The 144,179-nt window shown below is 38.5% G+C and overlaps 1 long non-coding RNA gene across 1 annotated transcript; it reads right to left on the bottom strand.

Moving 5' to 3' along the window:
- Window positions 1–44,477: 44,477 nt before the first annotated feature.
- LOC310640419 lies at window positions 44,478–124,460 on the bottom strand. The gene is made up of 3 exons (XR_014492522.1): window positions 124,278–124,460; window positions 73,811–73,871; window positions 44,478–51,829 (listed from the first exon to the last, which is right to left on the bottom strand). It is a non-coding gene; the product is annotated as an uncharacterized lncRNA (long non-coding RNA).
- Window positions 124,461–144,179: the final 19,719 nt, after the last annotated feature.

Here is a 144,179-nt window from a genome sequence, read left to right as displayed (position 1 = left end):
TGGAAAACAATTGTTTTGGAATGTTTGGCTCTGAGACGGTTTGGAGCCTGACCAAAGCAGCTTCCAGTCATAGAAAATAAATCATTTAACTTCAATCCCAGAGCTAAAAGAATAAGAAGAAAAACCCTCTTTAAGAGGTTCATTTCCAAAATGATGATTATAAATATTTCTTCTTGGACTTATTCAAAATGTTCTAACAAAATGCATATTGATTTTAATTTTAGATGACATCAAAATGCATCGATCTTTGGGGTAAATATTAATCTCTTCTTTGGCATAAATCAATATTTACCATGGGTCAATATATGTGGATGCCTGGTTCAACAGAATCAATAGCAGCTTAATTTGCAACAAAGTTAATTATACTGTTACAATGTTTTACATGTCATTCATACCTGAAACAGATTTCTAATATTTATTGTTTAAAATGCTTAGGCAGAGAAGATTTACTGCTTAGGGTCACAAACTCCAATGTGGATACGGACATATAAACACATTTCTGACTTTTATTTCAGTTGTGTAAATTTTTGCTGCTATGGAAAATCTTTCCTCTCCCTGCCCCTTCCAAAATAATTAGAACATTCAAAAATTTAGAAAGAGTTGGAGCTGTAAAATATCTCTTAATGACATACACATGGTTGTTTAAAATGATAGAAGTGGTTAGGCTACTCTGAGGTTGTTCTACTGGATACATTGAAATTTACTTCTCAGAAATATCCATAACATGAGGCTACATCTCTGTGCGGTCAGAATTATCTATTGATGTTTTTATATTAGATGAATGTCCATTCAGTCAAGTGCAATATAATCAACTGCACACATATATATTCACATCCTAACAGAGAGGACAAAAACAGAAATTGCTGTGCAGATTGTTTGGTCAGACTTATTTCCCTTATCTAATATAAGCAATATTAGATTCTCTCTCTCTGTCTTTCTCTCTCTCTCTCTCTCTCTCTCTCTCTCTCTCTCTCCATCCATCCATCCAGGGTGAAGAGATTTTTAAGATTGTCAATCTGAGATCCTTATACTAGTATCTTAGCATGAGCTGGAGAAGAGAAAGAATAAAATCTTTAGCCCATTCCTGAATCTCCTCCTTATAAGCAGGACTGTACAGCAGCTAGAATGAAAATAATATAGGAAAAGATGGTTTGGTATTCTGCTTGTTGCTGAAATGCAACTTTCAGCATGTCTCACTTTGAGACTGCTGGCTGGAGATGACCCATTTTTCCAGATTCTTCTGGAGGCTGGCAACATCTGTGTTTTCTGGCCCTGTTATATGAGTATAACTATTTCAACTATTTTACTTTCATATTTTATTAAAATGATACTAAGCCTTGTTCAAGCTAAGAGAAGAAATCTTCCATTTGATATTCCAATATTCTGCAGCAATTACCACAGAAGAATGGGATATACCACAATAATTTTCATCTCAGCAGGATGCCACAGTTTTTAACCTTCTTAGCATGTAAAAAATTAAAATATATAACCTTCCTCTTGCCTCTATTTCCTCTCCTTGCTTTTAATTTGAATTTTTTTCTCCTCGATGGTCCATTTTTCCCAAGTGAAAGAAACAAAAGCTTATTTTACTGGACCTTCAATTTATTTTTGCAACAGAAATATTGGCCACCACGAACTTGAAAATTCCCTTAGGGTTTTGATATGTAAAGCTTTTGCTGCATAAAGTAAATAACTAACCATCAAGTACATTTCATCCACTTATTCTTTCTATAAAATAGTTTTAAATTCAGGCATAAGGAACCTGAAGTTCTTCAAAGGTTGATGCATAGAATTTCCAGCATTATTTAACATTGGCAATGCTAACAAGAAGTCTTAGGAATTGTATTTTGATAAGATTTGTAGGTCCACAGCTTTCCTATAATTGGTTTAAATACAAAACCTAGTGGGCCCTATAAGAAAAAGTATGTATTCATAATCCAATAGATTTTGAATGTTTGATCAATGATAGCAAATGTTTCTTTAATGCAGCGCTGAGGCATTAAAGTGTGTCAAGAGTGGCTTCTGGAATAAAAATATAATACATTATAAATTAATAGACATCAGCAAGGAAGTTCTCTTTCTTTTATTAAAAAGCTGACCATTTAATTTTCATCTGTGACATATTGTCCTTCCTTCCTTCCTTCCTTCCTTCCTTCCTTCCTTCCTTCCTTCCTTCCTTCCTTCCTTCCTTCCTTCCTTCCTTCCTCCCTCCCTCCCTCCCTCCCTCCCTCCCTCCCTCTGTAACAAAGAATAAAATACTTTCTGTTTGTGTGATACTATAAAATAAAATAAATTCAGTTGTCCAAATTATTGTATCATATTGCATCATATTAGAATTGCATCATATAAATAATACTTACTGGTAATTCTTAAACAATATAGCTCTGCTTCTGAGTGTTATTACACAATCAAGATGATGCTCTATTTGAAAAATTCTGAATTCCTGCTAATGACAGATCCTTCTGCATTTCTCTCCATAATATAATGCTTCGGATGATAAATCCTCTCATTGTCCCAAGAAATTTAAAATGTGTTCTGTATTAATAAAAATGTCTCTTCCACACATAAAAGCCAAATACATTAAATTGAATTAAATAACAGAACAGATTTCTTGTTGAAAGTGGACCATATATTTTGGCCTTCTGTATCAAGTTGTTAGTAGGAAATGTTGTTTGAGAAAAGCAGTCATAAAAAGTTATATATCTCTCATCAGTCGTAGAACTTGGCCCTAAATCAGGAGCTCAGCAAAATATTCTCCCACACAATATATGTATATGTACCAATATATTTGTTAAAAAGGGATGATGATGATGTGACAGTGCCTGGAGACAGCAGAATAGAAGAGAAAGAACTGGAGAAGATAACAAAATACAAAGACCTACAAATAGAAATAGAATGACTGTGGCAAAGGCAAGAAAGGGTAGGACCAATAGTAATAGGTGCCTTGGAGGCAATCCCAAAACAACTGGAACACCACTTGGACAACATTGGCATTGACAAATTTGCCACCAGTCAATTGCAAAAGGCGGCCTTACTGGGAACAGCTTCCTCCTACGACAATATCTGTAATACCTTCAATTCAAACATCCACATTTGCCTATCCCAAGTCCTTGGGAAGGACTCAATTTGAAGACAAAAATGCCAAATCCAGTCTGAACATCTGGCTCATTGTGCAAATAATAATAATAATAATAATAATAATAATAATAATAATAATAATAATAATAATAATAATGATGATGATGATGATGATGATGATGATGATGATGATGATGATGATGGAAGGGACCTTGGAGGTCATCTACTCCAACTTCTTGGTCAGGCAGGAAATCCTATACCATTTCAGTCTCTTCTAAAAACTTCCAGTGTTGGAGCATTCACAACTTCTGGAGGCAGATTGTTCCACTGATTAATCGTTCTGTCAGAAATTTCTCCTTAGTTCTAGGTTGCTTCTTTCTTTGATTAGTTTCCATCCATTGCTTCTTGTACTGCCTTCAGGTGCTTTGGAGAATAGCTTGACTCCCTCTTCTTTGTGGCAACCCCTGAGATGTTGGAAAACTGCTATTATGTCACGCCTAATCCTTCTCTTCATTAAACTAGACATACCCTATTCCAGCAACCGTTCCTTATATGTTTTAGCCTCCAGTGCCCTAATCATCTTTGTTGCTCTTCTCTGTACTCTTAACATCTTTTTTACATAATGGTGACCAAAACTGGATGCAGTATTCCAAGCGTGGCCTTACCAAGGCATTGTAAAGTGGTATTAACACTTCATGTAATCTTGAATCTTTCTGTCTGTTAATGCAGCCTAGCACTGTGTTGGGTTTTTTTGGCAGCTGCAGCACAATGCTGGCTCATATTTAAGAGATTGTCCACTAGGACTCTGAGATTCCTCTCACACTTACTACTATTGAGCAAGGTACCACTTATACTATACTTGTGCATTTGGTTTTTCTTTCCTAAATGTAAAACCTTACTTTTTTCACCACCAACTGACCAAATAGAAAGTCAGTTAATTGGTTGGACTAGAAGACCTCCAAGGTCCCTTCCAACTCTGTTATTCTGTAATGTTCCACAGTAAAATTGACAACTACTCATGATTACTGATTCATCTGCATCTTCTGAACCAAATCTGAAATTTATCCAGTGAAACCAGATTAAAGTTCAAGTGAAGAGATTTTTACATCCTTGCCAGCTCCCAACATAGGATCACAATCCAAGCAAAGTGATATTTAGCAAGAAAGCCCAAAGCTATTTTAGAATAAATGGTTTTATGTTAAATGTAAACTAAATTTATCATGGGCATTAATCATCAAATTTCTTTTTATAGATAACCCAGTGGGGTTTCTATTGTGTAGTGGGTGCGACGCAAGAGAGATGCCAGCCGGTGTGTGAGTTCAGCTCTTTATTGGAAGGGGAAGTGAACTGAGGAATGAGGGCTACCTGGCCTCCTTATATACCTGGCCAGGTAAGCTAACAGCCAATGGGGTTGGCCCTAGGTTTCCCGCCGAAACTGTCCAGGCCAACGCCCCCTGATGGCTGTTGCTATGCAGATTCCTGCATACATAACACCCCTCCCCCCTTAGAGAAGACCCACATAACAACAACAACATGCAACTACTATAACTATGAGTATATATATATAAAAAACAGTGGTGTCCTTGTGTGAGGGTCACTTGCACACATAGTCCAACAGGTAGGCTGGTGCCCTGTGTGGACGGGTGGATCGTCTGGGTGTGCTTGGCCCCTGGGCTTGGACCGTGGGTTCCTGAGGCCTTTGTGCAGGGCTGCAAGGAGCCGGCATCAGGAAGTCCTCCTCCTCTGGTCCCTGCCCTGTGACGTCCTCAGCTGGGTTGACCCCTCCTGGAGTGTGGTCCTCTTGTTGATCGTGTGCGTTGAGTTCAGGGACGTGTGTGATGCGCTCAGGGGCGTGTGTGACGTGCTCAGGGACTCTTCCTCTGAGCTGATCGATGTGTCGCCTTATGCGTCTGTCCCCCTCCACCCCTACAATGTACAAAAGGGGTCCTGTTTTCCCGACCACTGTCCCCAGAACCCAAGGATGTCCAGCCCCATAGTTCCTTGCCCAGACCAGGTCCCCCAGGTTGAGGACCCTGTGTGTGGGTGATGATGGCAATGGTGATGGTAGTGATGCTGGTGGTGATGGTGATGATGGTGATGTTGCCCTACCGGTTTCGGCTGCTACCCGGTCTGGGTGTAGGCGGTCCAGCTTGGTGATGAGGCACCGTCCCCATTGCAGTTCTGCTGGGCTCTTGCCAGTAGCCACGCAGGGTGTTGTGTGTTGGGCTAGTAAAAATTTGGCCAGTCTGTGGTGCCAGTCCCCGCTGATGATGCGCCGGAGTGCGTCTTTGGTCGTCCTTACCATCCGTTCAGCCTGCCCGTTGGTAGATGGATGGAAAGGCACAGAGGTGGCGTGCCTAATCCAGTTCGCCTTCAAGAACACCTGGAAATCAGCAGCAGTAAACTGAGGCCCATTATCAGACACAATTACGTCGGGGAGGCCGTGTGTGGCAAAGAGAGCTCTGAGCACCTGGATTGTCCTCCCCGAGGTCATGTTGGGGACAGGGACTACCTCTAACCACTTGGAGTGACTGTCCACCACTACTAAAAATAGTTGACCCTGGAATGGCCCCGCATAGTCAATGTGAATGCGGGACCATGGCGTGTGTGTGGCCTCCCACCGGTGTACTGGTGCATGTGGCACTTCTGGCCTGGATCTCTGGCACGTATAACAGGCCTTGACCCGATCCTCAACCTCCTTATCCAACCCGGGCCACCAGAGGTAGCTCCTAGCCAGTGCCTTCATCCTGACCACCCCCGGGTGCCCTTCGTGTAAGGAGTCCAATACCCTGGCGCGTAGTGCAGGTGGAATGATGACCCTGCTACCCCAAAGGAGGTACCCTTTGTGTGTGGAGATTTCATCGCGTCTAATGAAATAGGCCTGAAACTCTGGTCCCGGGGATTTGTCCTGCCACCCTGTGCAAACCCATGAGTGCACCCTGCCCATGATGTTGTCTGTGGCTGTGTGGCTGCCAATGTCCTTGGCAAGAACTGGGCACTCAGGTAGTTCCTGCAGGGCTAGGATCTTTGTGGCTGGTGCTGGGTCTGGGTCATGTGTGTCTAGGGGGAGCCTACTTAGACCGTCTGCATGGCCCATCTCCTTCCCTGGCTTGTGTACCAGCTTGCAATTGTATGCTGCAAGGAAGATGGATCACCGGAGCATCCTGGGGGACAGAATCTGGGGGGTTTGCCTGTCTGTGGTGAACAGGCCCAGGAGTGGTTTGTGGTCCATGAAGACAGTGAACTCCCTGCCATATAAGTAATCGTGGAATTTCTTGATTCCTGCCATGATTGCCAGGGCTTCTTTGTCTATTTGGGCATAGTTTCTTTCTGCTCCAGACAGTGTCCTAGAATAGTATGCTATGGGGACTTGTGCCCCGTTGGGCTCAAGGTGGCTTAGGACAGCGCCCACACCATAAGGGGATGCATCGCAGGCGATACAAATGGGCTTGGACTCGATGAAATGGGTTACTGTGGACTTGTCCGACAGCAATGCCTTCAGGGCCTTGAAGCTCTGATCATGGGTGGCCGTCCAGGCCCATGTTGCCTGTTTTTCTAGTAGCCTGTGGAGCGGTTCAGCGATGGCTGCCTTGTGTGGGAGGAATGTATGGTAGAAATTCAGCAGACCCAGGAATGCCTGAAGCTCTGCTTTGTTCTTGGGTGTGGGTGCTAGTTTGATGGCCCTCACCTTGGATTCTGTGGGGTGGATTCCCCTGGCGTCTACTCTGAACCCCAAAAATTCTGTGGAAGGAACGCCTATGCTGCATTTTTCCTTTTTGAGTTTGAGGCCAGCTGTGCGCAGCCTTGCCAGCACTTCCCTAAGCCTCCCTGCCAGTTCCTCTGCTGATGCTCCTGCGATCAGGATGTCATCAAAATAGGGGCAGACTCCTGGAATGCCCTTGAGTGTCTTTTCCATAACCTCCTGGAAAATGCCGGGAGCAACGCTGACTCCAAACTGCAGCCTGTTCACCCGGAACGCCCCCCTATGGGTTACTATGGTTTGGATGTCAGCTGTTTCCCTAGTGACCGTGAGTTGCTGGTACGCCTGTGCAAGATCGAGCCTTGCAAAAATGGCGCCGCCTTGGAGGGAAGTGAGAACGTGGCTGACCGCGGGAACCGGGTAAGCGTGCGGGTTTAGGGCGCGGTTCACCGAGCACTTATAGTCGGCGCAGATCCTTATTTCCCCGTTTGATTTGAGGGGGGTCATGATGGGGGTTTCCCACTCCCCTCCATCTACAGGCTCTAAGATTCCCTGGGCCACCAACTTGTCTAGTTCGCGCTCGATTTTGTGTTTGAGCGCAAACGGGACTCGCCGCGGCCGGACCCTAACGGGGGAGAAGTTCGAGTTAAGCTTGAACGATATGGGGCCCCCGGTGTACTTGCCTAATGACCCGTCGAAGACGTCGGCGAACTCCCAGCAAACGGCCTCAACGGAGTCCCCCTGGATCCAATGGATCCCGGATACTGAGATTCCCAGGGCCTCAAACCAGTCCAGCCCGACCAGGCTGGCTCTGCGGCCCTCTACCACTACAATGTCCAGGTGCCCTTCGCGACCCTTAAACCCCACTGAAATGGTGGCCTCCCCCTTCACCTTGACCGGCGAATTCTGAAAATCGGTCAGGGTTAATTTAGTAGGCCGTAATTTAATCCGTTGCTTGCTCCGGCTAATTATGTGGTTAAGGGTCTCGTCCGAAATAATCGAGACCGCTGATCCGGAGTCAAGCTCCATGCTGCAAGGGACACCTTGCAAATGGATTGTTAATCTAATTTTGGGTTTGAGCAGCCGGCGGCTACCCGTGTGGTTAATGGCCAGCCGGCTCTCGACATAGCCAATTTTTGTTTTGGTGGGGGCCCCAGTACCTTCGAACGGCGGTTCCTCCGGCTGCAGCTTGTGGATCTCCTCTCGGGGGCGGCGGCTATGGCAGACGGCGGCTATGTGGCCTGTTTTCTTGCAGGCCCGGCACGTGGCGGACCGGAACTTGCAGAGGCTGCGCATGTGGTTCCCACCACACCCTGCACACCTCTGGGGAATGGCAGTGTTGCTGGGAGGCCTGGGCCTGTCTGGGCATCTGGCTCGCTGGTCGGGGGTCGACTTCCGCTGGAGGAGGTCGATGCTCAGGTCGTCCTCCTCTGTGGCCCCTTGCCGGTGGACGCTGGTTGCCTGGTTGCCGGGCCGGGTTCCCTGGCAGGCTTGGATGGCCCCGCAGGCCGCTTCGTGGGCTAGGATGGCGTCCTCGGCTTCCTGGAGAGAGACCTCCTCTCTTTCGAACAGGCGCTCCTGCAACCGCCTGTCGTGTAGGCCGCAAATCAGCCGGTCCCGTAGTCGCTCTTCCAAATTTGTGAACCTGCAAGCGACGGCAGCTTCCCGTAGGGCGGCAAGGAAGTCGGCGCCGGTCTCGTCGGGGTGCTGGTCCCTTTTCTCGAATTGTGACCGTGCGGCCACCTTGGAGCGCCGGGGCCTGAAATGTGCGTTGAGCCTGGCCACGAGGTCTCGGTACGTGACGGTGTTGATGGCCTCCTGGGGGAACAGGTTCGCGGCGACTTCCAGCAGCGCTGGTCCCCCAAGGCAGAGCAGGGCGGCCGCCTTTGCACCATCCTCCGATATCTGATTGAACCGCATGTACAGTTCAACGTGAGCCAGGTAACGGGTCCAGGTTTTGGGGCGGCGGGTCTCGAATTCGCGGGGTTGTCCGGCTCTAGCCATGGCGGCAGTTGGTCGTGGATGTGGCGCTTGGCATTGCCGGTTCGGCTGGCGGTCGTGGGGGGAAGAAGGAAAAATGCCTTTCCCTTCAGCTCGTGGAGCGTTTCCCCAGTGACTTCAGCTCTTGGTTGGCAGCAATCCCACCTTCGTCGCCACTATTGTGTAGTGGGTCCGACGCAAGAGAGACGCCAGCTGGTGTGTGAGTTCAGCTCTTTATTGGAAGGGGAAGTGAACTGAGGAATGAGGGCTACCTGGCCTCCTTATATACCTGGCCAGGTAAGCTAACAGCCAATGGGGTTGGCCCTAGGTTTCCCGCCGAAACTGTCCAGGCCAACGCCCCCTGATGGCTGTTGCTATGCAGATTCCTGCATACATAACACCGTTTCAGTAATGTTGGGGAATTGATAGTAGTTTATCCTGAGAAGCAATGAAATAGGAATTGAAGTGTTGGTTTTTTCATAATCAAAACAGAGAAAATAAGATTTGAAGGTAAATGGGGGAATAAGGTAATTTAGATTACAGAATAAATTAAGGAGAAGGAATTCCTTAACAAGCATATAAAAGCCTACAAATAAAACAGAATTGAGGACCTTCTAAGGCAGAGGTAGGCAACCTTGGCTCTTTTATGACTCGTGGACTTCAACTCCCAGAATTCTTGAGCCAGCATGGCTCAGCTTGGAAACCTCTCCCTTTCCCCTCAGCGTGGCTGGCTCAGGAATTCTGGGAGTTGAAGTCCATGAGTCATAAAAGAGCCAAGGTTGTTTACCCCTGTTCTAATGGGAGGGGGTCTTCCTCTCAAAGACTTGAAAAAGCAACCAAACAATGTTTAAGGAAAAGGTATCAAAACATATGCTGTTGTGGGTGCAAGAACTCAGTCTTGGGGACTTTGCTTGACCCAAAGCGAGTAAGACTGGATTAAAATACTAAGGAAAAAAAAGAAGGAAATTGTTGGATTAGCAAGACTACTTGAGGAGATTTTTTTTAAAAAAAGCAGTAATTTAAGGAAAGATAGAAAAAATATTTGAGAGGAAATGTGTAAAGAGGTAATGGATTAAATTGGGGAAAAAAATCCAGAATCAGAGGCAAGTTAAGAAAATAAGCAGAACAAGTGATAGAAACATTTCCCAGAGAAAGGAATCAGTTAGTGTGTGAGCTGCTGACTGAGGACTCAGATCAAGTAGACAAGGAGTGCCACTTTGTAATGATTAGGGAGAGGATTAGGATTGGCAGATCCAAATTGGTGACAAGGAGCTGTCCAAATCTGGATGAGTCCAAAAGTGTTCAAGCCACTGGGAGTGGGACCTTTTTTTTGCAAGACAGGTGTACCCGAAAGAGGGGGGCAGATTTCTTGCCAAGGAGACATCTGTAACAGTTGGACTGTGCTACTGTATGTAGGTACTATGTCTTGAAGGAAATTGTTGAATGATGAAGTCTGTGAGCAGACCTGTGGACCTGGGATACTAATCCACTGAATAGATACTATTGTGTACAGTTATTCTTGGGTGTTTATGTATCTATGTAAAACTGTCTATAGACCTATATATTAATTGCTTAATGCAAATAACAAAGCAGTTAGCAAATATAAAAGCTGTTAGCTAAAGATCCTTCTGCAAAATAATGAACATATTTGTCTGGTCATAAATATAGGAGTGTATCTTGGGATTTTATTGGTTTTGTGTGGTGCTGAAGACATCACTTAGAGCCTCCTGTTGGCTGAATGGTTGGCAGCAGAACAGGTTAAGCATTATGGCTAGAAATTATAAAATAAGGAGGAACACTATGGCTAAAAGTTTCCTTGGAAGACAATTTCTCAAAATCAGTAATAGCTACTGAATAAGAAGCAGAGATATCTCACAATCCTACAAACATTTGCATTTTTCCTATGCTCATTTCCTTAAATGCTATTTACCAGATTTGTTGAAAATACTGAAGCTTTTACATCTTTGAATCCAATCAATATTGTTTAATAATGATATCTAGAAAGCAGACATCATGGCTTTGCTAAATTTTATAGTTTGTATAATTAATCACAGAAGAGGCATCTAAGATTCTCCTAGCTATCCTTACGTTAGTATTATGTTCCTTTTGAAATGGATTCCACATGTTTTGAGGATGAAAACACATTAAATAGTGAATGCTTGAACAGCTTTTCTTTAAACTTAGTTGAAGATGCTTCTGCTTTAGCTTCCAGAACGAAAAAATGCACAGGTAGTCCTTAACTTACAACAAAGACTTATGACTCTTTTCCACATTTATGACTGTTGCAGCAACCCCATGGTCACATGATCAAAATCGGAATGCTTGGCAATTAGTTCATGTTTATTACAGCTGCGGTATCCTGGGATCATGTGGTGCTTACCTTTTGCGACCTTCTGATAAGCAAGTCACTGGGGAAACTAGAGTCACTTAACAACCGTATTACTAACTTAAGAACTGCAGTGATTCACTTAACAACCATGACGAGAAAGGTAATAAAATGGGGCAAAATTCACTTAAGTGTCTCACTTAGCAACAGAAATTTAGGAGTCAATTGCAGTCCTAAGTCGATTACCTGTATAAGCAACTACTGTACATCATATCTGAACTTAAGAAACAATAAAGAAGGGGCAGATTTAAATTATAGATCTCTGTTTTCGCTAACTGTCCACATCCAGTTGTTCTTGATTTGAACTGCATCTCTATGAAATTAGACCACAGGAAGTCCCAGAAGATACCGAGCAGACAAGAATGGCGGCTATTGATCTGCTGTGACCTCAAGTACTGTGATCTATATTAGCCAAATAATCTAAATATTTCCCTACTTACATTATTTGCTTTAGGAGGAATTCTATTTTCCCTGTAATAAAAAAAAGCAAAGGGTAAAGCAGAAATAGGAAAAAAATTGAGATGAAACCCAAAGCAAAATATTTATTTATCTAATTTCCATCTCACCTAATTGATTCTGGGCAGTTTACAGATAATATAATAAAATAATATATAAACATGACTTGAAGCAGGGTTAAAAACAAACAAGGTTAAAAATAAGGTTAAAATTTACAAGTTAAAATTAGGAATCAAATCACAAGATTTTTAGTTAGCAAGTGCCCTCAAGCCACCAGCCATCCACAGGATTACAGGATAGTCTTAGAGACCAATGCTAATGGGAAAGCCAGGTCTTAACAGGTTTCCAAAAAAACAGAAGAGTGGGGCTAACCTCAACATGCTCTAAAGAGTGAGGGCAACAACCAAGCAGATCTCTACCTAGAACCTGCCAGATGAGTACATTATGTATAATTTGTTGTCCTAACTTCTGATACCAATGACTATTATGTTAATAATTGGAATAAGAATGCCTAATTTTTATAGGGCTGTATGGCCCTATAAAAATTATGGAATAAGGAAAGCTAGCTTTTTGGTGGTTGTTTGGATATGTATTTGATGTCTTGCAGGGTAAAGTGAAGCTTTTAAATGGATTTGCAATTTCACGTTTAATATTTTTTTCCTCAATGGAGTCTTGGATGGTAGCAGCAAAAGGAATGAGATTTTGTTCTTTATCTCAAATAAAATTAAATATATATTGAATATATATATTTTATATTCCAAGCATAAATACTACTTTGAAAACCCGTGCATGATTTCAGAAGGAGAGACTATGAATAAGTTATAATGTAATATCTCAAATGCGTCTTCTCAAGCATCAGTTTTATGTGAATCTATACTCCAAATACCAACACACACACACACACACACACACACACATACAGACATAAAGTTTTCACATTTTAATAAAATGTTCAAAATGAGTTGCAGGAAGTTTGAACATTAAACAATAAGAATAAAACACAATGAAATAATGAGACAGCAATAAGAAACTGCAAATAATAATAACAAAAAACTAATGGTCCTTTGTAGGGTATTAAACTTTAAGCAGGCGACAGGCCTAAGCCCAAGAAAATAGTTTTGTTGTTTATTATTATTATTTTTTCCCGAAAGGCGACTCTTGATGCTCTGTGGTTAGAGAATTCCTGAGTCAAGGAACCCAGCACAAAGAATCAGGGAAAGGCAGCATGTGAGAAGCAAATATACATTTAGAGTAAAATGGAATATACAGTATTGTTCAGAATAACACGAATGTTTCAAAGATTTTCACTGACATCAAAATGAGTTCATTAATATTGTACCATTTTTTTAAACATGCATGTTTTTCTTAAAATGTGACTTTTAAATAATAGTTCATTGAAATGTAAAATAAAGAAAAATGGTTTGCAAATTCAAATATGCTTTACTGAAGAAAAGATTCAAAGATATATGAGGCATATTACATGTGGGTGAGTGAGTGGGTGGTTGTGGGGAAACACTGGAAATAAACTGAGAGTCTGAGCTGAGACTAATTTTCAAGTAAACTTATGGATAAATTGATACAAAATCTCAGTGACATTTATATAATTTATACTGTAATGATTGTTTTCCATTGTCTCCAAAGAGTTTTGTCAACCTCCCATCTTTATCCTGCTTTTTGTCTCTCAGAGCACTTTTTTTTATGTTTAATATTTCACACAATTTGTAAAGTCTCCAGAGTTACTGGAGGTTAGGTGGCATATAAAGTTTAGTAAATAATCATATTCTCGTATAAATGTGCACTTCAGGAAACATTGTCAAAGAAAAGTATTGGATTAATTTTTGTGTATTCTCCTATGTATGACTGCTCATTTAAGCAATAGGCCTCTCTAAATTTCTCACCAATTTTTCATAAAGTGACATGTTTCATACCCACAGATGTATGTGCACTGCTTTTCAAACACACTTTGCTGTGAGAGATAACATAGCCGACAATATTTCAATGCAAGTGCAATGTTTTTAATTCCAAAAATTACCTCATCTCCCTCCACTTGCTCTGAATTATCTGGAAGGAAAAGGAAACAATGGGAGACAAGCTGAATGGTGGTGCTTAGGGAGTCCCTTGATTCAAGTCTGTCACACTCTTAAGCCTCTTTTGGGCCTCAGGGGAGTCTGGCTGCTCTGTGTCTCTTCTGCCAGCCAGACAGTAACGGCCCACTGCTTTTATTCATTACTTTCAATGTATTGCGCTAAATTTATCAAGTAACGCAGGCAGTGAGAATGTATTGGCCTTTTCCAGTAGGATTGAAATATGTAGTTTGGCTGTGGGCTGCAATTACTGCTGATCCCAGCAACTAACTTCATAAAAGGTTTCATTAATTAATGAAAGTGATAGTTTGCATGAATGGAAAATCTTGGGTGAATGGAAGGATGTACACACACACACACACACATACACACACACTCATGCATGTTTCTTCTAAAAATAATATTGCAATAAATGTAGGAACACAAGCAAAAATGGATTTAATGAAAAGAATGTGAACAAGAAAATAGTAAACTAGTATTAAATTAAGTATGGGGCTACTGGTTTAGTATGCAAAATCCCAAGTGGGTTCATCCATGTAACACTACTACTACAGGAGTTTCATTGATTACTATAGTCAATTTTAAAAGTGGTGTTATTACCTGGAAAATACCCTAGACTATATAGACCAGTTTTGTCTGGTCTATATGATCAAGGTATCAGGCTAGAAACTAGTAGACAGAATGCTAGTCCTGCTTTAGGCATGAAAGCCAGTTGGGTGATCTTGGGCCAATTACACTGTGTCAGCCCAACCCACTTCACATGGTTGTTTTTGTGAGGAAAATAGAGGGAAGAAGTAATAGGTAGGTTTGCCACTTTGAGCTATTTATAAAAATAATAAAGGCAGGACAAAAATAGGAAGGAAGGAAGGAAGGAAGGAAGGAAGGAAGGAAGGAAGGAAGGAAGGAAGGAAGGAAGGAAGGAAGGAAGGAAGGAAGGAAGGAAGGAAGGTATATGGTTCCAGAATTGTCTTCTCTGAGTTGATCTCTGGTAAGATCTAGTAGATATTGTTTGCTAGTGAAACATGGCTGCATGCTCCTTATTTATTCAATCTATATGCTGAAAATATATAGAAGAGTGGCTTTAAAATTGGATGGAAAAACATCAACAATGTGCACTATGCTAATGACACTATTCTAACAGCAAAAATGCAAAGGCTCTGCAAAATGTACTAGACTAGAAGCTAGTGAAAAATATGGCATTAAAATCATAAATAAAAAAGACCAACCTATGACAACTGGTTAGAACAACTGATAATGACATTAATGAAGTGGTAGATAGCTTCTGCTTTTAGGATAATCAACAGTAAAGAAATAACCAATTGAGAAATATGTGGGAGTCTAGCATTTGATAATTTGGTTAGATAGTGTCATCAACACAATGATCATGAATTTGGACATTTCATTTGGAAATTTCCGGAAGACAGGGGAAGACAGGGGAGCCTGGTGTGTTTTGGTCCATGGGGTCGCAAAGAGTTTGACATGACCTTAGCGACTGAACAACAACAAAGCATTTGATAAAGCAGTCATGAGGGCCTTGGAAAGTGTCTTCTGAAATGGCTCCTGCCTCTGGAACATTCTGCTCCAGATATCTGGACCAGCTCTGCTCTATTACACAGCCATGAAAATACAGCTTTTCAGAGAGGCATTGGAAACACTTGAAGACTGTGCTGTTTGAATGATGAAACACTAGAGCCTTCTTATTTTAATGTTTCTCTCAGTGATTCTTTTGTATTTAAATTTATATTATTATTAACAAACCATTCAGTCTTTGGAAATAGAGCAGCATATAAGCTAAATGATATAAATTCATGTCACCTCTAAATGAGATTGGTGGAACATAAATCTAATAAATAATAAATATTTCAGTAATGTGTCATTCTTTAAGCATACAGTAGGTGTAATAAAGTATGTTCTGTACCAAGAAAAAATTTTGAGCAGTAAAAATGGAACTCCCAAATAGTGAGCATGCTTGAATTTAACTGTGTTATCCACACATTTATAATAAGAGAGATAGTACAACTTTATACAGCGTACATAGTGGGCAATGTATCAGACTTTGACCATGAATTATCTATATGTAAGTCCCCATTTCATGATATTGTTCATCGTAAGACTTTAAATCAACCACTGTCTCTCAATACAATCCCTATTGTATAGAAAAAAACAACAGAAATTTCTCATGTAAGTTATCTTGAATTCCCAGCAATATATATATATATATATATATATATATATATATATATATATATATATATATATATATATATATATATAATCTAACAATAATAATAATAATAATAATAATAATAATAATAATAATAATAATAACAATAACAATACTGTAATTACTACTTCTGTATTAGAGAACAGAGTAACTGGCATTCATGCAGAAGTTAGCTGAAAGTACTTTTGCCCATAGTATTATTATATTTTTGCTAGTTTGTTTAAAGCAAATAATGTAATCCTGCATTTTAATTTTATTTAAAAAATAATCAACCACATGGCCACCCCTAAGTTATGTTTTTATTTCCTCAAGGAACTTCATTATATACCTCATTCAGTGCCAATAAATTTTCCAATTCCTGGATTTCATATTATCAGAATTCAAGCTGAGTCTGGTGGTGTTGATGCAACCCATAAAAACATCCAAGCATTGATTAATGATTGGATGTAATCGACTAAGGCAGACATAAAGAGTAAAAGAGATGGATGTCATTAGCATAGTGTGATCTGTTTTCTTAATCTAAGTCAGACTGCTCTTTTTGAACAATGCATATAGACATTGCTGGAGAAACAATAAATATACTGTAAAACTGTGAAGCACAACTTCCAAGGTGCCAATGCTATTAACTGGGATCAGCTTTGCACTAGGGGTTGAATCAATGCAAAATAGTACTCCAAAGCTTAGTTTACAAAGATGGTACAACAGAAAATTTAATACTATGATATACCAAGAAAACAGTGAGTTTGGTGTAGTGCAGGTCTATAGAATATAAATCTGGGTTACCAAAACAAAAAGAGTTCTGTTTATCCATGTTATCTAATATAAAGTATTTCCAGTAATCCATGAATTCTAGTCTTGCCTTAGGCACAAAGTTGGCTGCCTCACCTAGGACCAGTCACTTTCTCTCAGCCCTAGTGTGGAAAAAATGGCAAATCACTTTTGAAATCTTGCCAAGAAAATTGCAGGGTCCTGTCCAGGCAGTTACCAGGAGTTGACATTGGCTCAAAGGCACATTGTAATAATAACACTAAGAAATTCATTATGAGCAACAACATTTAAATCCCCCAAACACATCTAGATTCACAATTAAAATCATTTCTCTTCTGTCCCGCTCCATCATGTTTGAATCAACTAGCGCATGGGTGTCAAACTCGCTGTGTCATGTGACGTATAGCGATGTATTGTGACTTTTTTCGCATTGCCGGAGCTGGGATGGGCGCAGTGTCTGTATGATGCAACCAGCCGATAGACCGGCAGTTTGACACCCCTAAACTAGAGTATTCAGAAATACCAATATGGAGAAGCTATTCTTCGATTAATCTATGTAAACAACCCTTTCAACATTATATTTACTGTATATAAATTCACCTCTCCCGCTTCCCCCCCCCCAAAAAAGGCTCTAAAGACAATTGGTTTTTATTGTGACTTTTTCTGTATTAATGAAACATCTGGTTGTACAAAAAACCTGTTTTTTGGTGGGGAGAACGCCGAAGTGTAGAACTGGTTTTACAACATTTTACATTTTCTTCTTAGTTCATTTGTGTCCCTGGACATTTGGACAGCATTTGTTAACAGGAAATATCTGGTTCTTCTTGATTTATTCTTCTTTGATGAATGAGTAGTTGGTTACCTTTTTAAAGCATAGTTTCTTTTAATGTGCATCTCTACAACATGTGATTGCGAACAATGTCACACCTTTTTATTTTAAAACCAGCATTTTTGCTTAGTTACTAGGTAAGACTGGATTTATCAAACATTTTTAAAAAGGGGCCAAATGTTCAGCGTTACTTTTGAACATTACTTCTAAATATTAACGCATTCTTATGGTTTGTAAAAAGTTTCCTTATAAGCACAATGATACAACACATCTGAGTTTTCAAATGCTACAATTTTTCATATGATGACAAAACTACCCAATGGTTTATGGCACTGGCAAAATAGGGATGCTACAAAAGCCTATCAGGAAATGCCATTGAATTTGTGCCAGTTGCAACTTCTAATTTTTCTTCAATGAGCATTCTATATGTGAATTCATTCAGTGAATTACAATAAGCCAAATAGGTCATTCTAGATAGGGATTCCCATTTTGTGATTGTCCTCCTACCTTGGCTACCGCCTGCATTTTGAGCAAACGCTGTGAGTCCAGGAGGACTCCTAAATTGCACATTAGTTCTGTCCAGGGGAGTACAATCCTATTCAGAACCAAAGTTGGAAGTCTACATATTTAGTGTCCTTAAAACCCACAGCTTTTCAATTTCATTGATGTTGAGCTGAAGTCTGCTCTTTCCCATCCAGACCCAGAAATAGTGATACTGCTTCAAATTATTCTTTTAGATTTGAAGGGCGCTTCCATACCTCTTTCATAAATATTTATTTTGACCATTACATTTATTTGCTTCATTTTTCATAGAATGGGTAACCACATAGTAATGATGATGATCTGATCTTTATTCTTATTATTAAAAAGTTTTGTAAAAATTACAATATAATCCCCAAAACCAACCCACCCCAAGCCCCCCTCTCCCTCCCCCACTTCCCAAAGCTGAACACAGGGTTACAAATATAATAATCATAATCTAACTAACATTAACCAACTATATAAATAACCAAGTTCATAATGCTCTTTAACTCCCCTTATACAAATAAAATAAAAGTGAACATAATAATAATAAAAACATAAACAAATTAATATCCAAGTTATTAAACAATACTAATACTAAAATAATAATAATACCATATAATTAAAACTAATAAAAATTCCGCTATAATAAACTATTAATAATAATAATAACAATCTAAAATTTACCCATAAGCTAAATGGAACCTTTTGGTCCCATATTTATTCTGAATATAATCTATCCATCTTCTCCAGACCGAAATGTATCTTTCTTGTCAATGATCCTTCAGATAAGCAGAAATCTTAGCCATTTCTGCTAAATTTGACACTTTAAACGTCCATTCTTCTATAGTAGAAGAATGTATTGTATTGTATTGTATTGTATTGCAAATCAGGGCTGTTTCCAGAGGAGGCAGAGGAGGACAGGACCTGGAGCTTATGGAGCAAAGGAACTGGATGAGGCTGTCGGCAGGCCAAGAGGAAGAGAGAGGCTTTTGGAGGAGTTGGTGGCAGCAGCAGCGTGCTCCAGGGGTGAAAAGAAGCAAGGCCTCTTTAAGGAAAAGGTGGAAGAGTCAGGATCAGAAAAAGGAAAGAATACAAGCTAACTTGAGGGCTAATCCACATGGAGCCCCATTTCCATCTGTCCTGTTTGCCATCGTTCACTCCCTAGAGACTAAAATGGACAATGTGAAATTTGAGTGGGCTCCGAACAAGGAGTATATATCGGAGGTGGTGACCCTTTGAGAGCTGTATGCAACGAAATTTCATTTTGATGTATGCCGATTGGTGTACATTCAAAGTGACAATAAAGTTATCATTATCAGTACGCAAACTATCCTTCTTCCAATATTGCCCTACCAATAACCTTGCAGCTGTTATCAAGTTCAACATCAAATTAGTTTCTTTAGTATCACAATCTATAATAACACCCAATAAAAATAGTTGTGGGGTAAACTTTATCTTTCTCTTAAAAATCTTTTGAATGTTCCACCAAATTTTAATCCAAAAAGCTTTTATATTTCTACAAGTCCACCAGATATGAAAATAAGTGGCATCCAAACTGCCACATCTCCAACATTTGGGCTGTAAATTAGGATACATACAAGACAACTTTTTAGGATCCAAATGCCATCTATAAAACATTTTATAAAAAATTTCTCTTAAATTTTGGGCCTGGGTAAATTTTACATTTCTAACCCGAATTACCTCCCATATATCCAATGGGATCGGTTCTTGAATATTTTGAGCCCACTTTACCATACAATCTTTAACTAATTCCATTTCCGAATCCAATTCTATTAAAGCATTGTAAATTCTCTTTATATGCGCTCGATTTTGATCTTTGATCTGTTTTACCAAATTTTCGTCCAGTAGTGTAATGCCAACCTTCTGATCTAACTTCCACCTAGCTTGCAATTGAGTATACTGGAACCAGGACTGTACAATATTTTCTTGTTTTAACTCAACTAACGACTTTAATTGCCAATCATTCCCTACCAATCTAAGTAATTCCTTATACGAACTCATATCCAAACTCACACCCATAGATACACCCTCTATCGCGTGTCCAGGAATCCCCCAAATTGGTATTTTATAATTTAACTTATAATAATACTTTTTCCACACACGCAATAAAGCACTTCTTAAAATATGATATTTAAAAGCCTTGTCAACTTTTTTGTCATAAATTAAATATGCATGCCACCCATGCATGCCACCCAACTGGGCAGAATCTGATGATCAGGACACGGGCGGTCTTGTCGATGTTATCTGGGAGGAGTTTGATTCTGTGACCCCTGAGGAAGTGGACAGGATTATGGGGAGGTTGAGCTCCACCACATGTTTATTGGACCTGTGCCCTTCCTGGCTGGTCTATGCAGCTCAGGAGGGGACACGAGGCTGCTTCCAGGCGGTTATATCTGCTTCTTTGAGTGAGGGTAATTTCCCCGCCGTCTTGAAGGAAGCGGTGGTGAGACCTCTCCTCAAGAAGCCTGCCTTGGACCCAGCTGTGTTAAATAACTTTTGTCCGGTCTCCAACCTTCGCTTTCTTGCAAAGGTTGTTGACAGTGTGGTGGCGCATCAGCTCCCTCTCGTCCTGGATGAAGCAGATTATCTAGACCCGTGCCAATCGGGTTTCAGACCTGGGTACAGCACGGAGACAGCATTGGTCGCTCTGGTGAATGATCTCTGGAGGGCCCGGGACAGGGGATATTCCTCTGTCCTAGTCCTATTAGACCTCTCGGCGGCTTTCGATACCATCGACCATGGTATCCTGCTGCGGCGTCTCAGGGGACTGGGAGTGGGAGGCACAGTTCTCCGGTGGTTCTCCTCCTATCTCCTGGGACGTTCGCAGTCGGTGTTGGCAGGGGGGCAGAGGTCGACCCCAAGGTCTCTCATTTGTGGAGTTCCTCAGGGGTCGGTCCTCTCGCCTCTCCTGTTCAACATCTACATGAAACCGCTGGGTGAGATCATTCGTGGTTTTGGAGTTGGGTATCATCAGTACGCTGATGATACCCAGCTTTTCATTTCGACCCCAAACCACCCCAGTGATGCCCTCGACGTGATGTCCCGTTGCCTGGAGGCGGTTTGGGTTTGGATGGGGAGGAACAGACTTCAGCTCAACCCTGACAAGACTGAGTGACTGTGCATTCCGGCATCCTGGGATATTCCGATTATTCCATCTCTGGCCATGGGGGGTGAGCTTTTACCCCCCGTAGATAGGGCTCGCAACTTGGGAGTCCTCCTAGATTCGCGGCTTACTTTGGAAGATCATATAGTAGCTGTGACTAGGGGGGCTTTCGCCCAGGTTTGCCTGGTGCGCCAGTTGCAGCCCTATCTGGACCGGGATGCCCTGTGTACAGTCACTCATGCGCTCGTGACCTCTCGTCTGGACTACTGCAATGCTCTCTACATGGGGCTTCCCTTGAAGACCACTCGGAGGCTCCAGCTGGTACAGAATGCAGCCGCGAGAGTTGTCCTGGGAGTCTCCCAGTACTCCCATGTTACACCTTTGCTCCGTGAGCTGCATTGGTTACCAGTTGTCTTCCAGGTGAGATTGAAGGTTCTGGTAATGGTCTTTAAGGCCCTACATGGCATGGGTCCGGAGTACCTCAGGGATCACCTGCTGCCGGTGTCAACTTCCCTCCGCCCTGTGCGTTCCCACAGAGAGGGCCTCCTCAGGGTGCCTCCGGTCAGAGAATGTTGGCTGGCGGCCCCCAGGGGGAGGGCCTTCTCTGTGGGCGCTCCGGCTTTATGGAATCAGTTGCCGGTCGAGCTCTGGATGGCACCTGACCTTCGCTCCTTCCGACGCGGTCTGAAGACCCATCTATTTGAACAAGCCGGCCTGGCCTGATGGGGGATGTGTTGGGGTTTTAATGGGGATTTTTATATTATTATTGATTGTTTTACCTGGGCTACTATTTAATTCTTTTTAATTTTTGTATTCTGTATTTTTTATATATGCCCTGTTCACCGCCCTGAGTCCTTCGGGAGAAGGGCGGTATACAAATATAATAAAATAAAATAAATAAATATAATAAGTCCCATCCCTCAAGATAAAGTGTTCTTTTATTTGTTAAATTAAGCCAATCACTAACCAATGTTAAAACTACTGCATCATAATATAATTTCAAGTTAGGCACCTTAAGTCCTCCTCTTTCCCGTGCATCTTGTAGAATCTTAAGTTTAACTCTTGGTTTTTTCCCCGCCCAGATAAATTTATTAATACCCTTCTGCCATTCATCCAGATTAGCATCTTTTTCATTATAGGTATCATTTGAAACAAAAAGAGAAACTTTGGTAAAACATTCATTTTAACAGCTGCAATTTTCCCCAGCAAAGATAATTGTAGTTTTTTCCAATTATTTAAATCCTTTTGTACTTTTAGCCATAATGTCTCATAATTATTCTTATATAATTTCACATTAGAGGCTGTAATATATACTCCCAAATATTTAACCTTTTTCACTATTTCATAGATCTGATCTTTATTCTTATAGGAAGTGAAGAACCATCAGTTTGTAAACATGTCAGAAAAGGGATATATTTTAAGTAATTCATAGTTCCTGAGGGAGAGTGCAATATTGTGTGTGTGTGTGTTATGTCAGTAATAGCCAGCTGTTGTCTACTGGCAGTGTTCCATAATCATTTTGATTGAAGGACAGATGTCCATCCCCTTCTTCTCATTTCTGCCTTACTGACAGGTCAGGCAATCATGGAGCTTCTGTGTGATGCTCAGGCAACTCTTCTTTATGTAGTCTACCTTGGGAATACTACTGTGATTTGTCTCCCTGCAAGTTTGGGATTAATCTAACAAATGAACTGGGAAATGTTGTTGCCTGATTAACTAAAACTGTGCACCAGTGACTGCAGGGAAAAGGCTGGTAACAGTCACAGACAGCTGCCAGTAGGACTGGAGAGGACTGGAGACACTGAAGGGTTAAAAGTTTTGCCTGTGACACTGAAATTGAGGCCAGCTGTAGGTCATATTCATGTCCCAGCCACAGGAAAATGAACCTGTGAGACAGAACCTAATTATCTGCTAAACCAAAAGCCAGTCTCAGTTCAATAACTTACAACAGAGCTGGCAGCCAGATATAGGGTTGCCATGACAACATTAAAGTGTTTTTTTTAAAAAAAATCCTATTGTTGCAGAGAAGAAGGAAGAGAAAAGTATGTAACCCTAAGTGTGCTGTAACCATTTGAACTTGGACAGTTTTAAGACCCAGGCTCCCCCAAATGCCAATCGTCTTTAATAACCTCTGTCCTTACCAAAATGAACACGATGTGATTATAATTCCCTTAAAGCTAAAAATCTAGTTACGCGCAACCAACCAAGAACTGTTTTGTCATTTTAGTGATTAAATCTGAGACTTTCATTTACGTAGGCTTAAAATAAGGTCAACTTACATGCTTGCCTGAAATGACTTCAGGCCAATTAAAGCTTTCATTTCACTTTGGTTCACATTTCTAACATTGAAGTTAGTGGTAAAGAGTAAAGCTGTTTTGTGGAGAATAATTAGGCAATAATTCAAACTACCAAATAAATGACATTGGAGTTATCAGTAAGAGAAAAATGTGTTCTAATTCAGGCCAGATGTAAGAAATATAAATACAGTGAACATACACAAAGTCATAGATGCTCATTTTTGCTGATAAACAATTAAGCAATTAATTGCTCATTAAGCAATTAAACAGATCAGTGAGTCATAAGAAAGAGTATAATACAAAAATCAGTAAACTAAAATTACAAGTTTACCAAAATGCCAATGAAGACCACTTAAAATAACTGCAGTTCAATCACTTGCTCTTTCATAGTGATAATTCTAACACAATAATTAATCCTTATATTCATTTTTTGTGTACTGAAAAGTATTTGCATTTCAGCTTCCAGAATGTGATAGATACTCAATGGAACTGCATTTACACATAGCAAAGTGTTTAGTGGGGTGCCCCAGGTCTCTCTTCTGGGCCCAGTGCTCTTCAACATATTCATTAATGATTTGGATGAGGGGATAGATGGGAAACACATCAAATTTGCAGACGACACCAAGCTGGCAGGAATAGCCAACGCTCCAGAAGATAGGCTTAAGATACAGAAGGATCTCGACAGACTTGAACACTGGGCGCTATCTAACAAAATGAAATTCAATGGTGAAAAAAGTAAGGTTCTACATTTAGGCAAGAAAAACCAAAGACACAGGTATAGTATAGGGGGTACCTTGCTCAATAGTAGTAACTGTGAGAGGGATCTCAAAGTCCTAGTGGAAATCACTTAAATATGAGCCAGCAGTGTGCTGCAGCTGCCAAAAAAGCCAACACAATACCACTTTACAATGCCTTGGTAAGGCCACACTTGGAATACTGCATCCAGTTTTGTAAAAAAGATGTTGACACTCTAGAAAGAGTACAGAGAAAAGCAACAAAGATGATTAGGGAACTGGAAGCTAAAACATATAAGGAACGGTTGCTGAAATTGAGTATATCTAGTTTAATGAAGAGAAGGACGAGAGTTGACATGATAGCAGTGTTCCAATATCTCAGGGTTTGTCACAAAGAAGAGGGAGTCAAGCTATTCTTGAAAGCACCTGAAGGCAAGACAAGAAGCAATGGATGGAAACTAACCAAAGAGAGAAGCAACCTAGAACTAAGGAGAAATTTCTGACAGTTAGAACAATTAATCAGTGGAACAACCTGCTTCCAGAAGCTGTGATTGCTCCAACACTGGAACTTTTTAAGAAAAGACTGGACAGCCATTTGTCTGAAATGGTGTAGGGTTTTCTGCCTGAGCAGGAGGTTGGACCAGATGACCTCCAAGGTCTCTTCCAACTATTATTATTATTATTATTATTATTATTGTTGTTGTTGTTGTTGTTGTTGTTGTTGTTGTTGTTGTTGTTGTTGTTGTTGTTGATCATCGCACAATCAACCAGATGTTCAGACTGGATTTGGCATTTTTTTTGTATATATTTTATTGGTATTTTTTAACATAACATAAAATCATTCAGTAATTTGTAAACAGTATGTTGTCTGGGTAACATTTATAAGACTATCTTTAACAACTGATTTCTATAATCTATATTCCATATGTTAATTTCATTTGATTTCCCCTTTCCCCAAAGTATCTTTCTTTGCAAAACATTAGATTAAGACAATTCTCATTATTTTGATTAACAATTAAGTATATAGTTTTTCCAATAATCCTATTTGTCATTTCAGTTGCCTTATCATAAATCCTGTTACCGTGCTTATTTCAGCTTATTTCTCCCCCCAAATGCTAAATATTCTTACTAGTGACAATTTTTTCAACAATTAACTACATTTACATTGGTGGATTTAATTCTATTTTTTCCCATATAACCCCTCTCATACTTTTATAATTCTTAATCAATAAGTAAAAAAGTAGAAGGAGAAAGGAAAAGAGGAGAGAGACAAAAAAGAGGGGGAAAAAGAAGAAAGAAAAAAGAAAAAAGGACAAAAGCACTGAGATACAAAAAATAACATATAACTTAAAATATGTATCCCTCCTAATTTAAAATATATATATTCCCTCAATTTCTTATTCTTTTTGACCATAGCTGAGAATGTATTTATTTAAACTTTAAGCATTCCATGCAGTAGATCTAATCATCTAATCCTTTAACTCTCATTCAAAATACTTTTTTATGCTTTTCTTATCATCACATTTAAATAACTAAAACGTTTGCTTTATTTAAAACATTTCAATTTTTTTCTTTTTTTCTTTTACAGAAAGGAAAAGGAAAAAAACCATATTGTATTAATTTAAAAAAAACATCCCTCTAAGAGTAATATATTTCAAAGTTTTTCCATTTCTTTAGCTATATTCAAACAAATATTTCTTATTGTATTTGTTAACAAAAAGAAGAGGAAAAAAATCATCTCTCTAAGAGTAATATATTCCAAAGCTTTTCCATTTTTAGCCATATTCAAACAAATGTTTCTTTTTAAAGTATTCTCTCTGATACGTCCCATCATCTATTTTCTTAATTTCCATTTTAATCTTTTTTCTCTGGCCATTGCCTTTCTTAATCAGTATGTTTTGCTACATCATTCGTTTCCCTGTAAAGTATTTTTTCTCATTCTTTTCCTTATCTTCAAAGTTGCTTGGACATGTTGAAATATTTCCCATTTGAATTAAATCATTTTTTTTTATTTTATACGGTTCCATCTTTAAGTCTCTATCCTCAGAATTATGTTCAGTCATTTCTACTGTATTTTCCTGGGAAATTTCTTGGAGTAAAATTAAGTTGGAGATAAGTTGATTCATACTCTCAAGATTGTTCGGTATTTCTTTGTAGTTTAAAATCTTTGTTCTTTGAAATTGTTGCCACTTATCATATGTTTTCTTTTGTGAAGTATTCATTGCTTCAGATTTGTTACTCTCACTTTGTTTACACAGCTGCATTTTCTAAGAACTTTGAGGGTCAGAGAAAAAAAGAATCCTCACCCACCAGTAGGTGTCAGCGTTTGCTCATTTTTTTCTCTCTCTAAAGGGTAAGTTTCGCCGCTTCCGGTAACCAAAAAGAGGGAGTAAAATCCCCCTCCTTTTTTTCTGGAGATCTCTTATTTTTGAGACTTTCTTCTTCAGGAAAATAGGTAGGATAGAGAAAATCAATACTCTTACCCAGATTCAAGCATGATATTTTAAATCCGCTTAGTTTAAAAGCTTATGATTTCCGTTGTCTCCAACTATGACTGGACATGGAGTTAGCCAGCCTTTTCTTTTGTTGGTTTCTGGGATGCTTCTCCTGGACCATTCAGGGAGACCGCCATCTCTCCTAAGTCCCTGGGATTTCCTTCCTTCATTCCACCCCTTCAAGGTGGGTTCTGGCCCCTTAGGGTCCCCAACAAAAAGAAATTTCAGCCGAAGAGTTCGACATTCTGAAACTTCAGACTACTCGCTGGAAAACAGTAACCGGAAGACTGGATTTGGCATTTTTGTCTATCTATTGAGTCCTTACCAAGGACCTGGGATAGGCAGATGTGGATGTTTGATGGTATTACAGATATTGTCGCAGGATGGAAGCAGTTCTTAGTAAGGCCGCCTTTTGCAATAGACTAATGGCGAATTTGTTAATGCCAATGGTGTTCAAGTGGTGCTGCAGTTGTTTTGGGATTGCATCCAAGGTGCCTATTACTATTGGTACTACCCTTGCTTGCCTTTGCCCCATCTTTCTATTTATAGGTCTTTGTATCTTGTTACCTTCTCCAGTTCTTTCTCGTCTATTCTGCTGTCTCCAGGCACTGCCATGTCCACTATCCAGACTTTTTTGTCTTTCTTATCAACTATTATTATTATTATTATTATTATTATTATTATTATTATTATTATTATTATTATTATTATTATTATTATTTTGTGCTAAAACTTTTATATCTACAACTTGGTTCACTGATTTCAGTGATAGTTACAAGTATATCTGCCTCGATAACATCACTCAATCATTTCACTATGTCTGAATCAATGGCTGGAAATATCACAAATTCAGTATCTCACACTGCCCACTATAATTTTTTTCTTGAGAAATGAAGATGATTTGAGCAAATGCAGCTTTTTTTTAATATTACAACTCTGATGGGAAAGGTTCAAAGAATGGATCCCAGGGCTTTGGGATCCCTCTCTCTCTCTCTCTCTCTCTCTCTCTCTCTCTCTGTGTGTGTGTGTGTGTGTGTGTGTGTGTGTGTGTGTGTTTGTGTGTGTAATGAAAAGAAAAAGAATGGTCTTTTGTCAGTGAGAACAGATAAAAGGAGATATAGAGTGCTGTCCCATAGTGCACAGAGGTCATTTTGCTCTGGGTCCTTCAAATCTGGCATAGGTGAGAGATAAAGAGATAAAGATAAAGATCTGTACACAACATATCATTATACATATTTCATGAAAAACCAAATCAGCTGAATCTAAATTGTTAGACTCAATTCAGTTCAGTTCAATTCAATAATTTCTAGTAAATTTTAGCTATAAATTAGGAGTAAGGTTTACAAATAACATGACATCATAAGTCTCCTTCTAAATCATGTAAATGATCCTATGGGGCAGATATGAAATGATTGAATAATCTCATATGTGTGTGTATGTACATAACCCCAACATGGTGTTTATAAAAAAACAACCTTTTCCAATTCTTGATAGTTAATTTATAAAGTCGACTACTAGAACTGCTTCCTTTGACAGAGGAGAATATGATGCTTTTCAGATGATTCCCAGTTGTGAAAAATGTTTCCTTTTGTGATCAGTTTATAGAATTGAAACAGCTGTTTGGTTTTTTTGATAAGGATTTAGGGAGCTGTATTATGATTGTCATATTTTTATTAATTTTGAAACATGATGGCACTTTATACACTGTGAGAATTTTCTCTTCTCTTCCCCTATCTAAATATTTTGACTCGTATTAAAAACTAGGCCAGTGTGTTAATTATTGTACAGGATGTATCCTGGTCCTATCAATAAAAACTTTGACTTCTCAACCTTAATAGCAGACTTTTTTTACCAATGGTAAAAAATAGATAATCTGCCTCCTTACTATGATATTGTCAAATTTCATAGTTCCTCCAACACTTTGCAATTTTATGTTCATAAATCATTTTATAGGCTGCTTAATTCTATGGCAATCCTAGATCAGGGGTCCCCAACCTGTGGGACGTGGCCCAGTAGTGGGCCATGGCCTGCTAGCCACCAGCCCATGGGGCAGGCTGGCCAGTGTGCACATGTGTGCACGCAGACATCCCTACTCGCGTTAGTGTCGCAGCTGTGAGGTGCAAAAACAGGCTGCTGCTGCACCTCAGGGTGCAAAAATGGGATGCTGTCATGCTGTGGGTTGCAAAACTGGGTGTCATGCTGCGGGATGTGGAAATGGGATGCTGCACAAGAACAGGGCAGGGCTAGTGTTATCAAGTGGGAGCTAGCCCTGCCCCATTTGCATCACACATGTGGTCGCGGCCCCGTGCACACGCATGTGTGTATGTAAAATGCTTCCCCCTCCCTTTCTCTCCAGTCCTCCAACCGAGAAAGGCTGGTGACCTCTGTCCTAGATAATATACTGTGTATATCTATAAGAATACAAACAAGAAGAATAGCAACAGAAATAGTACTTATATGCCTATAAAGTTTCACAGTGCTTTACAGCCCTCTCTAAGTGGTTTACAGAGTCAGCCTATTGCCCCCAACAATCTGGGTCCCCATTTTACCGACCTCAGAAGGATGGAAGGCTGAGTCAACCTTGAGCCACTAAGAATCAAACTCCGGGAGTGAGCAGTGAGTTAGCTTGCTGTACAGCATTCTAACCACTGCACCACCAGGAATCCAGAAAGGACAATTGAATCATTCCAGCAAGGTCTATTTTGTGAACAAATTCTTTACTAACAAGTCACTAGTCATAATAAAGCTGTCCAGTGTCTGAATTTGTTCTCATATACCATTACAAGTCTTTAAGGCTCTGCACAACCATAATGCAAAAGGACTAATTCTTGTATTGGGTGTGGTTTCCAAAGGACAATAGGCTTCACTAAGAGGTGTGAGAACAAAATCTCGAAGATGTTATTACATTTAACATGCTTGTTTTTCAAGATATTACTGGGCAGGCAGATTTCATTTAGTTAAAGTAGTTCTAGTACTAAGATATTACATAGTTTAATTTTGGCATTCCCATGCTGAATAGCTGCAGCTGCCAAATTGTCCTCAATAGCAGTCGCATAGAGAGCCAAATATGAGATGACAAGGAGGTACTGTTTAGGATAATAACCAAAGGTTCATTTCCAGGAATGATTGCAGCAGAGCATCAGAGCATCAATAACCCTGAGAAATAGGAGGAAAAGCCACAATCAAGTCAACTATGGCCAGATAAAGAAATATAACTCTGACCAAAACTGTAACCTGAGTTACCCTCTCATTCAAGTTTCTCCCTTGTTTTCACAAAGATAAAGGGGAGGATGTGTGTGTGTGGGGGGGGGGAAGCAGATTGTAAGATTATGTTACTATAACATTATAAAAATGTTATATTATATTATATATTATAAAAGCAGCATTAATGTGCATGATTTTGGTTTCCCAATCTGCTCCACCCTGATAGGTTGACAAGTTATGCAAAAGCCCTCTTGGCTATAGCTTCCAATTTCTCATTCCAAGAGATTACTTAGGCCAGGGGTGTCAAACTCAATTTCATTGAGGGCCACATCAGCATTGCAGTTGCCCTCAAGGGGCCGGGTGGGTATGGCCAGGGTGGGCGTGGCCTACTGGGTGGGCATGGCTAGAGTGCATATGGCCTACTGGGTGGGCATGGCCAGCTCTACATTGTTCGCATCAAGGGTGCCTATGGGGGCCTGGGCTGGAGTGGGACAGATCTGAGGGTCTCTGGCAGAAGGAGGGTCTCTGGGCCAGGGCCAAGGCTGTGGGGGCCGTTCCCTCACTGTTTCCAGGATGGCTTCACGGGCCACATGAAACCACTTTGCGGGCCGGATCCGGCACCTGGGCCTTGTGTTTGACATGTCTGACTTAGATTGTGAGCCAGCTGCATGCAGAAAAGTACTACCCATTCAGAGCTAAGAGCTGTAGACTGTCTCCAGAATTAGTTGCCTTCCAAACCACATTCATTATCTCTTGCCAGGATGAAGCCTAACCTTGTTTTACTCCATCTAGACCCCAACAGCTATAATGGATTAATATGAAACCTGAAATGTATGTTCATTCAGGGTTGTCAATAGTTGCCAGATATAGCATTTTGAATGCCACCCATTTAAAAAATACTATTCAAACAAATGAACGCCATACAATAAAGCAGCTACTTATTAGCTCTATTGAGAGGGCAAATCAAAAACGGGGTTTCTAGCATATGCAGTATCCAGAGTATTTATTATTTCACATTACCAAATTAGGTCATGCAGATCGTTGCCAAGTTCCAGCCATCTGCTATAGATGAGCCACTGTTTTGCATATGCTGAAGTTTATATTTTATTATCTATTAAAAAATATGAATTCTATATTTTGTAAAAGCTGTTGCAAAGCTCCAAAGAAAGGGCACTTTTTCTATCTTTTGCTTTACATCTCCATGCAACTGGGATTCACATACAACACATACAATTAGGTACAGGTAGTCCTCAACTTATGACCACAACTGAGCCCAAAATTTATGTTGCTAAGTGAGAAATTTGTGCCCCATTTTACATCTTCTCTCATCACATTTGTTAAGTGAATCACTTCAGTTCTTAAATTTGTAACATGGCTGTCAAGTGAATCTGGCTTTCCCATTGACTTTCCTTGTCAGAAGGCCGCAAAAGGGAGATCACATGACTCCTGGACACTGCAATGGTCATAAATGTGAGTCAGTTGCTAAGCATCTAAATGTAAATCACGTGACCATGGGGATGCTGCAACGGACATAAGTGTGAAAAATGGTCATAAGTCACATTTTTCAGTGCCGTTGTAACTTCAAATGGTCACTAAATGAACTGTTGTAATTCAAGGACTACCTGTACGTCTCTAGCAGTGTAATATGAGCTTAAACAAGCAACCTAAAAAAAAATTCTTCAAGCCAAAACAGGAAGAAAAATAAGAATGGGTTTGGAATAGTATCTAACGATTTGTGAAATGAAATTGATTTCCATTCCAATCAGGTCTTTTACTCTTCTTGAAAAATGTCAAAGTGTCAGCTTTGACCATTACCTGCTTGTGATTTATAGTTGAGACAAAGCAATAATACTCAGGTGACTGTCTGGGGCTGTGCTGTAGTGTCTGTGTCTAAAAAGACTGCAGATGGCAGCCATCTCTTTTCTTAACCAACTTGCATTGCTGTTTTAAGATTTGAAAAGCTTTGTTTTTCCCATTGAGAAGAAGATGGTAACAAATATAGCTGATATTGATGTTGACTGGATGGTTTAGATAATATAAATCTTTAAAAATAAAGGAAAAAAATATCAATATTAAGTCTGCTTCCTAAAATATTAATGTTGATAGAGATATGATTGCTTACCGATTTTTTGCTCAGATCTAAAGTTGTCTCTGGCATATATAAAATACTGAAAAATACATTAAATTATTTATTACATACTAAAGGTTTATATCCTTACTTAATACTAACATCTCCACTATATTGTTACTGATTCTGGTTTTTTCATATTAAAGCAGGAAAAAACCCCAATAGTTTTCTAAAACTAATCTGTCAGGTTTCTAACTTCTCCTTTCTTGTGGAGCTACCAATTTATTAGCATTTGGATCTCCATAAAAACCATATTGTAAGTGTATTATTTGTCATGCTGCATTATTTATCGTATATATGGGAGCCATTCTTGCTTGAATTTGGTTGAAACTTTCTTCTAAATATTTGCTGTTAATTTTGCCATTATTGCATTCTATACAAGTTCCCAGTCAGAAGACCTCAGAACTTTATCTTTCTTCCAGTGTTGGGGTGAAATGTATTCTTGCTGTCATGTATTAAACTAAGCTACAATATTTCTTGTTGGTATTTTTTGCAGATTGACCTAACCTCCTCCCTCCCTTCAGAAAAGTTATCTCAGTTTAAATTTAATTTCTATGATATTTGTCTGTCTTAAAATTGTTCCAACATTTATTGATTTATGAGACATCTATTTTGGATAAAGTGTGTACCGTCTGTAAGACATTTTGTACCAAAATTATTTTATTGTAGTTTGGAATAAATTTTATAGAATAATTTGTCGATAATCCTTCCTATTGTTGTGTTCTGACTTTTTTGCATCCATCTTGTTATACAGTTTTTTAATTTGTTCATTCTGAGTATTGCATTAAAGTAGCAGTTTTTATATGCACCCTGAGAGATGGCACTATATATATATATAAGAGCATGGTGAATTATGTCATTTTTCTTAATTTTCTTTCTTCATTTTTAAGACTTTATGCTTAAAACAATTTATAAATATATCAATACAACGATACACAATTCACACAGTATTGTGGCCTTTACTGAATAATTCTTGGTGGGTCTTTAATCTGTCCATTGATTCCGAGTAGACCATGTCTGCATATGTGATTTTTCATAGTGTTCTTACTATGCTTATTTCCAGCTTGAAAAGCATTGGAAGAAGAGGGTAGTCGTAAAATTGTTGGACTTCTAGTTTCATCAGACTTTGTCTAGTAATATAATCTTTTATATATTTATTGTCCTTTGTATCTCTCTACTATAAATATCTGGGAAGCCCATTAGATAGACTGGGTCCTTCCAGTATTCTGGATCGAAAGCACGTTGTGATCATGATTTAATTCCTTGTTAAGACACTTGCGCTGGTCTGTTTAAGCGAATTTAGTCACATTTAATGGACCTTTCCAGATAGTGAACTCGTAAAGTACCTGGTTCATCTGAAATACCTTTATTTTGCATGTAGAAGAATATTACAGCAGAGAAGGTGTGGTCAGGTGAGGTCTGGACAGTACTTTAAGGTCAAAAGACAGTAACAGGATTACTGTCCACATGGCCTGTGTTCAGATGTTACAATGGAGGATGGAACACAAGGAAACAAGGAGAAGGAGGAAGTCCAACCCAGAAGGGGTGGATCCTAGTACAGCATCATGAGCAGGATACGAAATACTTCACAAAGGGGGAAGGTACTCGCAGACCCAATTAGCATATTATAATTTCCCAAAACAGCCACGTGGTGCCAGCACACTCCCCATCTGGTATTTCATAATAAAGGTAAAGGTAAAGGTTCCCCCGCACATGCATGCTAGTCGTTTCCGACTCTAGGGGCCGGTGCTCATCTCCGTTTCAAAGCCGAAGAGCCAGCGCTTGTCCGAGGACGTCTCCGTGGTCATGTGGCCGGCATGACTAGACGCCAAAGGCGCACGGAACGCTGTTACCTTCCCACCGGAGTGGTCCCTATTTTTCTACTTGCATTTTTACGTGCTTTCGAACTGCTAGGTTGGCAGAAGCTGGGACGAGTAACAGGCGCTCACTCTGTTACGCGGCACTCGGGATTTGACCCGCCAAACTGCCGACCTTCTGATCGACAAGCTCAGCGTCCTAACCCACTGAGCCACCGCGTCCCTTATTTCATAATACCACCATATAAAATCCCATAACGGTAGTTATGCAAATGCAAATACACATTTGTGGTTTGTTGTTGTCATAAAACACCTAAGAAATATAAGTAACAAATCTGAGGTATAGACATAAACTCTGAGAGATATAAAAATAAACATGATACATGAGGTATAAAACCTGAGAGATACAAGAAGTAAACATGCGTCCATATAGGACAAAAAACCTGAGATTTATAAGTAAACATGCATACATATTGCAATAATAAAACTGCCATTACAGGCTGAGGTTTTGTTTGTTGTGTTCAAGACCTGAAAGATATAAAAGAACATGCATATATATTGCAATAATAACAATTGCCTTTTTGGGCCTTAATAGTCTGGATCAAGTTGAAGGCACTTTTCTTCTTGATGTCAGGATTCAACCAGGGATGCAAGTGAGTTCGGTCTTCAAGAGGCAAAAGCAGGACAAGTTCTGCGATGGTCTGGTGAAAGTTTTGGTGCGTTTCGATTCTTGAGCTCGTTGGTCGTTAAACAGAACAAGGTCTCTAACTTGAAGATTGGAGTTAAGATGAGACATTTGTGATTGGAGCATGACTTTGTTGCTCCCTGCCATAACTAGAAGCAGGGTTGGATACAGGTGGTTGCTGTGTATTGCCTGGAAGTGGATCAGGATGCGTAGCTGTATCGTGTTTGTCGCTATCGGATTCTGTGCACTTGACAAAGGCTTTACAATTTTTAGCAAAATGGCCATATGAAGCACAGCACCTGTAGCGTATTCATCCCCACCACCTGAATCGCTCCATTTAGGAGGAGATGGTACAGGATGTGAGTTGCCACCGCCTGATCACTCCATAGAGGAGAGGATGGTACAGGAGGTGAATGCTACCACCTGAATCACTCCATAGAGGAGGAGATGATACAGGAGATGAGATGTCTATCTTTCTTGTAGTCACAGTTCCACGTGAGTTTCTGTGTTGAGTTGCTGTGTTACCATACCTTGGTGATGGTGATGGAGCAGGCACACTGGGTGTGCTGCCACCACGTGGCTGTTTTGGGAAATTATAATATGCTAATTGGGTCTGCCAGTACCTTCCCCCTTTGTGATGTATTTCCTATCCTGCTCATGATGCTGTACTAGGATCCACCCCTTCTGGGTTGGACTTCCTCCTTCTCCTTGTTCCCATGTGTTCCATCCTCCATTGTAACATCTGAACACAAGCCATGTGGACAGTAATCCTGTTACCGTCGTTTGACCTTAAAGTACCATCCAGACTTCACCTGACCACACCTTTTCTGCTGTAATATTCTTCTACATGCAAAATAAAGGTATTTCAGATGAACCAGGTACTTTACGAGTTCACTATCTGGAAAGGACCGTTAAATGTGACTAAATTCGCTTAAACAGACCAGCACAAGTGTCTTAACAAGGAATTAAATCACGATCACAACGTGCTTTTGATCCAGAATAGTCAAAAGACAGTAACAGGATTCCTGTCCGCATGGCTTGTGTTCAGATGTTACAATGGAGGATGGAACACAAGGGAACAAGGAGAAGGAGGAAGTCCAACCCAGAAGGGGTGGATCCTAGTACAGCATCATGAGCAGGATACGAAATACATCACAAAGGGGGAAGGTACTGGCAGACCCAATTAGCATATTATAATTTCCCAAAACAGCCATGTAGTGGCAGCACATCCAGTATTCACATCCTACTATTCAGCAAAGCTATCTATGGTGTTATCGAGCAACTTGTTTGATGATATTTTAAAATTTGGAAGGGCTTGACGATCTTTTGAATCTTGTAAAAGTTTAAATCTGGATCCTTTCCCACTCCATATAACTTTTCTGACAATTTCTTGCCATTCTGGTAAGGTTGTCCCTGAGATAGTAATTAGAACCATTTGAAGCAAATAATTTATTTCAATAACACATTCATTTGGATGACTGCAACATAGCCTAACAATATGATTTTAGATTCTTCCCCCTTTGGTGATTTCTTTTGATATTTTGCCATTGTTTAAATAGTTATTTTGATACATTTCTTGATTGTTACCTTGTCAAGTGTAGCAGAAATATTGCACTGAGTGTCTAATCTGACAGCCAGATTCTTCCTGCAAAAGATTAACTGGTTCCTGGATTAAGTGTCTTGTGATTATTTTTGATTTATGGACATTAATTTTGTATTTGGAAAATTATCAAAAACTAAGTAAGATTCAGTAAGAGTTAGTACTACTTCATCTGCATAACATTTACCACTGCAAATTATCAAAAGATTTTTCTTTATCAAAAAACATTAATAAAACTTTTGTTTCCTATTGTTTATGTGTTCTATTATATTGATTATAAACATACTATTGTCCTTAATAATCTATTCTGGGATGTAACCTGATTGATCAGCGTGTATTAAATGTGCAATACATTTTTTCAATCACCTAATATTGTTAGACCCCTTCATGGATTACTGCCTTGTTGTGGCGAAGGGGCTTGTGTAATTCAATGAAGCTATGAGCTATGCCATGCAGGACCACCCAAGACGAACAGGTCATAGCAGAGAGTTCTGACAAAACGTGATCCACTGGAGAAGAAAATGGCAACCCACTCCAGTATCTGCCATGAAAACCCCATGGACAGTATCAAAAGGAAAATGGATATGACACTGGAAGATGAGCCCCTCAGGTCGGAAGGCATCCAATATGCTGCTGGGGAAGAGCAGAGGGCTAGTACTAGTAGTGCCAGAAAGAATGAAATGACTGGGCCAAAGCTGAAAGGACGCTCAGCTATGGATGTGTCTGGTGGTGAAAGGAAAGTCCGATGCTGTAAAGATTTTTTCTCCATAGGAACCTGGAATGTAAGATCCATGAATCAAGGAAAGCTGGACGTGGTCAAACAAGAGATGACAAGACTGAACATTGACATCTTAGGTATCAGCGAACTAAAATGGACAGGAATGGGTGAATATAATTCAGATGACCATCAGGTATACTACTGCAGGCAAGAATACCTCAGAAGAAATGGAGTAGCCTTCACAGTCAATAAAAGAGTAGGAACAGCAATACTGGGATACAATCCCCAAAATGACAGAATGATCTCAGTTCAAATCCAAGGCAAACCATTCAATATCACAGTAGTCCAAGTCTATGTCCCAACCAACAGTGCTGAAGAGGATGAAATTGACCGGTTCTATGAAGCCCTACAGCACCTTATACAACTAACACCAAAAAATGATGTCCTTATCATCATGGGGGATTGGAATGCTAAAGTAGGAAGCCAAAAGATAACCAGAATAACAGGCAAGTTTGGTCTTGGAGTTCAAAATGAAGCATGGCACCGGCTGACAGAATTTTGTCAAGAGAATACGATGGTCATAGCAAACACTGTTTTCCAACAACCCAAGAGACGGCTTTACACATGGACATCACCAGACGGTGAACACAGAAATCAGATTGACTATGTGCTCTGCAGCCAAAGATGGAGAAGCTCTATACAGTCAGTAAAAACAAGACCAGGAGCTGACTGTGGGTCAGACCATGAGCTTCTTGTTGCAAAATTTAGGCTTAAACTGAAGAAAGTAGGGGAAAGCACTAGGCCACTCAGGTATGAACTAAATCATATGCCTGACGAATATACAGTAGAGGTGACAAATAGATTTAAGGAATTAGATCTGATAGACAGAGTGCCTGAAGAACTATGGACAGAGGTTCGCAACATTGTACAAGAGGTAGCAACTAAAACCATCCCCCCAAGGGGATGATGAAGGGAACGTTTCATGCAAAAATGGGCATGATAAAGGCCCAAAATGGCAGGGACCTAACAGAGGCAGAAGACATTAAGAAGAGGTGGCAAAATTACACAAAAGAACTATACAAGAACGAGCTTAATGTCCCTAATAACCACGATGAGGTGGTCACTGACCTCAAGCCAGACATCCTAGAATGTGAAGTGAAATGGGCCTTAGGAAAGCTGACCAACAACAAAGCTAGTGGAGATGACAGTATTCCAGCTGAGCTATTCAAAATCTTAAAAGACGATGCAGTAAAAATGCTACACTCAATTTGCCAGCAAATTCGGAAAACTCAACAGTGGCCACAGGATTGGAAAAGGTCAGTTTACATTCCAATTCCAAAGAAAGGCAGTGCCAAAGAATGTTCAAACTATCGCACCATTGCACTCATTTCACATGCTAGTAAAGTTATGCTTAAAATCCTACAAGCTAGACTCCAGCAGTATGTGGATCGAGAACTACCAGAAGTACAGGCAGGATTTCGAAGAGGCAAAGGAACTAGAGATCAAATTGCCAACATTCGCTTGGTCATGGAGAAAGCTAGAGAGTTCCAGAAAAACATCTCCTTCTGCTTCATTGACTATGCTAAAGCATTTGATTGTGTGGATCACAACAAACTATGGTGAGTTCTTAAAGAGATGGGAGTACCAGACCATCTTATTTGTCTCTTGAGAAACCTATATGCGGGTCAAGAAGCAACAGTGAGAACTGGACACGGAACCAGTGATTGGTTCAAAATTGGGAAAGGAGTCCGGCAAGCCTGTATACAGTCGCCCTGCCTATTTAACTTATATGCAGAGCACATCATGAGAAAGGCAGGGGTAGATAAATCAAAAGTTGGAATTAAGATTGCCAGGAGAAATATCAACAACCTAAGATATGCAGATGATACCACTCTAATGGCAGAAAGTGAAGAGGAGCTAAAGAGCCTCTTGTTGCGAGTGAAGAAGGACAGTGAAAAAGTTGGCTTGAAACTTAACATTAAGAAAACCAAGATCATGGCATCCGGCCCCCTCAATTCCTTGGAAATAGATGGGGAAGAAATGGAGGTAGTGACAGATTTTATTTTCCTGGGCTCCAAGATCACTGCAGATGGGGACTGCAGCCAAGAAATTAAAAGACGCTTGCTCTTGGGGAGGAAAGCCATGGCAAATTTAGACAGCACACTAAAAAGCAGAGACATCACCCTGCCAACAAAAGTGTGTATAGTCAAGGCTATGGTCTTCCCAGTTGCAATGTATGGCAGTGAAAGTTGAACCATAAGAAAGACTGAGCACCAAGGAATTGAGACCTTTAAACTTGGACTGCAAGGTGATCAAACTGGTCAGTCCTAGAGGAGATCAACCTTGATTGCTCTTTAGAAGGCCAGATCCTGAAGTTGAAACTTAAAATACTTTGGCCACCTAATGAGAAGGAAGGAGTCACTGGAGAAGAGCCTAATGCTGGGAAAGATTGAGGGCAATAGAAGAAGGGGACGACAGAGAATGAGGTGGCTGGATGGAGTCACGGAAGCAGTAGGCGTGAGCTTAAATGGACTCCAGAAGATGGTAGAGGACAGGAAGGCCTGGAGGAATGTTGTCCATGGGGTTGTGATGGGTCGGACATGACTTCGCAACTAACAACAACAATATTGTTAGAATCATTTTGTAATCTACATTCAGCAGGAAAATTGGTCTATATACATTTCCTTCTTTGTAAATCAGCGTTATATATGCTTCTTCTTATGTTGATGGTATTGCTTTTTTTCTTTAATCATAGTGTTAAGCAATAGTTTTTGTGCTTTCTTCTTTGTAAAATTGAGTTATCACCCTAACTCGACCTAATGCTTTTCCAAATTAACTTTGTTTTATTGTTTCTTTATTTCATTTTATGGACCATTATAGGTTTCCTTAATATTTGCCTTTAAAAAAAATTATCTGATACTTTTGTGTCAGTGTTAACCTGCTAACCTGTATTAGACCCTACAGTTTTCTTGACAAGAAATGGTTTGTAATTGCTTGCTTGTTAGGGCTGAGGGTGAGTGACTGGTCCAAGGTCACCCAGCTGGCTTGTGCCTCAGGTGGGACTATCTATCTATCTATCCAGTGCTTTTTTTGTAAAAGAAAAAGGTGCCGGAACTCACACATGTCATTCAACTCGCCTTGCCTACCCTACAAGGTTCCATCCAAAAAAGGTGCCGGAACTCCATTCTGATCGTTCTATGAGGAAAAAAGCCCCGTATCTATCTATCTGTCTGTCTATCTATCTATCTATCTATCTATCTATCTATCTATCTATCTATCTATCTATCTATCTATCTATCTATCTATCTATCTATCTATCTCATTTCTCTCAAAGGAGAGAAATCCAAAACTGGGACATATACCAGGGGTGTCAAACTGTTGGCCCATGGGTGAGATGCATCACCAGGAAACCGGCAATGGAGAAAAAGCTCCAATACATCACACAACATCACGTGACACTGTGAATTTGACTTGTCTGACATAAACAATAGTACCAAAAACACTGAAAAAACAAAAGAAACAAACTTAGATATCTCCTGTTTCTCTGAAAACACAAGTTTCCAAGTACTGCACCAGGTTTGTTTCAGTTCAAAATTAAAGCAGTTAAAGCAGTTAGCTGAGCTTTGTATTCTGCCAGCAGCAATGAGAGAGAGAGAGAGAAAGAGAGAGAGAGAAAGAAAGAGAGAGACAGAGAGAGAGATTAGAGATCAACTGATGCTTATGTCTTCAGCATCTCCAGCAAAATGAGAATTCCTATTTGAGAAGGGAAGTCATGATTCTGCGGAATTTAGCAGAGATGATTCTGCCTTTGAAAGTGCTTCTAGAGTCACATTATTTTTCCCCATTTCTAAATAATAAACTAGATAAAGTGAAAAGTATTTTCTGATTATGGTATTTGTCCACACCATACTGTTCCTAAAGGCTGTTCCCAAAGGCTGATCATATAATTGATGGTTATTAGAGGAAGTGGACATGGAACCAGTGATTGGTTCAAAATTGGGAAAGGAGTCTGGCAAGCCTGTATACTGTTGCCCTGCATATTTAACTTATATGCAGAGCACATCATGAGAAAGGCAGGGCTAGATGAATCAAAAGTTGGAATTAAAATTGCCGGGAGAAATATCAACAACCTAAGATATGCAGATGATACCACTCTAATGGCAGAAAGTGAAGAGGAACTAAAGAGCCTCTTGTTGCGGGTGAAGAAGGAGAGTGAAAAAGTTGGCTTGAAACTTAACATTAAGAAAACCAAGATCATGGCATCTGGCCCTCTCAATTCCTTGGAAATAGATGGGGAAGAAATGGAGGTAGTGACAGATTTTATTTTTCTGGGCTCCAAGATCACTGCAGATGGGGACTGCAGCCAAGAAATTAAAAGATGCTTGCTCTTGGGGAGGAAAGTCATGGCAAATTTAGACAACACACTAAAAAGCAGAGACATCACCCTGCCAACAAAAGTGCGTATAGTCAAGGCTATGGTCTTCCCAGTTGCAATGTATGGCAGTGAAAGTTGAACCATAAGAAAGACTGAGCGCCAAAGAATTGAGGGCTTTGAACTTGGACTGTAAGGTGATCAAAGCGGTCAGTCCTAGAGGAAATCAACCTTGATTGCTCTTTAGAAGGCCAGATCCTGAAGTTGAAACTCAACTACTTTGGCCACCTAATGAGAAGGAAGGACTCATTAGAAAAGAGTTTAATGCTGGGAAAGATTGAGGACAATAGAAGAAGGGGACGACAGAGAATGAGGTGGCTGAATGGAGTCACGGAAGCAGTAGACGTGAGCTTTAATGGATTCCAGAAGAAGGTAGAGGACAGGAAGGCCTGGAGAAATGTTGTCCATGGGGTTGCGATGGGTCGGATATGACTTTGCAACTAACAACAACAAAAAACCCAGCTATAGTCAGCCCTTGAGACCAGGTACCATCAGCTAGTATGCTAGAAAATGCCTGTAGAGCTCTCATGACAATCCCAACTACTATCATAACTTAAACTAATAAACTGGTGTATGCTACCACTACTGTAATCCTTGGGATGCTTGGCTATACTGTACAATGAAGAAGAGCAGTATTACATACCCTGTCCTTCTCCCCACTCCCATAAAATGCGGTTAGAGACTAAGATCAAAGGAACTTGGGGAGAAGTTAGTCAGCTGGTGGAACCATGGAAAAGTGGTGAAATTTAAAACATAAGATTTGGCTAGAAAGGCCCAAGTCTCTCTGAAACTTTAGAGATTGCTAAACGAAGGGTCACAGAACTGGCTACCAGGCTAAGGAAGTACACTAGAGAAGCAGAAGCCAAGAACTTTTTCAAAGAATCATCCAAAGTACATTTCCAACTGAAATATGACAACACTGTAACAGCTTACCCATCGACAGCAGAAATTGAACAGTATAGGCAGATGGGAGAAAGAGAAGCACATTATACCAGTCCAAAGTGGCTGCATGGCTTGAGATCAGACCCCGGGCAATCTCCCAGAATAAGAACCAGTCACCATCACTGTAGCAGATATCCAACAGCTGTCTGCAATATGTTATACAGAAAAAATGGAGTGATACATAAGACGTGCCTCACATAGACTGAAGAATCCTTACACTTCCATCCATAAAATATTTTCAAATTCTGGAAAAAGTTTGAATGAGAAAAATATCTTCTTGCAACAAATCGGGCACTGTTTTTACAGCAATAATTTCCAGAAGAATCCATTAAGTTATAAATTAAGTATCATTTTTAACTGTGTTTTTATTATTAATTGTAGTTTTTATAGGAAAAATGTGCTAGTAAAGATATAGCGGTCATGTAAAGTATAATATCTGAATCAAACTTTTTTTTTTTAAAGAAAATGGTTTTCCTAAATAAGTATATTTCTTTTTCTGTCCTGCTAAATCCTACCTCAGACTTTGCTCTCATTGTGTATTCTAAGCTTCACCAGTGAATTTTAATAGGTTTTCTTATATGTTTTGTGCATTCAGGATTTCTTTGTTATACTTCCCACCCTGCTGCCTTATGTGAATCCTGGCACGGAAGTCGAGCAGTCAGTTTGTTTTCTGCGTTGATAAAAGGTTCTTTGAAGATGTTGAAAAGGCTACATGTGAGGGAGGAGGGGAAGAGGAACAGATTGAAGTATAATTCAACAAAATGCTGCCTAGGTAAAAACTAACCCACCCTATCCCCTCCAGCCTGGAAGAAAATGTTCAAATGGTCAGACTACATTATTTTCCATTAAGGAAAACTAGAGCAATATGTAAATGACATCATGAGTTTTGATTAGCACTGCAGATCTCATTAAGCAAATGGAAATTAACAAGTAAATAACAATAATAACAACATATTTTGAGATCTTAATTTTAGAAGTGATGCCTCAATTTTTCAAAGCATATGAAAATGGACGCAGTAATACTCAACAGAGTAAGCAAAAACATTGACTTTATCATTAATTTTGTACGCATGTCGACTTCATGTTTCACTCCAGTAAAGTTTTATCAGTGCAGATTCCTGGTGACACTGTAATAAAGTTCACTTCATTTCTAAGATAGATAAAATGGTAATGAAGACAAAATAAGGCAGTTTATGAAAATTGATGGCAGTTTTAATTAAACAGTATGAAGAAATTCAATTTTTTTCCAAATGCTATTCATTGATTTCAGAACTGCACTGCAAGCTGTTTTATTGCCTTAAAACACACATTAAGTGCTGAAAGGTAGAAGGACTTTTTCATACTACAGAAAGTTATATAAATTATTAAATTCCTCTATCAATGTAAGTACATGTATTGGATAGGAAAAATGAAATTAAATGTGAACTAAGGCATATTACACATAAAAGGTAAAACAAACAATTCCCAAAGTAAGTAGATAAATAAGTGCACTAATTAAAGATGGGGAAATGTGGTGTGTGAGCTCATATAGCAATGAATGCCAATGCAAGCAAAATGCATTGTTATAAGACCCTGATTATTCACACATTTTTATAGAGAAGTAAGATTTTGATATATCACAGGAAATTAAAGCAAGAAGGACGTGGTTATTTAAGATTCATGGTGGTAAAAACAAGATCATGTTAGAAATAAAAAACAGTGTGCAAGCAAGGATAGTTTATAGGAACAGAAAAGTATGATGAGATGTAATGAATAATTTTTATGTAAACTAGATTATTTTTTTTCTCTTCTTTTGTTAGCTTGCCATTTCTTTTTCTGTGGTTTGTATAGCGTTGTTTGTTCTAAAAGGGAATGCCATATGAACACTGTACATATATATATATATATTTATTTCATGTTCGTAGAATCATAAAGTTGAAAGCGGCTTTGTAGGTCTTCAAGTCCAACCCTCTAAGGCACAATTCTCATATTATCCCATACAAATGGCTGACCAGCCTTTGCTTGCAAATCTCTAGTAATGGTTGTTCTACATAGCAACAAAAGCAATTTTACGTGATTTCTATCTTCTATATATTAAGTTAAAACAACCACATTAATTATGCTAGATATAAAATGCTTCATCTTTTAAATTTACTGATTGCATTTATTCGATGATCAATTGAATTGTAGATAGGTCAATACATGAAAATTGTAACTTGCTATGGTTTTAGCTACAATTATTATTTGGGAGGCTAGAAATTGCTTCATTTATTGTAGTTTTAATATTTTTAATAAATAAACTAATAGTGGTATTCATTATTTTGAACTGTTTTCTTATTAATATTTTAGATTTGAATGCCACATTTAAGTGTTTAAATAAATCCTGTTTCAGAATTAATGTTAAACATTGACATAACATGATTAAATGTGTATAAGTTAAATATCCTTCCTGAATTCTTCCTGAAAAAAATACTACTACTTGTATTACTGTTACTCCAATATCACACACTAGACTTGATCTTACCTCAAAGGCTGAGAAGTGATATTCCAACTCTAATATTGAGATGCAATTATAGTGGTAATTAATTTCTCTAACTTAATTTATATATATAACTTGGGGTTTTTTCTCTCCTATTCAGTCATGTTTGATTCTCAGAGACTGCTTGAACAAGACCTTATGGATTTTTTGGCAAGGTTTTTCAGAAGTGGTTTGCCATTGCCTCCTTTCTGGGCCTGAGAGAAAATGAGTGGCTAAAGGGCATCCAGCTGGATTTTTGCCTAAGGATGAACTAGAACTCACAATCTGCTGGTTTCTAACCGGATGCCTTAACCACTACACTAAATTGGCTGTCCAAGTAGGTTGTTAATAACCATTTAACAAGTTCCTTTTTGTTTGTTGTTGTTCCTTTATATTTTTTTTAAAAATAATGTTGTTGTTAGTTGTGAAGTCATGTCTGACCCATCATGACCCCATGGACAATGTTCCTCCAGGCCTTCCTGTCCTCTACCATCTTCTGGAGTCCATTTAGGCTCATGCCTACTGCTTCAGTGACTCCATCCAGCCACCTCATTCTCTGTCATCCCTTTCTTCTCTTGCCCTCAACCTTTCCCAGCATTAGGCTCTTCTCCAGTGAGTCCTTCCTTCTCATTAGGTGGCCAAAGTATTTAAGTTTCAATTTCAGGATCTGGCCTTCTAAAGAGCAATCAAGGTTGATTTCCTCTAGGACTGACCAGTTTGATCGCCTTGCAGTCCAAGTTCAAAGGCCTCAATTCTTTGGTGCTCAGTCTTTCTTATGGTTCAACTTTCACTGCCATACATTGCAACTGGGAAGACCATAGCCTTGACTATACGCACTTTTGTTGGCAGGGTGATGTCTCTGCTTTTTAGTGTGTTGTCTAGATTTGCCATGGCTTTCCTCCCCAGGAGCAAGCGTCTTTTAATTTCTTGGCTGCAGTCCCCGTCTGTGGTGATCTTGGAGCCCAGGAAAATAAAATCTGTCACTACCTCCATTTCTTCCCCACCTATTTGCCAGGAATTGAGAGGGCTGGGTGCCATGATCTTGGTTTTCTTAATGTTTAGTTTCAACCCATTAAAAATAACTGATAAATTAATTGATTCCACATGCTCAACCATGGGTTTCCTAAACATGGGTCTCCTAAGTAGTATAATGTTTTTCACCACTATGTCATCAAATGAATGAAAATATATAAAAAAATATTGTGGTGATCAAGGTAGTTTTCTGTGCGACTTTCACATGGTCGTAAAAATCAGGTAAAACTCATGTATACTGTTATTGCCTATGCATGTTAATATATATTTATTGCAGAATTTCCTACACTTGTTACACAACTGATGCCAATCAGGCCAAAGGTTTTTTTTTTTTCTATCCTAGGTGAGGAGACTTTCACAATGAAAAAGATAGGCTTTAAAGTGTTGAACACTGAGTGGATTTTCACTAATATTAGTCAGATGATATTACTTGTGTATAATATATCAATTAGTATTACTGATCTTGCTGTTTTACTGCAGTGAAAACAGAATTTATAATATTCGTGGCTGAGAAGTACAGATATTGAAATTTACCACATCTGCAGGGCATACATTTGGAAAAGCTGTATTAATTGTTAATGCTACTGAAGTTAATAAAAAGCTTTTAGCAAAAATGCTTCTTTTTGCCCACAGCATAAACATATTTTATTCTCTACAGTATATCAAATAGAAAGTATTGCCTTGGCTAACAATCAACATGACATTTGGCAAAACAGATGTTATCCTCCTATGACCATTTGAAATTGATACAGATCATTGCCATGATAATGTATAATCACTTTCCATGTGGCAGACAAAGAACAATTATTTGTAGTTTTTGTACACATGCATGTTAAGAAATAGCATTCTTGGATGACATTTAATAAGGAAGTGATATAAAGGTATATGGGAAGGAAGAAAGACACAGGCAGTTTAAAATATACATGCAAAAATATGCTATTTCTTTTAAAGCGTACAAATAAGCCAGTGTCAGAGACTGGATGATTTTTCATTTCCACCACACTGAACACAGCTCAGATCAGCAACAGCCAGCCATTAATGTGTGCATCTGGCTCAGTCTGTTATCAACAATGAATTGTTAATATGACTTTTTTTATGCATCACACATTATATTTTCTTTCTCCTGATTTGTTGGTGCTGTGGAAGTTGACTTTTAAAAAAAAGATATACCAGCTGTAGCATGATTTATATGCACACGTTCTGTAGTGAAAACTAGCATGGAAATGTGCATGTACAGTGCAAACTTATAAAATTAGTTGTCCATCTATACCTTGACATTATCTAGAAAAAAATATTAATTTGGCACAAATGGTCAATAAAGGAATTCATCTTTATTTTGCTTTGTTTTGTATTCAAGTTTCATTTTGCCAACTCTCAGGATAGTATTTGTTCTATCTGAATAAATATTAGGCAATATTTGCTTTAACATGTTTCAAAAGCTTGCGATATCACTCTTTCATAAATCTGCTCTTCTGGCTGCTGGTCCTAGGTTTGGTCAAACTGGAATTGACTACCACCTAGTACTTCCTCAGGCCTGCTGGTACACCAGGAGCCCCAGAAGCGTTGCCTCATGGATTCAGAGATCTGCCAGGCCATTTCTGTAAATTGCCTGGTTAGTCTTTGGCATTAGGAGGCAAACTGAACTTTCATTGAGTTTGCTCCTAAATGTTCAGTGAATTTGACATGCTTCTGGACCTTCTGAAGTTCTATGAGTTTTGACAGAAGCAGTGCCTGGAACATCACTGGATGAGGACTACAGATGACTAATTGAAAATGGATACACAGACAGCCTGTGCAGTTAACAAAAGAGGCAAAGTTGACTGTTGATTTCACAGTCTCTTGGCTGGTGACAATGTTTAGGTGAATTTCCTCTTAGAGAGACAGGTGCATAATCCACCTGCCCTTTGTGACTGTTTTGCATAGGATGTTGTTGGCCACTAACACTACATCAAGGTGTGGTGGTGAGATTGACAGATTGTCCTAGCAGTAGTCTTGCATGGGATGCCAAAGGGATTGATCTTTCCTTCCCTCTTGTTTAGCATTTACATAAAGTCCTTTGGAAAATTTGGAATGCGGCATTATCAGTATATTGGTGATATGCAATCATATATTGTCATCCAGTTTTGTGCCTAAAAACTGTTAATCTAGAAGGGAGAAAACAGGCTAAAGTTGGATGCTACTGTTGTGATTCTGTGCCAGCCTGTGATCCCGACAGCTGAGTCCGGGGAATCTGAGGAGGAGGAGGGGCCTGGGGAGCCATTGGAGCTGGAGGAAAGCTCTGATGAGCTCCAAGACTTACATTCCAGTGAGGAGCCTGGCCCTTCCACTTGTGCTCAGCATGAGACACAGCTGGGTGGGGAGGCTGGGTCGGACTCAGAGGACGCACAGCTGGAGGACCTGAGAGATGCCTGCAAACGAAGATAGGCCAGGAGAGTAGGCCAGAGAGAGGCAATGGGGCAATTCCAGAGAAGGCATTGAGAAGCCATGCCTTGAGGACTGAATTACAAAAGGGGAATGTGTGGGTGGTGCTGGTTGCCGAAGGCAACCGTTGCAAAGTACTTAATGGGATCTTGCTCTGTTGGTATTGCCAGTGAATAATTCTCTGTTTTGCATTGTGTTTTATGTCTCCATTTGGATTGTGTTTTGTTGCTTTTGTTTTTGGACCATTTGGCAGGTTTGTTACCAATATTAAAAAGGGTGTGTTTTCTTCTGAGTCTCCAGCCTACTTGTCAAAAGGGGTTTTGTCCTTGTGCAATTAACAAGGACGTACATAGGCTGGGACAGAACAACTACCAAGATGGAGCTGTTCTTTGTCTTTCATGGCCAATGGCTTCAGAGAACATTGCCCTGAGAGAGCAGGTCCACAAATTAAGGGTCTTCTTGCTAGTCGAATACTGAATGGGCAGATGGAATTCATGGCCAGGATAGCCTTTGTCCCATTCTACCTAGTTTACTAATTGTGATTCTCCACACTACTATGCATATGGACTACTGCAGTGCATTCTACATGGCGTTGCAGCTAATACGGAATAAGGTGGCTCTGTTTTGTTAGGTGCTTGACAAAATTACCATGTGACAGTAATTCTGCAGGCACTGCAGGTCTAATGGAAACCATGTTATTGAAATAGATACTATTATAAATCTGTACTAATCTAACTTTCAAAATGGAATAAAGTTCTACTTATAGCTCAGGAACACTTCCTAGAATCTCAGATTCAGTCCCTGACATTTCCAATTGAAAGGATTATGTAGGAAGCAGCGAAAGATCATTTATATAATATGAAGCTAACATGCATAAGCATCCAGTACAAACTGCAAGGTTGCAATAATTATGAAGTGTGAATTGCACTGTCATGATGTAAACTCTGGTCTTTTGTATTTGTGTCTCAAATTGGGACACAAGAATGAAAGTCACATTGTGTTTCAATTCACATTTCCCATGGGTCTCCTTTGCCCCTCTTATTTTCACTTATGCTGAAGTGCTAAATGTTTTTTACATTCTTTTATTGTTCACATAGTTGTTCTACTGTTTGGCTTATAATAGGCCACATTGTTAGGACAATTCATCTGACTTTTCACAGTAGGAAGTTTTCATTAGCTATAGTCAATTATGTGCATCTCGTAGTCCACTCCCTCCCAGAAATGGAACAATGTTTAAGCAAAAGCATTTACAGGGCAACTTCAAATTCCTTAACTAAAATTATGAAAACTATTTGTGAAATCAAGTGGCTTGTGATGAAGACATGAAGATAAAAGTGTCAAATAATTCTTATACTTTTGTTTATTTTGCTGAATGCTAAAATTGGCATCCATTAGAAAAATATTACCTCAGATTAAGATGAGTGTAAATATAACTACTCATTTCTTGTGATAAAATGGTTTTGTCTTCTATATCGATTTAGAAACATTTAATTGAAAAATCTTTGGTTATGACTAAATTAGTTGCATTATGAGTTGTAGTTGCATTATATCAGTTGCATGTCATGAAATATCAATAGATTCATAGCTGGCTGAAAACTCATAGCCAAAGGTTACTTATTAATAGTTTCTCATCAAACAGGGGAGAGGTATCAAGTGAGCTGCCACAAGGTTCACACTACACCCCTTTTTATTAATCACTTAGATGAGACTTAAGGGATTTTTATCCAATTTGCAACTGACACAAAAGTAGATACAATAGCTAATATCATAGAAGACAAAAGCAAAATTCAAAACAATCTTGATGGGTTAGAAAAATGTGCTGAAAATAACAGTGAGATTTGATAAGTTCGTCCTCTAAGAATTATAAAACAAGTACCTTGGAGGGTGTTACAGATGATGCCAAGACCAGCTGTATTAACATATAAATTTAATAAACCTTAACCTTAAACCTTATCCCAGAGAACACAAAATATTAATGTTCCAGGAAGACAGATTTCTGCTAAAAATGTCCTAACAGAAAGAGCAGTGGAAACAATTGCCCAGGGCTGTGATTGGCTCTCTGCACTGGACATGTCCAAGCAGAGGATAAATCTTGTGTCATACATTTAGATTTCTGTGTGCCAGAAGATTGGCTTCTAAGGCCTAAATGGCCTCTTCCAATTTTTCAAATTCTATGTCAGATTTCTTTAATATAAATACTCTGTGCACGGTATAATTGTGGTTGGAAGGAAGTATAACAACATACTGAATCACTCTGCAGGATAAGGTCAATAAAAGAAGAAAAAAGATCAACTGTAATCAAAAATATCATTTTTTGGAACATTTTTGATGTGCAAACAATTCTTGGTTTCAGCCTGTAAACTTTGGATTTTCACAGCAGTGGTTGGAAAAAAGTAGAACATAGGAAGCTGAGGAAAAACCTATAAATAGAGCTGTACATTAACAAATAAATTAAAAATACTGGTTAAAATACAAAGTATGAAATATCTGAAGTTTCTGATTCAGACTGCTAAATATTTCACTTATTTTTAATACAATAAATAATATATATATTTATGCAGCACATGCTAACATATCTGTGCATACTGCTTTTTTCTTTCTAAGTCAAAATCTTCATCCTTTTCATATAGCTTTCTCTTTGGTCAAAAAAAAAACTGAAACAAAAAAAAATGCATATTAATTAATCAATAAATTAATAAATTAAATTAATTAATCAATAAAGTTCAAAGCTGCTGGTTCCCCTCCGCCTAGGTCCCAAGAGCCTGACTTGTGATTGTTACTAAAAAACCTCACAAGTTAGGGTCTCAGGGACTAGGAAAAGTCCGATAAGATCCAGTCGAATTCTTCTTCAGTTAATCAGAATGGGTTTTGTAGTTATTTTATTTCAGTATATTTGGAAGATGTAACAAGTAGCTTTAATACTGTCAAAATACACTTTCAATTATTTTGGAAAGAATATCTATATCTATTGCATGGAGGCAACAGAGACTGTATTTTTAATGCATAAGGCTTTCATTCCAAAGAAGTCAAAGGAAATACATATAGGTTAGAATCCGCTTCCTTTTCTTCCATAACTTAAATAAAGCATCCATGGTTCAGCCTTATTTGTCTAGTAGCATTTGTATTGTGGGCCCTGAACATACGTATTCCGATCTTAAAAGGCTTTCTGGAAGAAGAATGTGTTTGCAATAACATTTACCTCCCGCCTTCACGCACTGAATCGTTTATCTCAGATTATCATGCACTAGATTTTTTTTTTACATCTAGTATAAAAAAATGTAATCCACCCGAGTATTTTTCATCTCCTAAATTTATAGTGACTTTCAACAACTTGTTATTCTTTGTGCCAGGTCACTTGAACAACATCTCATCTTTTTTTTTTTAAAAAAAAAAAGTCTTCATGCAAAATAAAAATTAAAAAAAAATTACACCCTTGCTTCCCATCTTTTTTCTTTTTTTTTTTGTCCAGGTCCAGAGCGTTGAAAAGATTCACCCTTGCCTTCAGCATTTTAATCTTATCTGAAGAATGAAAAATAATATGTCTACTTTAGGAACAGATCCATGATGCTCCGCAGAAGAAATAAAAACCAAAGAGATGCCACAAAGGTGCTGGCCACTTAAGTAGAGTCTGGTGTATGTAACTCATTTAGCCTTGTTTCAAGATGCAGATCAGCTGGGGGGAAGGGAGGAGAGAGAAAAATAATTAGAACACCAAGTTATAAAACAAGCTATACAAAAAAAAAAGATCTTGAGAAATATTTTTTAATGATTACCCCTCCCTTCAAGCTGGTTTTCCATACTCCGCAGCCCCCTCTTCCTGTTTCCACACTATGTTACTTAGGTGTTCAGTTACTTGAAACATTTGAATGAGGACAGAATCTCCCGTTGCAAACAACTCTTTTCTCATTTGCTCTGCAGCACAGCTTGAACGCTTACAGTTCAGGCATGAAACAGTTAAACACACACACACACACACACACACACACACACACACACACACAAAAACCCCCAGCAGCGTTATGTATGCTTTTTGTTATGAACTGTAACATGGTTTTCCCAATACCAATTTGACCAAACCAGTAATTAGGAAGAGAAAAAAAAAAGAAGAAGAAGCTACCTCTCCATAAATATAATCTTAACATAATTGCACCATCCCTATCGCACGGACCCATCCTCCTTAGGGGATACCTCAGTTGATGGAAATCAGTCAGATTTTAACTCCTCTCCAACGTACCTTCGCTTCTCAGTGGCTGGGTTTTACCTCCCATGAATATGCACGCGCACATTCAGACAGAAAAGGCTTCCTTTACTCCCAGACGTGAACGCGGCCGCGCGCGCGCGCGCGCTCCACACCCCCTTCCCCCCACCCAGCAAAAGAGTACACGCGCCCGCGCGCGCGCACAAAGGCAAAGCAAGGCAAGGCAAGGCAAAAGAGCGACTGCTGACTCAGAGAGGTGGCACGCGGGGCGGGGTGGGTGAGTGGGTGGATGGATGGATGGAAACGGCATTCCGGCTGGCATTTGCACCGCGCTCCTCGTGAATAAGTGACATTCTGGCGCGTGGTCTCCAGCATCCGCCCTCCCGCAAGATTTGCCTTGAACGCCCATCCTCTCTGGTCCTTGCAAGAAGAAGTGGAAGAATAACTGGGAAGGAGAAGCAGCCCGAGAATATCCAAAGCCTTCATTTCTTCCGAAGGCTCGCCCCCACCCCACCCCTGCCACCCCACCCCACCTCTTCTTAGTTTTTCCATCTTTCTACTTCCTCTGTCGCTGCCTCTCAGTTGTGGGACATCTTTCCGGAAGAAAATGCCTTGAGCTTCAATAAGCCAGTTTGCCTGACGGTCCTCCCCTCTCTTCCCAGTTCTATTCCCACCCCCTTTTCTCCCCCTAATCAATAATAAGACAGCTTTCCAAATGCAGTTTGAAAAATAGGCTCTGCATAGATGGTCCTCCTCGATTTTCTGCCTCGGGAAAAGCGGGCAAACTTGGCTCTCTCTTGTCTTTCTCTCTCTCTCTCTCTCTCACACACACACACAGACACACAAACGCACACACACACGTGATGTGGGGAGAAATAATGCCAGCAAGGCTTAAACAGACGTAGAAGTTATCCTGCGCCTTCTTCAGCTTTTCCTCTCTTCCCTTTGCGGCAGCATCCATCAGTGGAAAGGATCCCTCAGTTTTACACACGGCTTCTCCCAAGCGATTAGCTTGCAACATTTTTATTCGGGTATTTTAAACCAAGTTAGTAAGAAATAGAATCGGGACTTTTTAAAAGTACTAAGGGGGATTTTGGGATTGTATTTTTCCCCCCTCCTTTTGATAAGTTTGGAATATTTAACAGTAGTTCTAAGTCTTACTAAAACGAAGTGTGTATTCATTTGAGCCTGAAGAAGAAGTCTGTTTCTCTTCCTGTGGGTGCAGTGCTTGTGTGAGAGGTGTGGGTGTGTTTGAGACAGAGCAGCTAGGAGAAAATAATATATTGTGCCATTACAGTATGTCGGTGTGTAGCGTTTTCGAGTTGTATAGATGTCTTCAGCATGATTCCATTTACGAAAATACTGAGCCATTTGGCATAAATAAAATATACATCATCTCAGTTAAATCCAGCAAAGACTTTGCTAATGTGCTAAAACAGTTATAAAGATAATTGTTTGTTTCTCTTTAAAGAATAAACCGATGGATGCTGATGGAATAATAAGCCTGTTTAATGACCGTGTGATGCGTTGATTTCAATGCAGAAGGAGCACCTTGCACAGGGATTTGAGGCTTTGTAATCCATGGGATAGAGTGCAACATTGTTGTCATGACTGAACTATCATTTCACTCTAACCTTTTGGTACACAAACAGTCACTGCAACAATGCTGCACCAATAAAGGAAAATAAATGGCAAGGAGGGTAGGTGAGAAGCAACATGAAGTATAACTCTCACCACAAAGTGAAAATGAAAATATTGCGAACAGTTATAACAGAATGATGATGCATCTACAAAGGAAAAAAAAAGAATTAAATGCACATTCCTGTACTGGAACAAGAGTATTTAAAAAAAACACACACCAAAATTTGTAAAGCAAGAAGGAACTTATTGCAAAAAGAAAAAAAAATGAACGGAATCAAATAAGTCAACACAGGAAGGTTAAACTGAAATCAGACTTGATTCTAATCATTACAAATTAAGGAGTGTTGTAGCCTTCAATGTTATATACTTGTTTGCTAGAAAAGAAAATCCATTCAAAATATGTCTACAGCACGACTTAAATTGCTTATTGCTGCCAACTTCTGTCTATATTGCAGTTCTACTTTTTGCCTTGAAATCCTATGCAAAAACTGAAAAACAAATGAGCTGAAAACTAGGGAATAAGGTTCTTGAATGTATGTGCATTTGTCAAATAAGCATATATGGAATTGAGCTTTAAATCTCTTTTGCTTTGACTCACTTACTTTTATGTTACCATTTTTTATCTTAGTTGCTTTTCTTTTTTTCCTGTATCCACGTTACCCTGAATAATACAGTTATGCAGCAGTCTGGGAAATTGCCTACTGAGCATGTATCTTCTGCAAATAATCTATCAGATACCTTAGTTTTTTTTAAACTTTTTCTTCCAAAAGAGTCTATGGCAGCTTTGCAATTCAGAAACAATAGATGTACATACAGACTAAATATTGTCCCTCCCTTTTTCTTTCTGAATTACTTATTTCAGTCTATATTATCTTCCCTTCTTAAATTTTGATTATTTATAATCCTATTTAATATGAACACTTAACAAGAATATAATTTAGAAAAAATATGAAACATAACTATGTTTGGTTGAACATTTTTTAAATAATTTTTATGTAGTATTTCCACATACCAAAGCTACATTTTGAGGCAATGGAAAATTCTGAGTAGATAAAATCAGTAATTTAGATGTCATAATCAGCTCAACATACAAACAGATTTAATGTTCTTCCTTAGTCCTTTTTTCCGACTTTAAGCTTTGGACATTCCTAAATGTTCAATCATATTACTTTAGGAAGTGATTAAATAGTGGGCAGGAGTATCCTTGCTTTTCAATATTGTTCTCTTTAAACAATGGAAAATGAATTATATGCTTTCTTATTATGCATAATTGTACATTCTTTAAATATGTGTTCCATAGGTTGGTAGGTAGATAGGGAGACAAATGGATGGATGTATATAGATATATGGGAAAGAGTGTGCAAATGGGTGTGGGTGTATTGTTATGGCTGGAATAGGTAGGGTAGCTCAAATAATAATTAACATGAAATGTAACTTTTTTTAGAAGAATACAAAGACAAAAGATCTTGTCTTGGAAATAGCCTTGGAATCAGCTATGGCTTTGTTCTAAGATCATATGAAATAATTCATCCTCTGTCACTTGTTTTTTGTCAGAGGAGGTACACATAGCAACATACACAGCATAATAAGTGAAAGCAATTCAATTTTTATATAACATATCAATTACAGAAATAAATAAACCGCATATTTCCTTACACAATGGAAGTGTGTAGTATAGGATATTTGGCATATTAACTTTTCTAATTTGAATTCAGTTTTGTGGAAAATATTTTCATTTCTCAAAGAATAATCTCACTTGACATGAAACATTTCTCCACTTCTTTTAAAAATATGCAATATTATTAAGCAACACAATATGTAGTTTACAATTTCTAATCCTAAATTTGCTAGAACCAAGCAGTGTCAACACATTTTCCTAGCAGTGAACTAGTGTCAAAGAAAGAAGAGTGTAGCATTGACAACTGAAATAATCCAGAGAAAATTTGAGTATTTAAAAATAATTGAAACAAAAAAAAACAAATCTGCTATGCAAATTGAATCCTAGTTTCAATCATTAAATTGTTTTGATGCTAGAGAGACACTGTAGTTTAAGCAATCATATAGATAGATCATTGACATAATATAAAAAGATATATATGCATATTCCTGAAAGAAATTTTTTAAAGTGATATTGTGTAGTGGGTCTGATGCAAGGAAGAGACGCCAGCCGGAGTACGTGTTCAGCTCTTTATTGGAAGGGGGGGTAGCATACTGGGGAATAAAGGTTACCTGGCCTCCTTAAATACCTAGCCAGGTACGCGGACAGCCAATGGGGTTGGCCCTAGGTTTCCCGCCGAAACTAGGTTTCCCGCCAAAACCGTTCAGGCCAACGCCCCCTGGTGGCTGTTGCTATGCAAGTGCCTGCATACATAACAAGTGATGTTTGGGATTTCTTATATTTTCTGAATAAAGCCTTACTTAGGCATAAACTCCACAAATGTAACAGATTTTTCTTCTGCAGACTCCACATACTCCTTGACTATATTTCTCAGTGAGGCAGAAGATTTGGTGACAGCTTCTCTTCATTTCTGTCTCTTTGCAGACTTTCAACTTCCGTAAGTAGAGGACAAGGAAGGGATACATTACTCCCATTCTGCTCCTTCTTGAGTGGGAATAGATTATTAAAGGATTCTTAATGTCTGAACAAGGTAAAAAAAATTATGAGTAAGAACCAGCAAATTCTGTGGGATTTATTGCAAACTAAGCAAGTGTAGGTTTGTGCTCTTTGTTTAACTGTAAATTTAGCTTTCGTAGCCATTTTCCCCTTTTCTGTCCATTCTCCTATCTGTTGCATCTTGTTCCCCCTTCACCTTCTTTTTCTTTCCCTGTTTAACTATTTAATTCTTTTATCTCAATCTTCCATGTTTCTTTGCTGTTTTCCTGGGAAAAGAATATTAGTATTTGAGAAAATGTATATTGTACATTTATTATACAAATGAGGAATCAATTCATTTTACAAATGGGTTGCTTTATTTTATAGGCAATTAATTTAAAGAAGGAGCTATTTATTCAATTAACATTAATTCAATTGTATTTCCTAGCCTTTTTTTCCCTCTGGAAAGTAGGTGCTGAATTATGCACACACACACAAACACATACATATATTTCACAGAAATAATTGTGTCAGAAACGTATTTGGGTGGGTGGGGAACATCTAGGTGTGGTTTAACTCACATTGTAACAATGGAAAATAAAGTAGGAAAGGTGGATATTAAACCTAATTTTTGTGTAAAAACCTATATATAGAGAGAGACAGAAAGACGGATGAGTCATTCAGTGATATTTAGTCTGCCTCAAATCAGAATAGTTTTTCTGGTTACAATACCATGAGTTGTTCCAATCACACTACGGTATTTTGCCAAGAGGAGTTGGTTGGAAAGCTTTCAACAAAATACTGCAAGCAGTCTTTTTCACACACTCCATGTCTTTATCTCTTGTTCTGAGAAGCTGTGTGATTGTATGTTGCATTTGATAGCTGATAATAACTAAAAATCAATTTATTTTGTGAAATGGAACACTGATAATACTTAGACCTCAATTCCGACAATTTGCTCTGTTGGACTGAAGGAGAATTATAATTCCAAATGGCCATAATTTAACAAAAAACCTTCAACCGTGCTATATGGCATTTGGCAGGGAAATATTGCATTATCAGGATTATTGTTGCTACAGATGTTTTTAATGATATGTCACAAAATAATGAAGTGATGTCTACTCTATTATAGAAACTTCAAAACCTTTGCACTGATTACTATGGTTTTTCTGCAACTTATCCCATCATATGGTTTAGTTTTCCATTAATTTTAATCCCATTTCACAGAAAAGCAAGAAATGAATGGTCATTTGGGTTTTATTTCATCTAATGTAAATTATATCTCTATAGAAATATGTATGATAGTAGGATTATTATTGCTAACTGAAAGCAATGAAATGGCAAAATGCTAAATATATTTTTATTGGACAAGACACAGTATTTTTGAAAGCTCATATATATTATTGAACTGTACATTGTATGTATGCTTAAAATTAGATATAAATCTCATATTGTGTTTATACTTATTTTTGGCATAATTTAAATTTAGGTTTAGGGTTAGGATTAGTGTTAAGGTATAAATAAATAAAATTTCAATTGTGTCATAGTTTGGAAAATCACATATTATAGCATTATATGTATGTTATATATTAGACTGTTTTATATAAGTGCATACATATGTAGAAAGTAGCTCCGACAGGTTTGAAAATATGTACTTGCAACCCATTTATTTCTTCATTCAAGATGGCACAAAAGTTCCATCTTACAACAACTGAAAAACAAAGGTTAACAACCAGAAAATACAAAGAACCTTTTTGGTTTTGAAGAATTAAAAAAATAGGGGGGGAGGTAAGAAAAACATTATTTTAGCAAGATAAATGTGAATTGCAGATATATAAAGAATGAGTGTACGGTTATAGTTATCGAACAACATGACATAACTAAGGCTTAAAAACATTACAATCATCCACAAGGGGACACTACTTGCGGCCATAGCAGAAACTTCCTGTTTCCACATGAAGAAGTAAAAGTAGAAGCAGCCACTGCTGCAACTAACAAAGCAAATATTTTAGTAATTTTTTGAGATAGGGTCCAGGAAATGGTTCACAAAACTTTTCAAATGATACATACAATGGGTTATGCTTTAAAGCAAAGTTATTTTGCATTGCTACATTATAGTTTGTGATTTTTGAAGATGTAGATATGATAGCAAGATCTTTTAAAAATAAAACTTGAGTTATTTTGGAATAAAAGAGTATTTTCTACAGAGAAATTAAGTGCTACAATGTGAGATGCTTGATTTTGATTAATATGCTTAGAAAAACATACATACTATAAAATATAAACAAAACAAAATTCATATGCAGAAATGCAGAAAAGTAATAGACTTGTTTTAGTAGTTTTATTACAACTGAGATATTTTGAATTGAATGGTAGTTTCATCATATACATGCCATACTAAGCAGTTTTAAGCTCCACTGGGTACACTAACTTTTACTTCCAAGTAAGTAAATAAAAAATAAGTCCTAGCCTCAATCTCATAGTGTATTCCCTTAATGTTCCTAAAATCTATATATTTTAACAAATACAGGACATAATTTGATACATACCCCTACATATTCAGGAAATTTTTATTTTTATTTGTCCAATTTTAGACTTGTCATATTTTTAAAACCTTTTTCTGCAGAGTAATACAAATTTTGAATTACGCTATATTTCAAATTTAATCATGTGAAATTAAAGACATTAAACTTTGTACAAAATGTTACCCAATAAATACTAATTACATTCATATCATTAAAAAAAATCCTCAAAGAAAATGCATGATTTTGTGTTCCTTCACCCAAATTAAACAAATAATTATAATGTATTAAGAAAACATCATATAATATATAATATAATATAATATAATATATTATAATATATATATATATATTATATTATATATTATATATTTATATAATATATAAATATAATTTCAGTATATTTTATATTTTATAAAATATATTTTATATATTCAGTATATATATGGTACCTTGCTCAATAGTAACAACTGTGAGAGAGATCTCGGAGTCCTAGTGGACAATCACTTCAATATGAGCCAGCAGTGTGCTGCAGCTGCCGAAAAAGCCAACACAGTGCTAGGCTGCATTAACAGAGGGATAGAATCAAGATCACGTGAAGTACTAATACCACTTTACAATGCCTTGGTAAGGCCACACCTGGAATACTGCATCCAGTTTTGGTCACCATGATGTAAAAAAGATGTCGAGACTCTAGAAAGAGTACAGAGAAGAGCAACAAAGATGATTGGGGGACTGGAGGCTAAAACATATAGGGAACGGTTGCTGGAATTGGGTATGTGTAGTTTAATGAAGAGAAGGGTGAGGGGTGACATGATAGCAGTGTTCTACTATCTAAGGGGCTGCCACAAAGAAGAGGGAGTCAAGCTATTCTCCAAAGCACCTGAAAGCAGGACAAGAAGCAATGGATGGAAACTAGTCAAGGAGAGAAGCAACCTAGAACTAAGGAGAAACTTCCTGACAGTTAGAACAATTAACCAGTAGAACAACCTGCCTCCAGAAGTGGTGAATGCTCCAACACTGGAAGTTTTTAAGAAGAGACTGGCCAGCCACTTGTCTGAAATGGTATAGGGTTTCCTGCCTGAGCAGGGGGTTGGACTAGATGACCTCCAAGGTCCCTTCCAACTACTACCACTACTACTACTACTACTTATTATTATTATTATTATTATTATTATTATTATTATTATTATTATTATTAAATATATTTGATATATTTTTGCTTGTAATTGGAAGTACAAATTACGTTTTTCTAATGTACAAAAACATTTCCATTTTTCAGGAAAAAGCCAATATTTGAGCTTAAATCATTCTATTCCAGTAAAATGATTAAGCTTCAATAATTTTATACGTTTCTTCTTAAAATGAGTATGTGATTTGTAAACACTGTTAAATAGTCACCCTGCTTTATACAATTTTAAAAAACAGAAAAATAAATAAAATTATTAATAAACCTTTTTAAAAGATTCTAATTTTATTTATATTGAAATTAAATTATTTCTTTTCATCCTATTCTTCATGGTCATGCTTAGAAAAATTGTATGTTGCTAGATCTATGTACTGAATTTTTTTCAAAAGTAATGTAATATATCTCTGCATTCCAACCTTATTATTTCTATACCAGAACAAACTTGTCTCTAACCTCCATATCAAGTGTAATTTATTTGTAATATTTATAAGGCTGATGTACATTAAAAAATGTTATGAGTATAGCTCTAGGTAAGTAAGCATCTTCATTGTCTTCTTCCAAGGGAAAGGTTTTGGATTATTGAAAAAAAATATCCTGCACAGGCTAAATTCAAAAGCAGCAAATGTTATTATTATTTATAATAATAATGTACGGCTTTGTAAGAGCCTTTTTAAAGACCATTGTGATATTTAAACAATCTTATATAAAACTCTTACGTGTTAAGTACATGCATACAATTAATATTTCAAACCTTTACATTCAATAAAGGTTAAAGCCTATTCTGCATTCTCATGGTTTGTCTTTCCATCAATTCCATTGATTTTTAGGGTCAGAGGCTATACCTTCATTGATCAAAGAAACAGCCTGACACAGCGAAAGAGTCTGCCAATTCCAGACAGATCAATCACACCTTTGTCTACTTTCTATATATAATGGTTATTTATTCTACATCTTAGTGGTTTTCTGTCAAACGGTTTTTAATGCAGTAGTGCTACTGAGAAAAATAAAAGGGAAAATATTCCACTAACAATATTATAAGCATTTCTCTGGACTATCTGAGGGTAGATTACAATGAAACTTTGCCAGCACCCTAGATTTAATTTTTGCATTGACTTTTGACCTGCCATTTATGTTTCTATTATGAACATTTTGTGGGAAATGAATTAAAGGACAGCCATTGTAAAAACTCTGAGTAAATATATATTTGATTAGATAGAACAACAGTTACAACATATGATAGCAACATTCATTTTCAGTTTTTATTTTTGAATGTTACGTATTTGATATATGCTAATATTTATAGCATCTTACACCAGAGCATGTCACTTTTTAAAATTAAACAAGTTGGAGAAATGTTCCTTTAAAATGAATAAAAGCAATAACCTGTGATTTTATGGAGGTAACTTGTTCTTAATTGATAAGAGCCTTGGTGGAGCAGTGGGCTAATGCCTCCTTAAGTAATACCAGCTGCTTGCAATTAGTGCAGGTTCGCATCCCACCAGGCTCAAGGTTGACTCAGCCTTCCATCCTTCCGAGGTAGGTAAAATGAGGACCCAGATTGTTGGGGGCAATAAGCTGACTTTGTAATAATGCCGCTTGGGGTGTGTGAAAGCCCTAATAAGCAGGCATATACATAGAATGAAGGCTACTGCTAAGCTTGTAAGCCGCCCTGAGTCTTCGGAGAAGGGCGGGATATAAATGGAATTAAAAAAAAATAAGACCAGGGCATGCTGGCTGAGGAATTCTGGGAGTGGAAGTTCACAAGTCATAAAAGGGCCAAGTTTGAAGACCCCTGGATAAGACTATCTCATTACTATAATTATAGACATTCATTTCCATTGCTGAATATAGTCTTGTCCTTGATCCTATAAATGCAACTTCAGTTCTACAAGCTGGAAAGCACATGGATATGAAGTTCATGCAACATAACTCTGCAGAATTAAGGCTACTGAAAGGTTGCCACTTTCATGGAAGTTCTGTATGTAGTTTTAGATATATGAAATTATATGTTTTTCCATACTTAAGCATTAAACTGAGCAGCCTCCCACTGATAAGCTACACAGCACAATAAGACTGACACTCTTAAATATTCCAAGGTGATAGGAGTATTCAAACATCTACAGTTACCACTGAAGGAATGAAATTGAATTCATAATATTTTGGAAATTTTTTGAATAAAACCGTTGTCTAGTTTACATTGCAAGACTATAATAAACCATAAACACTTCCATTCCACACAAAAGGGCTACACAAAGACTCTTCTTTTAGCCATTTAATCTGGTAATTTATTTTTTCAACCATCACATAAATCGAAACACAGCTGTAACCAATGACTTGCAGATTCACTTCCCTGCCAGCTGGATTTTGTTTTGCTGAAGCAGCAAGATATATTTTTACATTGTTCACTTCTGTGCATCTGGAGAAATCACTAAGGATTAAAGGTGAACAGAGTACTTAACTGAAATAAACTCTACCAGAAATTAATATCAGCTTCATCATCTGTGGAATCGTTATGCCACACCACATATTAGTTCTTATTTTGTGAATTTCAGAATCTTTAGAAATAATTTGCAATTTATAATTTTCTTTAGTAGAACTAAAATGCAGCTGTTTTATCTGTTTTAAACTTGATTTTTTTGGAATCCTTTCTTACAGATACCAGAACTAATTGATAATAATAATAATAATAATAATAATAATAATAATAATAATGATGATGATGATGATGATGATGATGATGATGATGATGATGATGATGGAAGGGACCTTGGAGGTCATCTAGTCCACCCCCCTGCCCAGGCAGGAAACCCTATACTAGTGATGGCGAACCTTTTAGAGACCAAGTGCCCAAACTGCAACCCAAAACCCACTTATGTATCATCTTGTGCCAGGTGAGTGTGGTCCATTGGGTGGGTGTGGCCCATTGTGTGGGCATGGCCCATTGGGTCAGTGTGGCTGTGGTGGTAATGGCAGACTGGGTGGGACTAAAAAGTTCAATCAATCAATTCCAACTTTGTGAGATCTTTTTTTTCCCACGAGAAGTTGAAAATGATTGATTTAACCTTTTTTTTTGCACACGGCAGCGGAGGCCTAAAGCAAAAAGGTTTTATAAAACCCAGCTGAAGGCCTAGGACTGGGGTAATGGCATGCGTGCTGACAGAGAGGGCTTTGTGTGCCACCAGTGGCACTCGTGCCATAGGTTCGCCACCACGGCCCTATACCATTTCAGACAAATGGTTGTCCAGTCTCTTCTTTAAAACTTCCAGTGTTGGAGCCTTCTGGAGGCAGGTTGTTCCAGGTTGTTTATCAGAGTGAATCAATCTACTGAAGATGCAAACGTCTTCACTGAAATGTATGGACCACAATTAATCTGAATGCTCTTATGCGAGCTTTAGACATTAGATAGAGTTTTGTTTTTTAACTTCCTGGTGTATGGCTAAGAAGGAATAGTGGGCCAAAAATCACCAAACCTGCCTCCATTCCTAAGAAAAGACTATCCCTGCTTCTATCCTGGCATTTACATGCTGAGAAACACACAGTGATTCTCATAATAGAATTATTTCCCATATATTCAGCTCAAAGGAAAATTCGTAAAATATTTCCAAACTACCTGCATATTGTGACTTAAGTAGCTTCTAAAATGCTCTTCAAACTCAGTTCATTTTTCCATACAGAAAGAGTATGCTTGACTCTTGAAGTGAAAACAAAATAACATTTGCATGTTGTACAGTTGTATTTAAAGATGATTTCATGTATGATTTCATGTACTATGTAGGCAGGCACTCGTCAGAAAAATGTCCTCCATTGTCAAGTTTTATTTGGATGCAAGTATTGTTATGCAGCATTTTAATGAGTACTATCAACCATTACCAATAGATTTCCCCAGTTTTTACCACACTCATTCTCTGGACTTTGAGTCAAAAATTGTTTAAAAGTTAAAAAAAGCCCACATATAAATCTCTCCTGGGTGTGTGTGTGTGTGTTTCCAGGTTACTCTTCCTCAATCCTGGTCTCCTCTTTCAACCAGTCCATTAGTTTCCAGTAAAGATGTTTAGTATAGAGTTTATATATAATGCTTACTTGGCCAATAGGGTCATAATGAATGGATTGGACCTCATCCCCTTTTTCAAAATAAAGACAATAATATATGCATTCTATTCAGGGGGCATTTTTAATATACAATTTACAATAAACATGCTGTTTACCATATTGTAAACAGTGCTAGAATGTATGATCACCAGTTAGTGCTTAGTTTAGTCAGGTCTGGTGGGATAATACCTCTCCTGAAGTTTTCGCCATTTTACCATTATGCTATTATTTTCAAGATTTAATTTGAATTGACAGGAGGTCAACATGGTAGGTTCCACAGAACCTCTTTAGTGATTATAGAATTACAACTTTCAGGAAGGATCAATAATAAACCTCCTATGTAGGAGCCATAATTGGAACCTAATTCAGGGCTAGTTTCTCTCATATAGTCAGAGATGATATACAAAACATAAAATTATCTCTGATCTTGGAAACCTTAACTATTTTTTCCCAGAGGGCAGGTAAAATGAGTTTGCATTCTATGCCCCTTGTTATTTAAACTATCTATTAATGATATTGTGGCAAGAGTCACAAAATTAGGACATCATTCTCCAAACCTGGCTGGAACAAACAACTTGTATGCAGGTTATCATTTTTACTTCACCTATCAGTTTGAAGGAAGCCCTAAAATCAATTGCCCCCTACTGAAAAGACAGAGATTTAATTATTAATCATGAATAATAATTAAGTATCTTTTTTTCCAGACTTCTAGAGAAAGAAAAGATGGACTAAAAACAGCTTTGTGAAAAGCGGGGCCAACGATCTTATGGGAATGAAGAGTTTATAAATATATTGGCTTTTTAAAACCTCTCCAGATAAGAGGAGACTTAAGATTCTCCACAAGTGCTTCAGATAGCTGCTCCTTGCAAGGAGATTGTAAGACAATGGTCTCTAGTGGGTTTTGAACATTGGGAGACAAAGGAATAGCTATATTGCCCAAGCTGCAGTCACTTTGGAAGGATACTATTGAACATTTCCATTTCTAATCACTTTTGGAAATTCCTTATTAATTGCTTTTCAGTTTTCAGAAACCTGCAGTTTGGATCAACAAATTTGAAAACATCACGTGAATTTCCTTCAATCCTTAGCCAAAAAAAAAAGTTTTAATGACAAGTTTAAAAAAATATGAGGGGGAAATACGCAGCATAATTAAACTTTTAATTTTAGAAAGCTACAGACAGAATAAGGCTCCGAATAAATTTTAAATAAGATTGAGGAATTAATTGTAAAGAATTGGGGAAATGCTTTTGTTTTGTTTTGTTTTTTTAAAAAACCTTTTCCTTAGTATTTACTTAGCTTTCTTTTTACTCCTTTTTTGTTTTTTTCTGCACCTTATACTCTTTATTTTTATTCTATCATATTTCTAGTTTGCATTAGTTTATGTTAGTTCATATATTTATTATTAAAATATGCTGAAAACAATAAAAGCAGCTTTCATAAACTAAGTTTGATCCATTGTCCTTTTACAGAATGCCAGTAGCCTCTTTCATAACACTCAGAGCATTACACTTTCTTCTCAACCTGCAATTATGAAGAACATATATCCCCTATCAAGTTCTTGTGAGTATTTCTGTGGAATAATGCTATATTTATCTCACAGCTATAGATTTCTATGTGTTATAATTAGTTTTTAATAATGAAAAATTAAGAAAACATATTATGCTATTTCTCAGAAAACATGCGAAAGCTGTTTCTAATTTTTCTAAAAAATATGAGATTCTTAAAAAAAAGAATGTCACTGAATTTACTTGATTGTTAAACATGGAGGATGTACATGTGTTTGCTTCTGTTGATGCTGTTAATTTCTTTTATAATTTTTCCACTATAATGAAATTACCAATCCTCAATAAGAGGCATTGGTCCACCTTCAAGTATTCAACAGAGAAGCAAAGAACTTGTAAACTACTAGAAAAATTGTAACAAAGGTATCTGTTCTCAACCACACTGATGTTTATGACATTTACTATCATATTTATGTTAGAACATTGAAGATAAATAGATAAGTAGTGGAGTTCTCATGACAATATGAGAACACACATTTGCTCACTTGTCTAGCCCTGTCCTCTCTTGCAAGATGCCTAGGTCTTCAAACGACAAGACATTTAGATTTGTGGCCAACTTCTAATTGAATAAATGTAAGAGTTTTGTCTTTAAAGTCTCTCATTTTGAATATCTGTTTAATTCCACTCTGCTACAACTTTCTTAGTTTTCCCCTTCTTCTCCACTCTACCTATAATAGTGTAGGGAAGAAGGGGAAGACCAAAAAAGTTATAGCAGGGTGGAATTAAAAAGGTATTCAAAATAAGAGAGACTTTAAATACAAAAGATCTGTGTATCAATCAGTATATGGAGCTGATAAAGATAGGCCAAGATTGGAAAAGCTTTCAATGAATGTCTGCAGGATCAGTGGATCTCAATATGGTTTTGATTTTAGTTTCAAATATTCACTGAAAGCCTATCCTTGGCCCTATCCTTGTTTTTCTTCACATATATTTTAAAATAACTTTTCATATAGTTCCATCTTGCAAACCATTATTCTTTACATCATATCCATATATCAAAATTCTACTCTCCACTAACTTTTATAATGCATTTCTGTTTTTTCCTGACATATTAATTCAATTTTCATTTCCATATAACAAGATGGGCAGAAGGGCACACTTAGGTAATTGTGCTTCTTTTGATGAATATTCATTCTTCACACTAGGGTGCATATTACCCCATCATTCTACTATTAATTACACACCTTAAAACTTCCCCATCCCTATCTACCTATGATGTGCTTGGTTTTTCATATACCTTTTGATTTTAAGGTCAAGATGTTTTCCACTACAGTATATGCATCAACCCTTTTCCCATTCTTGGAAAGACTTTACACACTCATGAGTATATGAGTGTGTTCCAAGGAAAAACATAAACCACATTTAAAAAGGGCAAATAATTTAAATTATAATTCAGATCTCCTCACATAAAAATTATATGCAATAGTGCTGGAAAATCTTCAAATCCTAAAAAGTTGTACACTGTTACTTCCAGGTAAAGCAGAAACTAACAGAAAGTGCCTGCTAATGCACTTTAAATTCATAGACTCTATGCAAAGGGGTCACAATTGTATTCAGTAACACGGTTGTGTTGGAATACCTCCTATCAGTATTGTGATTCCTTACGCACAGATAGCAGATGACATCTCAATCCATATATGCAATGTAGACATATGGATGTTTTAGTCTTGATGAAAATGGTCTCAAAAATTTGGTGCTGATTTCTCTCAATGGACAGACACCATACATACAGTCTATGCTCTTAGATCAGACATGTCAAACACAAGGCCCAGGGGCCGGATCCAGTCCGCGAAGGGGTTTCATGTGGCCCATGAAGCCATCCTGGAAACAGTGAGGGAACGGCCCCCACTGCCTTGGCCCTGGCCCAGAGACCCTCCTTCTACCAGAGACCCCCAGATCTGTCCCACTCCTGCCCAGGACCCCACAGGCATCGTTGATGCGAACGATGTAGAGCTGGCCATGCCCACCCAGTAGGCCATACGCACTCTAGCCACACCCACCCTGTAGGCCACACCCACCCGCCCCCCTGAGGGCAACCGCAATGCTGATGTGGCCCTCAATGAAATTGAGTTTGACACCCCTGTCTTAGATCATCCACAGAGTGATTAGATTAGTGAAAGAGAAGATAGAAATATAAAAAGTAAATGTATTTGTATGGTCAAACCAGTGCTTTTTTATTTCAGCAAAACATTAAGAGATCAACAGATTCAATAAAGATAGTCATTGTCCTGTTTTTATAGCATTTATAACAGCAAAGCTTTGTTGAATGCCAAATTGCAAATAGCATGAACATTCCAGACAAGCCCAAACTAACAATCAGAAAATACTTATGAAAAATAGAGAACACATGGTATTTTAACTGTTTCTTAAAACTTGCTTCCTATTTCAACTTTTCCTACTGTGCCCAGCAACTTCTCTTTTGGCTTCTCTTTTTGGCTGTGTCAAAAGCTACAAGTGATCCTAAATTGTGCCATGTACTATTTCAGAAGTGTTTGGATACTTTAGTTTTTATCCTGAAAACACTCCTCATAGACGGCTATAGAAAACAAATGGATTTATGAAAATGTTCTTTTATATTTTAGAAAAACACCAAAAAGTACTATAAGGAAAAATAATTGATTTTTCCCCCAAATAAAAATAAAAACGCACATATTATAACTAAAATATACAGAAGCAAAATCCTTTGTATGTGGATGAAAATGTTCCAGATAACGTTCCTAAAACATTTACAACATTATTACAAATATATCAAAAACAAGTCATCGTTCTTTCTCAAATACTATGCTGTGTAATTATAGAGCAAGAACATTAGCTTCTCTCATAACATTGCAAATAAAACAGTCATATTTGAATATCAGTAAAACTTTATCCAGGTAGTCCTTGACTTATGGCTATTTGTTTAATGACCAAAGCTAGGATGGTGGTGGAAACCACCACTTGCACTTATGATTGTGGCAGTGGCCCCATAGTAATGTGATCAAAATTTCAGTGCTTAGCAATGATAGTTGCAGTTTCCCAGAGCTGTGACCTTTCCAGGGTTTTCTCAACAAGCAAGGTCAGTGGGGAAACCAGATTAATTTAACCACTGCATGATTTACTTAATGACCATGGCAAAAAGTGATACAATCAGGTATAACTCACTTAAAAACCACATTATTTAGTAATGGAAATTCCAGTCTGAATTATAGTCATAAGTCAATTACTATCTATAGTATTCGTTCTATATTTGCTACACAATGCTTTGATAGATTAAAAAGATGACGAAATCTTTGAAGATTCAAGTGTGCTCCAAGGAAAGCTAGAAGGTTGTACAGTTAACTCCTGGGTGTAACTCTAAACCATACAACCTACTACCTCAACCCGGATGCACACAGCTTGTAATGTCTTCTGATCTTCTCTTTTAGACAAGCATTTTCACAGATTGTATGTTTCACACAAGTGTGGAAAGATCTCTGAACCTTTGGCATCTGTCCTACTGACTACGTTTACTTTTGCACAATAAGATAAATTATGAGGTTTCAATAATTCAAATAAATCATATTAAATACATATATTTCAAATGAATGTGCTTTTGCAGAACAATAAATCTTAGGGCCACTTCACATTCCAGCAACAAAAGTTTTTTGTCACATGTTTTCCCATGCTGCACTTAAATATATGTGTCATTGGTCTGGTGTGTAGAAAATTTCCTCTCTTGAATCAGATATATTCTGTCAAATATAATGATCTAAAAGAACTCTGTTCAGTTTCTTTCAGTCATAACAGATCTGATAAATTTAAAAGAAAATCCTGCATACGGTGGATATAAAAAGTTTACACGTCCCTGTTAAAATACCAGGTTTTTGATTTTTTTTTTAAAAAAATCAGATCAATATAGATCACTTCAGATTTTTTTTCACCTTTAATATAACATCTACAATTCAACTGAAAAACAATTTAGAGAGAAAATAACCATAAAAATGTGCAATAAAATGTAGAATGATTGCGTAAGTGTGCACACCCTCTTATAAGTAGGGATGTGGCTGGCTTCAGAATTAACCAATTACATTAAAACTGTTATAAGCAGTACTCAGTACATACTTGGCATCAATTAAAGTGACTCTGGTCAAGCCCATGTAAAGTTCATCTGTTGAAGTAAGATTTTTCAGACTTTTACAGGTCCAAGAGGCTGACAAGAAATCTACAACAATATTAAAGAAGCTGCAGGAATTTCTGGCAAGTACTGGTTGTATACTACACATGACAACAATCTTCCATATTCTTTATATATATGGGCTGTGGAGTAGGATGGCAAGATGGAAGTCTTTTCTTACAAAGAAAAACATCCAAGCCCGGCTACATTTTCAAAAACCTACATCAAGTCTGACAAAAGCATTTGGGAAAATATCTTATGGTCTGTTGAGACCAAGGTTTAACTTTTTAGTCATAATTCCAAAAAGTACGTTTGGTACAAACATAACACTGTGGATCCCCAAAAGGACTGCATATCCTCTGTGAAGCATTGTAGTGGCAGCATTATACTTTTCAGCTACTTTTCTTCAGTTTGAAGTAGAGCTTTATTCAAGGTAGAGGGAATATCAGTCAATTTTTGCACAAAATGTTCAGGTCTCTGCTAAAATGCTGAAGATGAAGAGAAATGTCACCTTTCAGCACGACAGTGACCCAAAGCATATCTCCAAATCAATAAACAATAGCTTTAGGAGATCAAAGTTTTGGAATGGTCCGGCCAAGGCCCAAACGTGAATCCAATTGAAAATCTGTGGGATAAGCTGAATAGGGTTGTGCATGGGAGATGTCCTTGCAATCTGACAGATTTGGAGTGCTTTTGCAAGGAAGAGAGGGGAAAGATTCCCAAACTGATAGATTCCTACCCCAAAAGACTGAATTGTATCATAAAATCAAAAGGTACTTCAAGAAAGTATTAACTTAAGAGTGTGCACACTTATGTACAGTAACCACATTATTGAAAGATTTCAGTTTATTTTCCTATTAAATTGTACCACATATGTTATATTAAAGGTGGAAAAAAATCAGAAGTGCTTTATCTTGGTCTGTTTTTTTACATCTCAAAAACCTGGCATTTTAACAGACTTTTTATATCCATTATATGAATGGTGTGTGTGTGTGTGTATAAATGTGTAGGAGAGGGAGGAAGGAACCATTCCATAATGTAACTCCATTCCATAATGTTCAGTAGCTTCCAATTTGCTCTTTGAGCTAAAATAAATTATCTTTCCTTGACTACAGGGTTAAGTGTACAAGGAATTTGGCCAAATTTTGTCTCCATAAAACAGATTTTTTTATGGTTATTTATTTGTCATATTTTTATGTTGCTTTTCAGGATGTGCATCACCAGGCCTTCTACAATATTAGCACATTTTGTAATTCTAAATATATAGGTAGTCCTTGACTTACAACCACAATTGAGCCCAAAATTTCTGTTGCTAAGTGAGACATTTGTTAAGTGAACCTTGCCCCATTTTACAACCTTTCTTGCCACCATTGTTAAGTGAACCATTGCAGTTGTTAAGTTAGTAACACCGTTGTTATACGACTATGGCTTCCGCATTAACTTTGCTTGTCAAAAAGTCACAAAACATGATCATGTGACATTAGCATTCTGCAACCATCATAAATATGAATCAATTGTCAAGCAATTGAATTTTGATCAAGTGACTATGGGTATGCTGCAATGGTTGTGTGAAAAATGGTCATTAATCACATTTTTCCAGTGGCATTATAACTTCAAACGATAACTAAATGAACTGTTGTAAATTGAGGACTACCTGTACAATATATGCATAAACAACTACTATTAATGTCTCTAGGTATTTTTATGTTCCCATCTACATTCATTCATCTCTTTATCTCTTTCTTCCTCCACCAACATGATTTACAAGAGTGTAAATCCCAATGGGATGTAATCACTTGCAATTATTATATCTTATAATACATAGACTTGCAGACCTATACAATGTTTGTTGCCAGCTGTGGAATGGCCAGTTTTGTACTTCTAAACTACTACATTTCTATATGTACTAAGTACTATATGTACTAAGAAAGCCAACTTCCGTTTTTCCTTATTGGATTTTGTTTATTGGTTGTATTGTTTTAAAAATAATTTAAAAGCATTTTGCTGGAATGTATATATGTATGTATGTATGTATGTATGTATGTATGTATGTATCAATAGATAAACATTGATTGTTTGAAAATAGTTGCCTAGAAATCAATAATGATGCTTGATATAACTTGCTATGTAAAACTTCTGTTAAATCACCAGACTGACACTGACCCATAGAAACGAGCTTGTACATAGTATTTCACCACAAGATCGGATCTACGGGTTTATGCCAATTGGCACTCATGGAAATAAATTTGAAAAAATAATTGCTAAGCATATATGAGGAAAAGCAAATCTCAAATTCATATTTGAAAAATGGTACAAATCATAAAAAGATGGTTACAATTATGCACGTTTTCAACATTGAAAAATTACTCAAACTTCAAAGTATACTTATCTAACAGATCTATGACAAAATCATTTGCAGAAAACTAAGGATACATGTTGGCTAGTGATATACTGATAAAGTAGTACCTCAGTACTCGATTACTTCAAAACATGGTACACAATGCATTTTGGTGCAAAAATGTTGTCCCGGTACTCGTTGTTTGTTTGGTACCTAATGTGCTAGGATAGGAAAAGGGGAATGGGCATGGAGGACAAGAAGTCAGCCCTGTCAGGAAGGTTGCTGCAAAAAAAGCGGGAGATAGCCACAGAGGGTGAACAGGAAGTTGGCCATAGGAAAAGGGTCAGACAGGAAGACCTTCCCGCCAAAAGAAAGGGCCATGTAGTAAGTCACATGGTTTGTTTGACACTTGTTTCTAGTGCTCATGCCTCTCAAAACCAATTAACGATGGGTCCTGAGGTATTACTGTAGCTCAAATTTCATAATTCAAAAATAAAAAAAAATGTGATGCAAATTTACCAGACTATTAAGAATGAAAAATCAAACTCTCAATCTAAAAAAAGCTTTTATGCAAACAAATATCCAGTACCTCTGTTTAGATTCTTAAGCTCAGAGAACAAAACAGATTTCTTAAATCAGCATTTAGACAGTAGCAACAAATGTAAATAGGTTTGTTGTGCATTCTTAAAAAAAAGTCATATTAAGCAGGACAGCAGATCATGAGAGAAAGTGAAATGATCCACCTATATATCCCCATATATTGTCTTCTATTAGAAGAAAAAGATGGCCCTCATGATCCATATAGCACCCCCAAAGTGCAATGAGTCCCAGTATCAGTAGTTAGGTAAATTATGTTTCCTTCAATAGATTCTACTATAAAGTCAACTTCCTGAGTTTCTTTTTGGAATTTCTATACTTTATCAATTAATTTTTTCCATTATTTGTTACTTTCATCATGATAAGACTTTGCTTTAGAAATATTAATTCTTTTATTCCAAAATATATTAGGTCTTCCTAAAGTGTTTTTCCAAGCAAACCTATGGTAAAATATTATGATGTGGCCATATTTCATTCCTAGAATGGAATACATATACTCTCAGGTAAATATAAATAGATCTCTCGACTCAAAGGATTATTACAGAGAAAGCCATTTCATTACACATTGGTTGTGATTGAAAAACATTACTTCACATACTTCAACCAAATTTGATTTGGTTCTCTTCACTGATAAATCTCACTTTCAGATAATGAATCCAAAATATTTAAATAAAAGTTTAGGGCAAGATAAACTTGTACACTGTACTCACGTGATAAGTTAAAAGTTTGCATTGAAATATTATGTAAATAACATGTATGAGACTATACAAAGGTACACATAATATTTGATTACCTTGTTTAGTTCTTATATGATCAAATTCTTCGTCTGTTTTTCCCACTTATTTTTCATATCACTATAAGAGAATTAAGAAATACAGCATGAAACAGTTCCATATTAAGAGACCCTTAAAAAATTATATCACACAATCATGTCATTCTCCCTCTGAGCACCTCCTGAGCTCTTTGGCAGGATATATTTAACTATTTTTTTCAATAATTAAAAGAAAAGGAATAATGTATGTTTACCCTAAAGAGGCAAAAATATTTTTAATTGGACAAAACAGAAAGATATGCTACTTAGCAATGAGACTCATGCTGCAAACCTATGTAAATGCTTGAAGACCCAGCTAAATATTGTAACCTAAAGCTATGACTATAACTTTTACTGTAATAGTTATCAGTTTATAACAGCAGTAACTTGCTGTTTATGAAATATTTATTTTTTTCCACTAAAACAATTGGGACCAAATTTGGGTGTAAGTGCATCCCCTCAAAAGGGAAAATGATTTATTTCTACTGCTACTCCTATTGTTTTTGTGAAAGGTCATTTAATGAGCAACTGCTAAATAAGGATATTTCATCTGGCTTTATAATAATAATAATAATAATAATAATAATAATAATAATAATAATAATAATAATAATAATAATAATAATAATAATAATAATAATACTGGCATCTGCAGCTTTCTTGGCAAGATTTCAGAAGCTGTTTGCTATTGCCTGCTTTCTAGGGCTGAGAGAGAATGACTGGCCCAAACTCACCCAACTGGCTTCATGCCTCAGGCAGCAGTAGAACTCCAGTCTCCCAATTTTTAGCCTGTTGCCTTAACCATTACCTGTATTTTAATCTAAATGTACAGAAAAAGACTGGAACAGCAAGCTACATAATAATTTACTTAAAATTCTAGTTAAGAATTTATGTTTGTGAAATGTGAATAATTTTTCAATTGGCAGTAACTGTGAGCACTTTTCAATCAACCGAGAAAAATAGTTCACAATAATAGAATAAATTCCATATTTGAGAGCACACAATGAATTATTAGAAGTATCAACTGTTTATGGAGTGATCTGTATGCCTCTAGAGCAGGGCTTTTTTTTCTCATTGAATGCTCAGAACGGAGTTCCGGCACCTTTTTTGGATGGAACCTTGTAGGGTAGGCAAGGAGGGTTGTGTGACATGTGTGAGTTCCGGCACCTCTTTCTTTTACAAAAAAAGCACTGCCTCTAGAGAATATAACTATTACTTTTTATCAATAATGTTTTATGTAGAATATATTTTTCATACGGAGACATAGTTCTTGCTTTTTGAAAGAGAAGTACCAAGAGTCATAATAAGGCATAGAACATTGCCTTATATTGATCTGAACTGTTTTTTGCATTCTGTCTTCAAGTGAAAATTAATCTTGATTAGAAATACTCAAGTCACACAGCAACAAACATTTATAAAGAGCTGATTTGCTACACTGGCATTACCTTTCAGTGCCATGATTACATCTACATGACTCCCTGAAAAAATAAATGGTGCACATTTTCCCTTACTTCTTGGAGAAGTACCAAGAAGTACACAGAAATAGACACTGTTACAAATTGGAAAACTACTCACTATCTATATCAACTACTAAGTCAGGGGTCTGCAACCTTGAGCACTTTAGCACTTTAAGCATAGCTGGCTGAGGAATCCTGGGAGCTGAAGTCCACAAGTCTTAAAGTGCTCAAGGTTGCAGACCCCTGTTCTAAGTATACGGTTTATAAGACTAAATAATTTGTAATATTATTATACAGAAATGAGAAGACTTCTTAGAAGTGCCAGAAGAATCAGCATTTTGTCTTCAGGCACCAGAAAACTGAGTTATTCTATCAATTTCATGGAGGTTGACCCACTCTGTTTAAGGAAAAGATTTGCATTGCTTAGCAGCAAAAGCCCCCACCCCATGTATTTAATGTCATACTGATAATCAAAGTTTAACTGAAAAGGAAATTGACAAGAGATATCTGCATTACTTCATCACTTAATTAAGATTAAATGTGGCTCAGAATTAATCATAATATTCTTGGGTCTTTGTTTTTTCCCTCCATTTTCAGCAGTATTCCGATATGAATTAAAAAGCCCCTAAAAGGAATGCAATTAGTTAAGCTATCATAATTGAAAAGGAAAAGGAAAGCATTGAAATAAAAGTGCTATATGTCTGTTTGGAAAAAAAAATATGTCAGCCATAATGAAAGCACATTTTCATTCAAATCACGTGGCACAAATCAGTCTTTTCATCTTACTGGACTATGTCTGAAATACCCTAAACATGTCTTCATTATTTTTGTGAACAACTGCAGTAACTGCATTGCCAAAGTCAGTATAGATGTCTTCCTGGGTACTAATCCAGGCTTAAGATCATAAATTGTGCTGTATTTTTGTTATTTCTCTGAGAATTCTAGTCACACCGAATAACACCCAATAAATCCTTGTGATAACCCTCTCTGAAAAACTAGAAGCAAGACAAACCAGCCCCCATATAAAAATAACAACAAAATCATAGTGCTGATTTCATAAATGTGGATTGCAAAACTTGCCAAAGCAAAGGGGCAAAAGAGGAGTTGCCGAGTTTACACTGTTCAAATGCCTGTTCAGCAAAACTCAAGATACTAGTATTTTTCAACACTCAGAATTGGGGGTATAAACGTTCCGTCTTCCAAAACGCAAACAATACATGCAAACACAGACAACTTCATTATCTCTAGAAGGGGAAATCCATGGTGGACGGAGGGAGGGCGGTTGTGCTTTAAGGATCACTTGCAGAATTTATTTGATATAGGATACAAAGGTTCGTCATTCATTTTCTGACACGTACAAGGAAAAAAACAATACGTGAAAAATTCAGTTCTCTTTGAGTCTCTGTTGCGTAATTGCAAAATATCATCCATAAAAGTCACATCCTTTTATCCAAATACTGAGTGCATTCTCAAAAATCATTCTATGAAGGCAGCTATTGCCTACTTTTTCAGGGCCCGTCCGACGATTCACCCAAACAAATGAAACCGGAACGGGAGCTGGTTCTTCTAAGCCACGTTTATTGCTTCATAAACAAGAGCCCGAAGATTGATGAAGTCAGCGTTGATTTTACAGCACAATCAACGCTGCTAAATAGCCAGTAACGGCAACACCCTCCACCACACCCTTAATTATTCCACCACGCCCACACCTAACTTAACTACCACCCCCTACAGTATCCACCCTTTGGCACCCGCCCCACCACCATTGCAGCCGGTAAGCCACCCCCCAGCCCAAACCACCCTCCTTTCCCCCAGAGCTCCGCATACTTTCCTTTTCCCCCTCATCTCTCCGGTCTCTCCAGTCCGACGAGGGCTGTGCCTCGAGCCCCTCCCTAACTCGCCGGCAGTCTCCACCCCCCCTTGAACCCTCCTGGCACCCGTCCTTGTCCTGCCGTTTGAGTTGCTCCTTGGCCCTCTGGTCTTTTGCTCTGCGACGGCATCCTTGCCCTTCCCCCCAGCTCCCAAATGTCAGCTGGCCGCTCCATGGCCTTGCACGCCAACCGCACTCCCTCCCGACTTGCTGATCACTTCCGGGAGTCGGCAAGAGCGGCGCGGCGCTGTGGAATGTGCTGGCAAGCGGGCCCCAGGCTGGGAGGCTGCAGCCGATGCCTCGTGGTCGCTGCTCTCCGTTCCGGGCGCCACCGAGGGAGGAGGAGCGAGGAAGACGCCGCCGGGAATCCCTGGAAGCCGGTAGGTTGCTTTCTGGCTTCCCCGGACGTTGGGCGGGCGGTTGCTGAGGCGCGGAGAAGGCCGAGCGTTGTCCCGGCCGTCTAGGCAGATGCGGGCACTGGCGCCTGACTCTGGGGCCTGGCGGGGCGCTCCGCGGCCGCCGGCGGTGATCTTCGGGCCCGGGCAGGCCGCTCCGCGGCCCCTCCGTATGTCGGGCTTGCCAGGCCCGACATGCCGCCCCCCCTACCAAGGGTCTACCTGCAGATGTAGAGAACACGGTTAAAGAATCATTCACTGCGCAAATTCTCCCATGTCCCCTACCCCCCGGCCTGCTAGGATGGGCTCGATGGAATGCTCGGACCAAACGTGGAGCATGGACGTTTTCCCGTGACACCCACGTAGCCTCCTCCACCGGGTACCCCTTCCACCGAAGGAGATACTGTATACCGCCCCTCCGTACCCTGGAGTCCAACACCTCTTGCACCTCGTACTGGTCAGCGTGAACCGGTCCGGGGCCCCCCTCCCCTGCCGCCGTAGTAGCTGCTGGAGCGGGTTTCAGCAGACTGCTATGGAACACCGGGTGGATCTTACCCAAGAATTTAGGCAACCGCAGTCGCACCGTCACCGGGTTCACCACCTGCACTACCCGGAACGGCCCGAGGTATTTGGGCCCCAGCTTACGGCACGGAACCTGTAACCGTAAGTACTTGGTGGACAAGTAAACTAGATCCCCCACCCGCGGCGTAGCAAAAGGTTTCCGTTTCTTGTCCGCCTGTGTTTTGGCTGCCGTAGCAGACCGGTCCAATGCTTCCTTTGCCGCCCCCCAGGCGGCCGTGATCTGACGCATCCAGTCCTGCGGTGAACACGAAGACCCCTCCTCCTGAAGGCATTCAGCAAAGGGAACGAATTCATGACCCGTGACCACCCGAAAAGGAGAGAAGCCAGTGCTACTATGGACGGCGTTATTGTACGCCACCTCAGCCAGCGCTAACAGGTCTACCCAATCCGTCTGCCGAAAAGAGACGTAGCTTCGCAGATAACGTTCAACGGCAGCGTTGGCTCGTTCTGCGGCCCCGTTGGTGCTGGGGTGATAAGCCGTACTCAGACCCTGCGACGAGCCGATGTGACGCAGGAAGTCTCTCCAAAATCGAGCCGTGAACTGCACCCCTCTGTCGGAAATTACACGTCGCGGCACTCCATGTAGTCTGTATATCTGCGTGAGGAACAACCAAGCTAGTCGACGAGCCGATGGTAACCCCTTACACGGAACAAAGTGTGCCTGTTTGGAAAACAGGTCGACCACTGTCCAAATAACGGTGTGACCCTTGCTCTCTGGGAGGTCCACAACGAAGTCCATGGCGATATCTTGCCATGGCCGAGACGGGTCAGCTACTTGTTGCAAAAGTCCCAAAGGCTTCCCGACCTGGGGCTTTGTAGTAGCACAGACATGACAACGCCGCACATACTCCTCGATGTCACTCTTCATGCGGGGCCACCAAAATTGACGGCGTGCCAGATGCAAGGTCTTTACAAACCCGAAATGTCCTGCCTGTTTGGTGTCATGACAACCATGCAGAACACGTGGCCGCACAGATTCAGGTACATACAATCGTGTACCATGCCACGCCAGATCGTCCCGCATAGACAATAGTCCCGGATTACTCCGTAACCAAGCGTCCTCCTGTAAGGCCCTTTGGATGGTCTGGTTCAAATTCTCCTCCGTCACCCGTCCAGCACTCTCTGATGTATCTCCCGCCTCCACTAGTGTCGGGATAAGCGCCTGCACCACCTCCTCCCTCTTGCTGTCAAACTGTGGCATGCGGGATAGGGCATCCGCCAGAAAGTTTCGACCCCCCGGCACATACTTCAGCACAAACCTGAAGCGACGGAAGTATAGAGCCCACCTGACATGCTTGGGCGACAGGCGGCGAGGGGTTTGTAGGGCCTCCAGGTTTTTATGGTCCGTCCACAGTTCAAATGGACGGGAGGCCCCTTCCAGGAGATGTCGCCAAGTCTCTAAGGCCCAACGGACCGCAAAAGCCTCCTTCTCCCACACTGCCCAGGCCCGTTCAGTGGGAGTCAGTTTCTTGGAAGCGTAAGCACACGGCTGTAGGATCCCGGCACTACTCCGCTGAAGAAGGACGGCCCCAAGGGCAACATCGCTCGCGTCCGCCTGTACGACATAGGCCAGTTCGGGGTCGGGGTGTCGCAAAACGGGCTCTTTAGCGAAGAGGGACTTCAGTTCCTCAAATGCCCGCTGGCACGCTGTGGACCACTCCAACTTAAGCCCTGGGCGTGGACGTGTCTTTAATTGTCGTGTGCGCAGAAGATCTGTTAACGGCAGGGCGATGGCCGCGAAACGTGGGATGAACTGTCTGTAGAAGTTGGCAAAGCCAAGGAAACTTTGCAACTGTCGACGAGTTCGCGGAGGCTGCCACTGTTGAATGGCGTGTACTTTTCTAGGATCCATCTCCACTCCTGCCGCCGATATACGATACCCAAGGTAGTCCAGCTGGGCCCTATGGAACTCACACTTGGACAGTTTAACATAGAGCTGCGCTTCCAATAGTCTAGTCAACACCTGCCGTACTAGGAGTACATGCTCCTCCAATGTGTCCGAGTAAATTAGGATGTCGTCTAAGTACACCAGAACTCCCCGATACAGGAACTCATGCAGGACCTGATTGATCAATTGCATGAATACAGCCGGAGCTCCCTGTAGGCCAAACGGCATCACTCGGAACTGGAAGCTACCAAGGGGGCAATTAAACGCAGTCTTCCACTCGTCCCCTGCTTTGACCCTCACCCGGTAGTAGGCTTCTCTCAGGTCCAATTTAGTGAACACCCGGCCTGTTGCCAAATGGGCCAGCAGGTCCTTCATCAAAGGAAGGGGATAGAGGTGCTCCACGCACACCGCGTTAACCCCCCGGTAGTCCACACACAAGCGCAAGCCCCCATCCTTCTTCTCGCGGAAGAGCACTGGCGCCGCCACCCGAGAACGGGCTGGTTGGATAAACCCCCTCTCCAAGTTTTTATCTATATACCGCCGTAACTCCTGCATCTCCTTCGGGGACATGGCGTACATACGGGGTTTAGGCAGTCTGGCACCAGGTTCAAACTCGATGGCACAATCCGTCGGCCGGTGGGGTGGTAACGAATCGCACTCCCGCTCATTGAAGACGTCCATTAAGTCGGAATAAACTCGGGGCACTTGCACCATCGAGTCCTCCGCAACCCCGCATACCTTCTCCCGCGACCCTATGTCCTCCGGCCCCAGGAAAGAATGGTGGAGAGGGGGCTCGGGGCCCAAACCCACCCGGAGATGGCGACAACCTCCCTCCCACCAAATCGTGGGACCCCATTTATCAAGCCACGTAAGGCCCAGGATAACAGCTTCAGTCATAGAGGGCACCACAATGAAACGCAAAGTCTCCCAGTGGGCCCCCAACTCCAGCCGGACTGGTTCGGTAACATGGGTGATAGGGGCTCCCCCCAGGAGCGACCCATCCACTTGCTGGAAGCGAAGGGGGGTTACCAGGCGTTGCAACCGGATACCCACTGCAGCCGCTGTTTTCCGGTTGATAAGACACCGGGTGCTCCCAGAATCGACCAAAGCCCTAACTGGCCGCCTTTGCCCAGACACTGGGCTCACCAACACCACCGGGAACGCGAAGGGACACACCGGGGCGCTTACCATCGGATCCTCCTCCAGCTCCAGCTCCAGATCCTCAAGGTCCTCTGTTGGTGTGGGCTGGGTGGTTACGGGTCCGGTCGCCAAGGGAGTAGTCACCCGCCGGTCGTCATCGACTGCCTGATAAGCAGTCCGGGACCGCTCCGAAGTCTTCCTAGTGGACAAAGCCCGTGTCGAGGTCGCAGGGGGAGCCATTCGGGCTGGCGGGAGCGGGCATTCAGCCGCCCGATGACCTGGCTGGTCACATCGGAAACACCTGATACCAGAACGTGGTGGCTGTACGGAGGGGGCTTTGGACGCCGACAAGCCAGGCCGCTCCTCCACCTTCTTTTCGGCCGGCCTACGGGCTCCGGTTGCCCCCTCAGGTCGTCCTCGAATATCCTGCAAGCCAATGTCCAACTCAACAGCCACCCGGTACCAGTCCTGCAGACGGGCCGGCACCCCCCTTACCACACAAGCTCGTCGCAGGGCACTGTCCAGTCCTGCCTTGAAGTGGTGCACAAGAAGGCGTTCAGGCCATGACCGTAACCTCCCGGCCACTTTCCGGAACTCCCCAACATATCGCACCGCTGGTCTTCCTTGCTGGCGCAGATCCAACACTTCGGCCTCGGCGCGGAGCACCCGTGAGATATCTTCAAAACGGGCCCGTAGAGCCTCCAGGAAAAGACCAAGGTCCCCGAGCTCACGGGCATGGTCGCCGTATAAGTCGGCCGCCCAGACCGCGGCCTCTCCTTGAAGACACGCCGTCACGGCCACTACCATTGCCCACTGGGACGTATAGGCTGGTCCGTACTGGTCCATATGATTAATCACCTGGCCCAGAAACATCGCCAAACGGTCTGGATGACCATCATATGCCGCAGTCAGGGGCGGAGGGCCCCACTGCAGCCCTGGACCCCAAGGACCCAGCGGCACCCCCTGGATTGGAGCCCCCCCACCTGGTCGTGACGGTTGTTGTCTCGGTCTTCCAGTCACGCTGTCCCAAGGAGCCGTGCCACTCGGTACTGCCGTTGCGGGAGCCGGGACCCCAGGACCTCTACGAACCTCAGGCTGACGGACTGGCCCCTGATACCTTGGGCTGTCCATACGGAAGCGGGGCGGACTAGACCGCCGGGCAGGGGCCCTTGGGAGGGACCACTGCCCCTGGTCTGACTCTCCTGGAACAGTCCAAAACTCAGGCTCCCGGCCCCTCACCTCCCCGAACCGCTCTCTGAGTACCTCCATAGTACGGCTGCCCGGAGCGGTGGAGTAGCTCCACTCTTCACTGATGTCCTCCATGTAACACCGCTCCCTCCACTCTGTAGACGCACCTTTAGGCCGGGCCACCTGGCCTTGGTCGAGTCCTCCATAGTCCCCATCAGAGTGTGGCCACTGATCACTGCTGCGACCCCTCACTCCAGCCTCCTGAGGTCCCGGACCAGGGCCGTCGAGTGGGGGAGGCCTTTCCTTCCGCCGCACCGAGGGCAACGCCTCCTCCCCCACTTCCACCGACTCCAGGAGCCCAGCTGCAGCTCCAGCTTCCTCCTGCTCCCCAACCAGCGGCGCAGCATCCTCTGTACCTTCTGCCATAGCAAACAACCAGGAAGAATTCTCCACAAAGGTTGAAGGAACGCTGACTTACTTTCAGGGCCCGTCCGACGATTCACCCAAACAAATGAAACCGGAACGGGAGCTGGTTCTTCTAAGCCACGTTTATTGCTTCATAAACAAGAGCCCGAAGATTGATGAAGTCAGCGTTGATTTTACAGCACAATCAACGCTGCTAAATAGCCAGTAACGGCAACACCCTCCACCACACCCTTAATTATTCCACCACGCCCACACCTAACTTAACTACCACCCCCTACAGTATCCACCCTTTGGCACCCGCCCCACCACCATTGCAGCCGGTAAGCCACCCCCCAGCCCAAACCACCCTCCTTTCCCCCAGAGCTCCGCATACTTTCCTTTTCCCCCTCATCTCTCCGGTCTCTCCAGTCCGACGAGGGCTGTGCCTCGAGCCCCTCCCTAACTCGCCGGCAGTCTCCACCCCCCCTTGAACCCTCCTGGCACCCGTCCTTGTCCTGCCGTTTGAGTTGCTCCTTGGCCCTCTGGTCTTTTGCTCTGCGACGGCATCCTTGCCCTTCCCCCCAGCTCCCAAATGTCAGCTGGCCGCTCCATGGCCTTGCACGCCAACCGCACTCCCTCCCGACTTGCTGATCACTTCCGGGAGTCGGCAAGAGCGGCGCGGCGCTGTGGAATGTGCTGGCAAGCGGGCCCCAGGCTGGGAGGCTGCAGCCGATGCCTCGTGGTCGCTGCTCTCCGTTCCGGGCGCCACCGAGGGAGGAGGAGCGAGGAAGACGCCGCCGGGAATCCCTGGAAGCCGGTAGGTTGCTTTCTGGCTTCCCCGGACGTTGGGCGGGCGGTTGCTGAGGCGCGGAGAAGGCCGAGCGTTGTCCCGGCCGTCTAGGCAGATGCGGGCACTGGCGCCTGACTCTGGGGCCTGGCGGGGCGCTCCGCGGCCGCCGGCGGTGATCTTCGGGCCCGGGCAGGCCGCTCCGCGGCCCCTCCGTATGTCGGGCTTGCCAGGCCCGACACTTTATATCCAAAATTCAGCCCACTATTCATACCGGTAGCTAAAAAATGCATCACCACTGGGACCTAGGAGTCATGGTAACCTCTATTTGGCCAGCTTTCCACCTTTTCTGCTTGTTAGCCAGAGGCAGAATTATGCTGCGTAAATGTAACAATGCCTGGGGAGTGGAGTGCCCCAAAGTGAATCTGATCCTTGTTCATTTTTTCATTTGCTCCTTGGCAGATATAGATGGATCTGGCTGGGACATGGGGAAGAGAGGGAAAGAAATAGGGCAGCTTCTAAATACAGCAGTTAAAATATTTGTATACTTGCATACTTTAGAACTTGCCTCTACTGAGCTACATTTTTAAAGCAATGAAATGGTTTTTATTGTGCATATTTAATGTTTAAAACAGTGCTTATTTTGTTTTTTTCTAAATAAAAACATTCCCAATATGTCCAAATGCTTAATATATATTAGATATTTTCCAATGGTTCCCCTACATCTTTCTGCTACTTTTATTAGTGTATGTCTATACACTGGATATACATCTACTGTATATCCAGACACAGCTGTACCACAAGTGAACTAGAGAACTCAATGTCCCTTCATTTTAACTTATATTGCTTTTTAACTTTGCCCTGTAAACCGCCCTGAGTCCTTCGGGAATAGGGCAGTATATAAAAATAAATTAAATAAATAAATAAATAAATAAATAAATAAATAAATAAATAAATAAATAAATAAATAAATAAATTTAAATAGTCTGAGAAGAATGTTCTGTACCAGCCTGCTACCAGCCCTGCAGAAAAGGCAGGGACAACCCCTTTTCAAACGGCAAGAGGCTGGAATTACGCCTGCCAAATTTATAGCTACAAAAACAAACAAGACACGAACCAAGAAACAGGAGCTTTAAGAAACATGAACTATCCAAGCGGTTGCCTTCAGCAAACCAGCCCTCCCACACATTCCCCTTATATAGAGTTCAGGGCGTGGCTTCTCTCTGCCTCCTTCCGAGGAGCCCCATTGCCTTCCTCTGTTTACTCCTAATTGACTGCCTCCTGCGTCGGGTGTCCTTGAACAGGGCCAGCTGTGGGTCATCTTCATCCACACTGTCAGGCTCACACAGCTGGGTCTCCGTGGTGACCAAGTGGGAGGGGCCTGGCTGAGGGCTCTCATCAGCAAGATCTTCAACCCCCTCAGCAAGGTCTTCAACACCCCCCTCCTCCTCTGAGTCATCCGACCCAACTGCCGAACCCACAGGCTGACCCTGAATCACAACAAAGAAAGATACTTATGCTTCCACAGTTCGAATGGCTTTATCTTGGTGTGTTTTAGAATGCCTTAACCACATTCAAGCTGTACACTAACAAAATGACTGAAAATAATGTTTTTTTTCCATTCACAATTTTAATTTTTTTAATATTAAAAATATATTTAAAGTTAAAAAAAGATACAAAAGCTAGTTGTTCCGATCATGTTAGAACAGTGTTTTTTCCTCCTCCTCCTCCATTTGAAGACAGAATGGAATGTGCAACAAACCCTAATAACATTATCTGATCTGCAGTATATGTCTCCCCAATTATTCAAGACTCTAAGGCATGGTGTCAAACTCAATCGCATCACATGATGTATCGTGACGTATCGTAATATATCATGATGGTTTTTGCCTTTGCGGAGCTGGGGTGGGGTGGCCTGCATGTGACACATCTGGCTCAGAGGCTGCCAGTTTGACACCCCTGCTCTAAGGTAAGCTTAATAACTTATTATAAATAAAATTAATGATATGCATAAAACAGACATCACTCTGAACAATATATATGGATAAAAGTGCAGCTTGCAGAACAAATCTATTTCCATTACTGTCTGCTCTGCTGAATTCTGGACTAGCTGAAGTTTCCATGCAGTCTTCAAGGGCATCCCTATGTATAGCACATTGCAGTAATATAAATGGGAGATGACCGAGGTATGAGTGACCACAAACACCTACTGCTTTCATACTTTGCCTTTTATTCTGGGATATTTGACCTTTTTTTTTTAACTTTTCAGGAATCTTATCTCCATTAGTCCCAACTTTCTTGGTCTTCCCCTTCTTATTGACCCAGCCATTTTTTTCTTCTTATATTTGTTTTGCAATTTAATTGGTCTCTATTCAAACCCCTCAGTGTGCTATCTTTTTTTAATATTAGTCATTCACTTTTCCATTCCATTGACATTCATTTATTGCACGTTCATTCTTGATCTCATTTTTTGTTTTATAACCTACATCTTAAAGATCACATTCCACTGTTTTTAAATTGTTTTTATATTACACTTAGCCCTCTTTGCTAGTCAGAAAAATGTATAGAAGCATGCTTCTACAAACAACCAATTTTTGCTATTTTTCACAAAAATAGTCCTAGAATGTATCACATAAAATCAATAAGTTTTGTACAGCTTATTGATATCTTAAGATTTATTTGTCCATTTCCTTATCTTTAGTAGACATTTGACAAAGAGACACAGATGTGTCTGTGAGCTGGTTTTTTTTTACCAGTCACATATAATACTGTATGGAATCTTTCATTGTACTTTTTCTGATAGACACAACTTTGATAATCTTTGATATATTAATCACAGGTTTATGCTCCTAATTGCAACATGCCGTTAATATCAGTTGCAGATCATGCAGCAATATGAATTAGCTATATCCAAACGTTCACTCATACTGATATTCCCAACCAAAATGCCTTGAACATCATCGTAGGTATATTCAAATAGGTATCCATAAAATATTAGAAAATGAACACATCCTTGTCAATGCTCAGTGGCTCAGCACTGATGTCCAGTGCTGAACCATTCATTAAGCATTATATTTAGCTTATATATGTTTAGTTTCAATCATATAGTACTGTTTTCCCATTACTCATTCATTGTTCAATTCCATTTTCACATAGAACTTTATCTTATACTTTCTGTAAATTAATAAACATATATTAGTAAAGCATATGATTACTAAGACCAGATGGATTTAATTGAGAAGAATATGGCTTATTTATAGCATTAAGACTTATTTTTTATTAGCCTTTAAATGGAGATTGTATTTTGTTTTCTATTTATTCTGTCAGTTCTATTTCATCCAGCTTTGTCAGAGGTCTATTCATTATTGAAGCTTATAACCCAAATTTCTTTTCAGCTATCTGTCCTGTTTTAGTTTCGTTCTTAAGCTTACTTTTACATAACATATCTTCTTGATCTTATTTTTTAAAGTTAACATTTCTTGTTACTTTTTTTAAAGTTAATCGTCTAGTTTTTAAATCTACAATTATGTTGGCTAATGATTTGTTTTGTGCTGGTTAATGACTGCAATGAAGATTGACGATGATAAATGTACAATAAGCTTTTTCACGCACATTATACATTTCTTACTGATATGGGAAAGAGCACAATACAGCCTGCACAGTCTTTTCCCAGAATAAAATACCCCTGTATCTTCAAAATTTAACCAAAATTTTGGTAGGTATATTTAATAAAGTAACAACTATGTTACTATGTTTTTGCATTAATTCTTATTTTGTTTCTTTTTGTGTAGGGGAAAAATAACCACATTCTTTTAATCAAAAGGAATTACTGCAGCTTTCATACATAAATAAAATCATATAGCCAAAATATAAGCAAACCACATAGTTTGACATTTCTCCAGTTATATCATTTACTGTACACTTGTGGTCTTACCATTTCTCACATCTTTTATAACTTCCTTTAATTATTTTTTTGAAACCTACCTTTAAACCATTTTTTTCAATCCCACTCTTGAACATATTATTCCCATAAAGATCTATAAATAATCTTTCTGATTTGAAAAGTATTTATCCGAAACAGAAAGAATTATTTCTTCGTTTCACTTGCATCCCAGATTAAGTAATCATGTTTAATTTTTAATTGTATTAACTTTGCTAGAGATGTTTCTAGTCATCATCCATTTTGGAATAAGATTGTACAATATGTTGAATTACTGAGAAATAATTATAAACATGTAAATATACATATTTCCATAAATAAAGAATTGGATTTCAGATATCTGTAATTAAGAATTTTTTGAGAAAATTATATTAGTTTATCAGAAATTGTCAATTACTAGATAGGCTTAGTCGACACTGAAACATTATTTTATTTTGAATTTACAAAAGACTTACAATATCAGGTAAAGTTGTTGCAATTAGGGGTGAGGATAGCTGTGTTTTTTATGTTTTTCCTTTGACTTTTGTGTATGGAAAACTGTTCCTTTTATTTTATTTTACATTATTTTATGTTTGAATAAGGATTAATCAAAACTAACTGGTAAAAAACTATATTGTTGTTTGTTTCACAGGTGTATTTTGCTGTGTATATATGATAACAACAACAACAACCACGTTGGAAGGTATCTTGGAAATCATCTAGTCCAACCCCTGATCAGGCAGGAAACCCTATACATTTCAGACAAATGGTTGTCCAGTCTCTTCTTAAAAATAATAATAATAATAATAATAATAATAATAATAATAATAATAATAATAATAATAATAATAATAATAATAATAATAATAAGTAGTAGTAGTAGTAGTAGTAGTAGTAGTAGTAGTTGGAGGGGACCTTGGAGGTCATCTAGTCCAACCCCCTGCTAAAGCAGGAAGCCCTATACCATTTCAGACAAATGGCTGTCCAGTCTCTTCTTAAAAACTTCCAGTGTTAGAGCATTCACAACTTCTGGAGGCAGGTTGTTCCACTGGTTAATTTTTCTAACTGTCAGGAAATTCTTCCTTAGTTCTAGGTTGCTTCTCTCTTTGATTAGTTTCCATCCATTGTTTCTCGTCCTGCCTTCAGGTGCTTTGGACAATAGCTTGACTCTCTCTTCTTTGTAGAGATATTGGAACATTGCTATCATGTCACCACTTGTCCTTCTCTTAATTAAACTAGACCTACCCAATTCCAGCAACTGTTCCTTATATGTTTTAGTTTCCAGTCCCCTAATCATCTTTGTTGCTATTCTCTGTACTCTTTCTAGAGTCTCAAAATCTTTTTTACATCGTGTTGACCAAAACTGGACCCAGTATTCCAAATGTGGCCTTACCAAGGCATTATAAAGTGGTATTCAGACTTCATGTGATCTTGATTCTATCTCTCTGTTGATGCAACCTAGCACTGTATTGGCTTTTTTGGCAGCTGCAGCACACTGCTGGCTCATATTTAAGTGATTGTTCACTAGGACTCAGAGATCCCTCTCAAAGTTACTACTATTGAACAAACTACCACCTATACTATACCTGTGCGTTTGTTTCTTCTTGCCTAAATGCAGAACCTTACTTTTTTCACTACTGAATTTCATTTTGTTAGATAGCGCCCAATGTTCAAGTCTGTCAAGATCCTTCTGTATCTTAAGCCTATTCTCTGGAGTGTTGGCTATTCCTGCCAGCTTGGTGTCATCTGCAAGAAATACTATTTTCTACCTTCCTATGTTTTGCAGGATTTTTGTATAAAGTATTTCTCATCTACTCTTTTTCACTACATACTTCCACCAGTTATCCAGTAATATCACATATTTCCCTGGCACCATGTAACAATTATTTTCACTCTTTCAAGCATTCTTTGCTTTAGCCTTTGTTATAACTAATTTTGATATATTTGAATGAAAAAGTAATGTGTTTTCTACTTTTTATACAGGACTTCTACTTTTTTCTTGCAGTTGGTCACTTATTAGAGTTAGTTCTCATAATAATAAAAGGAACAGGGACTACAGAAACAATGAATAGAGGTACGTTGTCCTACTTGTATTAAAAAGGCAAGCCTCTGTTCACAAAAAGCATAAGGAAACCCACAAGACTTTTGCCAATTATACTGCTTACAGTATATAACTATTTTCCCCCAATTATTTTTATCCAAGAATTAAAATGCAAACTCACAAATGTATGACCAAGAACAGAACAAAACTAAGCAGGACAAAAAAGTGCACTAAAAAAGAAAAAAAATACATATAAGTTGTCTCCTATTTGAATACTGATAAATACAGTATATTACAATATTAGTAGTTTTCTTCCCCTGTGAAAAAGGTCTACAGTAAACCTGCTACAATTCTATTGACCCAAACAATTTGATCTATCATCTGTCTCCTGTACAAATGAACAGTTAACAGGTGAACCCAACAACAGATACTAACTTCAAAGCTTTCCATTAACAATGCATTATTGTTTTTTACCTGCAGAAAATATGCAACAGATTCAGTTTCAATTTCAACCTTAACCATTACAGTCATTGTCTCTGGTCCATCCATGATCAAATATCTTCAATTAATTTTTGATAATACAACTTTACCTTAAAATTAAAATTTCCTTTCCACATAATCTGCTGCCGGGAACAAATTCCCATCGTCCAGTACGCTCACACAGAGAAGGCCTCCTCAGGGTACCGTCAGCTAGGCAATGTCGGCTGGCGACCCCCAGGGGGAGGGCCTTCTCTGTGGGAGCGCCAGCCCTATGGAATCAGCTCCCCCCTGAGCTTCGGATGGCCCAAAATCTCCAATCCTTTCGCCACGGCCTCAAAACACTCCTGTTCCACCAGGCTGACCTGGACTGACAGACATTTCAATTAATTTATATTTAGAATTTTTAATTTATTTTCTAATTTCCTTAATTTTAATTTATTGCACAGATGACTTCAATTTTATTTTTATCTTGATTTCTGTACTTATTATATGTTTTGTTGTTAGCCGCCCTGAGTCCTTCGGGAGATAGGGCGGGATATAAATCCCATCAATAAATAAATAAATAAATAAATAAATAAATAAATAAATAATCACATTTCATTCCCCAAACTCATAGATCTCAGCTGTAGGTGTATCTACATCATTTGCTGTTCAAAAGTCCTACATCTGTTTTTCATTGGAAAGAACAGTTACTTGCAATTATTGAGAAGCAATACAACCAATGATTAAATAGTATGAATTACATTTCTCAGATGACCTTTTAATATAATGCTTATCCAAGTTGGAGTTCCAATCACTGATGAGAAGAAGAGAAAGTTGATGAATGTTATGATCAATTTCAGTTTGAAATTGACAAAACATGCTAAGTAGGTGTGCTTCTTTGGTTTAAGACCAGACTGGCAAAATTGCATATAGTAAGGAGAAGAACATAATTTCAGTGAACCAAACATTGACATGACACAGTCTCTGCCTATACAATAATTTCTTCATTGCTAACATAATCTTGTGAGTTCTAGTGCACAATAGAACAAATCAACACTTGAAACACGAATGACCAGGTTCAAATTACCATATTTTGGGCACTGCTAGGAAAAGTAGAAAGAAAGGAAAAAAAAGGATGATCAGCAGCAAGGTGGATTGATTTGATTACAGCACTGATGAGTTCACCATTGGAACAAATGCAAGACTGGGTCAGATCATCCTGGAAAATTATGTGACTGCTAAAAAGTGTCACTGACTTAATGGTGTATAATCAATGAAAGGTAATAAACCAAATCTTATCTTAGAATAATTCCTCCACTCTTCCATCCTGAATGTTCTGCTTTATGATTATTCTAATTCTTTTTGCTTTATGATTATATATTGAGATTTTTAGACTAAAACATGTCAAATAACATAGTTCAGTGATCCAAGGCACTGATATTTTTTAAGGTACTCCTATTATAGGAACTCCAAAGATATTTTGTCCTCTTTTACATTCCACTTGGATATGCATCACACAGAAAAGAAATCTCTTTCCCCTTTGCCTGTATTCTTGGCATTGAATAATAATACTATTTTTTCTAGATAGAACAGAGATTTTATTCAGTCACTTCCATTCTTCAATGGGAAACAATTTGGGATCCAAGTATTGCTGGACAATAACTCACAGCATCTCTCATCACTGTTCATGCTATCTGGATTTGCAGATGTCCATGTTGGGGCTTGCTCATGATAACAGCTAATCTGATCTATAATGTTTAAAAATGTCTCTGGCATTTTTCTTCAGGAAGAGCTATGTAATGTTGGATAGCCTCTAGTCTAAGAAGGAAGAACAGCTATAGAGGACTATAAATGAGAAAAGGTTTAGCAGGGAAAATATTTGAAGACATCTTCTGAATTACAACTTTATCAAACATTTACTTCTTCAAAATAGCTTTAAATAAAATAAAATCCAACTAAATTAAGGAGTCACACTAATTTCCCCTATTGGTATGGACTCTTCAGTTTGCTTTTGAAAAGAAAAAAATACTCTTAAATATCCAACTTGTGTCACAGAATTTTAGTGACCAGCAATGGTTTGCAGATCAAAATTATGAGCTAATTGATTATACTGAATAAAGCTTTCACTATTTTGTTGAAATCTGAATAAATTCAGATTTAATGATTAAAATATGCAATATTTTCTGATTTATCGGTACTTGCAAAAGCAATAAAGAAGAAAAATAAAGAATAACAAGCATACCAGTTTATTAGTTCCAGATAATAGTAAATAAACAAGGTTGCATATGTTAGAGCAGGTAACACAAACTGATTAAAAACTTTTCTCTTCATGCATGGGGGGAAGTTGTTCTTGAAAATTACACTTAGCCTGCTGACCAACCACATTTAACACACTGTTCAATTTCCTTTAATGTATCATCTTCCATTGAGATCCACTGGCCAAGGTATATGTTGTGGTCTACTACGTCTAGTTCTTCTCCAGATATTTTTTTTTCTTTTTTGGGGTGAATTTATTAAACATAACCTGGCTCTTTTTCAGGTTTATTTTAAAGCCAAATGTTCTCCTGGTTTGTGCAGCTTTTGTATGTGTTTTTGTAGCTCTTCTGGGTCTTGTGAGAAGAGGACAACATCATCTGCAAATCTTAAGTGATATAAATAGGCGCCAATGATTTTTATTCCATCTTTTGAACATGGACACTAACCTCACAATCGATACAAAATCTACAAGTGGCGCAAAGAGTCATGGAAAGATACAAGCTCAGATAGAAAGACCTGCACACAGAATAGAGAACAAATGAAAGTATACTATATCATCAAGAGAGTAAAAGAATTGAAATGGAATTGGGCTGGTCACATAGCAAGGAGAAATGATGGCAGGTGGACAAGGCAGCCATAGTATGGATCCCACTTGAGAAAAAGTGTCCGTGAAAGAAACCTAAAACAAGATGGATTGACGACATCAGCAAATATTGTGGGCCCAATTGGCAAAAGAAGGCTCAGGACCGTATTGATTGGAAAGATGTGGAAGAGGCCTTCATCCTGTAGTGGATAGACAATGGCTAAAATGATGATCATGAAACAAGGTTGTAAAAGGATAGAGAAATATGTAATGCCAAAAAAAACAAACCCACCTACCATCACTGATACCATCACAACACTAAAGTAAATTTAAGAGGACCAATAAAAAAATGCTTTTTAAAGCTGCCTCATATGCTTGCTATTACTGATATGTCTAGTAATAGCAATAGAACTTAGACTTACTGTATATACAGCTTCACAGTGCTTTATGGGTCCCCAACTTTTTTGGCACCAGGGACCCGTTTCATGGAAGACACTTTTTCCATGGATTGGGGGTGGGGTGGCATGGAGAGCATAGGGGAGGTTCGGGATGATTCAAGTGCATTATATTTATTGAAAATGTTCTAAATAAACAAACAAACAAATAAATAATGGGCTTATTTCTATTATTATTACATTGTATTAGATTAGACCAGTGATTTTTCTGCTTCTAAGAAAGTGGGAAGGAAGAGATAATCCTAGACTCAGCCTTCCAGCAAAAGACAGCATGTTGAGGAAGTGTTGAACACCGTGTGTGTGTGTGTGTGTGTGTGTGTGTGAGAGAGAGAGAGAGAGAGAGAGAGAGAGAGAGAGAGAGAGAGAGAGAGAGAGCGCTTGGCTTGCAAACTTGGAGAGCTGCAGAAGAAAGGGGGAACACACACACACACACACACATATTAAAATAAACCACGAAAAACAGGCAGGATGTTGCCAAAACACAAGGCACCTGGAGCATCAAAACAAAAGCAAAGAACTCTGGTTGAAATGCAATGGAGCCTGGCAGTCTTAGAAAAGGTGCAGACGAGAGAGAGAGAGAGAGAGAGAGAGAGAGAGAGAGAGAGAGAGAGAGAGAGAGAGAGAGAGAGAGAGAGAATCCCTTGGAGACACAGGGCTTGCAAACCTGGAGAATTGCACGAAGGGTGCACAAGTTCAGCTGGAGTGCCAGAAAGGGAAGAGGAGGAAAATGAGGAAGAATAGGAGGAGGAGGAGGAAGAAGAAGTAGCAGGAGGAGGAGTAGCCAGTTGCAAGTGCAGCTGCCGGAGGACCTTTGCATTGAGCAACAGAATTTCTGCCCAGCCACTCTCCTGCCCCTGCCCAGATCCCTGCAGTCTCGCCTCATGCTTGGAGGTGGAAGCCGGGCCTTTAGCACATCTTCAGCTGCACAGCCTGGTTCCTAACTGGCTGTGGACTGGGACCGGTCCGTGGACCAGGGGTTGGGACCCCTGCTCTAAGCAGTTTACAGAGTTAGCATACTGCCTCCAACAAGCTGGCATTTCACCGACCTCAGAAGGATGGAAGGCTGAGTCAACCTTGAGCTGGTCAGGATCGAACTCCTGGCGGTTGGCAGAGTTAGCCTGTGATACTATATTCTAACCACTGTGCCACCATGGCTCTGGATGGGTGATGTAGGAATGGGATTTGAGTTACATACTGTATGCACAACAATACAGCTTCAAGTTTCATAACTGCTAATTTATCTGATAACATTGCTGGTTTTGTTTTAAAATTTATGAGGTAGGTAAGGAATTCTATTTCTGTCATCCTGCCTTATTTTAAAGGCAGTTAATGCAAAGGGTAAATGTGTGCACATACTAGCTTGCTTTTTACACAAAACTTTCTAATGCTGCTGAAGTTATATAAAAATAAAGGTTACTAGGATAATGCCTTTAATAGTACGTTTTTCATACAATTAAGAAACAGCATTTTGTTAGCAGAACAGGTAAAAGAAACAATGTTAACCTGGAGTAAAATTTTTGGTTACAGTATTGACCTAGATAATTGGCAATCACTATGGGATAGAAACAGGAGGTTAACGCTAGCCATCTCCTATAAAGAGAATCTGTACAAGATGTTTTATAGATGGCACCTTCCCTACAAGGTTAGCAAAAATAGATTAAAAAATCTCACCGACGTGCTGGAAATGCAGAAGGCTTCCAGGGACTTACAATCACATGTGGTGGGAATGTTCAAAAGCGCAAAAAAATTGGTTGGAAGAAATATTAGTACAAAAAACTGATTTAAAAACAGAAACCTTCTTATTAGGGATTATTAATGATAAACTCAGCAAAGCAACTTTCTACTTATTATTGCATATTTTAACCACAGCGAGATTGGCATATGCCCAAAAATGGAAAAGAAAGGAAACACCCGCTGAAGAAGAAATAATAGATAAAATTTTATCCTGTGCCGAAATGGACCGGTTAACCCTAGAGATTAAAAATAAGACTGAAACAGAGTATTATGAAATTTGGCAAAATTTGCTCGATTGGTTAGTGATAAGGAGGATCGCTGAGATGACTATCGATTGATTAGTTGATAACGTAAGGACTTCTTATTAGCACCTATATCAGGACACAACTGAAAGATATGTAAATATAATGCTGACGACTGAAAGACAGTTTACCAAAAAATTTACAGATGTTATATGTACAGTTTGTTATACTCTGTCCTGTCATAGAATGCATTTTAAGTTTTTGTTTTTTTCTTTCTGTAACATGAGGTAATACTAATGGTAGTGTTGTAGCCAGGGAAGTTGAATCATGTCCACTTTTGTTTTTTAAATGTACATTTAATAAAATTTTCTAAAAAAAAAAGAAAAAGAAAAAAAAAGAAACAACATTTGCTCTCTTTTTTGTTTTGCTCTTGTTTAGCAGCCAACAGACTCCCTTATGTGCAAGCATAAACATAGTTGCTTTGCTACAGAAAATTGGCAAAACAATGAGAATAAAACCCCAAAACAGTAAGAAAAAGTTATGGCACATATTTATTCATTGAGGAAAATGCTAGATTAGCTTTCTCATTGTCTTGCACCTTGCTGACGGTATGAGCAATAGGCTACACATTGAAAGACATTGCTTCTTTCTGTTCAGAGTGGAGCTTTTTATATGCAGTATATGCTCACCTAAATAAACGTCAGTTGATAAGAGCAGACCTATATCTCCATTGTTTTCTATAGGGATTTATTATAATTTTAAAATGTTGCAAAATCCATGGTCTTGATCATATTTTATGGAAATTGGCTGGTGGATTGTATTCAGAATTGACAATGCAATTCAATTGTTTTGTACAGCTGAACTCTCAAAATTGTTTGAAATGTATTTTAGTGGAACAAACAATATTGAAGCTCTGTTTAGTGTTGGATTCAAAATTGTCAACTCAAAACATTTGACTGAACAGTTTGAGTGGGGCTGCTTTAGTATCAACTCAAAAATGATTTCCCATTTCGTTCATACCCCTTTTTATTCCTTCCATTGGAAGCTTCCCATGGTTCTGGACACATATTTGCTGTGTGAGAAGTTTGTACACTGCCTTACTACCTACTCTTTCAAGAAAATGAAAAGCACATGAAGTTAATTAACTCTGTTTCTTGATCTTATTTTAAAACCTTAGACCTCATACAATATTTAAGGAAATCAAATATTCTGGGTTATATTACTGATTTATTTTGGTAAATAGGATTTCTTCTGAATAAGTTAAGAAAAATGTTTCACTGATATTTTAAACTAATATTTTAAATGTAATGTGGAATACTGTGAACTAATGCTTTCACAGACAAGAACTCAATTTTAACATTTTAATAAGAATTCACACTTGGATAAATCTGTCCATCATTTATTTGTCTATCTATCTGTCTGTCTCTCTATCTATCTGTCATCTATAATCATCATCATGATCATCATGATCATGATCATCATCATGATCATGATCATCATCATCATCATGATCATGATCATCATCATCATCATCATCATCATCATCATCATCATCATCATCTAAAGAATAAAGTAGAAATATGCAATTATCCCTTCTGGAATTTGTAAAAGTTGCTTCCTATTTGCTTAAGCAAAGATTAATAAACATGTATTTTCAACAGATGTGTTCATAACACTTGGTTTCTGCATACATTTACTACAGACTTTCATTTTTATTAGAATAGCAGAGGTTTTGTGAAATAAAAGAATTAAATCAACAAAAATCAGTATCTCTGATAAAGAGAAATAAAAATAGAAATTGGGTTCAGTATGCCTCTTACACATCTTCCTAGGAAACGTTTCTGATGAAAGCAGAATTCTTGTTGCTTCCCCATATCTGCTACAGATCTGTAAGTACCCTGAAACTCTACTGGATAGAAGATTTTAGGCAATAGTATACTGGTGAAGATCAGATTACAGGAAAAGAAAACCAGCAAAAACTCTTGTATAAGATTTAATCGGAAATCTACAACTAACAGAAGCAGAAACTAATCCAATCTTTATTCAAAATATTTTCTATTCTTTTAATCGGATTTTCAGATTTTTTTTCCTGAGAAGCCATTTTTCAAAATTTTATTAATAATGCCAAACTTCTATCACAGAAAAGTACAGTATATACTTTTCTTTTTAAAAAATAAGACTAATCATTAGTTTAAAATTTATTAAAATGAATCCTGCAAACCGTCCCCCTGAACCAGTTGCAGAGGCAATTTATTTGTCAGAATCAATAATGCAGACAATACAAGCCTCAATTGTAATGGATTATGAGCAAGATAAATATTACTAAAGAATATTAGCTTGAAGCTGTACCTAATCTGAACATGACAGCTATATCATCACCCAGAATACCATTAATTAAGTACTACTGCTTACATAGGCAAACTCTTGAAAAATGAAAATAGTTTATTTTGTTCAGAAAAAGGTAAAGCTGAAATTGAAATTTAGGCAGGATATTTGTTAACAAAACCTAGATCGACCATAATAAATCTGAGAATGGACTCTAAAATTTAATATACTAACAGCTAACACAACATATCTTTACGATTAACAAATCCTGTTCATATCCATATACACATAGCAGTTATGTAAAAATGGGACATTGCTGCTGTATGCTTGATGGCAATGTATTCATTGGCCTTAGTGATGAGGGAAGCAGCAGAGTGGACAATGGCTAAGCATCTTTTGAAATAAAATATGTTTAGAAATGCCTATTTTGAGGTGTTTTTTTCCCTATAGATAAACCTGGAGAAAGATTTTTTCTAAGTTCCAAAACTTACCAAGACTTATATATATATATATTTGTGTAAATTTTAATAAAAGTTTGATTACAATTTATACTTTAGCATTTGTAAAAATGCCAATTTAGAAATCTTTCCAAAATTGTAGAACAAATTTTGAAACGTATTTTGTCATTTTCACTTCTGACCCACCCAAACAAAATTGTTTAGTGGTAGTTTGTATAGTTTCTCTCCTTTGATGATGTAACAGATTAGTTGTATATTATTAGATTTGAAAATATAAGTACTAAAGGGTTTATATTCTAGAATTATACATTTTCAGGTACATTTTCCATTTAATTTTAAATTACACTCCTACAGGGTTTTATGCATATTTATCATGTTTTTAGAAAGAAGATAATGTATATCTCACTGGCACTTGTATCACCATACTAGTGACTTGAATTCTTAACATAAAGAAAAGAGTACTGCCTTTCCGACTTGTTCTTTAATCCCATCATTGCAACACTATCTATTCCTGTTTGGTATTTGCTTAGGCCTTTGTATAAACATTCATGTGTGATTACAAAGCAACCATACCTGTTTTTTTTTTTTTTAAAAAACTGATATATTGAAGATACCGGTGAAACCTGAAGTAAAAAAAGGAGAGTATGAGAGTCAAGAAAGCACTGAAAGAAGTGAGGAATTGAAAATAACTGTTCATATGTAGGAAGAAAGCAGTTAAATTCCATATAAAGGGAATTGGGCAAAGATCGTAAAGAAAATGCAAAGAGGATTCTTTTGTGAGGCATTTATAAGAGAGACTAGGCTAATGGTCCTGTGAAAAGGCATATTTATTCTACTAGAATTTTGAATAAATCTTTTCTGAGAATAGACAGGAGTAGATTAGAACAATGTTTATAAAGCACTGTTCAAAGAACACAAAATATAGTTAGGATTATTGCTTTATAAAAATAGAAAGAAAAAATGTGAGGGCTACTGACATTGTCGTACATAATAAGACATTGAAGCATAGGAATAAACAGAGGATTGTCTGAAATGGTATAGGGTTTCCTGCCTGAGCAGGGGGTTGGAATAGATGACCTCCAAGGTCCCTTCCAACTTATTATTATTATTATTATTATTATTATTATTATTATTAGTAGTAGTAGTAGTAGTAGTAGTACAACAACACTTAAACGACTAGCTTCTCACCATGTTTCTTCTTCCAGCTCCTAACCAAGATGTACAATCATGCAAACATTTATTTATTTATTTATTTATTTATTTATTAGTTACATTTATATACCGCCCTATTCCCTGAGGACTCAGGGCGGTTTACAGGGAGTTAAAAATCCACCATATAAAAGTTAAAAAACCAAATTAAAAAATATTAAATTAACCCTGTATACATTAAAACCCCAATTAAAAATTTCTCCTCAGCCTGGGCCTGAGAGCTCAAAGAGCCAGGTCTTCAGGCCCCGGCGGAATGATCGGAGGTCGGGAGCAGTCCTCAGCTCCACCGGCAGCTGGTTCCAGAGGGCAGGCGCTCCCACCGAGAAGGCCCTATCCCTGGGTGTCACCCGCCGGCAATCTCTCACCGGCGGCACCCTAAGCAGACCCTCCCTGTGGGAGCGTACTGGGCAAAGGGCGTTTGATGCCGGCAGCAGGTGTTCCCTCAAATAGCATGGACCCAGGCCATGTAGGGCTTTATAGGTAATAACCAGCACCTTGAATTTCACCCGGAGGGCAACCGGAAGCCAATGCAGCTTGCGGAGTAGAGGTGTTACATGGGAGTATCGGGAAACCCCCATAACAACTCGCGCGGCCGCATTCTGCACCAGTTGAAGCCTCCGAGTGGTCTTCAAGGGCAGCCCCATGTAGAGAGCGTTACAGTAGTCCAAACGGGAGGTCACGAGTGCATGAGTAACTGTGCGTAGGGCATCTCGGTCCAGATAGGGATGCAACTGGCGCACCAGGCGAACCTGTGCAAAAGCCCCCCTGGTCACGGCTCCTATGTGGTCTTCAAAATTGAGCCGTGAATCCAGGAGGACGCCCAAGTTGCGAGCCCTATCAACGGGGGGTAACACCTCACCCCCCATCGTTAGAGGTGGAATAACTTGGTTAACCCGAGATGCCGATATGCACAGCCACTCAGTCTTGGCGGGATTGAGACGAAGCCTGTTTCTCTCCATCCAGACCTGAACCGCCTCCAGGCACCGGGACATCACGGAGAGGGCATCGCTGGGTTGGTTCGGGGTGGAAAGAAAAAGTTGGGTATCATCAGCGTACTGGTGATACCCCACCCCGAAACCACGAATGATCTTGCCCAGCGGCTTCATATAGATGTTGAACAGGAGAGGCGAGAGGACCGACCCCTGAGGGACTCCACAAATGAGAGACCTCGGAGTGGATCTCTGCCCTCCTGTCAACACCGACTGCGAGCGGCCCTGGAGGTAGGAGGAGAACCACCGTAGAACGGTGCCTCCCACTCCCAACCCCCTGAGACGCCGCAGCAGGATACCATGGTCGATGGTATCGAAAGCCGCTGAGAGATCTAATAGGACCAGGACAGAGGAGCAACCCCTGTCCCTAGCCCTCCAGAGATCATTCACCAGCGCGACCAATGCCGTCTCTGTGCTGTATCCGGGCCTGAAGCCCGATTGGTACGGGTCCAGATAATCAGTCTCCTCCAGGAACAGAGGGAGCTGATGCGCCACCACACTCTCAACAACCTTCGCCAGAAAGCGAAGGTTGGAGACTGGACGATAGTTGTTTAAAACAGCCGGGTCCAAAGCAGGCTTCTTGAGAAGGGGCCTCACCACCGCCTCCTTCAAGGCGGCAGGGAAGACACCCTCCTTCAAAGAAGCAGTTATTACTGCATGGAACCAGCCTCGTGTTCCCTCCCGAGCCGCATAAGCTAGCCAGGAGGGGCACGGATCCAACAAACAGGTGGTGGTGCTCAGTCTCCCCATGATCCTGTCCACATCATCAGGGGAAACAGGGTCGAACTCAGTCCAGATAACATGCTCAAGACCGCCTGATTCCTCCACGTCAGACTCTGCCCAGTCAGAGTCCAAGCCGGTCCGGATCAGAGCGATTTTGTCCGCCAGATGGTGACTAAACTCCTCGGCTCGTCCCTGCAAGGGATCCTCTCTCACCTCCTGGTTAAGGAGGGAGCGAGTCACCCTAAACAGGGCGGCCGGGCGATTATCTGCGGACGCGACAAGGGCGGCAAAGTAGTTAGACTTCGCCGTCCTTATCGCCGCAAGATAAGACCTTATAAAGGTTCTTAACTGCAATCGGTCGGATTCGGACCGGCTGGATCTCCAACCGCTCTCTAGACCTCGTCTCCGACGCTTCATCTCCCGGAGCTCCACAGAGAACCATGGGGCCCAACGGGATCTGCGCCGAGTCAGAGGTCGCATGGGTACAACGCAGTCGAGTGCCCTGGTGGCAGCCGTTTCCCAGGCCTCCACCAGAGCATCGACTGGGCTGTGGGTAAGGGTGATAGGTATCGGCCCAAGCGCCCTCTGGAACCGGTCCGGGTCCATTAGGCGCCTGGGGCGGAACCACCTGGTCGGTTCCGCCGCCCAGCGGCGGGGGATGGCATGACGGAAAACCAGCCTCAGGAGGTGATGATCTGACCATGACAGAGGGGTGATGGACGGAGAACCCCCTCCCAGATCATCCAACCACTGTCCAGACAGGAACACCAGGTCGAGAGTATGATCCCCCTCGTGAGTAGGGCCCTCAATAACCTGGGTCAGGCCCATGGCTGTCATGGAAGCCATGAACTCCCGAGCTGACTCCGACGACCCCCCCAGTGATGGCAGGTTGAAGTCACCCAGGACTATAAGCCTGGGGAACTCCACCGCCAACCCTGAGAGGGTGTCGAGCAGCTCAGGCAGGGCTGTTGCCACACAGCTGGGCGCCAGGTATGTGAGCAACAAGCCCAACTGAACCCAAGGACCACATCTCAAGAGAAGGGATTCACTCCCGGCCATCTGGACAATGGTGGCCTCCCGGGGGCACAAAGTCTCCCGAATAACCACTGCCACCCCACCACCCCTGCCCTGAGCCCGTGGCTGGTGCAGCACCCGGAAACCTGGCGGGCATAACTCGGTGAGAGGCACCCCTCCCTCCGAGCCCAGCCAAGTTTCCGTGATGCACGCTAGATCCGCACGTTCCTCCTCGATCAGATCACGGATGAGGGGAGCTTTGTTAACTACGGATCTAGCGTTAAAGTAGACCAACCTGAGCTCAGGGGCCTGATCACCCTCATCCCCGGGTAAGAGGGTGCTAACCGGAGGGTCGGAGCGTGCCACCGCTCGGAGATAGCGGGGGCGCGATCCCAGATGTTGATATGGCCCTCCGCGCAAACACCTGCTGCCATACCCTATCGCCGTGGGAATTCGATGCCCCACCCCCACACTCCCAGCGCCAGCCGCCACCTCTCCCGACCCCGTCCCGTCGGGACCTCTAACAGGTCCAGACTGAGTGCCGGTTACAAATTTCCTCCCTACCCCCCCATCCCTCCCCCTCCCTAACCTCTTAAAATAACCGGCTAAAAATCTTATCAGGGGCCTCTTAGCATGTCTTAACTCAAGGCCCCTATCTAAGCCCAACCACCTCTCGGAGTCACAAAGCTTGGACCCGTCATTAAGGGGAGTATGGAAACAGGCGACAGGTTGCGCCCATGAGGCAGAAACTGCCCTAAGGGCATACAAATCCGCTTCGGAATAACGATAGACCATATTGTGCCCGAATAGTCTCTTGGGGCCGATGTTACAGATATATCTAAAGGATCGCTCGTTGATGGAACATAGATGGAGAAAGAAGAAGTCCAGTGGGCATATCTCTCAATCTGCGAGGCCATCTCAGCTCTCACCTGAGATGGAAAACCAAAGGACAACCTCAGCCGACCTCTCACTCCGGCTGAGGCGTCTAACTGGAGCAGAGAGAGAAAAGGGGATCCTGAGCCAGGGCCACCCCAACTGGTCTCTCACACCAGTGAGATGGTCACTGACCAGTCCAAAACCGTCCTCCCACCACGGTTCGGTCCCGTCCACATTGGGCTATCAATAGGGAGATCTTAATTCCCATCAGGTACGGAGCCGGCCATAATGCCTGCCTGTCCATAAAGAAAGTAAAGGACAGGCAGGCCCGGCCTCTGTCGATCCTCACATTGCCAACCAACGCCGTCAGTCTGAGGGAGGAGAGCAGATACATTCTCTCCCCAGAGCCTGTCCGCCAATCCAAACCATCTTCCAATGGCGGAAAGAGGTGGTCCCAGCAGCAATCTGGGAATCTGCTAGCATGTCCGTCGAGGCCGATGACCAGGCCCACAGTCTGCAACCACCATCCGGGAGGAGGAGAAGGCTCCGCACCGCAAAAAACGGTGCCAGCCAGCAGGTGGTAATAAAAGAGTCTCCGTCCGGTGGGATCATCGCCGCTGCCCCTCCGACAACAGAGGGTATCCACGGCGAGCAGGCAGAGAAGGGAAGACAGGCACGGAGGGAAGACAGGCAAGGCGTCCCGGGCTTCCCGGCGCTGTGATAGTACTAGGCGCCGTAACGGAGCTCAGCAGGTCGGCAGGAAAATCTCAGCGCTGCTCATTCAAATCAGCAGATCACTGGTTGGGGGGGGGCTCAGCGTCATGAAAAGCAGCGCCCAGCAGCTGTTCCAAACAATCCCCAATCCCCAAAACTGCTTCGGCCCGCGAGCAGATGGAGCAAGGCAGAAGTCCCGAGCTTCACGACGTGGCAGCACTCAGCGGCATAATGGAGCTCAGCACGTCAACAGACAGTTCTCAGCACCGCTCATTAAAGTCAAAGCCGCTATTTCGGAGGGGGGGCTCAGCGCCACAGGGAGCAGCGCCCAATAGCTGTTTTAAAGCTCCCGACTCCCAAAGTCGCCTCGGCCAGCAGCAGATGGAAAGAGCAAGGCAGACGTCCCGGATATCACGGCAAAGCAGCACTCGGCGCCATCATGGGGCTGGTAGGTCGACAGGCGGCAGATATCAAGCGCCGCTAGTTCGAAGGGGGGGGATCAGCGCCGCCGAAAAAACAGCGCCCAGCAGCTGTTTTTAAACCCCCCACCCCCAGAATTGCCTCAACATACCGTGGGCTTCCCCGAGCTAAATCCTTTAGAGCCCTCAAAGAGCGCCCGAAGCCTAAGTTGCGACCGTCGCCATCTTGGGCAGGAAAAAAAAAAAAAAAAGCAGAATTGGAGAAGGCATGAATTATTTGTACATATACTGATGGCACAACTGAAAGTTGATTTTGGAATACTGATGGGGGATATAATCCAACAATACTTTTAAAAAAAATGGGTAAGAAGAAAATAACTCGATTTTGGCGGATTTTTTTTAAAAGTAAAATTGCCTTCAAATTGATCTTGACCTCTATTGACTTCATGATCATGTGCATATAAGAGTTATGAAAATAGTTTGTCACTATTTATTTCTGGGTTTTCAATGTAGCTTTCAGCAAAAATTGGCTTTCAAATTCTTCAGAAAATAATTTGTCCTTTACCTTAAAAGTTAGGAATGCACACTTCCAGTTCTTTTTCTTAGACTCACATTCAGTTTTGGACCTATGCATGCATATTATTTTACTACTTTTGGTAATTTTTATGTAAAATTATTTTTTATTTTTCAGTTCTGTTTTTGATTCAACATTCTTGCTGAAGATGTGAAAGTTGAGTAAAATCGTATTTATTTTACTGTTTGTATCAAAACTATCTTTGAAGAGTTTTCCAGTCGACAGATTTTTATCATCATCATCATCACTGTCATTATCATCATCATCTACTAATTTTTAAAATGTTTATGTTTGCAAGCTCTCAAAACATTTTGCTTACATTTTCTGTTAATTTATGCAAATTTTCATGGATAAAAATAATTATTTTTGCCTTTTTACATATACATTCCCTTGAGGTAATTTGTCAAGTATAAATACTCATTGCAATTTTTTTTAGAAAAGTATCACAAACATTCTTTGCACATAAGTGATTTTTAAATGGATCTTATTTTTATCATAAGAAAACAATCCTTGGAAAGCTGTGCTTGAGGCTAGTGAGCAACTAACCAATATGTAAAGGAAATGAAAAAACATCTTGCTGTTTCTGCTTCTGTGTCTGTCATCTTGTATCTTTTTTCTGAGATAAAAGACAATGGTTGAATATTGGCTTTTTCTAAACAACAACAACAAAAATCTTAATCTGACAAGATAAGGAATAGCTTTTCAGTTGTTTTTCAGTATCTGAGATAAGGAAGTGCAAAATTCCTGTAATATGTCCCCGAAATGACTCACATTATCCAAACTGTAGAAGTATCCATGAAAAGAGCTGATCACCATAGTTTAAAATGAAAGAAACTATTCTATGCCAGCTGCTTTTATAACAGCTTTGAGCTCAATTTCTCTTGTTCTCTCTTTCTCTTTTTAACAAATATTGAGGGAATTCATGGGGAAAAAATGAAGCTGATTTAAGATGGTATAATTTAAATTTTTAGCATAAACATATCTTAGTTTATTGAAAAAATAGTTACTTTTAATATTTTTGTAGACAAGAGATGATACAACTAATTCGTCAACCTGACTTCATAAATATCAGCATTCAAAAAGTATGCACAGTGTTAAATTAATAAGTTAACCAGGTCAAAATCCACAGGCATTGGGAAATCCAGATATGGGCACAATCAAAATTTAAATCCCACCCTTTGTTATTCTCATGTGACACAGATATGTTTTATCATATCGGTAAGACCTCACTACATGCTTTAATCTGCTTTACATTAAATTGACCCTTTTAAAAATTTCCACTCAACAGGATTATATTTTGGAATATCTTCAAGGCAATAATTTACAGTATTCATGATCTTTAGATACCATGATGTCAAAGCATAACATCTAGGCTTTAGACTCATAATTAAATTGTAATCAAATATATTTCACTTCCATTAAATTAAAAGGTGCAATGTCCCTTATTTTTATATACCAGGCTTTCTGAAACTGGCAATTTCTGCTGATTTGTTGGATGGCTAAGTCTTTATTTTCAGGTGCTTTGATAAAGAACAGAGTCCTCACTTAATGTCCACTTACTAAGCAATGATTCAAAATTATGATGGTCTTGAATGAATGGGACTTATGATGGGTTGTCCTAGTTGTAGCCAACACATTGTCTCCATGGTCATGTGATAGTGCTTCTGGTACTCAGCAACTGGCTAGCAGTTACATGGTCACATGGTCACCATTTGTAACCTTCGGTGCTGGTTTCTGACAAAGTCAATGGAGAACCCAGCAAGAGTTGCAAATTGCTATCATGTAAGGGATGCAGTGGCTCAGTGGGTTAGGACGCTGAGCTTGTCGATCAGAAGGTCGGCAGTTTGGCGGGTCAAATCCCGAGTGCCGCGTAACAGAGTGAGCGACTGTAACTCGTCCCAGCTTCTGCCAACCTAGCAGTTCGTGAGCACGTAAAAATGCAAGTAGAAAAATAGGGACCACTACAGTGGGAAGGTAACAGTGTTCCGTGCACCTTTGGCATCTAGTTACGCCGGCCACATGACCACGGAGACGTCCTCGGACAAGCGCTGGCTCTTTGGCTTTGAAACGGAGATGAGCACCGGCCCCTAGAGTCGGAAACGACTAGCACACATGTGCGGGGGAAACTTTACCTTTACCTTTAACCTCAGAAAGTTGTAATTGGGCAGAATTCATGTAACAAAGGCAACATTATAAGTTGGTGTGAGCACATGACCAGAGTTCTTGGTTCCAATTACTATTGGTAAATGAGGTTTATATGTAGAACACTTCTATTTTTAACCAGAACGCAGAAAAAGGCATAGTTCAGAAATATTTCTGCCTTTGGAAAACAGCACTGTTTCACAGGGGCTCAACAAAAAGGCAGAAGTGTTAGCAGGAAAATAAATGTATCCCTATTATGAGACAGGCCACAACTGCTAGTCACAATAAAATTAAACTAAACTTTCACTAAGTGATGGAAAACCAGGGAAGAACTGGCATAGTTTAAGCATGCTGTACTAGTCTACTCCTACTCTATTCACAGGGAGCAGCATTGTTACTGAAAGCTCATTGTCATTTTAATGTGTTTGGCTTTACAGCTATGATCATGTTTTTGGTTGCCTTAAAGAATTCCAGAAATAAGAATCAAGAATTGTCAGAAACAAAAACAGAAAATACACTGTGGTTCTTTAATAGTTCAGGAGCAACTACTTAATGCTATAAAAGATATTATAGGTCAACAGCTTACACGTCCTAGAATAACTGGAGAAATATGGCATACATTTCTTAGATGTCATCTATTAACAGCATCCAGAATTAAAATAGTTGTCCACTTAGGGAGACCAATCCACAGCCAAATTTAGAACCATTTAATAATGGAAAAATGAACTCGCCTCAAGTTTCTTATAACTTGGCTACAACTTCTAAGTTTTGTTGTTCAATTTATTGTAGTTTGTTTATTTGTTTTGCCCATTGGCAACCTTTTGTAACTTACGTAGTATATAAGAAAAAAACACTTAACTCTTAGTGAACCAGGAAACAAGCAAACAAGTAATTTTAGAGTGTCATCTAAATTGCTTCTATCGTTAAACGATAAGGATTTGCATTGTCTGATGGAATACTAGGTACTAGGTACTGAGCTCTTTAGGATTTTACCACCCATATAGCTTTAAAACATATTTCTTATTTCACAGAATCAGAGAATCAAAGGACTGGAAGAGATTTTGGAGGTCTTTCAGTCCAACCCTCTGCCCGAGGCAGGAAATTTATTTATTTATTTTTATTTTAATTCCATTTATATCCCGCCCTTCTCCGAAGACTCAGGGCAGCTTACAAGCTTAGCAGTAGCCTTCATTCTATGTATATGCCTGCTTATTAGGGCTTTCACACACACCCCCAAGTGGCATTATTACAAAGTCAGCTTAATTGCCCCCAACAATCTGGGTCCTCATTTTACCTACCTAGGAAGGATGGAAGGCTGAGTCAACGTTGAGCGTGGTGGGATGCGAACCTGCACTAATTGCAGGCAGCTGGTGTTACTTAAGGAGGCATTAGCCCACTGCTCCACCAAGGCTTATTGCATTCCAGACAAGTTGTTGTCCAATCTTTTCTTGAAGACCTTTAGCAATGGAGCACCCACAACTCGGGGAGATAAGCTGTTCCACTGATTTAATTGTTCTTACTGTCAGTAAATGTCTCCTTCCAGATTGGATCTCTCTTTAACAAGCTTCTACCCATTGCTTCTGTTCAGGTTTGTCTTTCCTTATTTGTGATATATTGTATGTTTATTTTGTTTATTATATTGACTTTTCTGCTGTTTCAGCCTGACTCCTAGCAGCTCACAAAAATATCTATTCAACAATGTAGAAATATAATCAAATAACATAAAAATGTTATATTTTTACAATATGTATGTAATACTTGTTTTTATTGAATATAAAGAAAATTGCATACAATTTTAAAATTAAAGGTAACCAAAAGATAGATTATGAAAAAAAAATTAATTGTAGCAGGTCAATTAAGAATACTTGCTAGGAGTCAGGTTGATACTCCCTTCTCACCTACACCCTTTTTCAGCTTTAAATATGAGAAATTAACTCTTAAACCACCAAAACATATCATTTTTTGTAGGAATTATTACATGCATCTTAGTCTCATGCCTAACCATCTATATTTTAATAAAACATTGCCACTAATTTCAAAACATTAATTATATTTTAACCTTATGTAACTAAAATGCACTACACAAAATGGCAGCGGGGTATCAATAAATTTGTTTGGGCAGGGAAAAGGCCACGAGTTAAACTTAAGATTATGCAGGATACTCGTGAAAGAGGTGGTCTCAAAATGCCCAATCTTAAATTATATTATGAAGCTGCTGCGTTAGCAGGAATAAGTGATTGGATTAATTTGACACAAGAGAGATTATTAAATCTTGAGGGCCACGACTTGTTGTTTGGCTGGCATGCATATTTGTTGTATGATAAGAAGGTAGATAATGTGTTTCTATATATATTTAATATTAATAGTGTTTGTAATTATCCTATATGAGCCAGAGAGTGATAGATTTTAGAGTTTATGGTTGTTAGCATATGGATGTTTATGATTGTTTTTTTTTTGTTTTTATACCTTGTACTTAGCTCTGGGAAGTCAGGGGGGGGAGGGGGAGAGGGGTAGGGAGGGAGGGAGAGGGGAGGGGGAGGGGGGACTGTTAAAGATAAAATGTATGTTAAAACTTTTCAATAATAAAAAAAAATTATGCAGAAGGTGACTGGTGATTAGAAAGCCCTAAGGGCCACAGAAATCCACAAAGAAGCTTTAGGAGACAAAAGAGGAAAAAAGAACTTGAGGGTGTTCTCTGTGGGCACGCCAGACCTGTGGAACCGCTTGCCGGTTGAGCTCCGGATGGCCCCCGACCTTCGCTCCTTCTGGCGCGATCTAAAAACTTATTTATTTGAGCAATCTGACCTGGTTTGATGGGTTAGGGTTGGGGTTTTAATATGTTTTTTTAATTACTGTTTTAAACTTGGGCATAATATTTAATCGTTTTTTTAACATTTGTATTCCGTTTTTATATTTATTGCCCTGTACACCGCCCTGAGTCCTTCGGGAGAAGGGCAGTATAAAAATATAATAAATAAATAAATAAATAAATAAATAAATAAATAAATAAATAAATATTGCTCTATGGACAGAGAAAGATGAGCATTGTTGCAAGTGGAAAAAGAATGATAAAACCAAGGACATGAGCAACTATCAAGAAGAAGACCTAACCTATTTACAGGCTGGTAAATCAAAGAAGGATTATTAAAACCATGAATCCCCCTTAGGTCATTGCACAATAAGAATTTGTTTTTTATTTATTTGCTTTTTTCTTCTAGCAAGCACACTTGCCTGAGAAATACAATAAAAAAGACAAATAGATAAATAAATAGATAAACAACTTTGAAGAAAGTAAAGATCATAGTAGTTAGAAGTTGATCCAGTCTGGGACAGTCAACTGGGCCCAGAGGTTTAGACTTCTGAGCTTTTGGACTCATGCTGGAGCCCATCCTCAGAGAGCTTCTCTTTCACCAGAATGTCTTAATTCATTAGGAGTTGAGATTATTATTTTTTTGCTTCACTTCATTTATATAAGGTAGAGTTTTGTGTGGCAGATTCAAATGGGGTAACTGCAGCCTTTGAACATGGCTTAATTTACAGAGCTCCAATTGTTACACACATGCATATTGCTGGCAAAAATACTCTTCTTGTCTTCTGCTAATAAACTTCATCTTGCTGCTGATTTCCATATGCCAATATGTTGACTTATCCAAATGATTAAAAAAAATTATTATGCTTAAATCACACCAACACATACTCATGCAAACCACACACACACACACACACACACACACTTACAATAGTGTAGGAGTTTGATAGTCATGCTTCAATGAAAACTAATATATAATGTTTATACATGAAACAATTATTTAACTTTTATTTCCTGTCATTAAAATGCTCTGAAGCAAATGACTGGGACTCCATCAAGTTATTTTGTAGCTATAATCTTCTGCGGTTGGATCAAAAAGCAAAGGCATTAAGGTATTTTCATTGATGATAGCTCTCACTGTATTTCCCACCTTCTTTAGAACATGCGACATTTCCGCTAGCTGACTTCATGCATTTTTCTTTGCAAATTTCTTGTCATACAATTGCATTAGACAAATTTTCAGTGCTGATGGAAGCCATAACTCCCACTCCCACCAAAACATAGACAAGAGAAGCCCAATAGCTCTTTTACAAAAATAGTCAAATATAACGGATTCAGAATTAGAGTTTGCTGTCCTTTATTCATTATGGAACAAAAAAGGTATAACAAGATTTATATGACTTTAACCAACCTGATCATAGTAAATGAACTTCCATTCTTCTAATAGGTGCTCAGATGTCAAATATCAAATGACACAAAAACAAGAATAGTCAACAATCAATCTAAACCCCTGTGCTAAATCCAGAAGATTCCGTCCCTAATCATGAGCTTTCTCCATCAAGCCCTCAGGAACGTTGAAAGAGAAAAGGTAGAGATATGAGAGTTGGCTATGTCAAGACACAATTGCATCTAGTAAAGCTGCTGGAGAATAAACTGCTGGAAACAGCCAGACATTATAAGAGACAACTGTGCTCATGAGGGATCAGAAGCTGCTGATAACTAGGCTTCTCACTAATATCTCCAGAGCAAAGCACTATCAAAAGTTTCCTGTCAAGTATTGCCAAGCACCTTTCTTGGAAATTTGACTCACTTTGTTTTTAGATTTTCTCTGTCACAGCTTCTATGAAAATAGTTTGCCTGGGAGATTGCTTATTAGGTATATGAAATAGCCTGAATTTATGACTTTGAGATACACTGATTGGGGACGGGGAGAGACATAGAAAGAGGGATGATGCATGCTATATACAGTCATGGCCGAAATTGTTGGCACCCTAGAAATTTTTCCAGAAAATCAAGTATTTCTCACAGAAAAGTATTGCAGGAACACATGTTTTGCTATACACAGGTTTATTCCCTTTGTGTGTATTGGAACACAACAAAAAAGGGAGGAAAAAAAGCAAATTGGACATAATATCAAACAAAACTCCAAAAATGGGCTGGACAAAATTATTGGCACCCTTTCAAAATTGTGGATAAATAAGATTGTTTCAAGCATGTGATGCTCCTTTAAACTCACCTGGGGCAAGTAAAAGGTGTGGGCAATATAAAAATCACACCTGAAAGCAGATAAAAAGGAGAGAAGTTCACTTAGTCTTTGCATTGTGTGTCTGTGTGTGCCACACGAAGAATGGACAACAGAAAGAGGAGAAGAGAACTGTCTGAGGATTTTGAGAACCAAAATTGTGGACAAATATCAACAATCTCAAGGTTACAAGTCCATCTCCAGAGATCTAGATTTGCCTTTGTCCACAGTGCGCAACATTATCAAGAAGTTTGCAACCCATGTCACTGTAGCGAATCTCCCTGGTCGTGGACAGAAGAGAAAAATTGATGAAAGGTTGCAACGCAGGATAGTCCTGATGGTGGATAAGCAGCCCCAAACAAGTTCCAAAGGAATGCAAGCTGTCCTGCAGGCTCAGGGAGCATCAGTGTCAGCGTGAACTATCCGTCGACATTTAAATGAAATAAAACGTTATGGCAGGAGACCCAGGAGGACCCCACTGCTGACACAGAGACATAAAAAAGCAAGATTACAGTTTGCCAAAGTGTACTTGAGTAAGCCAAAATCCTTCTGGGAAAACGTCTTGTGGACAGATGAGTCCAAGATAGAGCTTTTTGGTAAAGCACATCATTCTACTGTTTACTGAAAACGAAATGAGGCCTACAAAGAAAAGAACACAGTACCTACAGTGAAATGTGGTGGAGGTTCAATGATGTTTTGGGGTTGTTTTGCTGCCTCTGGCACTGGGTGCCTTGAATGTGTGCAAGGCATCATGAAATCTGAGGATTACCAAAGGATTTTGGGTCGCACTGTAGAGCCCAGTGTCAGAAAGCTGGGTTTGTGTCCAAGATCTTGGGTCTTCCAGCAGGACAATGACCCCAAAGATACATGAAAAAGCACCCAGAAATGGATGGCAATAAAGCGCTGGAGAGTTCTGAAGTGGCCAGCAATGAGTCCAGATCTGAATCCCATTGAACACCTGTGGAGAGATCTTAAAATTGATGTTGGGGAAAAGGTACCCTTCCAATAAGAGAGACCTGGAGCAGTTTGCAAAGGAAGAGTGGTCCAAACCTCCGGGTGAGAGGTGTAAGAAGCTTATTGATGGTTATAGGAAGCGACTGATTTCAGTTATTTTTTCCAAAGGGTGTGCAACCAAATATTAAGTTAAGGGTGCCAATAATTTTGTCCGGCCCATTTTTGGAGTTTTGTTTGACATTATGTCCAATTTGCTTTTTTTCCTCCCTTTTTTTGTTGTGTTCCAATACACACAAAGGGAATAAACCTGTGTATAGCAAAACATGTGTTCCTACAATACTTTTCTATGAGAAATACTTGATTTTCTGAAAAAGTTTCTAGGGTGCCAACAATTTCGGCCATGACTGTATGTATAGTTTACTGACCTATAGTACTCCATATTTCCCTTCTATTGTTACTTATCCATCCCTCAAAGCAATCAGTATCCTTGCATACACATAAGTTCAACAATGGGTCGGATAAAGGAAAAGATACTAAAATTAAATCCAAAAAGGCAGTGGTATTGTTAGCAAATATAGGTAGTCCTCGACTTATGAACACAATTGAGTACAAAATTTCTGTTGCTAAGTGAAGCATTTTTTAAGTAAACTTTGCCCCGTTTTCCGACCTTTCTTACCACGGTTGTTAACTGAATCACTGCAGTTGTTAAGTTAGTAACACAGGTTTTAAGTGAATCTGGCTTTGACTTTGCTTGTCAGAAGGATGCAAAAGGCGATCACGTGACCCTGTGACCCTGCAACCGTGATAAATATGAGCCAGTTGCCAAGCATCCAAATTTTAGTCATGCGACTATGGGAACACTACAAAAGTCATAAGGGTGAAAAACGGTCATAAATCACTTTTTAAAGTGATGTTGTAACTTTGAATGGTCATTAAGAGAACTATTGTAAGTTGAAGACTACCTGTAGAAATCTGGATTGGTGACTGAGACTCATTTTATTTTACATGAGTTTGACTGGTTCTGAAAAACGCAGATTCAAACTTGGGAATACTACTTGACCATTCAGTACTGGATTTGCAGCCTGAATTGGGTCTTCAATCACATCCAATCTTGATTGTTCAATATACAGGTAGTGCTCATTTAATGACTACAATTGGCACCAGCAATTTAGTCATTAAGCAAAGCAGTTGCTAAGTGAAACCGTGATGTTGCCTATGATCTCATTTGGCTGCCCTTTGCTTCAGAAGCCTATAAAGGTCAGAAAAGTGAGGACTAGTCACAAAGTTATTTTTTTATCACTATCATAACTGCAAATAGTTACTAAGGGAGGCAGTCACTAAACGAAAACTGCCTGTAGTCTATATATTTTGAATTACATCAAAAAGTTGTAAATAGTGCAAAATGTGGCTTCTAATTTTTTTGTACTGTACAATGTAGACTGATACTACACTAGTTGCTCACTGGAAAAATTCAGCAATGTCAGAGGCCCATCTTTTTGGGATGCAGTCTTCCTTATTATTTTTTTTAATCCCATTTATATCCCGCCCTTCTCCGAAGACTCAGGGAGGCTTACAATTTAAGCACAAACCAATGTGCTTAGCAATAGCCTTCATTCTATGTATATGCCTGCTTATTAGAGCTTTCACCCGCCCCCCAAGCGGCATTATTACAAAGTCAGCTTACTGCCCCCAACAATCTGGGTCCTCATTTTACTTACCTCGGAAGGATGGAAGGCTGAGTCAACCTTGAGCCTGGTGGGACTCGAACCTGCATTAATTGCAGGCAGCTGGTGTTACTTAAGGAGGCATCAGCCCACTGCTCCACCGAGGCTCTTTCAGTCCTAAGAAGGAGGTAATGGCAAAGTACTTCTAAACTTTTGCCAAAAAACCTGCTAGGACTTGTTCAGGTAGTCACCTGAAATCAAAAATTGACTCAAAGGCACATAAACACATAAATAAAAAAATTCCTATATTATGTTTTAATATATTTGTATCATTATGAAACTGAAAGGTATCTATTCAACCAAGAAAATTACATTGTCTTTAATTTTAATCTTAAAATAATCTCAACATTTGTTTCAGAAACAAGTCCAACAATCGTTTTCAGGTCTGTTTTAACAGAATTCCGATATAATATCCAATCAAACTGATAACTCTAATAATAGATAACTACTGCATGTTTAATGCACACACTACCATGAATATACGTAGTTTAATCTATTATTTAGGGTGTGTAGAACAGTATTGGACCATAGTTTTTATATTAATCACTATTTCCAATAGCTAAGTTACAATTACAGTAACTACCAGCAGTTATTTACTCATCAGGCTACTTCATTTAAGAGAAAATAATATAGAAAATAATAACCCAAAGAATCATAAGACATGAGATGACAAAATAAAAATAAATATTATAAAGCAATAGAAATTTGTTTATATCAATCCTACATTCCTACGTATTTTGTATTTGCAAAACACACTTTTTTCTACAATATCAGACCTTATTTATTTAATTTTGAACCTTATTCATTTAATTTTGTTCATTTGTACAAATTTTTGCCATTTGTATTTCTGATATTACAAACTACTGTGTATTTAACCATAACTTAATGGTTTTTCTTTTACTCTTAGCCTAGTCTTTCATCTTTCATGATTCTATACTCATTCTCTTTGCATGATCAAAACATCTCTAGGAGTTTTATTTTATTTATTTTTTATTTTTTATTCCATTTATATCCCGCCCTTCTCCGAAGACTCAGGGCGGCTTACAAGCTTAGCAGTAGCCTTCATTCTATGTATATGCTTGCTTATTAGGGCTTTCACACAAACCCCAAGCAGCATTATTACAAAGTCAGCTTAATTGCCAACAATCTGGATCCTCATTTTACCTACCTCAGAAGGATGGAAGGCTGAGTCAACCTTGAGCCTGGTGGGACTCGAACCTGCACTAATTGCAGGCACCTGGTGTTACTTAAAGAGGCATTAGCCCACTGCTCCACCAAGGCACCTTATTGATACCAAACTATCCTCATCTGCTGCATTTGGTTTCCATTCTCTCAGCATTTAAACAAGTGTAAAGATTAATTTATTTCAATAGATTATAACTGCAAATGATTTTAGTCTAGATAATACACACACACACACACACACACACACACACACACTATTCAATATTAATTTTGATTTGTTTTTAATTCTTTATTACCTGTTCTGGTGTGATTTGTCTATTTTTATTTTGTTATACACTATATTTATTAGAACACAAAGGCAGGCTATTGAATCAATCAATCAATTGAATAAAGCCAAGTGGTATGGATCTGACAATAGTTGTAAACAATAGAAAGAAAATTAAACGTTTTATTATGCATAGGGAAGGTTCTAATTATCAAGACATGTTGTAAATTCAGAGATAAAGAATACTTCTAATACTTAGTATACATAACTATAATAAAGGTGCTGATTAACACGTTAGGCTTAAACCTATGGACACACTTAGAGCATTAGCAACAGATTACAATGACAGAGTAATCTTAACTGAGAAAGCCAGTGGGGAGTTGGAACCAGTTATACCACATATCACACTGCTTCATGAATTGTTACAAATATTCTTCAGAGTGATTTTTCTCAATATGTAAATATGGTCTGAGGCCCAACTTCACAGGCCAGACGTCCTATTTAAAAAAAATGGGCCACATTAAAGACCTAGTCTTTACCTTCAGCAAATGCACTAGAAGAGCGTTTCACTAAACTGTGAAACAAATGTTTAAAATGTTTATCCACAAATACTCTAGAAAACAGTAGCAGCATCTTTGTTATCTGTGCTCAAAAGGTGCCACTAGACTGAACTGACATTTGATCAGAAGGCAAGATATTTTGGGCTGTATAAAGAAGATTGGTAGAAAGGTTTACATTTCAGTTGATTTTGCAGATGTAGGAACTTCTTAGTTGGGTGTCATTTTTTTAGGCCACGTTTAGTGTAATCAAAAAGAATAATCACATTATTCAAAAATAGGAATTTTAGCTAGGGCAAAGGGTGTTGTGATCAATATTTTGGTATAACCATTTTACCCAATGATGTTTATATGAGGCAGCTATTAAAACAGATTGTGCCTATAGATTATGAAGTTCACTTCACTTGAAAAAAGAATATTTCAAATAGTCCTTTGGGTAAGTATACAGTACTTAAATTGTGATACATGTGTTATATGCACTTAAAATTATAATAATCCTTTATACACATTTATTTGTTTATTTTGTTAGTCAAATTTGCATAGCCACTCTCTCACAAAAAGCAAATCTAGTCAGTGTGCAACATTGAAAATACACTGATTACACACAAATAAGAACTAGCATAGGCATTAATAACTAGTAAATGATGTACATATAATTAATTGTTCTAATGTTTTACTGTTAAAGGGGACAATTAGAATATGATCGGCAAAAGGAAGCATGTGTCAGAATCCATTTATATCACATTCATAAATGTATGTTTAAAACATTATCCCCCCCATGGATTCTGCCATCTCCCGAGGAAGGAGGAGCACATGTGGATTCAGCCTGCCTTAGGTTATTTCAAAGACCAAGGGGAACCTTTTGAACTGGGGGAAGAAAAGGGAGCGTTAGAGAAGAAGGCATCTGGCCTGTGTCTTCATTTAATTCTGTAGAGGAAGAAGGCAATAACCATAAAGATTCGAAGTTCTTTTTTCCCACGAAAGTGATGTCACGAAGTAAAATGATGGGGGCTGACCAAATGGGGTTGAGGAAAGGGGGGTTGAACCGGGAAACCTTTATAAAGTTTCAATTTTAAAACAATACTAAGTCCTGTCTTGTATTTCCACAACCAAACATGTCCTAGTAAAAATTCCTTTTGGACTAGAACTGACTCCAAGAGTTTTTGTTTTCCTAAGACGTGGATTGGGGTGGGTCCTGACAGTATGTTGGAAACTGTAGTATGAAAAGGATGGAGATAGTTGAAGTGAAAACTAATATATCAAGGTTGAAATGTTTATTGGAAGTTTAATGGGCAGTAATAATAACTTTGAGGAACAATGGAAAAGCTACAACCAAGACAGTGGTCTTAAAGGACATCTTAGTCTGGGGCAGAAAATTATTTGAGAAAGAAATTTATTCAGATTTTCAAGTTTCTACTACTATGCTCTTATAATACAAAAGCAGCATGAACATTCATACCTTTGGTTTCCTAATCTGTTCTTGAAGCAGACAAGAATACCAAAAAAGCAAGAAAATTTTCAGAATATTCTTGCCATAGTTTTTTCCCATAGAAGTTCTGAATATATGACATCTATATTTTTGTTTTTATCCATATGAAGCATATGTTTATGTTTTACTTGAATATATTTCGACTATATTTACCAAAACAAGTGTGATAAAAATATAATTCAAGATAACTTCAAGTTTCAAGAATAATCTACTCGATTTTCTGATGAAGAAGCAAAACTATTATAATGGCTGTAATAATCTTTTGCTGAGGTGTTGTTGAAAAGATTGTACTATCGCAGAGGATTTCCTAGTGTTTATTCAAAGTCTCCTGTACTGTACTTTGAAATCAGTAATTTGGGTGCAATTTGCCTACTACACACAATCTTCAAACAATTGAATTTGGCAATCTTATAATCTACAGATGTTATCTATTTATATGTAACATTTGTGCACCCACCCACCTTGGAACCAGAACAATGGGAGGCTCAAAATTCCAATATAAAAGCAATATCATACAAATCATTAAAACAAAGAAAAGTAAAATAAAGCCCAAACTCTCTTGATACAACTCAAGATACATCTTGTAACTTCAGCTTCACCTTGTCCCAATGTGTGAGGGGAAAGTCAGCTCATCACAGCTCCCTCCTGAAAGTAAAAAGAGTAGGCAGGGGCCTGTTGAATTTCAAGGGTAAGGTTGTTCCACAAGGCAGGAATTGCCATGGAAAACTTATGCTTCATAGATCTCACAAGATGGCAACATTTAAGGGAAGGGACATGACGTGTGCTTATTCTATCCAGTTGGATAGACAACATATCTAACTTCTATTTTCTTACAATATCTGTAATCCCAATTACTACCTTTACTATCTCTACTATCTTCTTCCTGATTCATTTTAAACATGGAACATCCTATTTTTCATTTCCTGTAAAAGGAAACTGAACTTTTCACAATGCTGAAAACAATTACTCTTGTTTAGACATTTCAAATAATTGTATGGCGTGAATTTTGCAAAGAAAAATAATGAAGAAGGAAAGATAGTATTGAGAGATCATTTTGTGACCATATGTAAATGAACAATATCAGTCTCTTCACTACACAAGTCTGTTCATTTGGGTAGATTCCCCATACTGCAAAGGAGTAGATTCCTTTGAAAAATCTACAGCAGAATAAATGGATATAAATTATAAACAAAACAAATATTGTCAAGTAAAATATAATGTAATGACCTGCAGCTTAACATTTTAACCTAAAGAATGCAATAAGAAAACAGAATATTAATAAGTTAAATAAATTTTATAGTACATATTATCTGATTTTCTCTTCAAATTAGTATTATGGAGTCCCCTGCCCCTTTTAGGAAAGCCACAATCAATAAATCAATGTTACAAAACCTCAGTAAAGCAAAGTAAAACAAAGCAAAATAAAACAAATTGGTTTAATTCTAAATTGGTTCAGTTTTAAAATTCAGAAAATTCAGAAAAATTAAGCATAATTCATTACTATATAAAAATTAAAAAGAAACTAGTAATAGAATGACAAAAATATAGCAGCAAACTTTTTTTTTACTTTTATGTACCTCTAAAAATGTACATAAAAGTAATGTTCTTTTTGGTCATAGTTCTTCTAGTTACTATGTAGGGTTGGTCAGATTCAGAAATCATAAATTCATTCTAAGACAGCCTCATTCTAAACAAGTCTCAAATTTACATGTATATTATATTTTCCCTCTTTCTAAATAGTCTGTTTGGTCTAATTATTGCTCAGCCAATTATTTCAAAAATAAAATAACAAATGTAGTGTATTATGCCTTGTGGATCATAGATGATATAGATGAGAATGCAAGTGATCTTCATAATTCTGATTTCTTCAATACTGGATAGTGTCCTATAACCAGTGGTGGGATTCAGCCAGTTTGCACCATTTTGACAGAACTGGTAGCTAATTTTTTGTTGCCCAGGCCCAGAATGGACTTCTGAAAGCGGCATCCACACAGAGAACTGGTTGTTCACATATCTCGAATCCCACCACTGCCTATAGCTCATTCCTTAAAATTACAAATCAGCAACTACATGGCAAGAATATTTCATCATCACAGTTTCCAGTACAGTATTTACAGCTTACTGACCAACTTACTGACCAGCTGGAAACATCCTGTAAGCAATTGCATTTCTCCCTAACCTTCTTTTCATAAGGAGAAGACTTATATTAAATTCAGGGTAATTTTTTCTTTCAGATGGATACCAAATTCAGTTCCAAACCACTGAAAATTAAATGGTACTGTTCCAAATGCCAATTCAATGATGAAAGATGCATCACATGTATTATTTCTTTGCATCTTCATGTACTGTAAAGGTTACTAGGATCTTTCTCATGCTCCTAATTTTTAACACCATACCTTATTTTCTAAAACCTTTTGGAGTTTGGACTTTAAGGGCTAAAAGTATCACACTAGCTCCTTGATAAATATATATATATATATATATATATATATATATATATATATATATATATATATATATATATATATATATATATATATATATATATTGTGGCCATACTTTTCCTCTTCATTGTTCCCTTCAACAGTAGAGAAAAGAATGAGAAATTACTGAATACAGTCACATTGCACTTTTAATAACTTTTTAATAGTACATGAAACGGATAAGCAACAAGTAAGCAAAAGAGAAACTTAGGGCTCTTGTTGTAAATGAGAGCCAATCGTTTAGAACAATATTTGCTTTGTTCTATGGATAAAGTAGGTTTTATACAGCCTTTGTAACAAATTTGAACTCTCATATAGAAACTCATTCTGTTCAATTTATCCTAGAACAGACATGCTGACAAAACAGAATTCCAAGAATCAGAAGTGATTATGTCCAAGTGTTTTCTATGCTGGACATTTTTTAAAAGCCACTGAACATAGATTTTCAAAGGCCACTTTCAAAAAAACTCAACATTGCTTATTCCAATAAATGTGTGTGTGTGTGTGTGTGTGTGTGTGTGTGTGTGTAAACTGTTACTGGAATGAGAAATTTTAAGATTTTTTTAAAGTTACTTTTAAAGTATGTAATACTCTATTATTTAAAATCTTTTTATGATAACGACTCTACTATTTCTCCAAAAGAATGAACAAAAGATTCTATAAAACATTTAGCTTATGAGTAGATTTTAGTGGGATATTGTTATTGGTACTTTGTATGTAGTTATGTTAAAGGGGAGTTAAAGCACATTATGAATTTGGTTAATTGTATATTATGCATAATTTTTATTTAGAATATGATTATTATAACTATAATCCTGTATTTAGTTCTGGGAAGTAGGGGGGGGGAAGTGGGCGGGTTTGGGGTGGGGGGGATTTGGGGATATATTGTAAAATTTTGTTTTTGTAAAACTCTTTAATAAAAAAAAGAATGAACAAAAGATGTACATATTAATGAACTATTTGTAGTCTTCTTACATAAAAATAATAAATTAAATGGTAAGAAAACCTGAAAACCTGAAATACTACACTGTAAGCAGGATATTAATACAACGAATCAGTGGAATGTTAAATTCTCATTAAACTGTAAACTGTAATTAATCATTTTATTAAACAAACAAACTTGATTTCTACATGTATTTCTAATGATGTTTATTCAGAATTTGTACCATTGCTATTGATTAGTTAAGTGTCCTTATGACAGCAGCAAATATCATATTGAGTTGTACATTATCATTTTTCAAGATACCTTATGTCATTAACATGATCAAAATTGCATATGTAACTTAATATGTGTGTATATATATGTGTGTGTTTGTGTGTTACATTACATACTACTTTTATCCAACTCTTACTTTAAGCTGAACGATACTAAATAGTAAAAGGAGTTTATAAAAGTTAAATTTCTAAAAACAGTACAGCTAGAAATTTTGCAGATTTGTTTTTGCTACAAAAATATTTGTCTTAATAGCTAGAGCTGTGAAATATATAATACTATATACTATATACTATAAGTCAATATTTTTGTTCTAAGAATGTAATGGGAATTAGTTTAATGAAGGCAAACTTCCATCACAATTCTGCTGAAATAAGTTTTGTTGACCTCAACATGACTTCCATAAGATGACTATTGCACTATATAGTATAGAAAGATTCTTCCATTTACAATTGGAAGACATTGAACAGGCCAATGGGAACATAGATTTAGGTCAGGCATTTCTTTTGGAACATCTGATCACAGTTTCCTTCCCCCCACTTCTTTAATTCCGAGGAGCAAGAAATAATCAGTACTGATTTTTTATTATTTAAACGCATGTCTACAAAAAGATTAGAAAGATATCTTTCACTCTGGAACTCTGATGTGACAGTTGTCAAAGTAGTTTATAAATAGGCTTTGCTCAAAAAGTTATGATTTTAGGAAAAACTCCTATTCTGCATAAGCAAAAGATCTCTTAATTATTTTTATCAGAAAAAACACTTTAGGTAGTTCATATAAAGTTTCTGCTCTGAACCTGAAGTGAAAAGTTAATTACATTGGATCACTAGCTATATAGAAGGTTAAAAAGGCCCAATCGTTAATGGCTAATTCTTATTTTCATGTTCAAAACCATATATAAATTACAACCACTTTATACTCTATATGATTTATTCAGGGGCACACTTTTCTGTTAAAGAAAACCTTGCTTGCATTAAATGTTTTTACATTTAGCAACTTTTTAAAAAGAAATCTCCAACTGTATCTACTAAGGCATTTATAGTTTATATGTTTAATTAACACAATGAATCAATTAGTTAAACATATTTTTATTCTGGAAATTTTCAGAGCATATATATACACATTTTAATATAAGGAATTGGTTACTGTATTATAATTTGGACTACAGCTATATAATATTGAATAACTACAAAAATCACAAGAATTTGCAGAACTTCAGTTGATTTTTTAAAAGACAACTGAAGCTCTCCCAGATGCTTACTTTTTCAACCACTGGATTCAGTGATTGAAAACAGATGGGCATTACTCACATCCACAAATACAAATGTATAGCCCATCTATATACAGTATAATATCTAATTATAAGAGATGTGAAAAACAAAATTTCTACCTATGATATTTAAAAATGCACGCATGAATCCATGGCGATTTTTTTTTAGTGATTTCGTTAGCTAATACAAGAACAAATAAAAAATAGTTTGAACATTCCCAATCATAAAGTAGGCTTCCTGTAAAATGTGTAGGTTTTACAGAGCTTAAACATTCCAATATCAAACACATATTCAACCATTGTAACATTTTTCTCCCAAGACAGTTTATCTAAACTTTATTTCCACAATATACAATAAGTAATTATAAAAATTTAATAAAATATTTTCTTTAAAGCTTAAGAAATAGACAAAATTCTAGAAAGGAATTTACTTACTCTTCATTTAGCTCTAATGAATGAAAAACTTAAAGAAACCTTCCGTATCTTGATGTGTTTTGAAGCAAAACCTATCACTGTAAACTAACCCAAATGTGATATGCTTATACTGATTTTCTGGGAAACTATATATATAAGTACAAACCTTCTATACCACTAGGTTCAATGAAACCTATTCTGAATGGTGAGCAGTCTGAAAGAAAGTAAAATGATAATTCCAACAATTTTGCATACCATGAAAAAAGAACCTGGAATGAAAAGGAATGTTTCACGTCCGTGTATAAAGTCATTTTGACATGCCTACACAACTGGTTATGGCAGCTTTCAGAGTAATTCCTCATCAGAAAAAAGAAAGAAAAAGTGCTCCAGGTTCTTTTAAAGAAAGCTCTCCGTTGGGAAGTTGATTCTGGCCAAGTGCCAAAATCATGTGCAAAAGGGGCCCTCATTACCAATTCATGGCAGCCTTCAACGCTAACAAAAAATGTGACCCAACAGGCTAAAGCAAAAACAAAAATTAAAAACTATGAGACAAAGACAACTTACTTAATATTCCCTTCAGAGCTACGTTAAACTTTAGTCATTCAAACCTTATTAGTCCAAAGCTATTCTCGACTGGATTTCAATTTTTCAATCTCTAAAAGTTGAAAGCATGCTTTGAATCTCTTCCCAAACACTAGGTCTTTTTTAAAATATATATATATATTTCTACGCAATAGCTGAACTATTTTTTTTCCATATTCATGCCTAGAAATCTTCTTTTAAGTAGACATAAGAATATCTACCACATTAATTTCTATGAAAATTCTAAAGCTAAATAGAATAGCACAAGATTTTACCAGTTTCTAAATAGAATAGATTCTCATTCAGATTTTAAGGATATACTGTATTCATGAAAGCAAGGCAGTTTACTAATATGCAGTTAGCTGAATTTCACTACACAGTTTCTCAGAAACATAAATTTAATAGTCAGCCTTACCTAGATGTCGTCTTGCTTGTCTGTGGATCAAAAAGTTTCCTGCCTAAGCACACAGATATTCTTTCACAACCCATAAAGGCCCCTTTTATTAATCCAGGACGGTAACAAACTTCTTTCTGCACCATATTGGGAGCAGGATGCATCAGCTTTCAAGACAGAACGCACTTTAATACACAAATGTTGGCAGATTGCATAATACTGAATTGATCTTCAAGAGGGAAAGGACTTTTGAAAAAAGAAAGCAAAAAGGCTAAGAGGGTGCGGTTAGATGTTAGGCTATCCCTGAGAAAAGGCCTAGGCTGCACTAGTACCTAAATGCTAGCAGAAGCTAGCTACTGGGAAAGGAGCCAATGGAATGACTTTGTTTGACCCAGCTGCCAATCTTTTCTGAAGCAGTGCGCCAGACTAAACACTGACACTATTTTAACTCAAATCAGGCTACAGCAGCTGTTTGCTTTCCTGCTCTGAGCTATGCACCATGGCTGTGATGACTCTGCATGGCATTCTATCAGGTTAAAATATGTTCCTTGTTTGGTTTGTCATATAGCAGTCATTAAGTTTAACCACTTCCTCTCTCCTGGTAAATGAAAGTTGATATTATATCATCACTGAAACGTCCCGTAAATTAAAAAAAAATACCATGGAATTCTAGAGATTATGAAATAATAGAAAGGCTACAAAGCTAGTAGCAGCACTAACAATACTAGGACTGCTAAAGACAACCTCCTTTTCACATTATCAAAATATATTGTCTGACATGTTTAAAATGCTTTACCAATAATATATTTCATTTTCAGTTATAGACTAAAATTATATTTTAACCAGCCTACCGTGATGGTGATGGTGATGATTATGGGCAAGAAGAGATACTCTATCATAGATACTTAGATAACAAGGCCAGACTAAATATATTTTGCCTGCCACTTCCTACTTTTGCAGGAAAATTATGGCTACCTTCTGGGCTTAGTAATAATTTATGATTCCTTCCTTCAAGAGAAACAGCTTCTGACAATCCTTACTGATATAACACACTGTCTTTTCCAACTGTACTCCAACTTCTGTTGTCAGTCTTGTCCAGCCCTTCTGCTTCATTCTTGCCTGTAACTCTGTTGCAATATGAGGTTTATGTTTTATGAGTCATATTAAGAATGTAGAGAGATACGCTGGGATGTAAATATTTCACAATTACAACATTTAGATTCTGTGATGTAGAAACTTTTGAACATGCTTCATTGTGCATCTCTTGGATCATGTCAGAACTTCACATACTAAGAGGTTTTTCATTCATATGCTTGATGGCTGTTGGTGAAGACATGTACTCTGCTGATTGGATGATAGATTGATATTGATAATTACCTGGATTTATCACACTTATAATGGTTTACAATATTACAAACTGAATATCCTGCTTTGCCACAAACTTGTTCTCCACTTTCAAGTGCTGAGCATTTAGCAAACAATGTACCTAACTTCAGCTGCTCAGCATAAACTAGGTTCACATAGAATTAAATTCATAGTCAATCCCTACTCAGTTTTTATTTATTTATTTCTATTTATTTTTTTAAATTACTTATAGTTTTACCAATCTCACAAGAGAGACATTATTGATCGCTGTGGAACCTTACAAACTGCAAAGCTATCAGGCTATAATGTTATAAACTTACTTTCAATAGAACTGATTGTTCTAAACTACTTGGCCAGACCAGCGGGTCAGGTTCTAGTACACTTGCAAGCTTGCAAGCCATGGCAAGCCCACAACAATTTATAGAGTGTTTAGCCATGGCATTAAGGGACAGATACTGTTTCAAAGGTAGACAAGTCATGAAAGCAGCAACTATAAGGGTATAACTAAAGGCTGGAGGCAGGACGTACAGTAATGAACTTCTGAAGGTACATCTCATTGCAGCAAAATGAAACCAGTAGCTTTTTTGCAGAAGTCAACTGTAGTGGCACTATGGTAAGCCAACCAGTCCTCCAGAAAATTCGTTAACACCTTGAATATGCTTTCCATATTCTTTTGTCTGGAGAAGCTCTTCTCTTTTTCTGTTGCTTTTTGCCATGAAGGAGAATTTAACACGAATTGAAGTTTGAGATGTGTTTGCTTATTTTGGGATGAAAGATTTATTGAATTTCCAAGTGGCTCTCTCCTGTGGCTGGTTCTAGAAATTACAATTTCTAACATAATAAGATACATGCATTAGACAGTTAATATACACAAAGCAACAATATAAAGCAGATGGCAAACATTGAATTCCCTCCTGAATGCTTTAATTTGCCTAGTCTTCTAGAAATATAATAGTAATACAATTTTTTAAAACAAAATCTACAGTATGTGATTATAATAAACAGATACAATTTTGATCTGATCTGGATCTAATCATAAGAACCTAAAATAAAACAATTAAGACTATTTTTGCTATTGAAAATAATCTGTGTAGTCAAAAGCTCTATAAATATGGATTCTAATTATTATGTTATTTATGACCTGATTTGAGACTATTTACTTAATGTTTAGATGGACAGATCTTGGATTTTCATACTTCCCTATATTCTTCTGGTAGAGGTTCTGGGTCATAAATTACTGAAAATGTTAAAACACAGCCAACACCATCTAAGCATATTTATTAGCTTATGGTTAATAAATGCAAAGCAGTTTGAGCTTGCCAGGAAAGTAACATGATTCTTTTTGTTAAGGGAAGGTGCAAACAACTTTATCTCAACAAGGCACTTTGCCACTTAACCTGTCTTAAACAGAAAGCAGTTACAGTACAAAAGCATTAGAATCAAAGAGCTTTCCCTCTCTTAAAAGTGAAGGAATTATGACACTTTATGAAAGTACCTTCCAAGGGGAACTTCACTCAAAATCTAGTTGAAACAAAAGATCCCTTCACATTTTAGAAGTAAAATTGATGCTGTTTATCCAGCAATGTGTAAACGTAAATTTCTGAATGTCTATCTATATGTTTTGTGTGTATGTATAGATAGATGTAGATGATGTAGATACAGACATAGAATAGAATAGAATAGAATAGAATAGAATAGAATAGAATAGAATAGAATAGAATAGAATAGAATAGAATAGAATAGAATAGAATAGAATAGATAGGACTGGAAGAGATCTTAGAGGTCCAACCTCTAGTTATGGAGCATCCACAAATCCTGGAGGCAAGCTGTTCCTTACATCTTACTGTAAGGAAAATTCTCCTTAGTTCCAAGTTCTATCTCCCTCTGATGAGCTTCCATTTATTGCTTCTTGTCCTACCCTCAGGTGCTTTGGAGAATAAGTCAAGTCTCTCTTCTCTGTGACAGCTCTCAAATACAGGAAAACAGCTATCATGCCACCCCTAAACTTTCCTTCATTGGGCAGGCATACTGTGTTCTCTTAACTGTTCCTCATATGATTTAATCTCTATATTCCTCATAATTTTTGTTGCCCTTCTCCACAATTTTTCTAGGGCCTCAGCATCTTTTTTCTATCTTGGTGGCCAGAATTGGATGCAGTATTGCAGTATTAATGGTAATTAATGGTAAAATTAACCTTATTTGCGATCTCTTTGAAGTTCTGCATTTTTTAAAATGTAAAATTGTATTAGAAAATATCTTTATCTGCATTCTGTAGCTGTTATTATTATTATTATTATTATTATTATTATTATTATTATTATTATTATTATTATTATTATTATTACATTTATATACCGCCCTTTCCCTGAGGATTCAGGGCGGTTTACAGGGAGTTAAAAAACCAGCAATACAAAAGTTAAAACCAATTTAAAAAAGATTAAACTAACCCTGTGCAATTAAAACCCCGATTAAAATAAATTACTCCTCAGCCTGGGCTTGAATGGATCTCCATATTAGAATATATGTATTAGTCTACTTTTTTCTTCTAGGCTGAAAGAACGTGAAAATAGCTTACATGTTTCAGAAGGAATTATTCTATAAAAAGTGCAAGAGTCAATGATTAATCAAAGACTTAAAATGCTGTCTTCCAATCCACAAGCAACTGTGCATTTTACTTCATTTATAGCATATTCATTTAGGTTTGTAACATTCTTATTATAAAAAAAAGAAAGTTTCCATTCTATATAGAGCTATTGAGCTAACAATATATTTCAACGTAATTATGAAATGAGAATAAATATAATCTGCACTTCCTTTGTTTTTATACCTAATTCTACACACTCACAGTACAAATTATATTTGGTTAAATAAAAAGAAACAGAGTGGTAAAAGTTAGTAAGAAACTCTATCATGCCCAACAACCTGGTACTATGCAATTAATTACAATCTATCAAGGATATAATAGATAGATAAGGAAATACCGGATGAACATTTTATAATATAGGTAATCTTCAGTTACTGACAAGTCATTCAGTGACTGAGTTAGAAAGTGTGATGATGCTGAATAAGTGATACTTAAAACCAGTGGTTTTTTTGTAAAAAAAAAAAAAAAAAAAGGTGCTGGAACTCACACACGTCATTCAACCCGCCTTGCCTACCCTATAAGGTTCTATCCCAAAAAGGTGCCGGAACTCCGTTCTGGGCATTCTATGACAAAAAAAAAGGCATGCTTAGAAACACTTGGCAATTCCAGCCATTGCCACCTAGTCAGATGATTTTTGATGTATGCATTTGGTAAACAGTTCACACTTACAATAGTTGCAATGTCTATGGTCACGTACAGTGCTTTTTTTGTAAAAGAAAAAGGTGCCGGAACTCACACATGTCATACAACCCGCCTTGCCTACCCTATAAGGTTCCATCCAAAAAAGTTGCTGGAACTCCGTTCTGAGCATTCTATGAGAAAAAAAGCCCTGGTCACGTAATAGCCACTTGCGACTTTCTCTGCTGGCTTCTGTTAAGCAAAGTCAGTGGCAAAGCTGCCAGGCAAGATCCCAAGTTGCTCTAGTGAGCACTCTTTCCCTCCCACCCTGATCTTCCTGAATACCACCCCACTCTTTTCTTTCCCCATCCTCCTGTAATAAGCCCCATTCTACCCTCTTTTTTTCTTTGGGCTCCTTTTGCACATGCTGTAGAGTACCCTCCTTCCTCAATCTCCTTCCCATGGCCTCCCTTCACATGCACTGATCAAGTCTTCCCTCAGCATCCTTTTGGTTGCTCACACCTTAAATAACAGTCTAACTATGCACACCTTGCCAAGCATACAGTAGATAGGCCCTAATACTGTCTCTGTCTATCCTTGACCTACCTGGAATCACATGCACCTGCTATCTCACCACTACACCTGGCTCCCCAAACTTGCACATGGCCTGTGTAGGCCTCTCAGGATCTCCCACATGCCATCCCATGCTCCTTACTACATGAGACTCCTACCACTTCCCACTTAGCAACCTGTGCATCTTAGAAATAGCAATAGCACTTAGACTTATATACTGCTCCACAGTGCTTTACAGCAATCTCTGAATGGTTTACAATATCAGGGGCCTCATTTTACTTTGTAACCACTGTGCTACCAGGGTTCCTTGGTGTTATGATGACAACTGGGAGTATCTGGATTACCTTTCTTAAGCAATGCCATCAGGTGATGTCAGTCTTTATGACCATAATGCTTGGGAACAGTGCAGTGGTGGGATTCAAATATGTGAACAGCCAGTTCTCTGTGTGGATGCCACTTCCGGAAGTCCATTCTGGGTGTGGGCAACAAAAAATTAGCTACCGGTTCTGCCAAACTGGTGCAAACCAGCTGAATCCCACCACTGGAACAGTGTCCCAGTCTCACTTGCAATTATTACCCGGGATCTACCTATATTTTAAGCAATCTGCTTTTTTTACACTGATATAGGCTTGACAACAATAAAATATTTGTATTTTCCTTTTATGAAGAAGCATCAGATCTCCAGTCGTGAAATAATCGTATCATATTATGTCTCTCAAAAATGCATACAGGCAAAATCAAATGGAAAATGCAATTATAATTTTATTATTTTTTTTCAGGTACTTTAATGGGAGTTTTAATTAATTGAATAATAGTTCAATGGTAGTAGATTATTTGTAAATATTTCAAAAACAAATCTGATCTGGCTTCCTATTTTACATGTTATTTTGTTTCTTTGATTCACTTTTTTGTGTAGCCCTAAATGTGTTTTTCCCCCCTTTTTTAAACTAGTAGAAAAACCAAAGTAACCAAGCAAAACCTCATTTTTGGTGACTAATAATTCTTCCCTTATTTTTTTTTATCCGTATGCTTTGGATCTTTTATTCTGTGACACAATTTTTATCGAGTATATAATACATATAAGTAGAAGACTGATCTTTAATAAGAGAGTTAACATTATATAAAATATATCAAATCATCAGAAAAGGAGTACTAATAAAATTTACTGTTTCAAAAGAAAATAAATATAAAAATCTGCAGGGTCAGACCAAAGGTCCATTAAGCCAACATCCTATTTCCAAGAAAAGGATTCCAAGTTTTCATATTTTTTCCCAGATAATTTTATTAACAATTTTACATGTAAAGGATACAAGTCAATGCAAACTGCAAAAAATACAAAAAAAAATATAAAAGGAAAGGAAAGGAGTGTGAAAAAACAGATAGGAAAAGAAAAAAAGTAACTTTTACCTTCATCCCAGCAGGTAAAAATAATTTTATACCTCATCACTGCCTTAAATAAAACATAATTTCTACTCTCCTAAGAACCCATCTCTTAGGTAAGAAAAACAAAACCAAATACTACTTCAATCAATCACGTCAATCAGTCTTTATCAGCAAAAGTGCAGTACAGTCAACCAGATGTAACTATTTTCTTCATAATTTCTCTTCTCCTCATAGTTCATCTCTTAGATACAGGGCTTTTTTTCTCATAGAACGCTCAGAACGGAGTTCCAGCACCTTTTTTGGATGGAACTTGTAGGGTAGGCAAGGCGGATTGTATGACGTGTGAGTTCCGGCACCTTTTTCTTTTACAAAAAAAGCACTGCTTAGATAAGAAAAACAAAGTCCAAATACTCCATCAGTCATTATCAGAAAAGGTTTAGTAAAGGCAACCTGATATAATTTTCTTCTTTTAGTCCTGCTCAAACAAGCCAGGCTTATAAAATCTTCCATGATTTTTTATTCTTTGGCCCTTAAAAAAAAGCTTCAGAGGTAATTTGCTTCTCATCTGTGTTTCAAAGTGAAAATCTTCCAGAACTTTAAGAGGTTTCTCTTTTACTCATATTTAAAATTTATAGTTTTGTTTGCCATTTCAAAAAAAAAAGTCCTTCCAAAGTTTGGCAGAGCTCTGTTGTATAATCAGAGGAAAAAATAAGTATCTAAATCACTATTCTGACTTTGCATTGCCTGTAAGTCACCCCTCAAATTAATTTCATAAACACTCATTGCATCTCATGCTCATTTTACATCTTCATGAGAACATGTTCTGTTAATTTTGACAGCTGTTTGATCTATTCTATCCAAAAGCTTAGTAGAAAGGTATTCAAAAACTGCACTAAGGATTTCTGCTCCATTTCATTTATCCCTGGTTCTAGTATCAAGTCTTAAAGACACCTTATCATAAACAAGCAAACAAAAACAATGTCCATTTTCTCATGAGGAAATAGCTTCTAAATAATTCAATTATAATTCATTATTCCTCTGGTCCCTTAATCCATTATTAACTTTCCAAAATTCATATACTAAGCAAATATACATTTCCTCATATATTTTTAAAACTTTCAAATTCAAATTTACCATTGTCTTTCCAGAAGACAGAAAAACTCATCGAATGAATGAAGTGGACACTTGCCAGTCTGAAGGAGCTTGATATCTTTAATATGCAAAGAAATATATACATATAAATATACATATACATATTCATATACATATGTATCCAAAAACATGATTAGGATATAAGGTTCAGTTTATTTTGAATTTAATTTAAATCCCACCTCTCACCCACCCCATTAATAAACTGCCCATAAAAATGAAGCTTTCACAGACTACTCATGAGAAGCAGCTGTTCAGAGTCATGTGGATAATCTCAGGGATCTCTCCTTTGTTCCAGAAAGATTAGATCATCTGAGATCCAGCATCCAGAGTTGATTCTACTCATAAAATTGTCTTGCTAGCTAACAAAACCACCAAAGCCTTTGTTTGCCATGCACATACAGGAATTCTTTCAAAAATTCATTTCTGATGCCTGATGTATAAATTAAATGCCATTCCTTTTAGGAATGGACACTCTTTGTTCTCTGTGGTTTTTGTTTTTTCTGGGACTGTTCTTCCTTTTTAGGCCAAAGGTCCCCAAAATTTTAGGCACCAGGGACCAGTTCTGTGGAGAGAGGTTTTTCTGTGGACTGGAGAGTGTGTGGTTTTGTGTGCTGCTTGCATCCCGCTGATGGGCCCTTGCTTGTTTGTGTGGACTGGTTGCATGGTACTGGTCCATGGACTGGGGGTTGGGGACCCCTGATTTAGGCAACAATATGAAAAAAGGATCCTTTTTTGATTCTTGGGGATCCTTTTTTGAACTTTCAAGTTACTTGTTGTTCCTCATGTAATTTCCATATGTACTTTGTAACATGTCCTGCACAGATGAAGCCTGATTGCCAAGGATGGAGAGTCACTGATGGTAGTCTCACTCACTCACTCAGAGACAAACTACAATTTATTCTGATTTTAAAAGTAACACAAACAGTATTGGATTTGTAAGGAATTGTTGTGCAGTGGTCTCCTTGTGCTACCAAGGAGTTGCACAGACAAGGAAGGGTACTGAGAGCAGTAAGAGTCACACAGTAACCACAAGAGTACACTGAGTTGTAAAAGCAAAAAGTATTTTACTTTGAGGTGGTGTAAGAAGAAAAATGCACGGTCAAAAATAAACAGTCCAGGTCATACACAATAGCAACAGTCCAAGGAGTAATCCAAAATACAAAGTCTTCTTACCGGTCCAGAGGTCAAATACACAGTTCAGGTTTATCACAGTAGTAAACCAACAGTACAGCAAAACAGCAAAAACAGTAATAGTAGAGAGCAGTGAATTCAGAAAGAGAGAAGCTACGTTCCTAGCTTCCTCTTATGGCCATGAGAACACTTACACACCCATTGGCCAATTAACATCTTAAAGTCACAACATCATAGTTAATATATTTTCAACCCAACATTGTAGGCTATCACCATATGCCTAACAGGATTGTTCATCATCACATGTTGGATTCTACATCTCATGAATTAATAATGCATTAGTAGATTACTTTAGATTGCTGTAAATGTATTGCCTAACAAATTCAACAGTTAAAAGTACTTTTAGAGAGGAGTTCCTTTATTTGGCCATCACTGCCACATCTGTGGCCTCAAGTCTTCAGTTACTCAATTATAAAATTCATCAGATCTGTAAATCTTCAGCTATACAGATATTCTTGACATCAGTTGTGGGATTCAAATATGTGAACAACTGGTTCTCTGTGTGGATGCAGCTTCTGGAAGTCCATTCGGGGCCTGGGCAACAAAAATTAGCTACCGGTTCTGCTGAAGATTGCCAGAAGAAATATCAACAACCTAAGATATGCAGATGATACCACTCTAATGGCAGAAAGTGAAGAAGAACTAAAGAGCCTCTTGTTGCGGGTGAAGGAGGAGAGTGCAAAAGTTGGCTTGAAACTTAACATTAAGAAAACCAAGATCATGGCATCCGGCCCTCTCAATTCCTGGCAAATAGATGGGGAAGAAATGGAAGTAGTGACAGATTTTATTTTCCTGGGCTCCAAGATCACCACAGATGGGGACTGCAGTCAAGAAATTAAAAGACGCTTGCTCTTGGGGAGGAAAGCCATGGCAAATCTAGACAGCACACTAAAAAGCAGAGACATCACCCTGTCAACAAAAGTGTGTAGGCCATGGTCTTCCCAGTTCCAATGTATAGCTGTGAAAGTTGGACCATAAGAAAGGCTGAGTACCAATGAATTGAGGCCTTTGAACTATGTTGCTGGAGAAGACTCCTGCGAGTCCCTTGGACTGCAAGGTGATCAAACCAGTCAGTCCTAGAGGAGATCAACCCTGACTGCTCTTTAGAAGGCCAGATCCTGAAGTTGAAACTCAAATACTTTGGCCATCTAATGAGAAGGAAGGACTCACTGGAGAAGAGCCTAATGCTGGGAAAGGTTGAGGGCAAGAGAAGAATGGGATGACAGAGAATGAGGTGGCTGGATGGAGTCACTGAAGCAGTAGGCGTGAGCCTAAATGGACTCCAGAAGATGGCAGAGGACAGGAAGTCCTGGAGGAACGTTGTCCATGGGGTCGCGATGGGTCGGACACGACTTTGCAACTAACAACAACAAACCCTGTTCAAATAAATATAAGCAAGCCTTTATAAGTAAAAAAAAAGTTGGGAATAGCTGAGTAAAAAAATGCTTTCATTTGTTAAAAAAATATTTAGAATGGAAAAGTAATTTGTACTGAATCTTGTGATCAAAAGACAGCCAACGTAATGATTCATGTTCTGGAATAGGGTCAGACACATCCATATTTAAGTTCCTTTGCAATCATTTGGTTTATTATATAACTTTGCCTCGCCTTTAGTTCTCATTCCAATCAGAATTGTTGAGCTTCCAGAATCAATAAAAAAATAAATATAATCAGCAACAAGCTACATGAATAAACAAATGAACTGCAGCTGCAGACTGCTATCAGTCTTAGTTGCAGTAATGATCTTGTATGAATAATGTAATGAAAGAAAGGCACTTTATAAAGTTGAAGCAAAATATTTTATAAACTTTTAAATATTCTAAACGCATTTTATTTGTTTTTGGTTTGCCCCCTTTTGTGACAGGCTTAGGAACTTTCAAGGCAGATTCCAAAAACATATCATCAACACAATAATTATCACCTCATATAAAAACTAAAATGAATTCTGGGCAAATATAAATACAGTGCATTCAGAAAGTATTCATACCCTCTTCATTTTTGTCAATTTTGTTATGCTGCAGCCTGATTCTATAGTTGTTGAAATTCATTTTTTCTTATTAATCTGTACTCAGATTAATTTTGAGGGTATAGGTTGAAACAATTTATGTCCAGAAGAATGTCTAGAATGTCTAGAAGAATATATGGAATGATGGTATTGAATGCCAAGCTGAAGTCTACAAAGAGGGCCCTTGATTAGGTCTTTGGAGATTCAAGATGTTGTAGGATGTAGTACAGAACCATATTAACAGCATCATCTGCCAATCTATTTGCCTGGTAGGCAAATTGCAAAGGGTCTAATAGTGGATCCGTGATGGTTTTCAGGTGGGCCAGCACTAGCCTTTCAAAGGTTTTCATAACTATGGATGTCAGAGCAACCAGTCTGTAGTCATTTAGTTCCTTGACGGAGGGTTTGGCATTGGGATGATAGTAGAGCATTTGAAGCATTTGAAGTGAGAAGGAACATAGCACATCTCTAGTGATTTATTAAAGATACAGGTGAAGATGGGGGCCAGTTGGTTAGCGCAAACTTTCAAGCAAAAAGGAGCTATCTTGTCTGGGCCTGGTGCTTTTCCAGGCTTTTATCTGTAAAATATACCTGGCACATCATTTTCTGTAATCACCAGAGTTGGGGGACCCAAAGGGATGGGGTCAGTTGTAGGAGGCTTGGCTGTTGTTGGTATATCTGAGATGGGGATTGTGGAGATAGGTGGCAGTGGTTTCCTCTCAAACCTACAGTAAAACCGATTCCTGTCATCTGCCAATTGTCAATTTCCTTCAGCATAGAAAAGAGGTTTGCTGTAACTGGTGATATTTTTAAGAGTTTTCCACATATTTGCTGGTTTATTAGCTGAGAACTGATTGTACAGCATTCTATCACCTTTTCTGTCATTCCTCTTTGGCATGACATAGCTGCTTGAGTTTAGCTCTGAACCAAGGTTTGTTGTTACTGTTTGTTGATGGCATATTAATGAGAGAGAAAAATGAATTTCAACAACTGTAGAATCAGGCTGCAGCATAACAAAATTGACAAAAGTGAAGGGGGTCTGAATACTTTATGAATGCACTATCTACAGCTATGAAATGGTATGTTATAAATGCCTTAAAGGTAAAGGTAAAGGTTCCCCCGCACATGCGTGCTAGTCATTTCCGACTTTAGGGGCCGGTGCTCATCTCCGTTTCAAAGCCAAAGAGCCAGCGCTTGTCTGAGGAGGTCTCCGTGGTCATGTGGCCGGCATGACTAGACGCCAAAGGAGCACGGAACGCTGTTACCTTCCCACCGTAGTGGTCCCTATTTTTCTACTTGCATTTTTACGTGCTTTCGAACTGCTAGGTTGGCAGAAGCTGGGACTAGTAACAGGCGCTCACTCTGCTACGCGGCACTCAGGATTTGACCCGCCAAACTGCCGACCTTCTGATTGACAAGCTCAGCGTCCTAACCCACTGAGCCACTGCGTCCCTTACATAAATGCCTTACCAGATGCAAAAAAAAAAAAAAAAAACCAGAAAGAGGATATCTGTCCTTTCCACCAGGGAGGATATGCCCCAGGCCTCTTCATTAAAGGCTGTCATCTTACGGGACCTAGGAAGTATACCTTCTCTATAGCAGCCTCTGACTTGTGGAACATCCCTTGAAATCATCCAAGTGCCCCATTTTCCTAGTCTTCTAGAAGACTTTAAAGAGTTGGCCCTTTCCACATTCATTGGGACAGGGTGAGACTATGGCCTGGGACAGCTGAAGGTGAATGTATGGGGATGGGTGGGTGGAAATGTAATTTCCTTTCAAGTGCTGGAACATTTTTTGTGTTTTTTATAATTTTCACGCAATTTTAAATCGTAAGTTGCCTGTCATTTTTTGATATAAAATAGGCAGCTATATCAGTCTTTTAGATAAATAAATAAAATCCATTACAGATAGTTTTGTACCACTCAAGTTCACTAGTTTTCTTTTTTTCTTTTTGCTAAAGAAAATGTATGTGATCTCAGTTATGTCTGTAGCCAGGGTTTTTTTTCTCATAGAACGCTCAGAACGGAGTTCCGGCACCTTTTTTGGATGGAACCTTGTAGGGTAGGCAAGGTGGGTTGTATGACATGTGTGAGTTCTGGCACCTTTTTCTTTTACAAAAAAAGCACTGTTTGTAGCTATTAGTTAGGAAACAGTTCCAGGTACTGTGACAGAACTCAGGCATAGTGAATTATGAAATTACCATGTATATTTGCATTGCTGCCAGAACATATAAACTTGGACTTATTAAAAGATTCAGTATACGTTTGAAATATAAACTTCATATCCATATGGCTTTTCTACCTATTCATTTCATATTGTTTATTACTTTCTTATCAATATATTTAGATGACAAACTGAGATAGTTGGCTAAATGTATAATGTTCATTTTCGGGGGGACCATGTATGGTGAATTCTTACAATAAGAAGTTGATGGAATTTGGAATTTATTTTTCTTATGATATGAATTGGATGGGAAACAGAAAAATAACTTTCACCATTTATTTATTTTTAACCTCGGGGGGGGGGGAAATATCACAGTTCATTTGAAAGTATTTCAATAAACCAGATCACCAGGATTTAAGATTCAAAGAGTAACCACTAGACTTAGCAATTTAGTTAGCCAATTTATAAACTAGATTCTTAAATCATATGACAAAAGTTTATTCTTGAAAGCAGCTGTAGAAATGTGGTTTGGTCTTATATTCTTCATATTCAGTTACAGAATTTGACAGCAAGTTTTTCTGTAGCTTCAGCTAGCTAGCATCTTTCTGGATGACTTTCAGCTAGGTGTTTTCTTTCTTTCTTTTTTTATCCCATTTATATCCCGCCCTTCTCTGAAGACTCAGGGCGGCTTACAATCAAAGAAGCACAAATCAATGTGCTTAGCAATAGCCTTCATTCTATGTATATGCCTGCTTATTAGCGCTTTCGCCCCCCCCCCAAGCAGCATTTTTACAAAGTCAGCTTATTGCCCCCAACAATCTGGGTCCTCATTTTACCTACCTCGGAAGGATGGAAGGCTGAGTCAACCTTGAGCCTGGTGGGACTCGAACCTGCACTAATTGCAGGCATCTGGTGTTACTTAAGGAGGCATTAGCCCACTGCTCCACCGAGGCTCTTTCAGTCCTAAGAAGGAGGTAATGGCAAAGTACTTCTAAAATTTTGCCAAAAAACCTGCTAGGACTTGTTCAGGTAGTCACCTGAAATCAAAAATTGACTCAAAGGCGCATAAACACATAAACAAAAAAAATTCCTATATTATGTTTTAATATATTTGTATCATTATGAAACTGAAAGGTATCTATTCAACCAAGAAAATTACATTGTCTTTAATTTTAATCTTAAAATAATCTCAACATTTGTTTCAGAAACAAGTCCAACAATCGTTTTCAAGTCTGTTTTAACAGAATTCCGATATAATATCCAATCAAACTGATAACTCTAATAATAGATAACTACTGCATGTTTAATGCACACACTACCATGAATATACGTAGTTTAATCTATTATTTAGGGTGTGTAGAACAGTATTGGACCATAGTTTTTATATTAATCACTAGTTCCAATAGCTAAGTTACAATTACAGTAACTACCAGCAGTTATTTATATATTTACTCATCAGGCTACTTCATTTAAGAGAAAATAATATAGAAAATAATAACCCAAAGAATCATAAGACATGAGATGACAAAATAAAAATAAATATTATAAAGCAATAGAAATTTGTTTATATCAATCCTACATTCCTACGTATTTTGTATTTGCAAAACACACTTTTTTCTACAATATCAGACCTTATTCATTTAATTTTGAACCTTATTCATTTAATTTTGTTCATTTGTACAAATTTTTGCCATTTGTATTTCTGATATTACAAACTACTGTGTATTTAACCATAACTTAATGGTTTTTCTTTTACTCTTAGCCTAGTCTTTCATCTTTCATGATTCTATACTCATTCTCTTTGCATGATCGAAACATCTCTAGGAGTTTTTTTATTTTACTTGTAAAAAAGATGTCAAGACTCTAGAAAGAGTACAGAGAAGAGCAACAAAGATGATTGGGGGACTGGAGGCTAAAACATAGGGAATGGTTGCTGGAATTGGGTATGTGTAGTTTAATGAAGGGAAGGGTGTTGCAATATCTCAGGAGCTGCCACAAAGAAGAGGGAGTCAAGCTATTCTCCAAAGCACCTGAAAGCAGGACAAGAAGCAACGGATGGAAACTAGTCAAGGAGAGAAGCAACCTATAACTAAGGAGAAATTTCATGACAGTTAGAATAATTAACCAGTGGAACAACCTGCCTCCAGAAGTGGTGAATTCTCCAACACTGGAAGTTTTTAAGAAGAGACTAGACAGCCATTTGTCTGAAATGGTATAGGGTTTCCTGCCTGAGCAGGGGGTTGGGCTAGATGACCTCCAAGGTCCCTTCCAACTTCTTCTTCTTCTTCTTCTTCTTCTTCTTCTTCTTCTTCTTCTTCTTCTTCTTCTTCTTCTTCTTCTTCTTCTTCTTATTATTATTATTATTATTATTATTATTATTATTATTATTATTATTATTATTATTATTATTATTATTTAACTTGTAGAAAGGAAAGGCCCACACTGATAAATTAAAAATCTTTGTGGTCTGCAAAGGAATGCTGGTGGGCTAATCAATGATTTGGTGACTAGAGGAGCATCTACAGTGTTGGAGCTTGTGGTCATGGTAAGCCATGGAGGCACTAGGCAACATGACTTTCAGGGCAGTGGTGGTGATTTTATTACTTTAAAAAAAAGTCTATGCTCTGTCCAAGGGTGCTTGGTAGGCTGCATGTACAGGCCTGGTCTAGAATTTATTTTGGAGCATTCAACTATCTAGAGCAGGCATGTCAAACTCATTTTGTTTGAGGCAACTTTTTATAAAAGAATTGCCATTAATTTGTTTTAATAAAATAATTTAAATCAATTTTTCACTTGATTTCAAATTAAATGAATGAGATTTTTTTTAGTACAATTGCCAAATACAATAAACTGGTTTTAGGTATATGTTACTGGAAGGAAAAAGCAATCCCTGTTGCGTTACTGATCCCAGAGAAACATTTGCATGTATGCAGCTATCCTTAGGGTGCCATAGTTATGGATGAGAAATATTGGTTGCAAAGTTGGCATTTCTGGATGTAATACAGATATTTTGGACTTATTTTTGTTTCTTTGCATGTTTGATATTTTTAAAAAGGCATATGCTACTGACTACACTTATGCACATATGTAACATGATCACTGCTTGTCCAAAATTTTACTGTACAGATAGTAAAGAAATTATTTTAATAAATTATTTTAGCCTTTTCAATAAATGTTATTATTGATGTTAAGCTCACCAGGGAAAACATCATATATTGTTATGTATATACTAGGTTAATTATTTAAAGACTGAAATGCAACATAACTAGATTCTAAATAATCTATTTTTCAAAACACACAACAATCCAAACAGTAAAAGTAAAGTCCAAATTAAGAATATTTCATTCTTAAGAATTGTTTAGATTCAAAATAGTTTTCAAGTGTACAAAAGATACTATTTTTTCTAGAATCAGCTAAATTAGACATATTACATTGAGAAAAATGTTTCTCATTTCTTTCCTGTTACCTTTGATTTCATTGCAGAGATGTTAACATAAGAAATAGATTATTTTGTTATCTAATTTTACCTTCCAAAAGACAGAAGCAGATGAAAAATGTGAGGTTCTTTCCTGTTGGCTTTTCTGAATTAGCTGTTTTAGATTCTAAAAGTTTAGTTCCTAAAGAAGTAATCCTGTAAATAATTTTAATGTCCTCCTCTAGTGCAGGCTCTGTTATGACTCGTGGACTTCAACTCCCAGAATTCCTGAGCCAGCATGGCTCAGCTTGGAAACCTCTCCCTTTCCCCTCAGCATGGCTGGCTCAGGATTTCTGGGAGTTGAAGTCCACGAGTCATAAAAAAGAGCGAAGATTGCTAGCCTTGCAATAGGCTTAGGAAAACCAATAAGGGAGCTGGGTTTTTTTTGTGTGTGCAAAAAAAGGTTCCGGAACACCGTTCTGAGCGTTCTATGAGAAAAAAAGCCCTGTGTATATGTATATGTATATATATGTATGTATGTATGCATGTATGCCTGTGTGTGTGTGTCTGTGTGTGTCTGTGTGTCTGTGTGTATGTATATGTATATGTATATGTATCTCATTACAGCCATGTTATAGAAGGCCTTCAGGGACACACCTATTTAATAAGTCAGAAAATAACACATAGTCATTAGATGCTACATTGTTCTTTCAATAAATAAAATATTTTTTATTCAGATAAAGAGAAATTAAATAAAAAAATAAGGTATTAGATACACATTTTGTGTCAACTGCTACCTGATATATTCAACTACTGTTTTCACTTGCACTGATTTAATATTCTTTTTTTCCCACGAGGTGGCAGTCATTTCAACTTAATATAAACACAAATGGTTGCCACATGTGAAGGGAACAATGATATTCTTTGTGTTTGGAATTATAGCAAGAGAAAATTGATTTTAACTTTCTGAGTTTCAGTAGGGTTTGGCTAGCTAATGTAGGTCAAGCTATACATTCACAGGTTAGTTCATACCAAGCATTGGGACATTTATATTGTTTTATTTTTATTATTTAATGTTAAAAGTCAGTTTTCAACTACTTGGGATAGACTGTTAGTATACTAGGTTTATGAACCTTATATGTAATATATCACAATCCATAGACATTTTTAAAATATTAGCATGCCAGACTTTGAAGCATTCAGAAAGAGAAGTCATTAAAGATGTTGATCAATCCCATACGTTGTAAATTAATACAATAAAATAAAGATACATTAATTTTGTTAAATCTATAACTGCAAGTACTGCATGAAATTGGATTCTAGGTTGGATTCCAACATTGTGAAAGATATTTGATCTCCAAAAGGTAGCCAGGTAGATAGATAGATAGATAGATAGATAGATAGATAGATAGATAGATAGATAGATAGATAGATAGATAGATAGATAGATAGACAGACAGACAGACAGACAGACAGAAAGACAGACCTTTTAGACAAGTGATAGAATGTCCATCGAAACAAAAAAGAGGAGAGAGAAAAGAAATACTAGTTATTGCATGCTGACATTGATGATGTTTCTAGATTAATTATAACCAGTTTATTTGTCTGGAACATTCAACTCACAAATGACTAAATAAAGGATTAGAATCTTTAAACAAAAAAATCTTATTTTTGTACTATTTAAAATCCATCTGTGGAAAATCACCCTCCACCCCGAAATAATAAAGCATCTAAACAAAAGGAAAGGATAAACGTTAAGGAGATTTGCATATTTTGTCAGCAAATTATATTAAGATGAGTCATTGTACAAAGTGGCATATTTGTTAATATGTCTTTAGCTTACATTAATACTTAAAAAATTAATTTAATACTAGAAACATACTAAAATTCTACATATTCTTCATCCAGTTGATCTTAAAAAAAAACCTGATTCTGTGTTTGTGATGATTTATTACAGAGGAGCCAAGATTCAGTGATCACAAGGATATTAGGGTCTTTGTTTAAGATAATACTGAGAAGAGTGGCTGGCAGGTTCCATTTCTTTTCTGTTTTGTTTTGGAAAAATGAAAAACTGAGGAAAAAATGGTAGATATGCCAGAGAAAAAATACTAGTTATGCCTTCTGTAAAAAGAGAATTGGAATTTTTTACTAAAATAGCAAAATTTTCCATTGCATATTTCATTCCAAGTCACACTGACCTTTTAATAAACTTACAAGAAAAATCATGGATTCATTCAAACCAAAGTCCTGATAGGAAAAATATACAAAATCAGAAAGCATTGTAATATTCACACAAGCCCGAATATTAATTGTCCCATGGCATTTCCAGCAATCTGTATTTTTAGAGAGATGCAATCATTCTTGACTCTTGCCCAAGGTTAATAATAATAATAATAATAATAATAATAATAATAATAATAATAATAATAATAATAATAATAATAATAATAATAATAAGTTGGAAGGGACCTTGGAGGTCATCTAGTCCAACCCCCTGCTCAGGCAGGAAACCCTATACCATTTCAGGCAAATGGCTGTCCAGTCTCTTCTTAAAAACTTCCAGTGTTGGAGCATTCACCACTTCTGGAGGCAGGTTGTTCCACTGGTTAATTGTTCTAACTGTCAGGAAGTTTCTCCTTAGTTCTTGGTTGCTTCTCTCCTTGACTAGTTTCCATCCGTTGCTTCTTGTCCTGCTTTCAGGTGCTTTGGAGAATAGCTTGGCTTCCTCTTCTTTGTGGCAGCCCCTTAGATATTGGAACACTACTATCATGTCACCCCTCACCCTTCTCTTCGTTAAACTACACATACCCAATTCCAGCAACCGTTCCCTATATGTTTTAGCCTCTAGTCCCCCAATCATCTTTGTTGCTCTTGTCTGTACCCTTTCTAGAGTTTCAACATCTTTTTTACATCGTGGTGACCAAAACTGGATGCAGTATTCCAGGTGTGGCCTTACAAAGGCATTGTAAAGTGGTATTAGTACTTCACATGATCTTGATTCTATCCCTCTGTTAATGCAGCCTAGCACTGTGTTGGCTTTTTTGGCAGCTGCAGCACACTGCTGGCTCATATTGAAGTGATTGTCCACTAGGACTCTGAGATTCCTCTCACAGTTACTACTATTGAGCAAGGTACCACCTATACTATACCTGTGCATTTGATTTTTCCTGCCTAAATGTAGAACCCTTTTTCACCATTGAATTTCATTGTGTTAGATAGCGCCCAGTCTGTCCAGATCCTCCTGTATCTTAAGCCTATCTTCTGGAGTATTGGCTATTCCTGCCAGCTTGGTGTCGTCTGCAAATTTGATGAGTTCCCCATCTATCCCCTCATCTAAATCGTTGATGAAGATGTTGGAGAGCACTGGGCCCAGAACAGAGCCCTGGGCACCCCACTACACACTTCCTTCCATGT

This window comes from Vipera ursinii (genome assembly GCF_947247035.1).
Source record: "Vipera ursinii genome assembly, chromosome: 4".
NCBI classification, from domain to species: Eukaryota; Metazoa; Chordata; class Lepidosauria; order Squamata; family Viperidae; genus Vipera; species Vipera ursinii.
Note: the sequence above shows the minus strand (reverse complement) of the source record. Positions and strands in the feature narration are given on the sequence as shown.